Raw genomic sequence first — 144,179 nt, 5'->3', positions numbered from 1 at the left:
ATTCGACATTTACGACCTTCAGTCGTCAACTATAGTATAGTCGAAGGAGTGCCGTTCGACCTTGTAATAGTAAACCTATAAAACACTATTTTTCAAATCTGCAAGGTTCCTCTGTATCTCAAGTGCAATGCAAGTGAAAAAAAAAAACTTGTATATAGTAGACACCTAATCACGCTGCTATTTTTATGTATCAATTCTGTATTTTTATTGTATCTATTTTGTATTTTCTCTACTGTGTGAATTTTGTTAATTTCTGTAAATTTTCTATATTAAGGAGATACTTTAATCATTACTGTAAAGTTTTCTGTATTTTCTGGAGCATTTCTCCTTGGATCTGCATGGAAAATGGGTGAAATGGCTCAGCTGGACTAACCCGGTTAACAATTGGCAAATAAAATAAATAATAACAGCTGTAGATCTGAACCATCAGACTAATGCAATTACAAATCACATTTGGAGTATGTTATTTCTCTTTGCCACAGACACAGCTTTGCAACAGCAATCGAATCATGTGCATACAAGCAATTTACATTCCATCTCCGGTATTAAAAGTTCATATACTTGGACATTCTAACTTGGTTGTACATGTGTGACTAACATGTTTAGTGCAATAAGTGATCATACAAGAATTTATGAATATGTTTGCAGAAATGTAGCTCTGTCTTCTTTTTTTTGCTCTGGTCATTTTTCCCTTATCTGTGCTTTAATATCAGACATACGATCTCTAGACCATTTTCTATTGTTTCCTTTCAAAGTGCGCTATAATTACATAGCAGTAATCAAAGACAGGATGCTTGTACTGTTATGGACAAAATTATACATATGTGGTGTTTTGCTTTATTTAAAAGCTCAGTGATGTTAGTTCCACACTTTGAAAGTATATCCTCATTGACACAAACACTGCAGGGAAGGGTGTCTGAATTGCTGTTGTGTTTTCTGAAAAATGTATTTTAATTTGCGCTCTGCTTCTATGCTGTGCTAGATCCAAAGTCTTCTTAAGACACACAGTCTTGCTGTGCTGTTTACTGCTGAATCAGAGACACAGAGCTTTGCATGACTCCATCTGTAGTTTGTTTAAAGCACCATGCTTTTCAAATTGCACACTGATAAAGAAATATATTTTGCAGCTATAAGCACAGTTACAGATAACTTATTTTTATAACAAATGACACATACTCTTTCTGTTAGTTTGTAGCATATATTTACAAAGTTTTCCTTCATTACAGATATGAATGATGACTTCTACAAAATACCTCTCTCTGTCCCTCTCTCACATAAATTAATTACTTACAGTTGTTATATAGAGTGCTAGTCATGCACATAGATTTTGCTATTTCCTCTTGGTATCTCTTTTGGCCTTCTGTGGGAAGTCACATAATGTCTGTTTTTAGATTTTCCTATTGTACTGTCAGCAGTTCTGCTGATGTAAAAATGCACAAATGCACGCAATCAGATGAAAGGAAACATCTGGTCTGTTGTTATTGAAAAAAACATCACTTATTGCTGAGTTTAGATATTTGTTCTGCAAACATGAGAAAAGCATGTGATACTTGCTTTCCAATATTGCTTTGTTAGGTTTTTCTTTTTGATACTGTGAAGAGAAGCCTGTCTGTTATACATATAGTATGAATGCTCATTTTACATTGCTAAACTCTATACATATATTCAAGCAAACTTTTTATTCTATGCTTTATCTTTCAGCATATTTACAACATAATTAATTTCAGCCTTATATTCATAATCTCTAACAATTCCCTCTTTTTTAAGCATACTCAAAACACTTTATACTATGTATTTTGATCACATTATATAGAAAACACATTAAGAAACAAAACCTTTAGTCTTCTTTTGATACAAGTCAAAATGCAATTTTACATAGTTAATACAGTTATATCAAGTATTACTACCAAACTGAATGTATTTAACAACTTTTTCTTTTGCAGACCATTCTGTGAAAATATTTCATCAGTTATGAGCTGTGTCTGCTTTAATTTTATTTTTTAACTTGATTATTTAATTTTTTTGCAATTACAGAATTTAATTTATGACTTAGAACTATTAACTCTTTGCAACTGTTGAATTAACTATAAGAGACAAGAACAATGTGTTACTGCAAGCATTTATATACATTGAAGAATGCTATTTACATATTAGTCCATTAGCTGTATGAATACAATATTTTAATATAATTTTTTTAACTGGGATAACCAATAAAATGATGGTCCAAAAACCAATGATAAAACTGCAACTTGAAACCAGTGATATTACAACTTGAGTTGAACTTTTTACAATCTATCTTGTACAGTATGTATTTACACCGACTGTTTGCTATTTATGCATTTTAATGTAGTAGCTATCCTGGACCCATTTTTTAAACATGTTTTTTTACACATATTCATTACTAGACATTAATTTCATTTGTACTGAATTCTTCTGCATTTGTACATACAAAAACTATAAAGTACATTTAGTCTAATCTTACAAATTTAATAACATTAATATTAAGCAAAATCTTGGAACATGTTTATGTCTCTTTAGAAATATCTAGTGGAATTGGCACCAAAGGCATATGTCCTGTTATTTTAAACTACATACTCAGCAATTAGAAACATTCATGCTTTTTTATACCAACATTGTTTTGCCAAAAACATATTAAAATAGTGAATAGTGTCCAGTCTTGTTCAATTTTTTACATATCTTTACTCTCTCTCTTGTATAGCTGTAATAAAGCACTTTTAAGCCATCTCTTGTTTTCTAAACCATCTCTTGTATAGCTTTACAGTTTAACTGGTTGTAAATACAATTTAATACTAAACAATAAAATAATAACCATTAATGCTAAACAATAATAATAACTATTATGATAGCTATTAGCAACTTGTAAAATATTTATCCTCTCAGGTTTAATCCAGTTTACCAGTATTTCTAATGCACTAATACCTGTTTTTTCATTCCCCCCTAAAAAACTATTGTCAAGAAGGAATGAAATATTATTTTCTTCCTGTAGCTCTATTTCAGATCCTTATGCAGTACTGCTTATACAGTCAGTGTAAAACTGAGAAAGTACCCCTTCCCCTGCAGCATTGCAGTATTGTTTATCTACTTTATGCTGTGAGAATAGAATGTATGTCAGCCCAGAACTTTGGTTATACATTTGCTTTATTAGGTCACTAATAAACTATGGATTGTTGTCTGATTTGATCATTTTATAAAGCCTTTGCTGTTTACTGCTCCTAGTAGGTATTTATACCTTTATGCATAATTGATTTGAACTGTATGTATATTATGGCCCATTTGCTGGCTATACTTGATGTATCTAAGTTTTTTTACTTTTAACATTTACTTGCAAACAGATTATCAGTGACATATATGCACAATTGTGACATTTTATTGCAATTACCAAATAGTGTTGCATGTAAAAATTTTAACAATTATGTTTTAATAACAATAATGCTTTAGAAAAACTCAAGCTACTTGTCTGGCAATCAGTCTTGTTTATCTTATCTTTCCAACATTTCTTGTAACTATTCATCTAGTTTAGGAAGGTCTGAGCTTACATTTCAGATAATAAGTATTTGTGATTTGCATAACTATGCATTTATACTACATAAATAGACATTATTTTATAATTAGCTTACATGGATTTCAGTATTTTTTAATTTATTTATTTAATTGCCCTACCATTAATTTTACAAAAACTGTTTGACTAATACCATCTGTGATTTTTTTTTTTAATTCAGAACTTTAACTGTTTGGTGTGGTGTTACTATACAATTATAACAATTGTAAAAAATAAATAGATATTAGCTTAACTAACACATGTTTATATTTACATTATTTATATTTGTTGTTGTCTGCCTGTTATTCTTGTGCATTGTAACAGATGTATTTAAGATGAAAAGAAAATACATGTATGTCTGTCTTGTATCTTTATAGCTTTATACAAGCATGTCAGTCTTGTGACTTTAAATCTTTACTGTTATTAATGTTATGAAAACTGTTATTTTATTTAATTTTATGCACTAGAACTGTTTCATGTAACTATTTTTATTTAGTTTTTATACACTAGAACAGTTTTATTTACCTTTTGACTATGCTAAGAATGGCAGTCATATGCTCTACATTACTGTAGCACTGATAAATGTCTTACTTTAACTGAATGGAAGTTTTAAACATTTGAGAATGACTTGTCCAGCCGTTAGATTTTACCATCCCAGTATGTATGCTTAGCCATTTTCAAAACACAAACATATTATAAAATATACTTATTTTGCACAGATTAGCTGTGTATGCAGGACGTCTCCAGTCTCTGTTAGTTCAGCTAATTTATTTCCTTTATTTTGTAACTGCTGTTGAAGAGTTTCTTGTAATGTTGCATGGTCTGTCTGACATTCTTTAGTAAGCTGTTATGCTGAATTTGAAACTCCTATGCACTTTTGAAAAGATGTATGTATAACTTGTCTAAGCTTCCTGAACTCATTGTGTCTGTCTTTTAAAAGTTTATGACATTCTTTTGTAACAAAATGTACTAGAGGTCCTGGCAGTAACTGATTTGACTCACATGTGGTGACAGGACATAACTGTTCAACATCTGAATATAATAGAAACACTTTACCCTTAGTTAATTCTGTATCATGAACAGATCTGTCTTCACAGTCTATTTTTTTAGCAATATGATGCAATACATTTTTAAGGCATAATACACAAAATGCAGTTTTTGTTGAATCACACAATAAACATTTGTCATACCCCACATTGTTTTCTTTGAGATACCAGTCAAATATTGTAATGCATTTGCATAATGCCTTACTATCAACTTACCCTGATAAGGTGTTACATTGACTAATGTGCTGTGTATACCAACATTGCGATTTACTAAAGCTTGGTTTACTCCTGCATGAATTATGTCTAATAATATCCATACTGTCTAATAACATCCAAACTGTCTAATAATATGCAAACTGTCTAATAGCATCCATACTAAAAATGTGACACAAAAAAAAGTCTTACCAGTTAGCAAAAAAACAGGTGATCAGGCTGTTGTTGCTGATGGCTGGAATTTTTTCAGAGTCACTTGAGAAGCTCGTGAAGTACAACAGACAGTGGACAGCTGTACAAAGTAGATATCCACCTTTTCTTGGAGAATTTATGGCATTGCAACTTTCCTGAACTAGTTTCACTGGATTCAAATGTCTGAAAAAACTTTACTGCTGCAAGCTGCATAAACTGGAATACTTCTGTTTAGAAATTACACATACGTACAAATGTTAGTTACTGCAATTTGACTGAAGTGACCCTCTGCAGGGCTTACCACTCCTTCTGTGTTTGAATGCAGGCTAGTTTGCCATTGAAACATTATATGGTGCTGCTTACTGTGATGGATTTGAAGTCTTCTTAAGACACTCAGTCTTGCTGGCTGGATTCTGCTGAAATCAAAGTCTGGTTATATTTGCATTCACAGTCTGTTGCATATATAAACTTGCAGAATATACACTGATGAGAAAATATATTTTGCAGCATCAACTTAGAGCAGTAACAAATAACTTTTTATAATAAACCAGACGGACTAACGTTGCTGCTCAAAGTATTGTTCCACTTTACTTCTCATGTAGTACAGATGATGTAAGAGATATAACATTTACCGCAGGACAAATGTGTCCCTACTAATACCCCTAACATAACTGGATTAATACAGATCTTTATATACAATTTTAGTCATGCACATACATATACATTTCCTCTTGGTATTCTATTTTGGATAATTGTTCATCCTGTAGAAACAATACTGACTGTTGCAGATGCTGACGCAAATGCTGACTTAATAGTATTATTTTTAAGCTTCCTTGTTTAACAATGTCTGTCACATTTTTGATGAATTTATAAGAAGCCAGCTTTTCTGACAGTGTGAACATCCTGTATTCTATTTGGATCTTTAGATAAGAAAGTCTGTTCTTTTGCAAATGCTGATAAGTGCAGAAAAGCATGTTTTCTAAGAAAACACATTGTAAAAGTGTCATATGATGGAAACATGTCATGTTGTCCATTCTTTAAAAAAGCAGATTTTACATTTTTCAGGTAAACCAGGGAAAGGAAGCCAACAAACTACTGAAACACAAAAACCAAGTCGACAGCACCAAGACCCACCACAGGAAGTATCAGGAATCCAAAAAATATAAAATAAAACGCTTTTCGTTACTTGTAATGTGGCAACTTCTTCAGAAAAGATACACAGTTTCAAACAGTAGTTTATAAGTAATTGAGACATGTCATGTGATGACCACACCTCCAGTAAGTCAAGTTCTAAAAGAAACATTTGCTAAAAAAACACATGTTCATAAAACCTAAATACAAAAGCTGCAAATTTGTTAGATTAAAAGTGTCATCAAAACTGTTATAAATAGTTATACAGAAGGCATTAAACTGTTAGACTCAAACAATAACAAAGTTAGACTAAACTTCAAAATTACGGAATAATCAACCGGGTATATCTCTCTAAAATATTGTAGAGCTAAAATGAATAGAATTATATTCAAGCAAAATTCCAGTTACCATCTCAAACTTCTTGGTTTCAGAAGACAGGCAATGTTACAAGCATCATTTAAACTTAGTACAACAAATGCATTCAAATGGATTTGCCATTCAAGCTCACGTTCCTCTAAAAGTAAGATCAGTGGGCCACCTCTCAAATTAGCTTGAACTTGATCTATAGCTTTAAAGGTAAATTTGTGGCCCACATTATTTGCTATATGTCTTGCTAGTGGGTTGTCAATTTTATTGACTGAAGTAGCATAGGTGTGTTCATAAACGCTGTCCCGGAGTCTACATTCAGTCTTCCCCACGTAGAATGCGGGACAGCAGACACATCTTGCTATGTAGACTACTAGTCTAGAATTACAGTTGAGTTTAAATTTAATCTCATACTTGTTGTCACCTATACAAAATGTATTGCCCACTTCCATGAATCTACACATCCTACAAGATTCACACAAATTCATTCTGGCATACCTATGTGTTTTAAGTTGTTGCCCCCCACATTCAAGTAAGTTTTTAAGGTTGTGGCCTCTACGAAATACAATATTTGGAACTGGACCTAGTTTACTGAATAGTGAAATATCACTCAAGATAAACTGACAGTTTTTACATAAAATACATTTGACTTGGCCACTATCATTACTGAAGGTAGTGATAAATCCACCTTTGAAGTTAGGGGCTAAAGTTTGTAATGGAATTTGTGTTGGGACAAATACACTGTTTTGACAATCTACCATGTGAGGAACAAGACTGTCCTGTTCTAAACTGTTTAGCCCAAGGATGGGAGAGACAATTCCAAGTCTTCTTTTGTCAGAAACTTCACTGACTAAAGTTCCAGTAAGGCCGCTAGGATACCCACGCTTTTCAAACATCTTCCTAAGTAAACACACTCGATGGAAATCAAGCTCAAGTGTGGTCATTCTAGCTGCCCTTATCAATTGGCCTTTTATAATGGACCGCTTCTGGTGGAATGGATGGCAGCTAGAAAAGTGTAGGAATGAGTTACAGTACGTGGGTTTTCTAAAAATCTGTGATACATACCCCCTATTGACTTTATCTTTTGAAAGTTTCACATCTAAATAGTCAATCATGGCTGTATGAAATGTTGATGTAAATACAAGGAAATCAGTTGTAGAATTCAGAAATGAAATAAAAAGCTCAGCCTGAATGCCATCTCCATTAAATAACACAAATATGTCATCCAAGAAACAGGTGTAGTAAACAAGGTTCGCCCTGAAGTGCTCAGCTTTGAAAACAAAAGTTCTTTCCCAATACATCATCACCAAGTTGGCAAAGCTGGCACCACAGGGTGACCCCATAGCGACCCCTCATTTCTGTAAATAAAAATCCTTATCGAATAAAAAGTAATTATTAGTAAGAATGATGTCTAATAAAGACTCCACTAAAGTAATTTCGTGTGAAGGAGCTTTCTTAGATTTAAGCAAAATACTCGCCCATTCTATGCCCTCTAAATGTGGAATAGATGTATACAAGTCCTTAACATCGATAGTTAAGAAATTGTGATTGGGGTTAAATTCCAAGTTGTTAATATTCTCTAGGAAGGTCCATGAGTCTTTGCATACATGGGGTTCTGACACCAAGTATTTTTTCAAAATGTTGTCCACTACCTTTGCACAAGGATAAGTTAATGAACCCCCCCATCTATTAATGGTCTCATGGGGGGGTTTCCACATTCTTGTGGATTTTTGGTATCCCAAACATAATTGGGATTTTTGGCCAAGGAAGGTAGATGAAATTAAATGTACCAATATCAATGATGGCATCAATGAAGAAGTCATTGAAATAGCCTCTTATCCATTTATATGCAGTGTTGACCTCACTCAAGGATGCTTTAGAGTAAGCCTCTGTGTCTAACAGGTGCCTCATTCTCACTGTGTAGTCATGTTGATCAAAGACTACTAATCCCCCACCTTTATCTGGTTTAACCACCCTGACATTAGCGTTCCTCATGGATTGCAGTAGTACACTTTCCTTTCGACTCACATTACTTAGTCTTTTTGATGGACAAGAATGAGGATTCGAAAGGAATCGAAAATCCAATTTGCATACTTGTTCAAACATCTTCAGGGTAGGGTGTAGTGGGGGATTGTAAGTACTAGCCACCCTTAACTCATGGTCACCAGAGTTACTGTCTGTCTAGTATGTAGCTACTGAATGCTATTTACATATTAGTCCATTAGCTGTATGAATACAATATTTTAATATAATTTTTTTAACTGGGATAACCAATAAAATGATGGTCCAAAAACCAATGATAAAACTGCAACTTGAAACCAGTGATATTACAACTTGACTTGAACTTATTACAATCTATCTTGCACAGTATGTATTTATACCGACTGTTTGCTATTTATGCATTTTAATGTAGTAGCTATCCTGGACCCATTTTTAAACATGTTTTTTTACACATATTCATTACTAGACATTAATTTCATTTGTACTGAATTCTTCTGCATTTGTACATACAAAGACTATAAAGTACATTTAGTCTAATCTTACAAATTTAATAACATTAATATTAAGCAAAATCTTGGAAAATTTTTATGTCTCTTTAGAAATATCTAGTGGAATTGATACCATATCCATATGTCCTGTTATTTTAAACTACATACTCAGCAATTAGAAACATTGATGCTTTTTTATACCAACATTGTTTTGCCAAAAACATATTAAAAATAGTGACCAATCTTGTTCAAATTTTTTTTTACATATCTTTACTCTCTTTTGTATAGCTGTAATCAATTTTAAGCCATCTCTTGTTTTTTAAACCATCTCTTGTATAGCTTTACAGTTTAACAGGTTGTAAATACAATTTAATACTAAACAATACAATAATAACCATTATGACAGCTATTAACAACTTGTAAAATATCTTATCCTGTCAGGTTTAATCCAGTTTACCAGTATTTCTAATACACCAATACCTGCCCCCCCCCCACAAAAGAGTATTGTCAAGAAGGAATGAGATATTTTTTCCTCTAGCTTTATTTTAGACCCTTGTTGTTTATTTTTTCTGTAGCTTTATTTCAGACCCTTGTTGTTTATTTTTTCTGTAGCTTTATTTCAGACCCTTGTTGTTTATTTTTTCTGTAGCTTTATTTCAGACCCTTGTTGTTTATTTTTTCTGTAGCTTTATTTCAGACCCTTGTGCAGTACTGCTTATACAGTCAGTGTAAAACTGAGAAAGTGCCCTTCCCCCTTATACAGTCAGTGCAAAACTGAGAAAGTACCCCTCCCCCTGTAGTACTGCAGCCCTGCTTACCTGCCCTACGCTGTGAGAATAGAATGCATGTCAGCCCAACACTTTGGCTATACACTTACCCCATTAGGCCACCAAATAAAGCTTTCACTGTATATTACCTCTAGTAGGTATTTACACCCTCCTGCACAATTGATTTGAACTGTATGTATACTATAGCCCATTTGCTGGCTGTACTTGATGCAACTGAGTTTTTTCTTCTCTTTTAACATTTACTTGCAAACAGATTATAAGTAACATCTATGCACAATTGTGACATTTTATTACAATTACCAAATAGTGTTGCCTGTAAACATTTTAACAATTATGTTTTAATAACAATGATGCTTTAGAAAAACTCAAGCTACTTGTCTGGCAATCAGTCTTGTTTATCTTATCTTTCCAGCATTTCCTGTAACTATTCATTCAGTCTAGGAAGGTCTGAGCTCACATTTTATATTCTATAAACTATAATTAATTATTTTGGCATTTTTCCTTTAATGTGATTGTGATTTGCATAACTATGCATTTATACAACATAGACATCATTTACAATTACCTTACATGGATTTCAGTATTTTTTTTTTTTAACTATTTTAACTGTCCTGCCATTAATTTTACAAAAACCGTTTGAATAATACCATCTGTGATTTTCTTTTTAAAATTCAGAACTTTAACTCTTTGGTGTTACTATATAATTATAAACAAATTGTAAAAAACAAAATAGATATTAGTTTAACCAACACATTTATATTTATATTATTTATATTTGCTGTTGTCTGCCTGTTATTCTTGTGTATTGTAACAGATGTTCTCTAGATGAAAAGAACACACATGCATGTCTGTCTTGTATATGTATATCTTTATACAAGCATGTCATGTCTTGTGACTTTAAATTTTTACTCATCTATTTTTATTTAATTTTATACACTAGAACAGTTTTGTTTACCTTTTGACTATGCTAATGAATGGCATTCATATGCTTTACTTTACTGTAGTACTGATAGATGTCTTGCTTTAACTGAATGAAAGTAAAACATTTAAGAATGATTTGTCCAGACATCAGATCCTACCATCCTACCATGTATGTTTAACCATTTTCAAAACATAAACATATTATAAAATATATTTCTTTTGCACAGATTAACTGTGTATGCAGGAAGTTCCCAGTCTTTGTCAGTTCAGCTAATTTATTTCCTTTATCCTGCAACTGCTGTTGAATTTCCTGTAATGTTGCATGGTCTTTCTGACATTCTTTAGTAAGCTGTTCTGCTGAATTTGAAACTCCTATGCACTTTTGAAAAGATGTATGTATAACTTTTCTAAGCTTCCTGAACTCATTGTGTCTGTCTTTTAGAAGTTTACTACATTCCTTTGTAACAAAATGTACTAGGGGTTCTATCAGTAACTGATATGACTCACATGTGGTGACAGGACATAACTGTTCAATATCAGAATGTAATGGAAACACTTTACCCTTAGTTAATTCTTTATCATGAACAGATCTGTCTTTACAGTCTATTTTTTAGCAATATGATGCAATATTATTTTATGGCATAAACATATGTCATATTTCACATGGTTTTCTTTGAGATACCAGTCAAATATTGTAATACATTTGCATAATGCCTTACTATCAACCTGCCCTAATAAGGTTTTACATTTACTAATGTGCTGTGTATACCAACATAGCAATTTACTAAAGTTTGGTTTACTCCTGCATGAATTATAAATAATATCCATACTGTCTAGTAATATACAAACTGTCTAGGAATACACAAACTATGTATGAATATACAAACTGTCTTAAGAATATACAAACTGTTTAACATCATCCACACTAAATATGTGACACAGAAAAAAAGTCTTACCAGTTAGCAAGAAAACAGGTGATCAAGCTGTTATTGCAGATGGCTAGAAATTTTTCAGAGTCACTTGAGAAGCTGGTGAAGCACAACAGGCAGCGGACTACTGTGCTAGTGGACATTCACCTTTTCTTGAAGAATTTATGGCACTGCGAATTTCTTGAACTAGTCTCACTCCGGATTGTAGACGTCTAAAAAACTTTACTACTGCAAGCTGCATAAACTGGAATACTTCTGTTTAGGATTTACACATACGTACAAATGTTAGTTACTGCAATTTGACTGAAGTGACCCTCTGCAGGGCTTACCATCACTCCTCCTGTGTTTGAATGCAGATTGTAGGTTCAAATGCAGGCTAGCTTGCCATTGAAAAAAATACATGGAGCTGCTTACTGCTTGGTGTGATGGATTTGAAGTGTTCTTAAGACACTCAGTCTTGCTGGCTGGATTCTGCTAAAATTCAAAGTCTGGTTATATTTGCATTCACAGTCTGTTGCATACAGAAACTTGCAGAATATACACTGATGAGAGAATATACTTTGCAGCATCAACTTTAGAGAGCAGTAACAAATAACTTTTTATAATAAACCAAACGGAACAACGTTGCAGCTTAAAAGTACTGTTCCAACTTTACTTCTCATATAGTACAGATGATGTGAGAGATATAACATTTACCTTAGGACAAATGAGTCCCTACCATACCTCTAACATAACTGGATTTATACAGCTCTTTATATACACTTTTTAGTCATGCATAAACATATACATTTCCTCTTAATATTCTATTTTGGAGAATTGCTCATCCTGTAGAAACAATACTAAGCTTCCTTGTTTAACAATGTCTTGTAATAGACCATCTTTTCTGACAGTGTGAACATCCTGTAACAGTGTCCTGTTGTCCATGCAGAAAAACATATTTTTGAGGAAACACATTGTCATGTATTCTATTTGGATCTTTGTATAAGAACATCTGTTCTTGTGCCAATGCTGATAAGCATATCCTGTTTTCCATGCAGAAAAACATATTTTTGAGAAAACACATTGTTAGAGATCAGCTTTTCTGACAGTGTGAACATCCTGTATTTTATTTGGATCTTTGTATAAAAACATCTGTTCTTGTGCCATGTCCTGTTTTTCATGCAGAAAAACATATTTTTGAGGAAACACATTGTCACAGTGTTATTGTCCATTCTTTAAAAGCAGATTTTACATTTTTGCTCTTGCATACATCCTGTTTTTAAGTCTGTAAGGGAAAAATGTCCATTCAGCAGGTTCCTTATTTTCCAAGCCATGGTCATTTAGTATGACTGCTGATCACATATTACTAAACTCTGTTTCTGCATTTAAGCAAGCTTTTTCTTTCAGCATATTTACAACATAATTAATTTCAGCATTATATTAATAAAATCTAACAAGTGTTGCTGCTGACATCATCACATGTGGGGGGGGGGCATGCGTGCGTCGTGACATCTCCTTCGTGAGGCTGACTGTCTTACCAGAATGCTACTGCATGGGTAATAGTATAAAGATAAAGATATCTTGTATTAGAAAGATCCTGGAAAATTGGGCACTAGTTTTTATAATAAACATTGATCTACTCTGACCAATGGGGCTGAAGGACTGTAAGAATTTATGGAATAGCTTACTGCAGATAGATATTAATGACTTAGAGGTGTTACATTTTAGAATTGTTTACCTGTTAACACTTTAGTAGCCCTAAAGTAGGCAGCCCTAGGCATTCCTCATAAACGTATGTCTATTTCCTAGGATGTTATTCCAGGTAGGCGTCTCACTTTGTGGTAGTCAGGAATGCAAATTTTGGGAACAGTGTCAGACACTACATATCTGGCAACTTATCAAATAGTTTATTCTGCTTAAGCAGTAAAACTTTGACAGGAACAAAGCATGTACATATTTGACTCCCTTGAACTTGTATAATAAGGTTATGGTACAGCATGACACTACAAAAAACTTTTCTTTCAGAAAGATGCTGGGAAGCTGTGCCTGGACCTTTCCAGTAAAAAGTACACCTTATACGGCCAATGCAGAATATGTTACTGACTTGATTGTGTTACTGATAGAATAGAGCATTATGATTGGATTGCTGATCATAATATATATCATGTGTTCGAAACAAGAATGCCAAGAAATTTGAATCTTGGCATCCATATCAAGAACACATAACATTTTGTTGCACTTAAGAGATCTTAACATAATTCTTTGCTGTGCATGGAGATTTATCTGCTCCATGTACTACTAGTTTGTGAAAAGTAAGATAAAAAAGCAAAACAAAAAGAAACACTATGTTCTGATGGTTTTGAAAGCTGGTAAAGCAGTGGGGGAGTGGCTGACACCCTTATGTTTTTCCTCTCTAAGGGAAGCAGTTTAATTCAAACTGTTGTGTGCACTTTAGCAGACACCAGGCAGAATAAGAGTTGAAACTAAACCAGTCATGCCCTACTGATGTTTTCTGGTCAGCTCTATCTGCTTTAGTGCAGATTCATTGTTAACAATGAGTAGCAGGGGGCTTAACAATTAGTGTTGTTAAGGTCAAGTCTTGCACTAGAGTAGTGCTGAATCAGGATGTAATTTATCAGGTTTTGAGTATAATAATGGTTTTCCATGCACTACATATGTGTTAAGGACACAGGTGCATACTTTATAGGATTATTTTCTGGATGGCATTTTGTGGTGCAGTTCATGAACAGCTTTTTAAAAGCAAACTAGTTCCAGTAGATTTAACTGAAGATTATGCCAAGTTAGGAAGAGAGGGCTTGCTTGGTAAAAGGGGGGATAATCAGACAGCAAGGAGTCAGAAGGCATTGCCATCTTTCACCCAAATTGACACCAGATGTGACAGGATGGACATGAACATGTAATCTTGGGAAAGAGAGAAACATGTTTTCACATCAAGCAAATGGAGCCTGTTTGATAAATTATCATTTCAGGTAGATTCTGCAGAAAGCAATAGGGAAGTTAGAAGGTGATACAGGACAATAACACATGATATTTAAAAATACTAAAAGCCAGTTCACCCCTAAGGTATTTTAATGCCTGTAATCCCAAATCCAAGAAGTATGAATGACACAGAATAACAACAAATACCAAAGCTTTCCATAATGCTATTAAAGCATTTTTACAGGAAGCTTCATCCCCTGCACCCCAAAATGGATGCTGTGCTCCCCACACCCCAACACTTATGTATACCAACTCTAAGACTGTTGTATGTCAGAGTAAGGGAAGGACTCTACAACCACAAGCAGTATACAGGCGACATTTTTGTACATATACTCTCAAAGCACTGAGGGTCACACTACATATTCTCTTAGTCTCAGACAGGATCGCTGATACCTCACTGTAATGTCTTAGAATTAGAATTATCCCTATGCAGACTGCCTCAAAAAACTCCAGCTTTACTCCATTGCATATCGCCTACGTAGAGGTGATCTCTGCCTAACATACAAAGCTATGTCAAACCCAGAGCTGTTGGACATGCTCCACATAAAGAAATCCCAGTCCCTCTGAGCTACATGCTCTAGGGACCTAAACCTTGTCACCACAATAAACAGAACACGCTGGAGGGAAAGATTCCTGTCCCAGAGACTTCCCATACTCTTGAACAAACTACCTATCTATAACAAACAAAGCTTCTCTTTAGCACTCTTCAAGAAAAATCTTGATGATTGGATGGGAAATAGGAAATTCACCCTGGGGATCACCTTTGGGGCTCTGCTCAACAGGGACACAGGAAAATATTTTTCTTGGGTGGCAAAAGCCAGGGTACCTTTTTGGCTAGGCTTATATAGGCCCTAGGACCAATAGCGTAGTACCCACCTATGAACCTATGTGGCAACAGCTCAAGGCAGTCAAATACCTACCCATTTTTCATGACTGAACACCTATAGTTTTAACCGAAGAAGATACTAGCTGCCTTGCCGGCACTAGCCAGCTGTGCTCCCAAGATTTACATCCTCTCACCACCAAAGAGAATTCCTGCCTTATAACATCTTGATTCACTGTAAGTGCAGTTTTGCCTCTATAGGGACAGCATTCAGCCTATCTGCTTGTCCAGTCCAGCAGAGATGTCTAGTCCTGGGTCTACAGCTTCTAATTGCCTGAAAATTTTGCCACATTGTATACCACTTCCAAAGGAATGGCACTTCAACTAACTGCAAATCATCATCCATTTTCTGGTTTAATCTACCTATGTTACCTTTGGCTGCCACATCCAGCCTCTCCCACATATTCTAAAGGTATGTTGTTCTTTTTACTCATATATCTCACCCACAGCAGTTCTCCAGTAGTCTCCTTCTTCCAGCTTTACCTATTTCCTATTCCCTCACTGGGAAACTTTATCCTGTTTACCATCCCTCTCAACTGTCCAGATTTTCACAGAATGCCTGGATTTTTGCCTCATAGTTTTGGTCTGTTCATTATAAAATCTGTGGTTTTCTGGCAAATCACTGAGGATTGAAGTCACTAAATAATGACATACATTTGAGTTTCAGACATTATAACCTTTAGAAAATGGACATAACACAAATCCTGTTATTTTAGCAACCTTTCTAAGTTAATAAGAACAATATTTAAAGTCTGTCCCAATTTTTGGGCCTCTGTACAAACATTATTTTAGGATTTGTCCAGGTTTCTTCCAGTACGAGGTTGAGAGGTATGCTGTTTACTCCACTAACATGTGTTTAACAATGTCTTAAGCCAGTCAGCTGACATGTTGCTAGTACTGCAATACATTGATGCTTTCCTGATCTCTCTTAGTAATAATGACACTTTTTTTCTTAGTATCAGTCTGTAACAGGACAAACTAACTTCATGCCTGGACTACTGAAAAGCAAAGTGTCCATTTTACTGCTGAAACTGGCACCAGCACCAATATTACTGTACTGTCCCTACTTCTATACTATAATTCTTTTTAGGAAAGCCTGCTCTTGGATGAGAATCATGATAGTGAGTGCTTACTGTAGTAAAGTCTTCCACCCCCTCCCAAATAATCTCTGTCATAATCTGAGCTATGTGGATGGTGGTCATCAGCCATAGTTCTGTTGCATATCCTGCATTACATGTAGTAGTGTGATCATTTCTTCCAAGATCCTGGGGGAATTTGTCTGTGCCACTATGAAGGCCCTGTATATATGTTGGGTGGCAGATGCTGGCATGCTGACATCAGAGGGAGGGCAGTAAGCATACCTTTTCTGAGAATCTCTACTGGCAACCTTGTGTGGTAGTTCACCCTTGTGAAGGCTAGAGGAGCCAAGTCTTCAGCTGGGGTAACCACACTACCTTGGTCAACCATGTCCCCATCAACCTTTCCAGTCTCAGATGGGTCAGTGGCATTGATATACCTAGGCATAATGACCATGTCCATATTGTGAAGAGGGGATGTGGGAGCCACAATCTCCATGTCAGACGTAGCCTCTATAGCCTCTGCAACCCCAGACTAATATTGTTCATCATTGCCTTCCTCATCAGGGCCTACTGATCCTCTAACATCAGGTGGAAGGGGAAAGTTCTACTGTGCTGCTACCAACTACACCTGTGAATTCACCAAGAAAATAGGTCCAACTGTGAATAATCTTAGAGAGTAATACATATAATAGCAAAAATATTTGCCAGTACCATGTTTAGGTAGTCCTTGTACCTTAATGACAGATGTCCCTAAACACAAATGGCAGCTGATAGACATATTGTAAGCATACAAAACAAGACAACTTAACAGAAATCGTAAAGTAACTCATTTATATACTTGAATGGTATTCCTGAATCATCACTAAAGGGAAATCCCTGATTGTTCCCCACCACTTCCCCAACACCCAGCATCGCACTGTGGCACTCTTGTGAGCTGCCTGGATTCCTTACTATTGTCAGTAGCTTTTCCATCTTAGTGAGTGGTGATTTGGTAGAAGGCCCATCCCCCATGGCCCTTTGCTCCCATGTCACAGCCTTCGCTTTGTTAGTAGCCTTTTTAATCATATCTCTGGCCCTACGTCTAACACTCATGTAGTCATTGTCCTGGCCACCCACAGTATTAACATCACTGACAACCTACTGTCAGACACAGATATCAAAGGACTTTTCTACTAAATGAGGATCTAGGAGCTATGCCACATGGAAATGGAGGGCCTGTACTATGACCTCACTGTCAGCATCTGAGAACGGAGTTTGTATAGCGATGACCCCTTTTTTTCAATTTTAGAGCCATATCCATATTGTGATAGGAAAAAATAAAATTATATCAGAACAAACTACACACCTGGGGGAGCTGTTTACAGGCTGATGTACTTATAGAGAGGGAATATTTGTTATGCAGACATCGGGTATCATTGTACAAATCATTTCTGAAAATATCAGTGCAAGCTCTGTAATATCCCCATATGCATCCCTGCAAAAGGATAAAGCTTATGACTACAGAAATGGAAAATGTATTTCATGTACATGGAAGAATAAATAGTACTACTAGGAATTTAGAACAGCATAAACATAGTACATTTGTTTAATTAACAATTTAACACACATAAACTTTTACAATTCAGGCATGTCTGAACATCCTAAGGATTTTGACTGACCCACATGAAATACAAGTAAGAGGTAACTGCAATAACAACAGTTTTGATAGTTAATTTCAAAAACACACAACTTTGACAGGTTAGACAGCAGTCTTTGCAAATAGGCTATCAATATATAGCTGTGATGCAGTAGTTTTAGTCATTTCCTATTGCAATATTACCAGTTTACCAATTTTTTTAATGTAATATAGATTAACGCAAGGGCAACAGACACTGAATTTGTAGATGAAACATTGAGGTGTAAAGTTGTTTGCCATTAACAACCTCTTCATTCCTCTTCATTAGTTACAGATTTCTTTTAATGTGGAATTATTCCAATGATTTTACTTCTGTAGAGATTATGTATCGATTGATATTGGAGCATTGTCATGACAGAAGTCTGGGTTACCTTTTATGGTTGAACTTTTCTGAAATGGGTACTTTTTGTCATTGGTTTATACTTTGTTTCATTGCTTATTAAAATGTTTAAAACTACAAATTTTAAAACATATTCTAATAAGTGGTGCTGTATTATACAGGGAATATAATTTAATACAATCAGGAAGGTGAATAAAAGAACAAATTCATGTATGCATTGCCCTAAAATGTGTGCAAGGAGTCTATTTTGTAAACGACTCAAAAGTAAACCTAAGCCTTTACTGGCCAGATGCATTTTCTATGAGTGTTGGTTTTCATGCCGTTTCAGTGACAAAGAAGTTTACTGTGTATGCTAAGTCTATCTGTGTGCTGTTCTAGTTTAAGCTACTGTACACAGGGAGGAGAGAGGTTGCTATTCTACTTTCACTGAGCTGTAAGGCTTACTCGTCTACCCAAAGTAAATTAAACTGTTTAGATTAACTTAAGCATCCCTTTGAAAGAAGGCACAGGGGCATGTATTTTCTGAGGACATGACTTTTACAGTAAAATGTGTGAAGGAGCAACAGATAAAGCAGGCTTATTAAAAAAATTCCACTTCACTTGCAGTTTAACAATATTATAAGGTATCTTTTCTTCCTGTTCATTTAAATAATTGAAGGAAATGACTGGAGTGGCTTTCTTGGGAAGTGACCTTCATGTGGGTGTGGCTTAAAGGGGTGTTTCAGGAGTATGGTGTGGATAGGGCTTAAGGGGAACTGGTGTGGGTGGGGCTTAAGAGGCGCTGGAGTACTAATTCGCCTAGGGCACCATTTCGGCTAAGGCCTTCCCTAGATACACGTCAAAATGCAATTTTACATAGTTAATACAATTATATCAAGTATTGCTACCAAACTGAATGTATTTAACAACTTTTTCTTTTGCAGACCATTCTGTGAAAATATTTCATCAGTTATGAGCTGTGTCTGCTTTAATTTTATTTTTTAACTTGATTATTTTATTTTTTTGCAATTACAGAATTTAATTTATGACTTAGAACTATTAACTCTTTGCAACTGTTGAATTAACTATAAGAGACAAGAACCATGTGTTACTGCAAGCATTTATATACACTGAAGAATGCTATTTACATATTAGTCCATTAGCTGTATGAATACAATATTTTAATATAATTTTTTTAACTGGGATAACCAATAAAATGATAATCCAAAAAAAAACAATGATAAAACTGCAACTTGAAACCAGTGATACTACAACTTGACTTAAACTTATTATAATGTATCTTGTACAGTATGTATTTACACCGACTGTTTGCTATTCATGCATTTAAATGTAGTAGCTATCCTGGACCCATTTTTTAAACATGTTTTTTCACACATATTCATTACTAGACATTAATTTCATTTGTACTGAATTCTTCTGCATTTGTACATACAAAGACTATCATTTGTACTGAATTCTTCCACATTTGTACATACAAAGACTATAAAGTACATTTAGTCTAATCTTACAAATTTAATAACATTAATATTAAGCAAAAGCTTGGAAAATGTTTATGTCTCTTTAGAAATATCTAGTGGAATTGGCACCAAAGGCATATGTCCTGTTATTTTAAACTACATACTCAGCAATTAGAAACATTCATGCTTTTTTATAACAACATTGTTTTTGCTCTGTAAACATGAGATAAGCCTGTGATACTTGCTTTCCAATATTGCTTTGTTAGACTTTTTCTTTTTGATGATGTGAAGAGAAGTCTGTCTGTTATACATACAGTATGAATGTAGGGTAGCAAAAGCAAAAAAACTGGCGAAAGAACAAACACAAAAGCCACACAACCTTGCTCCAGCAAGTGAAAAAGCAAGTCCCAAGTTGCTGAACGCTAATTTTATTTGTAAACGTTTTCGCCTTGCTTCAAAAGCTTGGCTTCTTCAGAGATCAAACAAGACAAAATGAATAATGCAAGCTTAAATACAAAAAGGAAGTGATGTCATAAAAGGCCATTTTAAAAACATTATAAAAAATCTTTTGTTTCTTTTAATACATTAGAAATGTTTACCAAAAGTCCTACTTAACAGGAAACATATATTATTACAAAATGTAACCTAACAACAAACAGATATTGGAAAATAAAATGATATATTAAAAGTAAAATAGGCAAGATGTATCAACCTATAGGAAAATCCTACCCTTAAATAAAGTGTAAAAACTGTCTAGGTATTAAAGGTGAAAACCTTAATTCATAACTAAAAAAGTTAACTTAAGTAACTTTTAAGTTTTAAAACAGGCAAAATATTACAATTATCGTTCAAACCAGGAACATGGAAGGCATCTGTTCTAAATTGCCACTCCAGTTCCTTAAGTTCCAACAGTAATGGAAATGGTCCCCCTCTAATTGATGGTGTAATTTGATCTATAGCCATAAAGGAAAAACTATGCCCCGAAAAATCATTTAGGTGTCTAGAGAGGGCATTGTTAGAATTTTCTGTCCTCATTGCATATACGTGTTCGTAAATACGATCACGTAATCTGCGATCCGTCTTACCTATATAGTAAGACGGACAGCAATTGCAAAGTGCAACATACACTACTGCTTTACTGTTACAGTTAAAAGGCTTCCTTATAGTATATTTCTTATCCCTTATGGTGAAAGTCTGTCCGACCTTAACAAGGTTACATCTATTACAAAAACCACATTGGGACATCCCCGGCCTTTTATTAAACCGTGTACAAGTATTGTTCATCTGTAGTAATTCTTTCAGATTTTTACTCCTCTTAAAAACAAATTTGGGACTACCACCAAATTTTTTGGCCAACAGGGGGTTATTCACAATAAAGTCCCAATTCTTCTGAATTATAGATACAATGTCGTTGGAGTGGAAACTAAATGTAGTAATGTAACAGAGTGTAGAATCAAAACTCTTTCTGTCAGTAGATCTATCATTTTCATCCCTACAGGCTATTTCTTGCCCAGAAGGGAATGTCAAAACTTCTATCTCTGTATTATTTGATAAAATGGCTGTAAAAAAGCCATTAATCCTTTTTGTAACCACTTCATCTAAAATGTCATTTACAAATTTAGAAGGGTAATCTCGCTTCAAGAACATTTCTAGTAAGGTATTACATTCTGCATGAAATATGTCCAACGTACTGCACATTCTCGCAGCTCTTACAAATTGGCCTTTTACTATAGCCTTCTTTTGTCTGCGAGGGTGGTAACTTGCAAAGTGTAAAAAAGAATTGCAGTACGTTGGCTTCCTGTAAATTGCTGAAACATAAGAACCTGTATGGGAATGCTTCTCAAGTTTTACATCAAGAAAGTCAATACTTGTTAGTGCAAAGTTGTAAGTGAATTTCAAAAATTCTGTTGTGGTATTGATTTCTGCCACAAAATTATCAGCCACTGTTAGATCTCCATAGAGTAAAATAAAGATATCGTCAAGGTATCTCGTATAATACTTGATAGGTTTAACCAAATCACTTAACCTAAAAAGGATATTTTTCTCCCAGTAGCTCATAACAAGGTTTGCTACCACAGCTCCACAAGGGGAGCCCATGGCAATACCTTTTTTCTGTAAAAAGAACTTCTTGTCAAACATAAAGTAGTTTGACGTCAAAACAATATCCAATACTGTGGTAATGACATCAATCTCACCAATGGGAGCTCCCTTCTCAATCAATAACAGGGCTACCCATTCAAGAGCTTCAACATGGGGAATGGAGGTGTATAAGTCAATAACATCAACAGTGAGGAAATTCACCTCACTGTTGAAGGGTTGATTATTAATAGCTTCTAAAAACGACCAGGAATCTTTACAAATCAAAGGAAAATATTTCATGTATTTAGAAAGCAAGTTATCAACTAATTTGGCTGCAAAATAAGTAACAGAGGACCTACCGTCTATCAAAGCCCTCATTGGGGGGTTCAAAAGATCTTTGTGGATTTTGGGATGCCAAACATCACGGTATTTTGGGAAGTGTTATGTCTATAAAGGTATATGTGTCAAGATCAATTTTATTTTCTAGAAAAAGGTCACGGTAGTAACCCTTTATTCTTTTATATGTCACATGAACTTCATTCAAAGAGGCTTCAGTGTATGCTGCTGAATCCAAAATATTAAACATTTTCTCTTTATAGAAGGCATCCTCAAATACTACCAATCCTCCCCCTTTGTCAGGCTTAAGTAGTCTAATAGTCTTATTACGAAGGTTACTTAGCATTTCTATTTGTGCTTTAGTAATATTAGACTCAAATTTATTTCTCATTCTGAAATTGCTAGAAAAAAGATGTCTCAAGTCATTCTCACAAGCTTGTTCAAAAACAAAAGTGCAGGGTGTAATGGTGGATTGAACACACTTGGAGGCTTTAACAATGAAAAACTATTAGTTTCATTAACTTCATTGTTAAAAAACAATTTCAGATTTAATTTTCTAATAAAACATTTCAGATTTATAAGCTCCTTAGATATGTCTCCCCCTCTACTAGGGACAAAAGTATATCCATAAGCTAACAAGTCAATTAGCTCTTTTTCAAATTTACAATCAGTAAAGTTGTAAATTTTGAAGTCCCCACTTGAATTTGTCATGATTTCAGGAAGGTCAGTCCTGGCGTCTAGTACACCTTCATTTATATCAATGTCATTCCCCATTTGAGTTCCTTCAGTTGGACTCAATGTCTTAGGACTGTCCAAACCAAGAACTATCTCCTGTTGAATCGTTGTCGTGGTTTCCGCTGTTCTAAAAAATCAGTATTGTTGTTATTACTGTGCCAATTGGAATTGTTTCTTTTGTTATTACTGTGAAAGTTCTTTATTCTATTGCTTCGTCTTGGACCAGTAGTAAAATTGTTGTGTCCGTCCTGGTCAATGTTTTCTTCATTAATATTCACATCCACTTGATCGTGTTCGTCAACCTCATTAAGTGTATTAACCCCAGTAGGTGCCAATCCCTCCCGTTCCACAAAACGGAGTTTGGGATAAGCAACATCGGATTGGTAAGCTTGCCTGTCTCTGGCAAGCTTTTTGGTCTTATTTTGTTTCAATTTAACAAGCATTGCATCGATGCTTGTTAAAATCCGGTCATAGTCAATTCTAAATGCTGAAAAATTCAAGTCTTCCTTTAATTGTTTGTCCAGCACCTCAATATCCAATAATAATTGAGCTATCTGTTGTTCATAATGTTTGGTAATCAATTCTAATAATTGAATACCCTGTGCTTGAAACAGTTCTTTCAAGTCTTTTAAAAAGGGGGCTGAATTGATCAGTCCTGAGGGTGCAAAAGCATTGCGTAAGCCCTTTGGTATTAGCCCCTCTCGTATGCATTGTGTAAAGTAAGCGGACTCTAATTGAAGCTTCTTTAACTTTAAGACAAGACCATCAAAAAGCTTCAATTTGTCTGACAAAGTTGTGGTGTTACTACCATCATTCGTACAGTTAACATTATTGGAGCCACTGTTATAAAACAGAAAAGCTGTAGTATCCGACATCCAGTTTATAATGTTAAAGGACCCACTTACTTGGTTGGGAGCATCTAAGGCTAAAGAGGCTCGCTGCAGTAGTGGAGCGCTGTCACTAGCTGTGCCATTCATTCTCGGTGCACTACGGCAAACAGAGCTAGAAGGTAAAACATTAGTACGCTCGCCCTGATTAGGATGTGCGGTAAAACCTCCGTTATTTGTTCCTCTAATGGAAGTTGAAAAACCTTGCCCTGCTGGAATCAAATCATTACCAGCACTCGTTGTTCCACTGGGAGCTGGTGGTTGCGGAAGTGAATTAAAACCACTTGCGATGACATTCTTCCTTTCTACGGCATCAAGTCTGGCGTTAAGTCTTTCTAGTTTATCAGATAACACTGCCAGTAAAGATGTTATCCGGCTAGTATTGTCCGAGTTGTTCTCGTTCTCTTCATTGCGAGTATTACCCGAAAGTGTACCAAACATATTCGGGGTGCTGGGGCTATCAGGTCGCTCTGTGGCCATACGAACAAACTGGTGTAGGGTAGCAAAAGCAAAAAAACTGGCGAAAGTATATAAATATACTATAAGGAAGCCTTTTAACTGTAACAGTAAAGCAGTAGTGTATGTTGCACTTTGCAATTGCTGTCCGTCTTACTATATAGGTAAGACGGATCGCAGATTACGTGATCGTATTTACGAACACGTATATGCACTGAGGACAGAAAATTCTAACAATGCCCTCTCTAGACACCTAAATGATTTTTCGGGGCATAGTTTTTCCTTTATGGCTATAGATCAAATTACACCATCAATTAGAGGGGGACCATTTCCATTACTGTTGGAACTTAAGGAACTGGAGTGGCAATTTAGAACAGATGCCTTCCATGTTCCTGGTTTGAACGATAATTGTAATATTTTGCCTGTTTTAAAACTTAAAAGTTACTTAAGTTAACTTTTTTAGTTATGAATTAAGGTTTTCACCTTTAATACCTAGACAGTTTTTACACTTTATTTAAGGGTAGGATTTTCCTATAGGTTGATACATCTTGCCTATTTTACTTTTAATATATCATTTTATTTTCCAATATCTGTTTGTTGTTAGGTTACATTTTGTAATAATATATGTTTCCTGTTAAGTAGGACTTTTGGTAAACATTTCTAATGTATTAAAAGAAACAAAAGATTTTTTATAATGTTTTTAAAATGGCCTTTTATGACATCACTTCCTTTTTGTATTTAAGCTTGCATTATTCATTTTGTCTTGTTTGATCTCTGAAGAAGCCAAGCTTTTGAAGCAAGGCGAAAACGTTTACAAATAAAATTAGCGTTCAGCAACTTGGGACTTGCTTTTTCACTTGCTGGAGCAAGGTTGTGTGGCTTTTGTGTTTGTTCTTTCGCCAGTTTTTTTGCTTTTGCTACCCTACACCAGTTTGTTCGTATGGCCACAGAGCGACCTGATAGCCCCAGCACCCCGAATATGTTTGGTACACTTTCGGGTAATACTCGCAATGAAGAGAACGAGAACAACTCGGACAATACTAGCCGGATAACATCTTTACTGGCAGTGTTATCTGATAAACTAGAAAGACTTAACGCCAGACTTGATGCCGTAGAAAGGAAGAATGTCATCGCAAGTGGTTTTAATTCACTTCCGCAACCACCAGCTCCCAGTGGAACAACGAGTGCTGGTAATGATTTGATTCCAGCAGGGCAAGGTTTTTCAACTTCCATTAGAGGAACAAATAACGGAGGTTTTACCGCACATCCTAATCAGGGCGAGCGTACTAATGTTTTACCTTCTAGCTCTGTTTGCCGTAGTGCACCGAGAATGAATGGCACAGCTAGAGACAGCGCTCCACTACTGCAGCGAGCCTCTTTAGCCTTAGATGCTCCCAACCAAGTAAGTGGGTCCTTTAACATTATAAACTGGATGTCGGATACTACAGCTTTTCTGTTTTATAACAGTGGCTCCAATAATGTTAACTGTACGAATGATGGTAGTAACACCACAACTTTGTCAGACAAATTGAAGCTTTTTGATGGTCTTGTCTTAAAGTTAAAGAAGCTTCAATTAGAGTCCGCTTACTTTACACAATGCATACGAGAGGGGCTAATACCAAAGGGCTTACGCAATGCTTTTGCACCCTCAGGACTGATCAATTCAGCCCCCTTTTTAAAAGACTTGAAAGAACTGTTTCAAGCACAGGGTATTCAATTATTAGAATTGATTACCAAACATTATGAACAACAGATAGCTCAATTATTATTGGATATTGAGGTGCTGGACAAACAATTAAAGGAAGACTTGAATTTTTCAGCATTTAGAATTGACTATGACCGGATTTTAACAAGCATCGATGCAATGCTTGTTAAATTGAAACAAAATAAGACCAAAAAGCTTGCCAGAGACAGGCAAGCTTACCAATCCGATGTTGCTTATCCCAAACTCCGTTTTGTGGAACGGGAGGGATTGGCACCTACTGGGGTTAATACACTTAATGAGGTTGACGAACACGATCAAGTGGATGTGAATATTAATGAAGAAAACATTGACCAGGACGGACACAACAATTTTACTACTGGTCCAAGACGAAGCAATAGAATAAAGAACTTTCACAGTAATAACAAAAGAAACAATTCCAATTGGCACAGTAATAACAACAATACTGATTTTTAGAACAGCGGAAACCACGACAACGATTCAACAGGAGATAGTTCTTGGTTTGGACAGTCCTAAGACATTGAGTCCAACTGAAGGAACTCAAATGGGGAATGACATTGATATAAATGAAGGTGTACTAGACGCCAGGACTGACCTTCCTGAAATCATGACAAATTCAAGTGGGGACTTCAAAATTTACAACTTTACTGATTGTAAATTTGAAAAAGAGCTAATTGACTTGTTAGCTTATGGATATACTTTTGTCCCTAGTAGAGGGGGAGACATATCTAAGGAGCTTATAAATCTGAAATGTTTTATTAGAAAATTAAATCTGAAATTGTTTTTTAACAATGAAGTTAATGAAACTAATAGTTTTTCATTGTTAAAGCCTCCAAGTGTGTTCAATCCACCATTACACCCTGCACTTTTTGTTTTTGAACAAGCTTGTGAGAATGACTTGAGACATCTTTTTTCTAGCAATTTCAGAATGAGAAATAAATTTGAGTCTAATATTACTAAAGCACAAATAGAAATGCTAAGTAACCTTCGTAATAAGACTATTAGACTACTTAAGCCTGACAAAGGGGGAGGATTGGTAGTATTTGAGGATGCCTTCTATAAAGAGAAAATGTTTAATATTTTGGATTCAGCAGCATACACTGAAGCCTCTTTGAATGAAGTTCATGTGACATATAAAAGAATAAAGGGTTACTACCGTGACCTTTTTCTAGAAAATAAAATTGATCTTGACACATATACCTTTATAGACATAACACTTCCCAAAATACCGGTGATGTTTGGCATCCCAAAAATCCACAAAGATCTTTTGAACCCCCCAATGAGGGCTTTGATAGACGGTAGGTCCTCTGTTACTTATTTTGCAGCCAAATTAGTTGATAACTTGCTTTCTAAATACATGAAATATTTTCCTTTGATTTGTAAAGATTCCTGGTCGTTTTTAGAAGCTATTAATAATCAACCCTTCAACAGTGAGGTGAATTTCCTCACTGTTGATGTTATTGACTTATACACCTCCATTCCCCATGTTGAAGCTCTTGAATGGGTAGCCCTGTTATTGATTGAGAAGGGAGCTCCCATTGGTGAGATTGATGTCATTACCACAGTATTGGATATTGTTTTGACGTCAAACTACTTTATGTTTGACAAGAAGTTCTTTTTACAGAAAAAAGGTATTGCCATGGGCTCCCCTTGTGGAGCTGTGGTAGCAAACCTTGTTATGAGCTACTGGGAGAAAAATATCCTTTTTAGGTTAAGTGATTTGGTTAAACCTATCAAGTATTATACGAGATACCTTGACGATATCTTTATTTTACTCGATGGAGATCTAACAGTGGCTGATAATTTTGTGGCAGAAATCAATACCACAACAGAATTTTTGAAATTCACTTACAACTTTGCACTAACAAGTATTGACTTTCTTGATGTAAAACTTGAGAAGCATTCCCATACAGGTTCTTATGTTTCAGCAATTTACAGGAAGCCAACGTACTGCAATTCTTTTTTACACTTTGCAAGTTACCACCCTCGCAGACAAAAGAAGGCTATAGTAAAAGGCCAATTTGTAAGAGCTGCGAGAATGTGCAGTACGTTGGACATATTTCATGCAGAATGTAATACCTTACTAGAAATGTTCTTGAAGCGAGATTACCCTTCTAAATTTGTAAATGACATTTTAGATGAAGTGGTTACAAAAAGGATTAATGGCTTTTTTACAGCCATTTTATCAAATAATACAGAGATAGAAGTTTTGACATTCCCTTCTGGGCAAGAAATAGCCTGTAGGGATGAAAATGATAGATCTACTGACAGAAAGAGTTTTGATTCTACACTCTGTTACATTACTACATTTAGTTTCCACTCCAACGACATTGTATCTATAATTCAGAAGAATTGGGACTTTATTGTGAATAACCCCCTGTTGGCCAAAAAATTTGGTGGTAGTCCCAAATTTGTTTTTAAGAGGAGTAAAAATCTGAAAGAATTACTACAGATGAACAATACTTGTACACGGTTTAATAAAAGGCCGGGGATGTCCCAATGTGGTTTTTGTAATAGATGTAACCTTGTTAAGGTCGGACAGACTTTCACCATAAGGGATAAGAAATATACTATAAGGAAGCCTTTTAACTGTAACAGTAAAGCAGTAGTGTATGTTGCACTTTGCAATTGCTGTCCGTCTTACTATATAGGTAAGACGGATCGCAGATTACGTGATCGTATTTACGAACACGTATATGCAATGAGGACAGAAAATTCTAACAATGCCCTCTCTAGACACCTAAATGATTTTTCGGGCATAGTTTTTCCTTTATGGCTATAGATCAAATTACACCATCAATTAGAGGGGACCATTTCCATTACTGTTGGAACTTAAGGAACTGGAGTGGCAATTTAGAACAGATGCCTTCCATGTTCCTGGTTTGAACGATAATTGTAATATTTTGCCTGTTTTAAAACTTAAAAGTTACTTAAGTTAACTTTTTAGTTATGAATTAAGGTTTTCACCTTTAATACCTAGACAGTTTTACACTTTATTTAAGGGTAGGATTTTCCTATAGGTTGATACATCTTGCCTATTTTACTTTTAATATATCATTTTATTTTCCAATATCTGTTTGTTGTTAGGTTACATTTTGTAATAATATATGTTTCCTGTTAAGTAGGACTTTTGGTAAACATTTCTAATGTATTAAAAGAAACAAAAGATTTTTTATAATGTTTTTAAAATGGCCTTTTATGACATCACTTCCTTTTTGTATTTAAGCTTGCATTATTCATTTTGTCTTGTTTGATCTCTGAAGAAGCCAAGCTTTTGAAGCAAGGCGAAAACGTTTACAAATAAAATTAGCGTTCAGCAACTTGGGACTTGCTTTTTCACTTGCTGGAGCAAGGTTGTGTGGCTTTTGTGTTTATACATACAGTATGAATGCACATTTTACATTGCTAAACTCTATACATATATTCAAGCAAACTTTTTTATTCTATGCTTTATCTTTCAGCATATGTACAACAGAATTAATTTCAGCCTTATATTCATAATCTCTAACATTTTCCATCGCTCACACTAATCATTCACAGTTGCAAGCCATTAGCACCTAACAATGATGTAGAGGTTACATTATGTTTATATCTGATACACAAAGTCAGAAGTTTAGTATTCAGCCATTCTAATGAGTTCACACCTCATTTTCATCTTCACAGTGATCAGAAGGCTGAATCTACACTATAAAAAGGTAACCATGTAGCTAGGGAACTTTAGGATGAGGAGAATTGTGTATTTGGATGACAGAAGATTGGTATTCCTTTAAATGCAATTTCTTGGTAGAGAAGGCTTATTTTTCTAAGGTATGCTGGTATTATTCAAGAACATTTTAGATTTGTAAACTTTAACAAATGTATTTATATATCCAATAGAAAATGAAACTTTTATCTGTATACACTTCTTATTCTTCACTATTACCTAGGCACTTTTGGGTGGCATTTACATTTGTGAGATAAGTTACACTTTCAGCACAAATATGTTCTTAACATTTGCTTTTGTACTGTCCTATGTTATTGGAGAGAAATATAATGTACATGTCGCTTTCACTGGTGTTATGCTTCTGAGATGACCCAGGGCAATCTCCACAGGAGTGGTGGGCACAGTGAGAGTGAGTGACATTCATAAATTGACTTTTCTGTTGAAAAAGTATAGACATTCTTATAATACTGCAGAAAACATATATACATTACTTACGTGGTATTCCTTGATTTTTTCAAATCTTTGTTTGTGTGTGTGTCAGGGGGCACCTGCAATTCTGTTGGCCTTAAAGTGAAGTGTGTTTCAAGTGCTTTTCTGCTGAAAATGTGTAGAAAGCCTGATAATTTTGTTCAAAACATATACATTACTTATGTGATATTGCTTGGTTTGTACAAACTTTCATTTGTGCGTGTGTGTGTGTGTGTGTGCGCGTGTGTGTGTGTGTGTGTGTGTGTGTGTGTGTGTGTGTGTGTGTGTGTGTGTGTGTGTATGTGAGTGTGTGTGTGTGGGGGGGCAACTAACATTCTGTTGTACTAAATGAGAGGTGAGTTTCAAGTGCTTTGCTGACAAAGGGGTACATAGACTGATTATGTCTGTGGACAAATACATTATTTATGTGATATTACTGTGTTTTATCCTTCTCTGTTTTATGTTACATAGGATTATGGTACCCAAGCCTACAAATACACGAAAACCCACTTTTAGTGATGATGAGAATGAAGTCATAATACAGGCTCTGAGGTGGCATGGAGCCTTTCTGCTTGTGAGAGGCTGTGTGGATATGGTTGCCAGAAAGGAGATTTGGAAACAGTCACCGATGTGAAAGCAGTTGGTTGTCATGGCCACAATTATCATTAGGTGCCACACTGGGCCACCACTGATATGATTTCATCAGCATGGAGTGTGGCTTCAGTTTCCCGAGAACAGCTGACTACAGGTGGTGGTCCTTCTACTGAGCTGCCACTGAGACCAAATGAGGAGTTCTTGTCCACTGTCAGAGATCCAGACAGCTCAATGGAGACTGTGCAATGTGTGCTTGATGTCTGTGCTGATGTGACTGGGAGGACAAGTCTGTCCCACAAAAAGATTCCAGGTTAGCTTACATGTGGCAACATTTTTATTGGCTTGTTGACTAAAATAATAATTTGACTACTACCTCCTGTGATACACATTTTTTCTATCTGCACCTATTTATAAGTTATACAGTTATACAAGACAACTGTTCAGTACACGTGGGTGTGGGTGGATGGCTCAGACAAGTTTCAGTTAGAGCTATTTGTTACAGGGCACATAGTTGATTGTGTATTCACTATCCCTCTGTGTTATTCCCATTATAATGCCTAATTGCTGTCCTTTTCTTGTTTAATTTCTTCCAAGCCCATCCTCCCTGTAAAGTGTTGAGACATCTGCACATGGTAAGTAAATATTTATTTGATTATTACTAAGCATTATTTAAATATTTTGTATGTGTGAGGTGGGTGTAATGAGTGTCCATATTTCTATAGCATCTACAATTGTATGTCCAGTGTTACTTTTTTGTTCATACATTTTGGGTTAATATTTAGGGGAGTAGTAATTTCATTCCTATGTTTGTTGCTTATTATCACAGGTGATCACAACAGTGGAAGTGTAGGATGCCTACCACCTAATGTTGGAGTATTGGTAGGCTCTGACGATGATGGTGGCCAAACAAATCCACAGTCCTGGGGTGCAGAGGTTGAATCTGACACTAAGGTTGCGAATCACACATCCCCTGGATTTCCTTCAGACACAGTTTGTATGCCTACATATACCCATTCCATTGAGGTCCCAGATAGTGGGCAGGTTGAAGGTGATACAGTTGATTAGGGTAGTGTGGTGACTGCGCTTTTGATGATAGATGACTGTCTGTAGCCAAAGTGTGGGAGAGGTGCAACACAGGAGGGTTGGTAGGAATGCTCAGAGGTTGCCTTTTGTCCACTCTCCACCTGCTGCTGCTGGTGTGTCATTACATGCCACTCGATATATGTTTAAGGGCACCATGGAGGCAAAGGCACATTCCACTAAGGCCTCCGTGGGCATGCTTCAGGTTCTAGATGTGGCACAAGTTGACATGCAAGCAGGACTGTCTCCACCATGTGGCTGATTCAATGGATTGAATGAATGATGCAATGAAATGGCCAGTGTCTGTGATAGAACGTCTGCTAGGAGTGGGACAGCATCCATATGGCCATAAGTCTGCAACATCATCTGGTGTTAGCAGATGTGGCCATGCCAGATCCTTCTCCTGTAGTGGCACTACTTTCACTGTTCTGTCATTGGTTGAGGTATACACACCCAGACATGGTAGGCCATGAGGTTATGGAACTAGGCATTGTCATGAGGAGAGCTCATCCAGCAGACATCACTCACATTCATGTAGGTCCACGGCATCTGATAATGGGCATGGACATGCCAGAGCAACTTCCACCAGTTCACGTGGTCGGGGGAGATGACAATGAAGTGATGCCTCTATCATGCACTGCTAACACCTGTCCAACATACCAGGATGTAGAACTAGTGCAGTGCTTGGCTACGTTCATACAGACACTCACACACACATTTCACATCAAGTGCGATCCAATTAAGGCCTGGATAAAAATCTTGACTAAGGAAAGAAATAAGTTGTGTAGAATGTTTAAGGTTAAAATAATATTTCCCAATAAAATAAAAAGACAAATGTTTATGAATCACAAGTCATATCTAGAAAAAGTGCTTGACTTCCTATCCTCCCCCAAATAGTCACCTTCTATGAACTACTGTGGTGTTAGATCAAGATGAATGTGAAAGAACAAATGGCTACACTCATATGTGTTGATGGTATTCATATAAACAGCATACCCACTAACCCCTACCACCAAAGGATCACCATCTGCATACGTCTGTGTTTCCTCTACATGGTACACTGTCACTAGATAACCTATAGCAACTTCCTGTGCAAGCCTCTGAGTTCTGACAATGAGAAAAATTAAGGAAAAAATTGTACACACTGTCTCCAGCTCCCACATAACTTGTAACACATCCTTCTGAGTACAAATCTGGGTATGGCTAGTTTTAGACTGAGACCTAGTGAAGAGGATGAGTGCTCTCTTCTAAGTCTGTGTCAAAATCCATTTACACATCTGCAGGTGTGGATGTTGCCAAGCCCCAAGAAACTTAGAGTGTAGATGCTCAATGATGTATTTTTGTTTTACTTTTGAAAGATAATTCACTCACTCACTCTCTTATGAGTTCAATCTGACTGTTACATTGACTCTACGGACAACCACCACTATCCGCAGAGTTTACAAGGCAAAAGGGGGAAACAAAATTATGTTGTTAGGTCTTTCTTTCATAGTACACATCCATAAACTCACAACTATGGGCAAGTTATAGTCCCCAGTCCATGTTATTGCATGTTTTTGAAGTGTTGTAGAAAGCAGAGCATCCAGAGAAAATCCACACAAGAACATTGAGGACATGCACAATCTACATAAAAGACCTCTCAGGCAAGAACCAAACCAGAAAACCTCTTGCTGTGAGGTGGAAATATTACCCATTGTACCAATGTGCCATCCTAAAAGATAATTAATGGTAATTATTTGTATTGTCATCTGAAAGAGTTGTGTGTGCCCACAACACACACACACACATACACACACACACACACACACACACACACACACACACACACACACACACACACACACACACACACACACACACACGCACACATGCACGCACACACACACACACACACACACACACACACACACACACACACACACACACACACACACACACACACATACACTAGTTACTCACACTACATACTTTTTTATAAGCAAATTGGAGGAACACCAATTCACTTATGGCATATCTTTGGGGAGATGATAGAAACCACAGGACCTTCGTAAAACCCACACAATGACAAGAAGGACATGTAGACTGCACACAGAAGGAGCCACATATAAAACTCGGAGAATCAAGCAATGGGACAAGGCAACATTAATCACTTCACTACTGTGACAAAGCTCAGTTACTTTCACATAAATCCTGCCAAAAAAATAACGGTTACATTAATATATTTTTGCTTCACAGAAACAGTAGTCATAGCTTGCATTCCATCATTCTTAACCCAAATAGTAAAGCCAGTCATTTCATCCTCAGGCAGCCCCTGTACCCATTGCCTACCCACAGCATCTGATTTGACCCTGGTAGGATAAAAAAAAAAAACAGTGGTTGCATTAATTTATTTTTGTTTCACATGAATGGTAGTCCCAGCTTGATTAATCCAAATACATATTAGTCCTGAAAAGCCAAAACTGCAACAACAAAATCAAGGCCAATTATTCCATTAGCACACAGTCCCCATATATCAGAGGACAAGTTATATTGAGTAATAAAAAGCTGAACGATTTATCGGGGGGGGGGGGCAAGTGGGAGAAGCTGACCTTTCAATACAAAAAGGTGGTTTAGCATTACCTGATATGAAGGAATATTTCAGAGCTAAACATTTACATTCACGTACATAACACAAGCAGAAAACTATAACTCAACGTGGAAAGGGATGGTGATGAACCTTGAAGAACTTCAAGAAATAAGGAGAGGGTGGAAATTTGGAAGCAGATCCTGAAGGAGAATAACAACAGACATACAGAATATTATATTCATAAAGTAACACAAAAGTATTCTAACAACTAAGCAAATATAAGAATGGAGAACAATTTTGCTGATAGGGATGACTTCCATTAGGCTTACAAAGAATAGGCAAAGGGGGGCTGGAATTTACTGGAAAAATGGCAAATTAACCAAGGTATTGCGAGCAAATAACTAGTAAGGCAATACAATGGGAAAACGCCAAGAAGATGTTTGGACTGCAGGGGATATACTGCCTTCACTTTCAAGGACTGATGTTAGAGTATGGGCAAAGACAAAGGTATGAGGAATCCTAAGTGAAAGACCTACTCTGGTAGAGTTTTTCGTTGACTTTAGAACAGAAACTGCTGTTAAAAAAGGGATAATTAGCGGGGCATATGAAATACTTCATGATGACCACAGGAATCAATGAGAGAAGGTTGGAAAAGCTTGGAAGAGAGACTGAATAAGCAATTCACAAGAAAACAATGAAAGGACATATAAAAGGCTTTCAAATATGCAACAAAGTCTAGAAGATTTAGGAATTTTGGTTGGAAATGTTTGCATAGGCATTTTATACTCCAAGCAGACTCCAAAGAATTTTTCCTCAAGAAGATGTCAAATATTGGAGGTAGGATGGGGAAGAAAGAGGTTATTGAGACCACATTGATGGGAGCCCACTGAACACTGAAGGCATTATAACAGATATGGGGACACAGGTTGACAGCAACTTCTCCTTCGACCACCACATTGCCACTGTGGTCAGAAAGTCCTTCTATGTGGCACATCTCATTACCAAGGGTTTTGCCTCCAGGAAGAAAGAGGTCATCATCTATCTCTGCTCTTCCCCCATTAGACTAATCATCGAGTATAATGCCCCATTTGGCATGTACCTCACTAGACACCTGCAACAGTTGGAGAGGCCACAAAAGTACCTCACAAAGAGAATCATAGGCCTTAAGCACATGTCCTACATGTACAGACTCAAAAAAACTCCAGCTATTCTCTGTTTCATATCGTCTACTAGCCATGTTTTACCCAGCTCTGTTAGAAATGCTACATCTAAAGAAATTCCAATCCCTCCACACCACATGCTCCAGAGACCTCAGCCTCATTACCACAATTAACAGAAAATGCTGGAGGGACAGGTTCATAACCCAGAGACTGCCCATGCTCTGGAAAAGACTTCCCATACATGTCAAACAGAATACCTCAGTGGCTCTCTTCAAGAGAAATCTTGATGAGTGTATGGGAAATAGAAAGTTCGCCCCAGGGATCACTCGAGTGATGTTTGGGGAGTGTAATGAGTGTTGGCAGACTTTAAAAATTCAATGCAGAGTACTCTGTCAGAAATATTGGATGAGCAAATGGATGTAACTATGACATTGTTTTTTTCAGGATCGGAATTGCCTAGATATAGCAAGACCTTGTTAAGTTTAATTCTGTTGGCTGTCAAAAAAGCAGTTACTACAAAATGGAAATCAAAGTCTAAACCAAATGTATTAGAGATATTGACTATCGTGACAGAGACAAAAAAACTGGAAGTGGGATCTTTAGAAAAGGGTAAGAGCAAATTACATAGAAAACAACATCTAAATTGTGGGAACATTACAAACAAAATAATGTTATGGAGGAGGAGTGAGATTTAAGGGAAGGCAGGAATTTATCAATTTATATAATGCTGAATTGACGATAATCATACAAAAGGATATATGTCACGTATAATGTTTGCAGCAGGGAATATGTTAATATTGTTTGTCTTATGTTATATAAATGCATGCTTACCAATGTCTTAAGTGATATTTCAATAAAGATGCTAAAAAAAACCAAAACAATCCCCATAACCATTTACTACCCAACACCACCTGGTTTAACCCTGCCAGGATAAAAAAATGTGGTTATGTAATGCATTTTTACTTCACAGTAGTAGTAGTCTCAATTTGTATTCCAGTTTATTTCACCCAAATAAACATTAGTCTTACAAACAGCAAACAAAGCTAATTATTTTATTCACAGACAGCCCCCTTACCTATTGCCTTAACAACAGTATCTGGTTTGTCCAGAATAAAAATAAATACATAAATGTTATCATATTTTTTTCAAAGAAGCAAGAGACAGCTTGTATTCCATCTTACTTTGCCTTAATGGACATTAGTCTTGCAAAGATAGAATTACAAAAGTAAACAGCTAAACTAATCATTTTATCCACATATAGCCCCTATATATCCTAAACCTACCTACCTATACTATCTGGTTTGATCCTGCCAAGATAAAAAAATAAATAAATAAATAAATAAATAACTAAATAATGGTTGCTTTAATGTACTTTTGCTTCACAGAAACAGTATCAATGGCTGCAATTCCACCTTGCTTCATCAAAATATACATAAGGCTTGCAAAGCAAGAACTGCACTTTTTTCAGCAGATAGTCCCCACACCCATTACCCACTCACAGTATCTGGAATGATTCTGGCAGAATAAAATGTTTGTGATTATTTATTCAGCATTTATTTACTGGGAAACTCTGACTTGGAACAAGCCAATTTTTCAGTAGAGGCCCAGTGAGAAATGCTCCAGACACATGTCTTTATGACATGAGAGAAAACCAGAGTACCAGGAAGAAACCCACACAAATGCAGGGAGGACATACAGAAGGCATCCCAACTGAGAATCGACCCAGAGAACCTCTTGTTCTGAGGCAACAATGATAACCGCTGCACAACTGTACCATTTTTTTTTTTGTTTCATAGAAACAGTACGACTTGTATTTACAGCCTGTCTCATACCAGTACACATTAGTCCTCCAAAGTCAGAATTACAAGAGCAAAGGTAAGGGCCAATCATTTCATCTATGGACATCTCCCACCACTCAGTACCCACCCACATAAATGTCAACTGTCCCCAATTTTCTGAACATCCCTGAGTTTGTCCAATATTTTGTCCAGTCTCTCATAACATTTTCAGTATTCTCTAGAAACATGGAGGATTACCAGCCAGCCAATAATGCAAGACATTAGAGTTTTATACTTTTTAGGTTTTTGCTGTTGTTAGAAAAATCTGTTTTGATATAAAACCTGCTGTTCTATAAACTTTCTAAGTAAGCCAAAGTAAATTTTAAAAATGTCCTTGATAGTGGAACTTGGTCCTCATGGTTTATAGGTATACAGTAGGCTAACAACCCCAGAGGCCTTTTTAACCATAGCCATGTTTCTCAAATATATCTGCCAAGTATTGGTACCCTGAGGTTATTTAAAAGAGTATACTAAGGCTTGGGTGGGCAAGCATTTACAAGATGCCCCTATCTATTTGACCCCAGCCATTCCACTGTACCATTACTTGGCTATTTCTCTCCAGTTACCATAAACACTGTTCAAACCTGTCAATGTACATACTGTTTTATTTACTTCTACAATGATTACAGACATTGAAATAAAATAGCACAAATGCTGACAGTCACTTGCTAAACAAACAATACAGTCTCACAATGAGAACAGACTTAGCACGAGCAGTAAACGTCTCTGTCCTTGAAACTCACATTCATTGAAAAGGCATTAATACCCACATTCAAAGAAAATGCATCTGGCCAGTAGAAAATTAAGTTTTCCTTTGGGCTGTTTTCAAACCATAGGCTCTTTGCACACATTTTAGGGCTATAAATATATGTATGCATTCTTTGATTGACCTTCCTGATTAAATTATATTCCTTGTATAATACAGCACCACTTGTTAGACTGTGTTTTAAATTTGAAGTTTTTAAAATTATTCCACTAAGCAATTAAACAAAATATATAAACAAATAATGACAAAACTAAGCATTTCAGAAAATTTCAACCATAAAAGGCCACTCAAACTTCTGTCATTACAATCCACTAGTATCATTCAAAAAGCACAATCTCTACAGAAATAAAAGTCATCCGAATAATTCTAGATTTAAAGAGATCTGTAACTAATGAAGAGGTTGCTACTGGCAAACAACTTTACATTTAAGTGTTTCAGCTACAAATTCAGTGACTACTGCCCTTGAATAATTAATTTCCTATGTTACATTAAAAACAAAATTAGTAAGCTGGTAATATTGCAATGGAGATTGACTGACAAGTTGGCAGCAAGTTCATAGTTACTAGGCATCTCATACAAAGGATGATGCACTCAGAAGTGCAGAACCCTTATCCCCCTTAAAATGCATCAAATAATCAGCAATCAAAAGGACATTCCAATATCAGCACTCCATATAGATGGTGTGGGAGTAGAATCCACACCATTCTGCACCAAAGGCAATTATGCTACTAACACTGTTTTCAAATTCTACAGCACAAACAGTGACTGCCATTTGCTAAACAAAACTGTTAGTTGTATGTTGAAAACAGACAACAGTAAACCTCTCTTCCCTTGAAACTCACAATTTCATGAAAATGCACTGAAACTCATAATTTCTTGAAATTGCACTGAACCTCATAATTCCCTGAAAATGTACTGAAACTCAAACTCATAATTCTGTCAACAGTCTGGTAAGTGGATTTCAGGATTCAGGCTCTTGCCTCCACAGAAGCTCACAATTCTTTCAGCAGTCCGGTAGTTGGTGTAAAAGATTCAGGCTCTTGTCTCCTGTAACCAAATTACAGGGTCAAGTCTGAGCAAGTTAATTGACTGGCCTGCCTCCCCCAGCTAGAGCATTTCATACCATACAGCCATACCTCTCAACCTCTTAGCTCAAGAAATCTGGACAAAGACAAAACAGTGGGGAGGGGAGAAAGGTCCAAAAATAGGGAAATATTATAAATATTGCTCTTATAGACTTAGAAAGTTGCTAGAATAACAGCATTTGCCTTAGCAGTATCCTTAACAGGATTTATGTAAGTATGCATTTTCTGAAGGATGTGAAGTCTGAAACTTATATATATATATATATATATATATATATATATATATATTTCTGTGGTTTGTTGAACTCTCCTTTTTGTTTTGTTCGTGGTTTTTAACTTCTTAAGTTAACTTTGGTGTTCATATATATATATATATATGTGTGTGTGTGTGTGTGTGTGTGTGTGTGTGTGTGTGTGTGTGTGTGTGTGTGTGTGTGTTATTATTTAGTGATTTCAAACCTCTGATTTGCCAGAAAACTAGAAATTTTATGAGAAATAGACATTAACTATGAGGCTAAATCTGGACAGTTCAGAGGTATGTTAAACTCACACACACACACACACACACACACACACACACACACACACACACACACACACACACACACACACATACACACACACACACCTACCTTCTCCTGCTGTTGTATACACACACACACACACGCACACACACACACACACACACACACACACACACACACACACACACACACACACACACACACACACACACACATACCTACCTTCTCCTCCTGTTGTATACACACACACACACACACACACACACACACACACACACACACACACACACACACAAGCACTCTCATACTGGAATGGCTAGTTTAAATTTTGCGTGCAAGTGCAGAATAAATTTACATCTGTCTTGGCGTGTGTGCATCAAGCGACACATGCATGGTCCTCTTTAAAGTAGAAGATGCTGTGGTGTTAAGAAATACTTTTATTTATTTATTTATTTTTAAATATGTGTTGAAGCCTCCTGGCCAGAGTGGGTCTCTGTAGTCACCGTTGCTTAGTGCTGGATCTGGGTTAGCCCACAACAGCTTTTGACAGTATGGTAATATTCCAATTTTTAGTCTTGATTTGGATGCAACGAAAATCAAGACTGAAAAATGTTTTTTGTCATAACCCTGCTGCTGGTACTGCTAATGGGGAAGCTTTATCTCCCCTAGCTCCTCTGGTAAAACTGTCAATGTTTAGTGTTGTGATTGCTACCTTTAAATTGTTGCCATGTCATAGGCTTATCGCCCCACTTGTGAGAATGTAAGGATAAATAGACTATGGACTGCTTTTTCTATTCCGGATATTTTAGATGCATCAGGCATGTTAGCTGATAGACTGCATAAATATATCTATATAAGTTGGTCCTGTAACATATTCATGTCATTTTTCATAACAATATTTAGGTATCTGCCATTAATTCATGTTTTTACACATTTATTTTCCTGTTACAGGTTCAGCACTTACAATGATGGTCCTGTAGCTACAAATGTTATCATTTGAGGGTGAATCTGTCTGATACTAGCATTACACAGCCATTACATGGGTAAGTAAAGGTTGTGAGCAGTACCTGACATCAATTTTACTGTATGTATGTGCATAGGATGAAAGTTTTACCCCTTAGGTGGTCAGCTTGTGTGCTATCTGTTGTCTCTTGGCCAGGGTGAGGGCATATTGTGCATGTCTACATCTACCTATACCCACGGCGTCTGGTGGTTCCCCCTCTGACTCCTCACCTGCGTGTGGCTGTGGTGACCTTGCTAGTGGTGGTGAAATGATTACTCCTAGCCTTTATTTCTGTGTTGCAGCTGTTTTCTCAGGATGATATTGTGTAGGATAGCACAGACTGATAATTTTGACGCAAGTACTGGGATCGTACTGCAGAGCACCCTCTGATGTATCTAGTCACTGAAACTATGACTTCAGCAGCCCAAACACACACTCTGATGTTCCTTGTTTGAGTGTGTGCCTCATTATAGCATTCATCCATGTGTGTGTGTGTGTGTGTGTGTGTGTGTATTTCTGATGGGCATCATCAACCATGGTTTGAGTGCATCCCCCTGCATCCCCCATTAAGTGGTCTTTTGGGATATCAACCCTGAAAAATCTCTGGTAGAGCTATACATTGTGCCAGATATGGGACTTGTCTTAACTGCTGGGGTTGCCAACACACACATTCAGGATTATTCCCTTAGCATTAAACATGACATGGCAGTTAATGGAGTGGAACCCTTTTCTGTTTATGGAGACCCTTCTCTGCTCCCTGGTGATGGTTTGATCTCAATATGCATGCAGTCTAAGGCAGCCTAGAGTTCAGAAAAATGTGCTTCAGGGTAGAAATCCTGCATAGTTGTAGCTCTGTCCTTGGGGGTATGGGGAATAGTCACTGGCATACTGTAGCATAACATTCAGGAAATTATGTAAGATCCTAGATGCTGTCTGTGACACCCCCAGCATGTCCCTGTGGGTCTCTGAAAGGTTCCTGTAACTAATATTCTAAGTGCTACATCATACCTTGAGCTACATGAGTTTTGTTTCCCCTCGGTTTGCCCTTGCTCTCAGGTGAGGATAACAGAGGCTGCAGAGTTCCTGGAGTATGTCTTTATCTACCCTGTAGTGCTCTACTATTTCTACTTGATGCAGACCATGAAAGTTAAATGGGAAGTAAATATCCTTCTCCTATTTGCCCAAGGTCTATCAGCAGCAGTAGAAGCAGCATAGACTTGATCCTATTGCACATACACATGTAGAGGAGAAGCAGCAGCAGCAGCCCCTAACATTCTTTCCCAATAGTGTAGTTTCTATGGCTGTATTTCAATAGGTTTTGGAATACAAGGCAAAAAGCTAAACTAAGTGTACACAACTGATTTGTAACTTGTTGAATAGCTCCATCATCTTGGATTGGTTGATTAGCATACAATTGAGGTACTTAAGCTGTAATTAACATGTTACAGTGTTTAGGCAATGCTATAATATACACACACTTCATTGGATTCTGATGAAGTCCACATTTAGTGGATGAAAGCACTAAATCCTGAATAAATCGCATTTTATGGAGTACTGTGATTTTATTATGTAAGTTATGAGAATATTGGTGTCATCAGTAAGAGGGAAGTGTGTGTATATTATAGCATTGCCTAACTTCTGGTTCATTGTTGTGGTTCAGTTTGAGGGTACGCTATTCTGTTGTGGTAATTCAATGTTACAGTGTTTTTTGTGTTTGCGCAACTCTGCACATTGTGTAGAGCTGCTCACATTGAGTAGAGCTGCTTACTGAATATAAAAATCTGCATGCTATCGTATGCACTTTGCTGTGAGAAGTGCACATGGATTTAGCGAGCCATGTAGGGTTTATTGAATACAGCCCCTGTCTCTTTTATACTGTCTGAGGACAACAATACTATGATATGACATTATGCCAGTGTTGTCAGCAATCAGAACAGGGAGATATACAAATGACAGTGAAAAGGATATGAAGTATACAATTAGTCAGATCGAAGAACGCAGAGCAAAAACACAGTTGCAGAAGAAAGAGGAAAGAGGAGTCACTGGCTAAGAAGAAATTAATCACCAATCTGGTTATGAAGGCCAGGAGGAGGAGGATTTTGCAAATACCTCTCAACTGTCTAGATTTTCTGTGGAATGTCCAGATTTTTGACTAATTTGCTTGAGATCTTCCTCTTAAAATTTGTGGTTTTCCAGCAAATCACTGAGGATTTAAGTCACTAAATAATGATGATGAACATTTGAGTTTCAGACCTTATATCCTTCAAAAAATATATGCTAACACAAAACCTGTTATTCAAGCAACTTTCTAACATTATTAGGGCAATACTTAAAATGTGTCCTTAATTTCGGGCCTCCCCTCTCATTATTTTAGGCTTTGTCCAGATTTCCTGTGCTAAGTGGTTGAGAGGTATGATTTTGACATGTATATTGTGTCTCTATTATATTTGCATGGAAATTAACTGCTTAATAGCATCAGCCAAGTTTGTTTCATGTATGAAGAGACTTATTTATACAAGCCTTAGCTCTGCTTTTGGAGGTTTCTATAGTCATATGCAGTAACACACTATCACATCACATGAGTGTCCTAGGTGTTTCATATGTTTACTGCCATAACATGGGGTTAAGAAGCAAAGCTCTTCATACTATATGTGATATACATGGTTATGCATGGTTATAATCATTTTCCTGTATCTGGCAGTTCTGTGATATCCTGCTCAAAGTCTGGCCGAACTCTTGACCATGAGATACATTTTTCCCAACAGCAGTAAAGGCAGTAAGACATCAGTGGCAACTATGCAGTTTTGATTTAGCTGGCCCATTGCTGAAGCTGCAGGGGATCCACCTGCACTGCTGGTGAGCCAGGACTGGTTAGTGAGCAGACATGCTGCAGAACAGACAGAGAACTGTCTTTGAGTGGTTTATGGTCAGTTCACCTACCTTGGAGGATGGTAGGCAGTTTCTCTTGTATTGCATCAAACTCTGTAGGGAAAGCTGAATGGCAACACTGTTTTTAGAGGGGCAAACCCATTTTAAATTCGGATGGATGCATTTTTGTTTTGGAGAAGGAAGAGTGTAATGTCGATAGGTACCAGTGCTGCTTTCTGTGAAGTGTAAGGGGCATGCCATGACAATATTAACTTCGGCTGGAGAGCTGATCCATTCTACTTGTCATTACTATAGTTGAGAGGCTGCTATGGCAGAAATGCATGGGATGGTTAAAGGGTGGAGGACCACATTGCTCTGTCATGTGATACGTCTAATGACGTGGTTGAAGGTGTTATATCTGTTGCATTAGAGGAAAGTGATGCCATTATTCCATCATGTTGTACTTTGTGGCAGGCAGTTTATTGGTTTAGATGAAAGGAGTTGAAAGGTGCTTAACTTTGACATTCTAATATTTATAATATTGACCTATCATACTGCCCACTTGAGAAGGGATGTTTTGTGTTTATAATGACTGAAGGATTGCCTGGAGGAGTCTGAATGCTTGTGTTATCCACAGAACAAAATCTGGTTGATATGTGCTCTGCAGATTTGTGGACAGGGGAAGATACTTATTTAGTGAAAGTTAGTTATGTGACAGTTGAATGCTCTAAATGTATATTTGCAGTACAATGACGTTACTGTGACTGTGCTGGTATGGTTTTGATATCTAAGAAGAGCTATAAAGCATACAGTGTTTTCTGGCACTTTGTTTTGAACTATGCTCTGCAGTTTCAATGTCTTCTCTTAACAGAGTTTTTTGTTATTTGTGACTTTGAACCAATCACCCTTAAGGGGTGTTGGTTCCATGTTTGCCAAAATGATTGGTAGAAAATGCATGGCTGTGGACTTGGAGAAATAGGTATTTCTGATGTGAAGTTTGCAGCTCTTGTTTGCCAGTCATTGCTCTGGCGTTTTCTCTTCTAATCAGATTTGTGCAGCCAATGAGCAATTGACATTCTTGTTACCTGAGAGTATTGGCAGATTTTTGAAATACTTCGAAGAGCATTATTTAAATTGAAAACTTACTCCGTTTGCTACATATCAACATTGTACATTTCCTGCTTTGTTTTCTTATGAGTCTTAGAGAGTGTTTATGATTTACAGCCGTGCCATCTTCCCTGTACTCAAAATTGGGTTAAAGGAAAGTATTGTCATGTGTAATGTATTTTGTATTGACATCAAGGACATTAGTTTTCTGATATGCTCAGTTGTTCAGGATCAGAATTATGTTTAGGATCTGTATGTTAAAGTATCGTATAGCAAATGCTTTATTCTAACTTCGTAGGAGTATATCGAGTAGCAGAAGGTGCTCCATTATATCAATGCCAAGCTCAATGACAAGAAATGTATAGTTATCCCCTTTGGGAAAAAACATGTACCCGTGAATTACCACATAGGTGGCAGAACACTAAACGCCAAAAGTGTGATAAGAAACTTAGGGACACAGGTGGACAGTGGTCTCACCTTCGATAACCACATCGCCACAACAGTCAGGAAATCCTTCTATGTGGCACACCTCATCACTAAGGGCTTTTCAAACGTACCCTTTTCCTGCCTTACTCCCTTGGAAAGTGAACAAGAGGAATACAAAGAACATTATACCCCTGATCTACCCCTGTGACTTGCCTGGGTGGACAAATTTAAGGTACCTCTGTTAATCCCAACTACTGGAACAAACGTACCCTTTTCCTGCCTTACTCCCTTGGAAAGTGAACAAGAGGAATACAAAGAACATTATACCCCTGATCTACCCCTGTGACTTGCCTGGGTGGACAAATTTAAGGTACCTCTGTTAATCCCAACTACTGGAACAAACGTACCCTTTTCCTGCCTTACTCCCTTGGAAAGTGAACAAGAGGAATACAAAGAACATTATACCCCTGATCTACCCCTGTGACTTGCCTGGGTGGACAAATTTAAGGTACCTCTGTTAATCCCAACTACTGGAACAAACGCATCTTTTCCTGCCTTACTCCCTTGGAAAGTGAACAAGAGGAATACAAAGAACATTATACCCCTGATCTACCCCTGTGACTTGCCTGGGTGGACAAATTTAAGGTACCTCTGTTAATCCCAACTACTGGAACAAACGTATCTTTTCCTGCCTTACTCCCTTAGAAAGTGAACAAGAGGAATACAAAGAACATTATACCCCTGATCTACCCCTGTGACTTGCCTGGGTGGACAAATTTAAGGTACCTCTGTTAATCCCAACTACTGGAACAAACGTACCCTTTTCCTGCCTTACTCCCTTGGAAAGTGAACAAGAGGAATACAAAGAACATTATACCCCTGATCTACCCCTGTGACTTGCCTGGGTGGACAAATTTAAGGTACCTCTGTTAATCCCAACTACTGGAACAAACGTACCCTTTTCCTGCCTTACTCCCTTGGAAAGTGAACAAGAGGAATACAAAGAAGTATGTGTATTGGCTGCTAGACCTTTATCTATACAATTGTATAAGACTTGCTAGCTGCTTTAACGCACCCTGCCAGGATAGCCAGCAGCTTAACCCCCCTGTATCCCAGCTTCTCTATTCTTTCGCTCACTCTACCTCCCTTCTTCTTTCAGCCCAAATTGTCCCAGGACATTCCTTGTGGATTAAGGTGCATTTCTGCTTTTGTCCACTAGGTGGCATCCTCCCTTGCCTGAATAGACTTATTTTACTCACCTTTTTATTCTCACTGAGCTATAACAGTTCTTCTTGTCACCCTATCTCTCCTATACTCTTTGTCTCTCTACACCTCTAATCTTTCCTTTTTTCACTCCTGCTCCCATTCTCTTATACCAACTCTTCACAAGTATCTAGGTCCCCTCTATATACCCCTCTGCATACTCACCCCACTACAACTACTTTCTACTGATTGTTTCTTGAGCCTCTCCATCCTCTCTGGCTCTTTTGCTCTGATTCCCATATCTCTCCTTACCCCATTGAATCTGCCTTCCTTTTTGTTTTTTTTTCTCATGTCCCTCCCCCTCTTCCACTGACTTACATGTTTCTGCTTTGCTTCTCATACCTCTCCGTACTCTCTAACCCTGCCTTTCCATTCTGATTACTTTCTATATGTCCCTCCCCCTCTGCCACTGCCTTACATATTTTCCGGTCTCTATCCACTGCTCCCATCTCCGCCCCTCCTACCTTTTCCCCTCCCACCTCTTCCCTAAAACTTCCTTCCAGAAGTTTTAAAACACCTCTCGTCCTGCGGGCGCCATTTTTAAACAAGCCCGACCCCAGCTGCTGTGCATTCCTGGTAGAGCGTTGTTTCTACTGTAAGTAGATCCTGTAGTTTGATTTTTTTTCATTATTTCTTTTGTGTAATAATCTAGTGCTGCCTACTGTATAAGCGCAGGGATAGTGTTGCCGTTTGAGATGTTTTTTTAAGGCAATAGCACCTTTAATATAGGAGTCGCTAATGTTTTATTGCTCATGCATACTCCCACTCACAGGACGCTTATCGGCCATGTCCCGTCCTCATCTCTTCATATACTACAATTGATGTGTTCAGCTTTTATAGCGCATTATAGATGACCACTGTCTAATTTGAAGCGTACTGTTATTTACTGGTCAAACGCTGTTACAAACTGCCTTTTTATGCTCAATACTGGTCAAACGCTGTTACAAACTGCCTTTATTATGCCTGTTTGTTGGATATGTAATATTACTAATGCCTATTAGTTGCCGCACTGATGATTCTGGTGTGCACTGAGTAACTTCTCTTCACAAACGTTGTTGACGTTTAAAACTACTATTAACCTCATGGTACGTTGTTTTCCGGCTATGATAACTATATTAGGGTTGTTTAGAGAGCATATTGGTTAACTTTCCTAAAACACAGTATCACCATTCGGAACAGCTAATTGTCCACGTGCTTGTTAATGTAATACGCCATCTTCACAAGCGTTATAGAGCGTATGCAACAAGAACTTGCTCCTGTCTATATTGAGGTCTGCTACCTGACCGCTTTGATAATTTAGTGTGTACTGATTTTATGACTGCTTTTTCCCCTCCCTATATCATGAAGATAGACTTTTTTACAATGTGTTACTTGAATATGGTTTTCTGTATGTAACTGTTTGTGGTATGACTGCCCTTTTAGTTTTCTGCTATGTGTTAATTGAATATTGGTTTTCTGTACAAAACTGCTTGTAGTATGACTGCCCTTTCTGCTCTCTACTAGATAAATTGTGTGTCATTTCTTATGATTGTACTGCCTTGGAGTCAATGATGTGTTTCCATTACTAAACCTCTACTTTTCTCACATTTCTTTGTCTTCTAGCATTATACCCCTGATCTACCCCTGTGACTTGCCTGGGTGGACAAATTTAAGGTACCTCTGTTAATCCCAACTACTGGAACAAACGTACCCTTTTCCTGCCTTACTCCCTTGGAAAGTGAACAAGAGGAATACAAAGAAGTATGTGTATTGGCTGCTAGACCTTTATCTATACAATTGTATAAGACTTGCTAGCTGCTTTAACGCACCCTGCCAGGATAGCCAGCAGCTTAACCCCCTGTATCCCAGCTTCTCTATTCTTTCGCTCACTCTACCTCCCTTCTTCTTTCAGCCCAAATTGTCCCAGGACATTCCTTGTGGATTAAGGTGCATTTCTGCTTTTGTCCACTAGGTGGCATCCTCCCTTGCCTGAATAGACTTATTTTACTCACCTTTTTATTCTCACTGAGCTATAACAGTTCTTCTTGTCACCCTATCTCTCCTATACTCTTTGTCTCTCTACACCTCTAATCTTTCCTTTTTTCACTCCTGCTCCCATTCTCTTATACCAACTCTTCACAAGTATCTAGGTCCCCTCTATATACCCCTCTGCATACTCACCCCACTACAACTACTTTCTACTGATTGTTTCTTGAGCCTCTCCATCCTCTCTGGCTCTTTTGCTCTGATTCCCATATCTCTCCTTACCCCATTGAAACTGCCTTCCTTTTCGGTTATTTTTTTCTCATGTCCCTCCCCCTCTTCCACTGACTTACATGTTTCTGCTTTGCTTCGCATACCTCTCCTTACTCTCTAACCCTGCCTTTCCATTCTGATTACTTTCTATATGTCCCTCCCCCTCTGCCACTGCCTTACATATTTTCCGGTCTCTATCCGCTCCTCCCATCTCCTACCCTACTACCTTTCCCCTCCGACCTCTTCCCTAAAACTTCCTTCCAGAAGTTTTAAAACACCTCCCGCGCTCCGGGCGCCATTTTTAAACAAGCCCGACCCCAGCTGCTGTGCATTCCTGGTAGAGCGTTGTTTCTACTGTAAGTAGATCCTGTAGTTTGATTTTTTTTCATTATTTCTTTTGTGTAATAATCTAGTGCTGCCTACTGTATAAGCGCAGGGATAGTGTTGCCGTTTGAGATGTTTTTTTAAGGCAATAGCACCTTTAATATAGGAGTCGCTAATGTTTTATTGCCTGCGCATACTCCCACTCACAGGGACGCTATCGGCCATGTCCCGTCCTCATCTCTTCATATACTACAATTGATGTGTTCAGCTTTTATAGCGCATTATAGATGACCACTGTCTAATTTGAAGCGTACTGTTATTTACTGGTCAAACGCTGTTACAAACTGCCTTTTTATGCTCAATACTGGTCAAACGCTGTTACAAACTGCCTTTATTATGCCTGTTTGTTGGATATGTAATATTACTAATGCCTATTAGTTGCCGCACTGATGATTCTGGTGTGCACTGAGTAACTTCTCTTCACAAACGTTGTTGACGTTTAAAACTGCTGTTAACCTCATGGTACGTTGTTTTCCGGCTATGATAACTATATTAGGGTTGTTTAGAGAGCATATTGGTTAACTTTCCTAAAACACAGTATCACCATTCGGAACAGCTAATTGTCCACGTGCTTGTTAATGTAATACGCCATCTTCACAAGCGTTATAGAGCGTATGCAACAAGAACTTGCTCCTGTCTATATTGAGGTCTGCTACCTGACCGCTTTGATAATTTAGTGTGTACTGATTTTATGACTGCTTTTTCCCCTCCCTATATCATGAAGATAGACTTTTTTACAATGTGTTACTTGAATATGGTTTTCTGTATGTAACTGTTTGTGGTATGACTGCCCTTTTAGTTTTCTGCTATGTGTTAATTGAATATTGGTTTTCTGTACAAAACTGCTTGTAGTATGACTGCCCTTTCTGCTCTCTACTAGATAAATTGTGTGTCATTTCTTATGATTGTACTGCCTTGGAGTCAATGATGTGTTTCCATTACTAAACCTCTACTTTTCTCACATTTCTTTGTCTTCTAGCATTATACCCTGATCTACCCCTGTGACTTGCCTGGGTGGACAAATTTAAGGTACCTCTGTTAATCCCAACTACTGGAACAAACGTACCCTTTTCCTGCCTTACTCCCTTGGAAAGTGAACAAGAGGAATACAAAGAAGTATGTGTATTGGCTGCTAGACCTTTATCTATACAATTGTATAAGACTTGCTAGCTGCTTTAACGCACCCCCTGCCAGGATAGCCAGCAGCTTAACCCCCTGTATCCCAGCTTCTATTCTTTCGCCACTCTACCTCCCTTCTTCTTTTCAGCCCAAATTGTCCCAGGACATTCCTTGTGGATTAAGGTGCATTTCTGCTTTTGTCCACTAGGTGGCATCCTCCCTTGCCTGAATAGACTTATTTTACTCACCTTTTTATTCTCACTGAGCTATAACAGTTCTTCTTGTCACCCTATCTCTCCTATACTCTTTGTCTCTACACCTCTAATCTTTCCTTTTTTCACTCCTGCTCCCATTCTCTTATACCAACTCTTCACAAGTATCTAGGTCCCCTCTATATACCCCTCTGCATACTCACCCCACTACAACTACTTTCTACTGATTGTTTCTTGAGCCTCTCCATCCTCTCTGGCTTTTCCGCTCGCCTCATGGCTCACTCCGCTCCCCTACCCTGCCCCCAATTCCCACCCGCCCCCAGCACGCCTACATTTATCCCTCCAACACCACTCCCACTTCCATTCTACCCCAATTAGTGATCACTCCTCCCACCACACCTTCCCTTCTTTTCCCGCCAAAATCAACTATCACTCCACCCCCTATTTCAACCTATTAACAAAACATCCTCCAGTCTCTCCTCTAGATCACACCCCTCTATAACTAATACTACTCTCCCTATTTTCTATAGCTAATACTTCACTCCCTATTTCTAAAATAACTTTCACCTTCTCTACACATAATTATCTCTTATATAACATACTATACCACTTCTATTACTGCTCTATTGTTACTCTTCCACATCATGCTCTGTAAATACTCCTTCATCACCCTTTCACTACTACTTCTCTTCTCCTTATCCTGCCTCCACTATCTCTCTCAGCCCACTACCTCCTTCACCTTTACATCCTTTCACATAACTAACCACCACAACTCACCTCAATCACAATCATACTCACTTATTTCCCCCCATTTATATCCCTCAGACAACCTCCTTCTATATCGATATAGACTTATCTCCCATCACACAATATCCATTCCCATAACTACCAATAAAACCACCCAATTTACCACAAATCCCAATCTCACAACCCTGCTATCTATCCACCTAAATTATTTTATACCACACCTAATTGGTACTCTCTTATCAGGTGACATCCATCCCAACCCAGGCCCTGCCACTATATCCACCACTACTAAATCCTTATTATTCACTTCCTTAAATCCACAAAGTATCGTTAACAAAGTCCCTAACCTTCATGCTTGGCTAACACACAATAAACCTGACATCTTGACTATCTCTGAAACCTGGCTAAAGCCTCATATTAAGGACTCTGAAATTATTCCCCCTAACTACTCCATTATAAGAAAGGATAGACCTCTCAAAAAAGGCGGAGGAGTTGCTCTCATATATTCCTCCTCCCTAGTAGTTACACCCTACAACAAACCTATCCCACAATTTAACAACGCTGAACTTCTCCTTACTCTATTACAGATCAATAATCACAAGCACATATATATAGCTTCCCTCTATATCCCACCAGGGGATAATATCTCTACACTTGAACTTATACTCTGTTGGCTTTCCAGCAACATTAGTAACGAAACCATAATCCTTGGTGATGTAAACATTAACTGGGCCCTTATCCAGGCTCCTGCAAACACCACCAATATCAACCTCTACAATTTCTCTCAACTAGTCAACTTACCCACTCACCCTGCCAAAACCCCCTCAAATGGGGGCATACTGGACTGGATTCTAGTCTCTCATCCCCACTATTTCACTAACAGCGGCATCCTTCCCGACCCTCTAGGTGATCACCTACCCACTTTTACACACCGACTTCCCACTATCCTTCAACGGACCCACAACATCATTACTATCCGTGACCGAAAAAAGTTCAACCCAACAACCTTTTCAAACTCTCTAAAAGCAGTAAATTGGACCTGTCTAAAAACACTACCTCTAGACAATGCTGTCTCATATTTTAACTCAACATTCTTAAAAATACTTGATTCTCAAGCTCCCCTACGGACTAAGAGAATAAAACTAACACAGCCCCTTGGCTATCTAAAACCACTCTTTCTACTATGAGACAAAGAGACAAAGCATGGGCACGTTTTCAAAAACATAAGGCAACCCCACTCCTTAATGAATAAAATGCTCCGCAATAAAGTTAAGAAACACATCTCCTCTGATAGACAAAATTACTACTCTACTCTCCAAAACCAAAACAAAAACAACCCTCAAAAATTCTGGAAAGGAATCTCCACTCTCCTCCATCCCAGTAAACCAGATACTCCAAACCCAGATCCTAATGCTCCAGAACTAGATTTAGCTACCCAATTCAATTCCTTCTTTATTGACTCTATTTCCAAACTAACCTCCTCTTTCTCTATTTCCTCCACTACATCTTACACCCCTACACCAACCCCCAGTATCTCTTCATCCACACCCTACTCTACTCCCACTAATCCCACTATACCCCTTTCTGCACAAATTCCATCCTCACCTATACCAGCCGCACATTCAACACCCTATAACTGCACTCTTTTCACTTTAAATCCCATACCTACTGCTACCATTAAGAAACTCCTTCAGAAATTGAAACCATGTACCAATGCTCCTGATAATATCCCTTCTTACTTTCTTAGCATCGCTGCAGAAAGTCTTGCCTATCCCATCAGCATCTTAATTAACCGCTCCCTTCAAGAAGGCTCAGTTCCCCAAATTTGGAAACAAGCATATATCATACCACTACACAAAGGTGGTAACAATAACAGCATTACCAATTTCCGTCCCATAGCCATCCTGTCCCCCATTGCAAAAATCCTTGAAAAATGTGTACAACTTCAACTCCTCCCTCATCTCCTTGACAATAATCTTATCACCCCCACACAACACAGTTTCAGACCTAATCACAGCACCATGACTGCCCTTCTCTCCTTCCTAGAAATGATCAATAAAGCCCGAGACTCAGGACAAATCGTTTCTACCATACTCCTTGATCTTTCTAAAGCTTTCGATACTATCTCTCATACCCTGCTCTTAACTAAACTCTCCAAACTCTACCTATCCTCCTCCTCTTTGAACTGGTTCTCTAGCTATCTTTCCAACAGAAATCAAGCCGTAAAGTGGAAAAAAGCAACCTCCTCCTTTCTAACCACCCCTACCGGAGTTCCACAAGGCTCTATACTGGGTCCTCTACTCTTCAATATCTTTATTAATGACTTCCATAAAGCTATCCCTTTCTCCAGCATCATCCAATATGCTGATGATTCTACTATCATCTGCTCTGCCTCTTCCATCCCCACTCTACAAAAACTTACTCAGGATGCCTTTTCTTCCACAGAACAATGGATGCTTAGCAATCATCTAGCTCTTAATGCCTCCAAAACCAAATTAATGTTATTTACTCCTTCCAAACTCATTCCCCCCAACATGAACTCATTCTTAATTACCAGTCAAAATAACTTACCTCTCGAAATAGTATCAGATACCAAACTACTCGGAGTTCAGATCGACAACCAACTAAAATTCAATTCCCACTTACAAAAAAACATCAAAAAAACACATCAAAAAATTGGCATGCTGTATAGACAAAAGGACTACCTTACATCCACCACTAGAACCACTCTAGCTACTTCCTTTCTCATCCCCTCCCTTCTATATGGTGCTCCACTACTTACTAATCTTCAGTCCTCATTAAAAGCACAGCTCACTTCATGCTATAATAAAATTGCTAAATTCGCCACCAAAGGTCTTCCACTCACCATTGTCTCTCCTGCATAAACTAAAATGGTTAGAACTTCCCAACTATCTTACTTATACTCAACTAACTTTAGCCCACAAGCTAATCCTAAACCCCTCCAAGTGTCCCTCCCTTGCTCCTGCCCTTAAAATGCACCTACCAAACAGAGTGCTAAGGTCTAATAACCAAAATTTACTAGAAGTGCACAAACCGACTCGTCCCCAGGCAAGAACCTGCTTTCCTTCAGCCTCGCCTCTGGAACTCTCTACCACCTAACATCCGTATTACCTCTAACCACTCTACCTTCAAAAAGTCACTTTTCTCACATCTAGCATCTAAATGGGAATGCTCTTGCTCTCACCCCTCATAACCAACTCTACTTAATGCCCTTTAATAACATAATCTACCTTATTCACCTACTATGTGTGTTCTTTAAACTGCATTTATGTGTTTGTATTCGGTTCCTTCAATTGATTGTACCAATGCTTGTACTGCTTAAAATATGCTATCATTATGTTTTGCTAGTCCACTGTATCTAGAAATTACTATCAAATGTTAATGTATATCTATTTTTCTGTTTTGGAGCAAATGTTAATGTATTTCTTTTTTCTGTTTTTGGAGCTTTTCTCCCCAGGACTCCATTGAAAACGGGTTCTTCAAGGCCCAATGGACTATCCTGGCAAACCAACTGCAATAAATAAATAAATAAATAAATAAATAAAATTTTCATCCAGAAAAAAGGAAGTCATTGTCCCACTGTACTCATCCCTCATTAGACCCATTATAGAATACAACACCCTGATTGGTATGTACCTCTTAAGACATCTGCAACAACTGGAAAGGCTGCAAAAATACCTAACTAAAAGAATCACAGGCCTAAAGCAGATGCCCTATGCTAATCGCTTTAAAAAACTCCAACTATACTCTGTCGCATATCATCTACTCAAAGGTGATCTCTGCTTAACATATAAAGCCATGTCAAATCCACAGCTGTTGGACATGCTACACTTAAAGAAATCCCAATCCCTCAGAGCCACACACTCCAGGGATCTAAACCTTAGCATCACAATAAACAAAATATACTGGAGGGATAGGTTCCTAACCCAGGGACTCCCCAGACTCTGGAATAGACTGCCCATACATGTCAAGCGGAGTGCCTCTTTGGCCCTCTTCAAAAGGAACCTTGATGATTGGCTGGGAGAAAGAAAATTCACCCTGGGGATCATGTCAGTCGCTATGCTAGACAGGGGTCCAGGGAAGTAAGTAGTGTGGGAAGAAATAATCAGGGAATTGTTATGACTAGGCTTGTATAGGCCCTAGGGCCGATAGCCTAGTACCAACCTATGAACCTATGAACCTATGAGCATTGGCCCTCCTGTGCTAGTCCGGAGTTTTTTCATCTTATTACTTTAAATGTGATATTGTGATATTATAATCTGTGTAGTCGTGTTATTCTGTTTTGCTGTGTGCATTTTCTTTAAGTTTAGTAAAGATTGGTTTGTGTTTCTGATGATTTGTGATTTGTTAGAATGTGTTGTCAATGAGTTGTAAATTTGATGGATTATGTTCATCAGAGTTTCAATTTACTAAGCTACTGACTTATTTACATGTCTTTTGTGTGTGTGTTTAATTCTTATATGATTGGTACATACGTGTGTGTGTGTGTGTGTGTGTGTGTGTGTGTGTGTGTGTGTGTGTGTGTGTGTGTGTGTGTGTGTGCATGCACGCAGTGTATGTATGTATAAATATATATATATATATATATATATATATATATAGATATATATATATATATATATATATATATATATATATATATATATATATATATGTGTGTGTGTGTGTGTATGTGTGTGTGTTTGTGATTCTGGATGTATGTATGTATGTCTATCTATCTATCTATATAGGAGATTACTAGGCTAATGGTGCCAGGGCCCTTACAAGCCTACCCAAGTTTAACCAGTGTTCCCAAGGGTGTCTGGTTCAAGCAGACATTAAAATCAGCACCTATTGATTCTGTCCAAGAGGGAGACAGGTGGAACCCCTAGAGTGAGTTTCCAGTTACCCATCCAGTTGTCTGAATTATGCTTAAATAGGGCCAATGAGGGGCTTTGTTTAACATGAATAGGAAGCGTGTCTCTTCAGCAAGTTCTTTTGATGTCATATACCAGGTTAAGGTCCTTTGAGAAAGTGACCTGTGTGCCATTTGACTTACAAATGTGCAGCATTTCCATAAAAGCTTGGTCAGAGATTGCTCTATATGCAAGGCAAAGGTCACCTCAGAGCACTCTGCCCAAGACAGAGTAAAGTAACAATGATTTCAGTCTGTCCTCTTAAGATAGATCTTGAATACCCTGAATTTTCTTTATAAAGAACCTTTGTGGTCTCTCCAATTGCTGCAGGTGTTTGGAAATGAACATACCAAAGGGAGCATTGTACTCTATTATTGGCCTGATGAGAGAAGAGTACAGGGGGTTATAACCTCTTTTTTCCTGGAGGCAATGCCCTTACTTATGAGATGAGCAATATAAAATGCCCTTTTTACCACTGTGGAGACATGGTGATCGAAGTTAAGCTTGCTGTCAGCCTACTGTATGTGCGCAGATCTGTCATCACTGACTGTGTGTTTAGTGTATTGCTATTGATGTGATAGTTTGTGGAAACATCACCCTTGACAAAGCCAATGATAACATACTTTTTACATTAAGTTTAAGACCATGACTTAGTCTGTGTAAGACCTTATTGCAAGATGTTGACATCACTAGGGGTTTCAAAGAGCGCTCCCAGTTTGTAGTCATCAGCAAACTTAGTCAGCCACAGTCCTTTAGTTTTAGCCTGTACTTTGGAGAAGTAGATTCCATACAGTAGGTGTCCCAGAACCGATCCCTGTAGAACATCACTGGTTACAGGTCTGCTGGATGAAGTGGAGTCCCCTATTTTAACAGTATGAGTTCTATCCGTAAGCCAGTTTGAAACCCACCTGACAATATATGTGTTGATACCCAGCTGGGTAAGTTTATCAATGAAGCTTGAGTAGGGGATTGTGTCAAAGGCTTGGCTAAGTCTAGGTAGACCATATGCAAAGATCTGCCTTCATCTAGGGCTTTGATGACTTGAAGAAGTCCACCAGGTTTAACAGGCATGATCTCCCCTTGACAAAGCCAAACTGGGTGAGGTTGAGCATTTGGAGATTTCTTATATCTTTGTTAATAAGGTCCACATCTGAGCACTCTGTTTGCATGGCGTGGACACAGGCTTAAACAGGAAGGCATTGGGAAGGGAAAACAGCATTAGGAAGGTAATCAAGGAGAACTAGCTTAGCTGGCAGGTAAAATGTATCAGAATCAGCCAATTACACAGGCAGCAGACCAGACCAGCCCAGAACACTACTATAAACTATGCAAGCACCTTCTCCTCTTCTGGTTTTTTCCACACTCTACACCACCGGTGTAAACAAGTGGGGAACTTTTAACACTCACAACAGCAAAATGATAGGGGCTACAATAGCTATCATACAACAACTTGTGGAAGAGGCTGAGGGTAGTGAGGATGTGAATGCTGTCGACCAACCCACAGTGAGGAGACGGAGAAGAGTGTACAGACCCAGGGTAACCTACCAGGGGCTACATGAGTTGGAGATAGTGGAGCACTATAGGGTGGACAGGGACCTCCTACAGCAAATTGTTGAGCTGTGCCGGCCACGCCTGACACACAGAACTAACAGGGGGGAACCCATCCCAGTGGATACCAACGTATGTGTAAGACTAAGAATACAAGCTACAGGTACCTTCCATAGGCCAACTGGGGATATCATGGGGATTTCACAGGCATCAGCATCCAGGATACTCCACCAGTTCCTGGATGCCATGTCAGCACGTCAGTGAGCACGCATATTTCCCCCTACACCCATGAGGCATTGGCCAGCAATATGCAACTGTTCCACTGAATAGCAGAATGCCCTGAGGTAGTGGGTGCTATAGACTGCATGCACATATGCATCAAAGCGCCACCTGGTGAGTGGGGTAGGGTCTACATCAACCGCAAGGGCTTCCCCTCCATCAACTGCCAGGACATGTGTGATGCCCAGGGCATAATAATGAATGTGTGTGCTGGCTGCCTGGAAGCTATCACGATTCTCACATCTGGCATCGTGATGCAGCTGTACTAGAGATTAGCCATTGGGGACATCCCTGATGGTCACCTAGTGGGGGATGCTGGATACGCACTGGAGCCGTGGCTGATGACGCCCATCAGAAATGCACACATACCCGAACAAGAACTCCATAATGAGGCACACGCACAGACCAGAATTATAGTAGACTGTGTGTTTGGTATGCTCAAGTCATGGTTCCAGTGCCTGGACACATCTCGTGGAGCCTTGCAGTACTCACCAGCTACATGTACCCAAATTGTCCTTGTATGTGCCATGCTACACAATATGATCCTGTGGAAACAGCTGCAGCAGGAACAGCACGGGGCAGAGCCACACAGTCCCCCACCATTGCCAAGGCCTGCACAGGTACAGAGTGACTCGGAGGAGGAACAACCTGAGCCTGTCCCATAGGCAGAAGGAGGCATGCCCAGTATGCCCTGGCCTTGGCAAAGAGGCAACACATAGCATATACACTGACACAGGAGGGACCCAGGGAATAACACCTCTCTCTGACTCTCACATACAGTAAAAGGGATGCCAAACATTACACTACCTGTATCTAACCATATGTAGGGAGTGTATTATGTGCATCCAACATAGGCAGCCCTGCAGCACCACCCTCTATACTGGGATACTCAAAAGGTAAGTGACTCATACATGCCATCACATGGGTCACATACCCAACAACAGTCACATCCAGCAGGACAGGTGTAGACATACACAAACAAAGGCTGTGCTATGAGACATACACAAACAAAGGCTGTGATATGGCCTCTGAATGAGGCCTATGGGTAACCTCCCCCCAGGCCTACACAGACAGACTATAGCAGGTCAGGCAGTGGGATGTCAGTTCTGAAGGGTAGGAAGTCAGAAACTAATATGTAGGTAATTAAAAGCTAAGATCTGTAAGTACACTGGTATGCCTCTAGTCAGCATGATAGGTACGACTACAGACTGAAACGGAGGACCCAACATACCAGTACAGTCCTAGCAAATGTATATAAGTGTCAGGTGTGCCCTCCCATCCTACGTAGAAATGTAGTCACAGTCAGGTGTGCCCCCCCATCCTGTGTAGAAACATAGAAATAGTCAGGTGTGCTTCCCCATCCTACGTAGAAATGTAGTCACAGTCATGTGTGCCCCCCAATCCTGTGTAGAAATGTAGAAATAGTCAGGTGTGCTCCCCCATCCTATGTACAAATGTAGTCACAGTCAGTTTTGCCCCCCAAATCCTGTGTAGAAATGTAGAAATAGTTTGGTGTGCCCCCATCCTACATAGAAATGTAGTAACAGTCAGGTGTGCCCCCCCAATCCTGTGTAGAAGTGTAGAAGTAGTCAGGTGTGCCCCTCCATCCTATGCAGAAATGTAGTAACAGTCCATGCCAAATGATCGACGGATACCCTGCAGAGACAGCATGCTACCTGTAGGTGTACAACACAATGGTCAGCACTGCAGCACAAACTACCTGGACTTGATCCACACATGCAATACAGATGGCCATACTGGACATGCCCACACACTTAGAGAAATGAAAGCAATATCAGTCAACAACATACTGAAAGGTCATACTGGGCATGCGCACACACTTAAATACATGAAGGCCATGTCTGCAAACTCCAGTGGACCAGACATATCTGGCAGCCGCAGATGTTAGTGCAGGCACTCCTCAGTATGCACCACTCATGCTTTGCACACACAGTGGATAGGAATACAGGCATATATGTAAGGACAACACACTATAATAAGCCAAAGGTAGACATACATAGATGTGTGGAAGAGGGTGACTGTGACAAGGAGCCATCCAGGCCTGTCCCACCTAGCACACAGCCAAAGGGCCACAATCATACCAGGGTCAGATGTCACTCACTGCAGATACTAGCCACCGGTATCTCTCAGCATTACAGAGTATGTGGTGCATGTGCCAGCTGTGCAATATGACTGTTCAAGGAAGTAGTTATCTAGCAGCTGTATACATGTACCTGTGAAATATGACCCGTGTTGTGCCCGCATGTGGAGTGTCAACCTCTAGATGAATGGATTATGGCCCATGCACACACACTGCCCTCCCAATAGCTCGACTATTACAAGCCTGCTGAGGTCATTCACTGTGAAATACACCTTTGGGAGAGCTGTATCCCAGTAATCTCTGTGGCACATCCTATAACTGTGTGCTGCTGTAGTGTGATACACTAGTTAGGTAGGAGGTCTAACCTCAGCCTTGGCAACTGTGTATGTGTGTGTGTGTCTGTCTGTGTAGAAAGCACTGCATTTTAGGGTAGTCACACCCACTACAATTTAAATGCTCTACTTTTTTAAGGCTGCTGATGTCATCCACCTAGAAATACACCTCTGGGAAGGTGGTATCCTAGTCATTTCTGTGGCGCGTCCCATAACTGTGTACTGCTGTAGTGTAATAAAACTGTTAGATAGGAGTTCTAACCCCAGACTTGGCAAGTGTGTGTGTGTCTGTCTGACTCTGTTTGTGTAGAGAGCAATGCTTTTTAGGGTGGTCACACTCCCTACAATTAAAATGCTCTACTTTGGTAAGGCTGCTGATGTCATCCACCTAGAAATACATCCCTGTGAAGGTTGTACCCCAGTAATCTCCATAGCGGGTGCCATAACTGTGTACTGCTGTAGTGTGATAGAATAATTAGGTAGGAATTCTAACTCCAGCCTTGGCAACTGTGTGTGTGTGTGTGTCTGTCTGTCTGTGTAGAAACAATGCTTTTTTTATAGTAGTCACACCCCCTACAATTTAAATGCTCTACTTTGGTAAGTCTGCTGATGTCATCCACCTAGAAATACACCTCTGGGAAAGTTGTATCCCAGTAATCTATTTGGTGCATTCCATAACTGCGTACTGGTGTAGTGTGATAAAATAGTTAGGTAGGAGTTCTAACCCCAGCCTTGGCAACTTTGTGTGTCTGTGGCAGTCTGTCCCTGTCTGTGTAGAAAGCAATGCTTTTTAGGGTAGTCACACCCCCTACAACTAAAATGCACTACTTTGGTAAGGCTGCTGATGTCATCCACCTAGAAATACACCTCTGGGGAGGTTTTAGCCCAGCAATCTCCGTAGCGTGTCCTATAACTGTGTACTGCTGTAGAATGATAAATTAGTTAGATAGATGTTCTAATCCCAGACTTTACAAGTGAGTGTGTGTCTCTGTAGAACCCTGTCTGTGTAGAGGGTAATGCTTTTTAGGGTAGTCACACTTCATACAATTCGTATGCTCTACTTTGGCAAGGCTGCTGATGTCATCCACCTAGAAATACACCTTTGGGAAGTATGTAGCTCAGTAATCTCTGTAGTATGTGCCATAACTGCGTACTGCTATAGTATGCTATAGACCTCTTTTAGGGGTTCTATACCCACACATGTCAGTTGTGGATGTTTTGTGTATGTTTCAGTGTCTGTGTAGGGAGCAATGCATTTTAGGCTAGTCACGCTTAATACATGTCAAATGCCCTACTTTGGCAATCCTGCTGATGTCATTCATTGTGAACTACACCTTTGAGGAAGGAGCTCTCCAATAATCCCTGTTGTGCGTCCTATAACAGCTCCATGTTGTAGTGTGATATAGACCTATGTTAGGGGTTCTATACCCACACATGTTGGTTGTGGATGTTTTGTGTGTGTTTCAATGTCTGTGGAGGGAGCAATGCATTTTAGGCTAGTCACACTCAATACATTTCAATGGCCTACTTTGGCAATCCTGCTGCTGTAATCCAATGTGATATACACCTTTGGGGAAGGAGTACTCCAGTAATCTCTGTGGTGCGTACTATAACTGTGTAGTGCTGTAGTGTAATAAAATAGGTAGGTAGGGGGTTCTACTCCCAAACATGACAAGTGTGTGTGTGTTTGCAACTCATATCCTGTGAGTGTGTGACACCTGGGCCCAATGTGAAGTGGGTTTCTTATATGGTGGCCCTAGTATATATCACAATGCCCACTGTACAGAGATAACATATGTAAAATAGCCGAGATGCTGGGGTGCAAATCCATACCCATGTGACATCAAGGCCAGGCAATCACAGTTGGCAACCCCAGTATTACCCAGAGCACACTCTCAACCCATGTCTCATATACACACACACACACACACACACACACACACACACACACACACACACACACACACACACATGCCGAGGCAACAGCCAATATGTGTGTAGTACACTGCATATTGGCAACTGATAGTAACTATGGAGTGATTGCAGTGGCCTACAGAGAGCATGGTGTCCTGTCCATCTGTCCAATTGACACACAGTCCATGTTCCCCACTGGACACCTGCATCACCTGTGGTGCCATCACATGTGACCCACAAAGGACATACCATCCCTGAAAACATGTCCTGTATGGACAGATGCCACTGACACCAGGGAATGTTGTTAGCATGCTATCAATATAGGTACAAGATTAACCTGCTGTCCATTACCAGTTCCTGCCACAGGTGGCCAAGACTGGCACATCTGATGATAATCTGTGTACACAACATAAGCCCGACACGCCAGGTACAGTTCCACATGTCACTGTACATGCACGTGGGAGGTGTGCACATCCCAGACACCATCCATGTTATGGACTAAGGAACACATACATGGCAAGCGATGCACAGCATTGGCCACATGCAGTAGTCACCCAGGTGACTGAATGGTGGATACAATACCACCTGTGTGGGCAAATGCAGAAATCACAGCCCTGAGCCACAATGCAGACCATTGTCATGTAGCCTGATGCCAAGGTATACCCATCACCTAGCCTTGTATAGCCATCTGACACAGTCAACCACCATATACCCATGCAGAAGTGCACCCATGCATGTCAGTACTGGCACCCTGTGTGTTTGTGTGTGTGTTGTATGATGCGTATGATCACATCCACACTCACTACAACCTCCAGTGGCATACTGAAGCATGCTGTCTGATGTCAGACACCTCCCCATACCTTTTCCCCATATAACCTCCATATGACTCATGTGATGCATGTGACAATAATGTGTTGTGGCAACCTCACTAGTGATGAGCTGTGTCCCTGTCCCTGCCAAGTGTGTCAATGTGTGTGCATCCCTGTGAGAGTGTGGCTGAGTTGACGCTGGCACCTGTTCATGCAGACAGGCAAGTGTACTTCACCTACCATATAGCTACCATATCCCTGTTGCAGATGTCACTCACCGTCACATATATGTTCTGAAGACTCTACCACAAGTAACCTATGTGGTGCATCCAATAACTGCATAGGACTGTGATAGCCCTACATAGTCATCAAGGGCTCGATACCCTGTGCTGGTAGGTGTGTAACACAAGCATCTTAGGTTTTACCATCCCTCCCTGACTTGTTAATGCCCCTGCTTGCCTCTCTCACTCCCTCACTGGTGGATGTGGAGACCTACACCTGCTTTTCTTAGGCAGCAGCACGTGCATTTTAAGTGATGCTCATGATCAGCTGATGGCTTCGGCATGAATTGCAGCCCTCCCCTAGCTTATTGCATGTGGAACAGCTGTGGTAACATTCCCATAGCCAATTGCATGGAAACACACTCCAATATCTAGGGACATCATGTTGATGTTGGGCCTTTCCATTCACTGTGAGCAGGAACTCAATCTAGTGTTTAGCAAACAGCATCTCAGATGGATTGGGGATTTACCTCTGACAACATACACTGTGGAAACGGGCCAACACACAGGAGGGGAATGTGCCTGACCTGACTACAGTCTGTAAGTGCTGCTATACTGCATTTGAAGTAATGCTGGTTAAACAGGGTGTGTGCAGCTATGGCTGTCCTACATGTATTAATACCTGTCATATCAGTTCTATTTTATGAGGACTCCCCATCTGTAGGGTCATCTGCAGACTGGGCAGTGTGTGGTGCCTTTGATTTCATATGTTACCCACACAGCATGTATCTGGGAACTGCAGAAGGTAGTGTGAGGATTGCAGTCTGTAGATGCTGAAAGCCAGGACAGTTACTGACTTCATATCCCTCATAGGACATATGTTGCGACAAACCCTGTTACAACAGTAAATGTAAGATGTTATCACAGCAACATGTCAATAATGGCCATGTGTATATGCTTCCAGCCACAACTCTGTCAACCTTTGTGCATATGTGATGCATTAAGAGATGCATATGTGCTGTACACCATAATTAGTGTCATCATATCTGATAACAAGCCAGTGAGATATCAGACAGCTACACATTTTATGTACAGTAGGGGTTATATTTGATGACATAACCTGGACATTCTGTGGTTGTTTGTACAGTACTGAGGTCTGTGTACTTAAGGTGAATGTCGACAGTGTGTGTATTGTCAATATGTACCTTGGCCAGTGTACAGACTGTGGTAGATTTCATCGTTCTAGGTCCTGTCCTATCTGATGTTACATGCTGCTCCACTGTATGTTACTGTATTGGTTTACATGTTAGTAGGGCCATACACACACATGTCCCATACCACAGACAGGCATCAAGCCACACTGTGTAGTGGCCCAGTATATGTACGGTTAGTGTGTGAGTGGCACATATGAGGATGGTGTAGAACCGATAGTCCATATACTGTAATATTATGCTAGCTTACCATATGTGGCTGTGTTCACATTGGTTGTGGTTATGCACTTCCACACAGGTGTATCTTACCCTGTGCTGTGAATGCCTGTAGAGCCTGCTATATATGCAGGTACATGTGCACTTCCCCACAGGAGATGTAGGCCAGTGTTGATCCAGTCTGCCTGTAGCCTGCACAGTGCTTTGTTACATGCCTAGCAGCTTAGTGTACTTACCCAGTGAGATGTCATGTGCAGATACTTGCCAGATGTACTGCTGCTGGGCCTCCCTTAATAGTCATGTATGTCAGACGGAGCAGTGGAATGCTGTACAGATATATGTCAATATCAAGTGGGTAGTATGTGGCCATGGCACCTCTGTACCAACAGTTATTATGTCTCAGGACAGTCAGGGGTGTGTGAATGCATAACCTATGGGGACGAATGTATACCAGTCATCATGTGTTATACCCATCTACATGGCTGTTAACATCCATATTGTCAAGCTTGGTCCACATGTTATGCACTAAGGAGTTCTGTGTATACCACTGGACTGTACAGAGTGTGTCAGAATGTCCACATCTATTGGCCAATATCTCTGCTTTAGTTCACAGGAGCATTACGTGCTTGCAGCGTTACTGTACTATGATGTCCTTAGGGTGTCTGTCAGTAGCCAATGGCGCACATGTGAAAAGCAGATGTGACCTCCCACACACACCATGTCTATGAAGACAATCCCTATTACCGTAGCAATAGTCTACTAATATACCTGCTATACATACCGACATCCCCTTACACTACGGAGTTGGGACTATAGGGACTGAGGTAGGGCTACACCCCATGTTCAGGACATATGGTGACTATATATGTACATGTGATTATCCAGATATCTATATAGATAATTGCACGTGTACATATCGGCATATATAGATGGGTGTGTTTATGTACACAGATATGCATTTACACACCCAGAGATATACATATACAGAGCATTATATGTCTACACATATACAGATAGTGATACATATGCACATATACATATACCACGCTGCCATTCTTGCCAGCAGTCCACTGCTGTTGTATCCCCTACACATACGGTGGGGCTGGTGCCATATATGTGTGGGCTTCACCTACACAATACATGTGTGCCCATATGCACTCTAGAGGCCAGTGTATGTAACAGTGGTATATGGCCCTGTATTATTGAATCTAGGGAGGGATGCACCATGCATAACCTAGGCTGTTACAAAATGTGGGGGTATCAGGGGTGAGCTGCCTTAAGGTATCTGGATGTACAGTACCATACATTTCACCTATCTTGACATTACTTACATAAAGTGGGTTACTGCAGGCCTACTGCCTCCTGCCATACAGACTGTTCTGTTTGCCAGTGTGCCTATAATGGTGTCAGTTATGCCTTGTTATGTATCAGTTACATCCCATTTGGCCAACTGAAGTCTGTACCACCTAGTGATTGTGTACAGAGTGTAGATATGGGCTGCTGGACTATACACCTGCATCACTTACTGTTGATTGTGTGGTATCCTGTGGCCCAGTCTGTCATTGCTATTGTACAATTTAAAGGGCTTGGCCTGGACAGCAACAGTTGTGGGTTTTTCCAGACTACTGTATTAGTATAACTGTTTCACAGTTGCATTACTCTGTTTATATGGATGTCAGTGTCTGAACAGCTATATGGCATGGCATATACATCTGTAATAGTACACAAATAAAGGTATTCCATTTATGCAAACCTATGTGTGGTGTTTTATCCTATGACCTCTTTGTGGGTATATGTTGCAGGCAACATATGTCATTTGTATGGGTGGCTCATCCAGTATCCAGTTGTTAGGGTGTTAATTGTAGGCATAGTGGCTGTTCCATATTGTGTGCACCTACTACATGAGTATCTTACTGTACATATCTCTGTGTGTGTATGTGTAGTCACATGTATTTCTACATCAGGTCTATATTAGAACACCGAACATTTGAAATGTCGAGTGATCTAATATCGACTCGTTTTCAGCGAACGCTGAAAATATCGAAGAAACAGGAAACCGAATTCTTTCCTAGGGAAAGAATTTGGTTGTCCGTTTCTGCTGCTTTGGTATTTTCAGTGCTCTGATGGAAAGTTACAGGTCAGGTTCAGGTAAGTGTGTGATTGTGTGGACATGTGGGTTAGGGCAGGTGAGGTGAGTTAGTGTTAGGACACTGGTCAGGTAAGTGTGCGATTGTGTGGATGTGTGGGTTAGGGCGGGTTAGGTGAGTTAGGGTTAGGGCACGGGTGAGGTGACTGTGCGATAGTGATGGACCTTAGGGTTAGGGTTTGGGTTAAGGTAAGTGGATAGTTAGTGGTATATGTATAGTTTAGTGTAGGGTTAGGTGTAAGAGTTTAGGTGTTTGTGTGTGGATTGCTGTTTGGTGTGCTTGTGTTGTGTGTATGTATTTTGGAACAGCAAATTTTGTTCCCTATATATATCTGTATGTATATCTGTATCTGCATATATGTGTCTGTGTATATGTATCCCGGGGATGTTGGTAGCTTCCACATTTTACATTTCCTATGGGAGCCAGACTGTACTGCATGATAAGTTACCAATACCAGCCTGACATCATACAGGTGGGATGTAGTACTGTTAACATCTTATGCCCATGTCATGTCAGGACCTGGTTATGGGATCTGCAACACTTAGTAGTGTATTGCAGGGCAGATATGTTCAGCTGTGGGGGGGTGGGTATACCTATTCTTACAAGACATATATTGTTTGGGGCCTCTCAACCCCATTAATGGTGCATGTGGACATTTATGATTTAGTTAATCTCCCATTGATATCTACACATGTATGTCCATATATACCTATATGGATATATATATATATATATATATATATATATATATATATATATATATATATATATATATGCTTACATATATATATATATATATATATATATATATATATATATATATATATATATATATATACACAAATACAACTATGTCTGTATATACCTACATAGATATATATCTGCTTACATATATGCAACTTGCTGTGTATATGTAGACATATAGGTGTAGACATATTTATGTGTTGATGTAGGTATCTGCATGTATATATGTTCATATATATTTATATATATGTATATATTTCTAAATATATATATATATATATATATATATATATATATATATATATATATATAGATATGTTGTATCAGTTTAGATATTACTATATTTACACACACACATACATCTAGATGTTGGTATACATTCTCTGTACTGTTGCATAACTGGGCTGGATGATATGTTTCTGAAAACATCATATTTAGATATATCTGACATGGCTTAGTGATAAATTACTTTGTCTATGGTGTGCAGGGTCCTGGGTTCAAGACTTGCAGAGGCTGTTTGTTTTGTTGCTGGGCAGAACACGGGCTATTGGATACAGAGTGATTAAGGCACTTTACATCAGTTGTAAGGGGGTTTGCACGGAGGTAAGCAGTGCTAACTTCCAGTTATAGTTTCTTATACTCAGCCTCTAAATTGCTTAATGCGTGTAGGCAGTGCTTACTCCCATGCAAACAGGCTTAGACCCGCTTACTGCTGCTTAATAGTGCTTACTCCCATGCTAATTTCTTTAAAAGACAAGAAAAAAAAAGAGTTGATAGGAAAGTGGTGAAAAAGAGGCACAAAGAGGGAAAGACAGTAGGAAAATAGTTAGGGATGTGCAGGAAGGGTGTAGGGAAGGTCCATAGCTGCCCGTTTCTTCTACAGCAACAACTGTGCATATACACTGAATTTGGAGGTAGATTTGGACACTCAAACCCCTGGGAGAGGGGTGAGGACAACAATAATAAGTTGTGGTGCCAATTAGACCAGATTACATGTGTCCAGTGGACAGGTGTGTGAAATGGACAGCTATGTATGGGGCGAAATTTTTTGTGGGAACAGATTGCCCTTTTTTTTCTTTTTTCAGGTGAGATTGGGATGTTGGGGAGTGGTATTAGGTATATTTGGGGAAGTAGGTTGGGTAGGTTAACAGACAAGACACACAAGACGCATACAGGTGCGGTATATGACACATGTGGGGGATAAACATCTTGATGGGGAGGGGTGTTGGGATATCGGAAATAACAGTAGGACTGAGGTCCCCACCCATGGGCAGTCACCACTGCACCTTCACAGCCCCAAAGGTGGCTGTGCTGGGAGCTGAGCCGCAGAGCCAGGCTGACTCTCTAATCGTGACATGCAGCCCTCGAGCTGGTGTAGATGATCACCGACCTGTTCATCAATCACTCTACGCACCACGACCTCAAACTGGTGACAGGTGACAGGTGCCTGTCCACACTCATTCCCAGGGGGTGAGCCCCATCCCCAGAGGCAATTCTACCCAAAGGTGGTGCAGAACCAACAGATAGGGAGGTGCGGGGTTGGGCCCCAGACATGCTGGTGCCCAGTGCCTCGACCTGCTGAGGTGGGACAGGTGGGTCTGCTGAGACTGGCCTTCCCAAGCGTGGTATAGTGTTTAGATTTCATCATCATATAGGGGCTAGTAGTAGTCAACACATTCCAGGGTTAGGTATAACAGCATGCATAGATATTCCCATTAACCCAGACACCAGATATGGAACAGTTGCATAGCAGACAAAACACATGCATATATGGGACCACAGTGGTAATAAGAACAGCAAGCAGGTACGTTGATGGCACCATGCCAACAATGGTGGAATAATTCAATATGGCACATGCATGGGAACCATTAAAATATTTATCAAACAATTGGACATTATCAGAACATAGATATCATTACATACCAGTTGGGGTGGGTATGTTGATTATTGTTGGAGATAAGGTGGGGGGGAGAGAAAGATGTCAATTAACAAGTAGTATATTCCTATACTGCACATTACTTTCCTAGTCAATGCTGTTATCTGTACCTTACAAGTCTTACTACCCTATAGACTTATATTGGACACTGATATGGCTGTCGACATCATTACACATGAACTGGTTTTACCTGCAGTTTACACCTCTTACCTGGTATACCTGTGGAGGGAATGTTTGTTAACACTGACTAACTGTTTGTACACATATGTCCGGATTCCAGGTTGATGTTTTGCACTATGCTATCCAACTCTTTCTGCACAGACTCTGGCCATGTGTTGACCACATGCTGGTGTGCCTGGACATATATAGAATATTGCCCTCTTCCACCTTTTGTGACCTGACACACACATATACATGCTTTCCTACACAGCTATATTATGTAGCACAGTGTGGGTGACAGTGACCAGTGATACTTTGTTATTTAGAGAAACTGCAACACTCACATTCCCTACAATACCAGGGTGGATGGTACCAGTACAGGTTATATTGATCTGTATTTCTCAGCACAGTGTTTGAATCCAACGTACCTATGGGAGCAATGTTTGTTAGCACTACCTGACTGTTGCCACACAAGGTTCCAGATTACACATTAGTATTATGCACATACATCTCACTCTGTTACTGTACACACTCTGGTCACAGCTTGACAACATGGGAGTGTAGATAGACCATACTTGAAATATTACTCTCCTTGGCGGTTGCTACAGTGACAGGTTTGTTCTCATCATGGTTGACAATCACTTGCATTCCCTGTTTGCTGGCTACACTTCTGGGATCATCCCACAGACTTACAAGGGGACAGGGGGACAGGCAGCAGATATGGGCACATATACTGGACATTCTTGCCTTATGTGTATAGTTGTGGGGTATGAATCTGTATGCAATCTAATTCCACTCCCAGGATTCAGATTATGGCTGTGTCTGCTACAACTTAAACACTGTCCATCACAGTTGTGTCTGCTATATTGATATTGCTCTATATCTCTCATCTGCTTTCTGTCTTATTAATCCCCTGTGCTTATGCATTCTGACCTTGTATAACAACACTCTTATACAGAATTCCTAGACAGTTATATGTTGTAGGGCAGTGTGAGTGACAGTGATGTGTTGTGTCTTTCGCCTTTTCCCGGTTAGGGGTCACCACAGCGGAACTCCGGTCTGCTAATGATTGGAAGTAGATTTTTACATGCCAAGTTGCTGGCCCTGGCGCACAACCTTCAATGAAGGTACGCCCATTCACGCATGTCTCCACACAGAAGACACTCTAGCTGAGAATCGAACAGGACAATGTCTTACTGTGAGGTGACAACGCTACCGCAGCACCACCACCACAGTCATTATTCAGAGCAACTGCATATCATTCTTGTATTTCTGGGCACAGTGTTGGTACCTGACAGACCTGTGGGATGAATGTTTATTAGCACTACCTGAATGTTCCCACACACAGTACCAGGTTCCACATTACTATTATGCACATACATCTCACTCTGCTCCTGTACATACTGAGACCACAGCTTCACAAGATGGGATGTAAATGGGACATACGTGGCTTCTTAGTCACATAAGGTATTGGGGAGTTGCTAGTGTGCCAGGTTTGTTGTCATAGATGTGTGTCTATCAGTTATATTTCCTGTTTGCTGCCTATACGTCTGGGGTCATTCCACTGATTTCCCAGGGGGACAGGTTGATAGGCATTAGATATGGGCCACTTTAATAGACATTCTGGACATATCTGTACAGTTATGGGGTATGATTCTGTATGCAGACTACTACCACTGGCAAGATTCGAATGGTGGCTGTGTGTGCTAAAAACATAACAGTTTACATCTCAGTTGCATATGCTATTCGTTTTCCATTATCTGTATTTTCCCTGTTTACTATCTATGCATCTCTCAGTTGTACAAAATGGCCTCTGGGGATCACACCTGTCATATACTGGCATTCCTACACATTCAATTTATGGTGCATGGTGTGGGTAACAGTGCTTAATACTACAGTACTATTACATAATTGCAAATCTACATTACCATATGATACCAGAATATACACATGCAGCCCAGCAGTTAGACCTGTTTTGTCAGGATATTACACATTTATTGCCATACAAACAATATGAGACTCTTTCTGCCATATTCTCTAGTGTATGCAGTACTTGCCTTGATCAATACAGGTTTTATACTAGCAATTAATTTACTACTACTATTATTTTTATTTCCTATGACAGTAAAAGCATGAGTATTATAGTTTCATAGTTTCATAGTATAATACTAGGCTATCTGCCCTGGGGCATTTGTAAGCCTAGCCATAGGGATGTGGCTTTTGCCACCCCATGAAATGTTACAAAAATGTACAGAATAAATCTAGAATACTGTGCCTCTGTCTAGTAGTGACACAATGAAGGTCCCCTTATATAATAGAATTAGTTTACTGTGCCCCTGTCTAGCAGTGACACAGATGTGGCCCCTGGGGTAAACTTTCGATCTCCCATCCACTCATCAAGATTTCTCTTGAAGAGAGTCAGTGAGGGGCTCTGCCTAATACAAACTGGGATCCTGTTCCAGAGCATGGAAAGCCTCTGGGTTATGAATCTATCCCTCCAGCATGTCCTATTCATACTTGTTCCGAGGTTTAAGTCTTTAGCTCTCATGGTCCTGGTGGATTTGGATTTTTTGAGGTGGAGCATGTCCATCAAATCCTGATTGGACATGGCCTTGTACGTCAGGCAGAGATCACCCCTGAGCAGGCGGTATGCCACTGAATAGAGCTGAAGTTTCTTTAGTCTGGCTGAATAAGACATATGTTGGAGACCCTTGATCCTTTTGGTGAGGTACTTCTGTGGTCTCTCCAGCTGTTGCAAGTGCCGGGTGAGGTACATACCAAATGGGGCATTGTACTCAATCATGGGTCTGATGAGGGAGGAATATAGGGGTACAATGACATCCTTGGATCTGGATGTGAATCCCTTCATGATGAGGTGTGCAAGGTAGAATGTTTTTCTAACCACTTTGGCAACGTGGGTGTCAAATGAGAGGTCGCCATCTACTTGGGTCCCCAGGTCTCTGATTACTTTTTCCGTACTCAGTGGGTTTCTGTCTATGTGATAATTTGTGGGTACTTTGTTTTTTCCAAAAGGGATGACTATACATTTTTTGGCATTTAGTTTAAGGCCGTGACTACGGCACCAGTTGTCCGTTTCAGTGAGGCCTTTTTGTAGGATGTGTGTGTCTGCTGGTGTATCAACTATGGCTCCTAGTTTACAATCATCTGCGAACTTTGTCAGCCACAGCACTCCCATGTTTGCTTTAACATCTGAGAAATAAATGCCGAACAAGAGGGGTCCCAGGACAGATCCCTGTGGGACACCACTTGTGACCGGCTTTGAGTCTGACATTGCTCCAGCGATTTTAACTTTATGGGTTCTGTCCTTTAGCCAGTTTGCAACCCATCTAGTGACATAGGGGTTTACTTTTAAGCTGTTTAGCTTATCTATGATGCCTGAGTGGGGTATTGTGTTGAAGGCTTTAGCCAAGTCCAGGTATGCTGTATGGACTGCTTTGCCCTCATCAATGGCTCTAGTGACTGTTTCGAAAAAGTCAGCCAGATTTAAAAGGCAGGATCTGCCCTTCACAAAGCCGAACTGGGTGGGGTCAAGTGTCTGTAGGTCCCCTATGTCTCTGTTTATGAGTTATATAATGATTCTTTCCATGGCTTTGCAGACCAGGCTAGTTAAGCTTATGGGGCGGTAGTTTCCAGGGTCTGTAGAGGCACCCCCCTTGTGGAGTGGGACCACTGTTGCTGTACGCCAGTGTACAGGTACATATCCCGAAGTAAGGCTAAGGTTAAATAGCATTTTTATGTGTGGGTTTAGCTCCTCTTGGAGTTCACGTAACATGCACCCCGGGATACCGTCAGGTCCCATTGATGCTGTGTTTTTTGCTTTGTTTAGGGTGGTTCTCACTTGGACATCTGAGATGACAGGGAGATTACATTCAGCTGGGATAAGTATTTCTTCTTTTGGGGGTGAAGGAGGCGAGAAATTTGCACTGAACCTGTCAGCCAGAATGTTAGCAATATCTGTGGGTTCAGTGTATTTTTTGTTGTTGTGAACCAACTCTGAGCATATCTGAGGGTTTCCGCCCAGGTTTCTAACATAGCTGAAGAAGGCTTTGTGGTTATCTTTAGTGTCCTTAGCAATTTTTCTCTCAAAGTTTGCCTTGGATGTTTTTATGAGAGAACGTAGTTTTCTGCTAATGTTGATCAGAGACGTCTTCCCTTCATGGGATTTCGCTCTGATGTGCAGTAGCTTCCTTCTTTTGTTATACAATTTGTTTATGGCTGAGGTCCACCAGACAGAATGCTTACATTTGGTGGAGTGGGACTTGGATTTGTTTGGGATTGCATGATCCATGCATTTTTGGATATGTCCATAGAAAGCATTTGTGAAGGATTCGGCATTGCCGGATGTGGTATCCACTGGCACAGTGGGCTTAAAGGATACCATCTCCTTCTTAAGAAGAGTGAAGTCTGCTTTTGAGAAGTTTTTCACTGTGGTCTTTTGTGCTGGGGGTGGAGGTGGGATATGTATATCCAGGGTGATTAGTTTGTGGTCAGATCTCACTAGTGAGGGGTATACTTCCGGTGTGGAGCATTTTGTCCCCATGTTTGTGATGATCAGGTCTAGTATATTATCTCCCCTAGTGGGAGAGGTGACTAGTTGTTCCAGTGCATTTGAATTTATGAATTCCAGGAACCTTTGGGCTAGGGTATTAGGGCTAGAATAATGTACCCAATCTATGTTTGGGTAGTTGAAGTCTCCCAGTATGATGGTATTTTGTGATACATTCATATTCTCCAATGTCTTCAGGAAGGCTGAGTGGGGTTCTTGAGGTTGGGAGGGTGGTTTGTAACATGCTACCAGTTGTATAGCAGTTTTGCCTATGGTTAGTTGCACCTGTATGGTCTCTGTTGCTTCATGTGTTGCTACTAACCTGGAGGTGTGGGTGTCCTTTATGAATATGGACACTCCCCCTCCCTTTGTGGTTCGGCCCGGGTTTTGGGGCCGAAAAGCATGATATGAGGTATAGCCTGGTAGCCCTGGGGTGCTCTCAGGAGCCTTGAACCAGGTTTCAGTTACTGCACAGACGTCGATGTTCTCCATGCTGAGGAGTGCATCAAGTGCCTGCATTTTGAGATTTAGACTTCTGGCATTGAGCAGCATTACCCTTAGTTTTTTTCCATTTTTGTTTTCTAAGGAGGTGGGTTTGTCTTTTGAGCCTTGCCTAAAAAAGGCACTATGGGGGTGGCAAGAGCCTTTGCCATTATCCGGAAGCCCAGTGGTGACAGGTGTAAGCCATCCCTTGCGAAGCAGCGTGGCTTGTCCAACATATCATCCCAGGCAGACAGACATTGGATCCCCTTAGAATGACACCAGTACTCGAGCCAATTGTTAAAGCTGATCATCTTGTCTTTGTATTGTGGTATCATTCTTGGTGAGGGCAAGATGCTGCTCAGCGTCAGGGTCATATCAGCCTGGGCTACATAATTGGAGAACTCCTCTATGTCTCTTTTCATGTAGTCCAGGGAGGTACGTCTCAGGTCATTCACACCAGCATGGACAATGACGGAGTCATATTTGTACTTGCTTTGGAGTGACCTGAGTGCGTGTGTTATGCGGCGGATCCTAGCCCCCGATAGACAGCTCACAGTCACCTTCTCCTTGTTCAGCCTGGTCAGTGGGACATCAGTGTGTCTGACTATGGAGTCACCTATTACTAGTGTATCAGGCAAGGTGTTTGGCCTTAAGGGCTGCGATTGGTCGACACACTGATTTATTGAAGTATGTGTTGCATGTGTTTTGTTTTGAGGTGGTGGATTTTGGATGTCTGCTTTGGGAGCCTCTGTTGTTTTGGTAAGTTTTTTATTAGAGCCTCCGAGTATGTCTTTGTGTTTTTATGTGTTTGGTTTGCAGTTGTTGTAGGTCTATGTGGGACTGGGATTGTTGTGTGTGTGGTTGCCATCTCCTCCTGTCTGGTCATGCCAGCCCTGGGTTGAGAGAGTTCAGCCTCCAGTTTGGCTATATAGTTGCATCTCTCACATGTATTTGTATTTGTTGGGAGGAGGAGAGGGTTGTCTGTGTACATGAGACAATTGTAGCATTGTCTCAAGATGCCCAGATTGACCAGCTGAACTGGAGACGACGCCAGTAATCTACCACTTGACATGCTAGAACAGTATACGGGAGTGGTATACCTTTAAGGGAAGTGGGTATTCACAGGGGTGGTAAGTAGATGTAGTGCTTTACTTAGTACGAGAGTGCTTACTTAGTAGAGAAGTATTGAGAACAAGTGCTAGGCTTATAAGACAGTGAGTAGTCTGGTTATACTAAGAGTAGAGCTTCCTTAAGGGAAAATTTGAAGAGCAGACTTGGCGGAGCCAGAAAAAGTTTTTGTCTCATGTCGCAACCATGCCAGGAGGCAGATGTGGGCCTCCTGGTTCGTGGCCTGCTCCATTGCAGCTGTGGGGGACATAAGAGGAATGTTTAGCCATACCTATCCAAGATATACCTGAGCTGGCAATTATTACACACATACTGAGGTAATACTTACACATGGCTGGAACAACCCCTGACACTCTAGCCTCTTGGAGCCACTCCTCCAAGAGGTCCCCCTTCTGCTGCTTCAGTCATCATAGTAGTGCCTGACCTGCTCACCAGTTCGGGGTATGCCAGTGGCACTGGTGAGGTCATGGGCAAGACGGTCCCAGGCCTCTGCCTTATACTGAGAGTCCTGGTACTGTCCCTGCAGCAGTCTCTGTGCATGGTCTTTAACTAGGAGTCCTGCCATGACCTTGGACTCCTGGAAGCACCAGCACTGTGCCTGGAAGCACACCCATTCTCCCTTTACTGCCATAGTGCCTGCAAGGGGAAGCTACAACCAGTTATGAGCTGTATTCCCACCTCTTGGGTTTAAGTAAGGCCGATTTCCCACACATTTCCGCGATTGGCTGGTTTTGAAAAGGCTATGCTATGGGCAAACCTGCTTACCTAATGTTGGCATTGTTTAAAGGGGTATACCACTGGCCACAAAGAGTTAGCTGGTTTACATATTGCTCACAACCCCTAAGCTGGCCTTTGCAATGCTTAGCCTTGCCTATATCAGACATTCATTATAATGCCTTTTTGGCATTGTGTTATTATTCATTACACTTTATAGGTATACCTAGTATCCCTGATTGATGTGTACTAACACTCTGTGGGGTCCTTGTGTTTTATTGGGGACTTCGACACTCTTTTACAATTACACCTCACTTCTGGGCTTACTGCTGTGCTCCAGCTCACATATTTATGTTATGTAGTGGGTTATGGCACATATGACTGTATACTGATGCCTTTCACAGGTTCAGTTTGGTTATACTATGATGAGGACATGTTTACTACTACCTCATTCTTGTGTACTTTTGTGATGGCTTGGTGGATAACTACTGGGACTATGGTGTATAGGGGCCTGGGTTTGAAACCTGCATGGCTGTTTATTTTGTTGACGGGCAGAACAAGGGCTGTTGGATACGGAGTGATTAAGGCACTTTTGAGCAGTTGTAAGAGAGTTTGCGTGACGGTAAGCACTGCTAACCTACCGTTATGTCTGCTTACAGAGAATTAGCTATAGAATTGCTTAGCCACTGTAGACATTGCTTACCCCTGCACAAATGAACTTAAACCCACTTACTAGTGCTTAAATATGCTTACTACTGCTTATTTGTACTTAAACTTGCTTACTAGTGCCTTATTCATTATGACACTGACACTTCAAATGTGCATTTCCTGCAGTACTCCAGTTCATAAATTTATGTTATTTAGTGGGTTTTGCAACAAAAATATTGGTCATAACGTGCTTTGCCTTGGCAAATGGAATGTGCTTGCAGTGGGACTCAAACCGGGAATGCTTGCTCGTAAGGCAAATGCTCTGCCCACTGCACTATTGCTATGTGGTGTCATTTGCATATATCTTCCTCGTTATCCTCTTCAGCCTTTTAAGCTGTTTTAACCTTAGCTAAGTGATGGGCACACCCACGCACCTATGGTTAGCTGTAATCCAATTTTAAAAAAAAGGATTTCATCATTTTATTTATATGTACTGTTGCTGTTGTACACATGGGGGACTATTGGTGGGGATATGCGGACACCTATGAGCAGTCTCGCTTATTTCTTACCCCTTTCTGCTGCTCTACATTGCAGGGGCATGTTTATTCTGAGAGTTCTGCTCTCAGACACGCCCCCTGCACTCTTACACGCTCCGTGTAAGCCTAGGAGCTTGGGCAGCACGCATTATTAATATGCATAATGCGCTGCCATCCTGCTTCTAAACGGGTGCTTCCATGCAAGACTAAGCTAGTCCTGCACGGAAGATTAGTAAATCTGGGGATTGTCATATAGAGTGCACACTTCAAACATGGGTCCCATACTGCCAACAAACATCACTACATGTAATGGTTTTCTATATTAGTTCAAAGATTGCCCTCTAGTTGCCTTTTTGAGAAATGAACTTGCATGATTGGTGGGTGTTGTTTGCTTGAAGAAGATGATTGCACACTGAGGCTTCTCCCACATGTCTCAGGTAGCAATATAACCTTTTTTAACTCGCACTACTCGTATTTGTACATTGAAACATTAGTAGTGAAGTAAAAGATACAGATTTCTTTTCACATTTTTAAACATCCTTGCTGGATGATAATTTACTCCTTTTGTTTGAATGCCTACCTGGACTTAACAACAGAAAGGGATGCTGCACAAGCACATCAAACCACCTATGTGAGTTCTGCAGAGACAGAAATTGTCTCACTAAAAGCAGATGGGATGGTGCTATGTGAAGGGGCAGCTACCAGTGCTAAAATATGCAATAAACTAAGGAAAGATTTGGAGCAGCAGGTTAGTAAGCTAGATGAATTGGAAAATATGTCTCAGCAAATCAGGACACCACCAGTGAAAGCCGGATCCGCTTAACTTTTATTGAATACAAACGAAAAGAAACTGAGAGCTTTCGACTTTAACAATGAAAGACTTCATCAGAGTAATGGTCAAATGCACCTAAACTCATTATAAATGACAATCCGCCAATGAAAATCCAAAACTAATAGAAAGTTGATTAAAAACATAAATTGAGATTTAAATTGGTAATGGTCTGATTACACTTCACTCTTGGGTAGTTCAAGGTGGCAGAAACATGATCAATGGTGAACATGTGCACGAGAAATTGCCGTAAAAAAACAAAATATATATAAAATACATATAAAATAGAAATCAAAAATGTTCCAACACTTATCCTCAGTTAATTAGATTAATTAACACTAAAACTGAACCAGCTGAACTAGTCTAACATTGTAAAATGGTGTATTTAAGATGTGATGTTCAAAAAATAGTTGCCTTTGTTCTATAAACACAAAACATTAGAGATGGAAATAGTGTTGTTTAGCCCTAGAGCCATTAAGCCTGAGTTCCCAGGATAGTTCTTTAAGCTCTAACAGGATTTCAACATCCCCACTTAAAGGGGTCACCAACACCATGACTCAACAGACTTAGCATGAGCAACCATAAACTTCTCTTTCCTTGTAACTCACAGTTCCTTGAAAATGCACGGAAACTCACAATTCCTTGAAGATGCACTGATCTTATATTCCTTGCACATTCTTATAGCTGGTGTAGAGGTTTCAAGCTCTTGTCTCCTGTAACCAAAGTACAGGGTTTGAGCCTGAGCAAGTGAATTTACTACCCTGCCATCCATATGTATGGCATTTCACACACACCTTACTGAAGGAAGGACATCTTGTCAGCAAGCAAATTTAAATTCTGCGTGCAGAAAGAAACAGCACCAGGAAGTAAAACTGCATTGATGTGCATGTGTCAACAAATGCAGAGTGTATTCTTAAAGAAGAATGCCATTAAAGAATAAATGTAATTTAATTTATTTTTCATTAAAAATTAAATATGGAAACCCCCTGGCCAGCAGGACCATCCTCTCTCCAGCCAGAAGGCCCTAGGCAACTGCCTAGGTCACCTAGCACTGGATGAAGCAATACATTTCCTAGCACTGTCTGTTAGGTGAAGTTTTATGTTGGACAGAGTTCCAATTTTTTTATAAGTTTTTTTTTTAATTATATGTTTTTATAGTTAAATTTCAAGGTGTTATCAATTATTATCCCAGGCACCTTATTGTGGGTTACTAATTCAGTTTTATGTTGTTTGAGGAGGTAAGGGTGAAGAGGTATTTCTGGATAGACAGTTGTTTTGGGGTGAATAGGAGGAGCATGGAGTTTTTGGAGTTTAGAAGAAGCCGGAAATTAGAGAGCCATGCTTCAAAAGAGGCAATGGAATCCTGCATTAGTTGTTGCAGTGCATCAATTTCTTAGCAGCCCAGATCAGAGAAGAGTCATCCACATATTAAATAATTTTTGCATGCTTGCTTTCTGCTTGGAGGTCATTCACAAATATGTTAAATAAGAGAAGGTCTAGAAGAGAGCACTGGGGAATTCCCACAGCTATAGGAAGGAAAGGGGAGATGTTATTTTGTCATTTAACAGCCTGCTGTCTGCAGGGCAGATATCTTCCAATCCAAGTAAAAGTAGGTGTATCTAGGCCTAGGGAGGACAGTTCTTGCAGCAGTTTCATGTATAAAACATTATCAAAAGCCTTTGATAGGTCAAGGAAGATTGTGAAAACTAGGTTTTCCTAATTTTTGTTTTGATGTATTGTGCTTATGAAGCTAAGGAGGCCCATAGTAATAGTGCTATAGTTGCCATGGCTATTGGTCTGTAGTTGGTAATATCTGTGACGGTGTTGCTGTTATGTAAGGGTAAGAAAGAAGATTTTTTTTCCATAGGTGGTGAATGTAGCTTTCATTAGCAGATCATTTAACTAATATAGACACTGGGTATGCCAGCACATCTGCTACTCTTTTAATTTTTCCTGGTAGAGTATTTGGGGCAGAAGTGGCATGCTTCAGTTTTAGATGTAGTTTTTAATGGTGGAGGTGAAGATAAGTTCTAGGGAGAAAGCTATATTGGTTGAATCTTGGTTTAGAGGATGACTGTGGGATAGTGAAAGTTGAAAGGTTTGTGACAGAATTTACAAAGTTGATGAAGTGCGTGTTGAACTGGGAGGCCAAGTCATTTGGTTGAAGCACAGCAGAGGGGCTAGGTTGGGTAACTTGGCCAAGATTTAGGAGTTGGTTGACTGAAGATGAAAAAAAACAAAAGAGTTTTGGGTTCTTTTTATTCAAAGTTTAGAGACTAGTGTAATACAATTTCTTATCAGATTTAATCCTTTGATTGGTGATCATACCTCTCAAACTCTTAATGCAAGAAATCTGGACAAAGCCTGACAAAATGGGTGAACAAAGGCCCAACAATAGGGAATATATTTTAAATATTGCTCTTATAAACTTAAAAAGTTGCTAGAATAACAGGGTTTGTTTTAACATACATTTTGTGAAGGATTTGAAGTCTGAAACTCAAATGTATATCATTGTTTAGTGACTTCAACTCTCAGAACATACCAGTGATTTGCCAGAAAACCAGAAATTTTATGAGGAACAGACCAAAAATATGAGCCAAAATATGGACATTCTGCAAATATCTGTACAGTTGAGAAGTATGTTGCTGATATTTCTGAGGTATTTATATTTTGTAGGATAGACTGTGCTTGTGTGCTGCTAAAGATCATTTGCCAAGCTAGCTCCAGACTGCTGGAACTCTTTACCAGATGCCATTAAACAATCTGATCTTGTTTCTTTCAAGAAATTGCCCCGCATTAACTTACTTGAGAAGACAAATGACATTGATTCAGAAATACTGGTTAGCAACAGTTGATACCACCCCAACATTATTATCCTGCTTTCGTAAGATCTGGGAGTATTTATTTTCCTTCTTTTTTTGCTAATACAAAGCATCTTGTCTGTACTAATATGTGTGATTCTTTATACATATTAGTACTAAGTGTCTTTACTTACTGAACTAGTTGCTCTGTGTTGTTCTGGTGGTCAAACAATTTATTCAAGTGCATGTCATCACAATAAGCTTTGTTTTTCTGTATTATATTTTTTCTGCAGTATTTCAGTTCTGTGGTTTGAATCCATGTGATTTATTATTGCCTGCTTGTCCCAGGTAGTGAATGAAAAGGGTCCTTGCACTAGTCGATCTATTTAGATAATAAACAGCAAATAAATAAATAAATAATAAAGTAGGAGGATCATATGGCAGTTTATGGATGTCACCTTCTGTTTTTAAAGCACAGCAGGCATAGGCTACCCCTCAGGATAAGTTAATTTTGCCCCACACTTGTGGAATCAAGAGATAGGATTACATTTACATCTATATAGTCTATTGCCTCTGAGGACCAAAACAGAAGAAATGTACTTTAATAATTTCTTTCAAAAAGATAATTTACTGTTATTATCTTAAGTTTAGTTTTATTTAGTTGGTATCCAAACTTCTGACATAGTGATAATCTAGTTGAAAGCATGAACATTAAAAAAAAAACATAGTGGGCATTGTAGTATTGTAGAGTTGGTATTTTGAAATTTGTAGTGACTATAACATTACATTTTGGGGACATGACCTTCCAAAGGACTTGTTTAGCACTCACCACATATTGGGATATAATTTATTGAATCTGTCAAATGTCCACTCCAAAAAAAAAAAAAAACAAATTCCTGATAGACTGTACTGAGAGAGCAACAAAAGTCAAAACTGATACCATCCATGGGAGTACTCACTCAAATCAAATTTAATTACACACAATATTTACTAAACTACAATCTGTACTGTATAATGGCTAAACTAATAACTGGTATATTAAATGAATTACTTGGCCCTATGTGCCCCAATAAGACATACCCAGAAGAACCTAGTTCCAGTGAAAGAATAATAAGCAACAAAATAACCAAATTAAATTCTGTAGAATCTCCAATTCAACAAAGACAAAAATGGAAGCAACACATGCTTTTAATTAAGTTAAATGCTATCTTGTTCTCATTCAACTAACACCAATTCTGCATAAATGGGAGCTGCTGTTGCACCAGTACCTACTCATTTCTTCTGTTTAAAATATTGTCCCTCAAAAAGAAAAAAAAAAACATTTCTAAGAATAATTTCCATAAATGATTCAATAAGACCGATATCAACTGTGTGCAAAGAACTGTAATCAAGAATCATGCTCATAAACCAATCCATACTTTGTTCATGCGGAATAACTGAATATAAACTGTGAATATCTGCTGTAACAAAAAGTAAATCATTAAAAAGAACCAAATGTGCTCAAAAAATGCTGTTGATCTTTGAGTAAGTATAGGGGAGTATTCAATAAATACTTAAGATTTTAACCACATTAATAGCTAAGGTTTCTGTAATAGAGACTTTGGCAGAAACCATAGCTCTAAAGAGTGGATTGTTGAAATTAGCATGCATCTTTGTGATGCCAAAAATCTTAGGAATGGGCATGGCCAAGATGGCAAATTTCTAACAGCACAAAGTCTTACCTCTGCTTTATTTTCTTTTTTTTTCTGACAGGATTTTATTATGCAAACTTAAGAAATACTTATTTTATTATACATTGTGAGCCTTTTAAACAAACTTGGACAACTATTTGAAAGAAAAATTATTTTTTTTATGTTTTTTCTTTGATTTTTTTTTCCTGTCATAAGTTTTATTGACTGTTGTGACAGAATGAGCCACTCAAAAGTGAACTCTCAAGACAACTTGCTGAAAAAGGAACTACAGTCTATAATGGGCAGTAGCCAGGAACTTTTTATTAAAATTGATAAATGTAAGATAAAAATGGACAATATAAAAGAAGATTCCAAGAAACAAACAAACAAACATGTTAAAAGAGATCATAAATAACAATCTGTTCGGGTCTCAGCAATAGAAGACACATTGAATAACCCAGATAGCAGAGTGGCCGAGAGTGAGAATAAAACAGAATTCCTGTTAAAACAAAAAAAAAATTGGTTATAGAAAAACTAGAGATATAGAAAGTAGATCTAGAAGAAATAATATTAAGATATATGGAATACCAGGAAAGGAAGGAGACAATATTCTGTAGTTTTTAACTAACTGGATGCCAAAAATTGTAAATCTACCAGAAGCTCTCTCTGTTGGTATTAAGAGAGGCCATAGATCTCTTTCAACTTCTTCTTTGAAGAAAAATCCTCTGGTCCCCAGCTCTATTATTGCAAAATTTCTCTCCAGCCAAGACAAGGACCTGGTACTGAAGACTACTTGGGCTAACTCTCTGATAATCTCAGTATCAGGTTTGACAATGATTATACTGCATCTGTTGTGACCAAAGGAAAGCATGTATTCCATTTGTAAAAGACTTAAAGATGCTAAACATTAAAGCTCAACTAATTTTTTCAGGGAGGAATTAGGATAGTTTTACCAGAAGTTCAGAAAACATTTAATTCTCTAGAAGATGCAGTGGACTTTTCTCAGGAAAAGAAACTTTTTGGCCAATCAGAAAATATGGATTGGACTCTTGTCAGCTTAAAGAGACTAGCAACATGAAATGGCTGGTCTTTGATGGACAAAAATAGTAAAAAAAAAAAAAAAAAAAAAAGTAATGTTCTCATTTTCTATTTTGCCTAAGTAGCTTTCCTCACAGGTATTTAATGTTGTTATGTATTACAGTTCATCATCAAATACAAGGTAAAACAAACAAAAATGTCATGCTTTATCAAAATACCTTTTCTATAGTGTTTAAAATAGTGTATCTATGTTATTACTATTACTTAGAAGTCCCCTTACTATTTTATTGTAATTCTCCCTAATATTATTTTCAAACATACAGAACAGTGTGTATTTGGTGAGGGTGTGTCTTGACTGTATCTGAAATAGCATGTATATATATTAATATTACTATTAATTATAAGTCTCTTTATTATTTTCTTTAAATCCTCTCAAACATTATTTTCTAACATAGAGAGTAGTGTGTATGTGTGTGTGGGGTTTATATTAAGTCATTTAATTTATATATTTACTTTCGCTACATAATTTCAAGTAATCTATTTTTTATTTTGGTTATTCTATCTGGTGAATGTGGTTGCATGTGATAAGCTTTATCTGTTCCAAGTGGGTGTTGTGTTGAGTGGTTGTGGCTTTTTTTATATACATTGCTTCACTTTCTTTTAATAGGTTTAACTTGTGTGGTGTTTGTTCATTACTTGGGCTCTTATTCAATGAATTAGACATGCTGTTGACTGTTTTTTACAGTAACTGGTTCTTTTCAGTCACTTTTCCTGACTAGTGTTAGTTAAATTGCTTTAGAATATTTTTTCACATACCTCAAGCTGTTTTTTTTTTAACGTATAACAGTCTAGATACCATGTTCAAGCTGCCTGTGCTGCAGGAAATGCATTTTGAACTTGAACCCTCATATTCAGGAAGTGAAGTTTTAGAATGCAGCACAAAGAAATGGTACACAGAAAAAAGTTGAAGCAGCACCAACCAAACTTGTAGAGAAACAAAGGATGACTCCAAACAACCACAGCTGAATATCCAACAGTTTAATGGAAACAGTGTTTAAAACAACACAAGGTAAGTGCTTTCAGAACAAAATTCCTTCTTCAGACCATAAAAACATGTTAAAACAAAGAGTTTAAATAGTCAGTACAACCAATCAAACACTAAGAACATGTAATTAGCAATGATGTCATCTACAACCAGTAAGCTAGCTTAAAAAAGCCAAGTTTCCAAAACGTAACACCCACTCAGTGCTTCAGTGGGAAACTCTTAAGAAAAGGCTTAGTGCTCATTTTACCATTCAAGCCTGGTTCACAAGATTTAAGCTTCAGAATCCACTTCTGTTCTTGCTCAGTTACATTTCTTATATCACCACCCCAGTTATTCAGAGTAACTAATTGTAAATAAGGAACTTAAATGAATGTTCAGTACCTCTTGCTCTGACATGTCTTGCTAAAGCATTGGTGTCTCTATTCCTATGAATATCATAAACAAGCTCTAAAATCCTGTCCCTAAGAGTACAGTTCATCTTTCTTATATAAAACACATCACAGGCAGTGCAGATAGCCATGTAAGCAAGATCAGAGCTTCCACAATGTGCAAAATGCTCAAAATAAAACTTAAGCTCATAGGTTAGTAGTTTTTATACTCATTATCTTTTAAAAAGTGGAATATTGAAAAGAAGAAAAGGAAAGAAGAATGCAGTGGGAAGAAGAAAAATAAGAGATCTGCAGACTTAAAGACACCTGATACAAATCTCTGTTTGTCCCAGTCACCTTCAATAAACACATCACACTGAATGACATTTGACTATTTTTATTAAACTTCCATAAACATAATTGTGTCAACCAGTATTTATTAATTACAACTGAAACACAGTATTGCTGCTTTTAATCACAGCATAAACATCCATGCAATGTTAATCAGGACAGTGTGATCTCACTCATCCTGACCCAGTAAGCAATGGCCATACCTCCACTCTTTTACTTTACTTATGAAGCAATGTCCCACCACTCACTTCATTTACCATTTATTCAATTACACATCCAACCAAATAAGCAGCGTCCTTACCTCTCTCACTTATTTTATCAAGCAGTGCCCGACTGCTCACTTTCCTTTCCCAGCTCAATGAAATGGACCTCCAACACCAGAGGGGAAATAGAAGAGGGCAAACCTGTCCCTCTTCTGTGTCCACCAGCCTGACCAGGCTGTTCCTCCTCTCTCCTACCAAACCTTCAGCAAGCTAACCCTTAAGAGATCTTAATCCAAATATCATTCGGTATACTCCAGACTCTCCAAACTAGATCTGTGTCATCACCTCCCAAAGCCCTATCACATAATTAGCCAAAGTGGTCAACTACCTAAATGGATGAAATTAAACCCTGATCCCTTTTCAATGCAAAAGTAACAAACCATAACCTTTTAACTTAGCATAACCTCTGTATATTAGCTAAACTTTCACTTACCTAACTACCAATAGGAGCTTCACAATGATTCCCAACTCATTACCTGTGAAATGCACCACCAAAACACTAAACCCATGCCACACAACCATGCAAAAACAGCTGCACACTATCATGCCTAACTGCAGACAAGTTTTACTGCCCAATGTACCTATTAATGTCCAAAATTAACTACCTTCCAACCAATATAATAGTCATCATACCATCAACAACTACCAGATATAAACAAGAAAACATTTAATGACATCATAGCATTTGCTGACCAACAAGTCACCCTCTGAATGACCTCAATACATCCATACACAGGTCGACACCTACCCAGTGAACCACTGGAAATCTAAGAAGCCAATGTCGCCTGAAACAAAGCACTGTCAATGGCATGCCATCATGCCTAACTGCAACCTCTTTTCTGCCCTACAGATATAGTAATGACCAAAATGAGATTTTTTTTATCTAATGGCTCAATTACATAGTCATCCTGACATCAAAACACCTATTACTATAAAGCAAGAAAACATTTGGCATCTCAAGAATTCACCCTATTAATGACTTTGATACCTCCATGAAACAACAACCACACAAACCGTAGTCTAATGACCTTCCATTTACCAAATTGCAACCAACTTACTTAGACAATAAGCAATATTTGCTAATCTTTACACTATCAAACTTATCCTAACCCTTCCAGCATATGACCCGCCATCTAAGATTAAGTAATTAACATAGCCCTAACACCCACACTGTTCTAGCAATTGCAGATAAATCCTCCCTGAACAACTGAAATGCCCCACCTTGTTAACAAGCCTGAATAACTGAACAATCTATCCCATGAATTGACTACCCCCTGTCAGCTGCAACACCCTTACCATATGCTTTACTTAAAAGTTGTCCCAAGCTGCTGCAACATGCTTCTAATCTTTCTAACCTAACTTGATATGCCTCGGCTAGCAGCATCAGCAACCCATACCACTGCAGTATTAACCAAGTGAAAATGGACCCCATTCCCCCCAACTTCTCCTGCTAAAACTATGATGCCTGGTAGATTGAATTCAACTTCAGAGTCCCACATTCCTCCTCTAATCGTCTTACCCTGCTGACAGACAAGCCCCAAACCACTCCCCCAAAAGTATAACTCAACCCAATCCTCCTGTCATATTGTAAACCAATGCAAATCCCCATGAACCATCCAGTGCATCTACAAAAAAGCTCAACATCCTTAATTCACTGCTTGCCCTTGAATTTCCCCTTTAAAGCTGTCCTTTCAATGTGTCACCCTCACATCCAATAACAAAACAAACCCTAAACATCTGCTTGAAGACCAACAACCATGCGCTGCTTAATCCCCACATCTTCTGCCTAGCCACTGGAACACCCAATTTCTATCCTCCAACACTCTCATACCTGCAATGCTCTCACAATCCCTACCTACTCTCCAGTTGCACATATAACCTACCACCTCCTATCAGCCCAGGAAAAGAATATCAGTCAAACTGAATAACCTACTCATCCCCATTCTTACCCCACCATAACTTCACAATCATACCCTCCTTTGTAAGCGACGAATAGTCCTACACTGACCCCCACATTCCTTAATCCAATAGAAAATTCTTAAGAAACCCCCCTTCTATTACCCACATAACAAATTCAAGCTGCTGCAAACACAATTACCCACATGCCTTCCCTGACTGTCACCTGTACAGCTGAATACCTACCCACACACTTCAAATGTGCAAAAACTACATTCCACCCGCAAACATATGCAAAACCGCCCCTTGAACTAAGTGAGCAAACCTAAATGCACTACACAAAACCTGACACCTAAGGAAAATTAACACCCAGAGGTCCCCTAACATGTAGGCACTAAACCAGAGAAACCTCATCCTTACTGACTGTTTGAAATTCCTGATGGCATCTACGTAACCCCATCCCATTCAATGATTCACATATCCTTGTATTCCCCCATTCACAAACCTTCTCCATAGTAAAAGCAAAAGGGGCAAAAGATCTGTCCTCACTGCCCAAAGGGTTTACCTAACTAATGAATCAGTCATCAAGATCCAGTCCAACCTTAGTCATTAAGACATTACCCCATCTGTGCCCCAAACTCCCCCTAAGTAAACCTAAACACCTGCTTCACAGAGCCCCCTGATGTATGCCATCCTTACCACTCCCTGCAGTACTCCCATACCACCCAAACTATCACACAATGAAATGAGTGGGTACAATGCAGCTCCAGAAAAAAACATCCCTTTGCAACAACATCCATCACCTGATGAGACCACATCCTTCAACCACCAGCGGATATGACCTCTACACTGACATCATCTGTGACCACATTGCATAGCACTCCAACAGCTGAAATGCCCATCATAGCACCACCATTTGTAAATGAAAAGAGAAAAATAAAACATCTGAATTACAAACACATTTGAAAACAACCTGGTCCCACCCCTGAATGCCCTCTATAAATCCACCCATACTTCACATCCGCACTGCGAGGCAGAGCCATAACTGTGTTATTAAATACCAAAATGGTAAGAAATAATGGCCAGCACTCCCCAAATCTAGGTCAGCTTCACCATAAATAACTCAACCCATTGAGCTCACTCCCCCAGGCAGTTAAACACAACCCGCGAAACACACTCTCATAACTCCCCCGATGAAACCATGGTCCTCAGCCACAAAAGGCACCCATGAAAAATCCCCCACCCCCATAGCTGACAAGAGAGTCCTCCCCTTCCTTTTCATTAATCCATGCACCTCAAATATGCACCAATACACTCAGCATATTTTTTTTAATTCACAAAACAAAGGGACCTGATTATTATATTCACGGAAAAAGAGAATGTGGCCAAGAACCTACCCTGGTAAGCTAGAGCCTACAATCCTAAGTCTTCCCTGACTTGCCATAAAACTGCAATTGTATGAGGAACAGCTCATCATATGAGGCATTCAACAAAAATCTGAACAGCCAAGGGTTAGAAACTTCCCCTGATGTAAGCTCCTCCCGGCCCTTCATTGAAATATTTATACTGCTTCCTACTGGCCTACTGAAACCACACTTCCAGCCCTCATGGTGTAAGCAATCTAGGGAGTATCCACCCCCCACTAGTGTAACAGTGTTCGTTTAACAAATGGCTTCTGCAGAACTGCATGATGTAGTGGCTTCAGGCCTCAGGTCATCCCAGCGATTGGTCAGGAGACCACAAATTTTATGAGAAACACATCACACATTTGAGCCCAGATGTTCAGCCACCACAGCTGCAACATCCACTCAGAACAAGAAATCTGCAAAGCCATAAATATTGTGACAAAATCCAGGCAGTTGCGATGTATGACTGGCCTCATCCCTACTGCATATACTTTCCACCCTGCCATGTCTACCCTTCACCCCCCCACAGCCATTAACTCCACACAGTGCACGATCCCAACACAACTCATTTGGGTTTATAGTAGAGGAGCAGCTGGCATAGTGTCGGAAACCAATAAATCAATCCTGAGTCCTGTACGTACGAGCCAAAATTCAAACAGACTGGCCACTGCCACCAAAACATATCTCTTAACCTCTTAGCACAAAATTTAAAAACAAAGCCTGGCAGAATGAGGAGGGGACGACGACAAGGCCCGGAAATAAAGATAAAATTTTAAATATTGTTCCTAAAATGTAAACCACTTATAGAGCAACAGGGTTTCATTTGTTGCTTACTTTATTTACAAGGGGAAGAGTCTGAAGCAAAGTGCTTTGAATAGCTGCTTCCACAAGTATTGAACCATCTATTTGTAAGCCACTGAAATTAATAAACTAGAGAATGCAACCTTGTCCTGTGCCTGTTCGAATCACTGACAGCTGCCATAATACCTTTTGTCATTCTTCAAACTTGTGTGCTTTATTTAAACTCTTATCGCACTAGAGAAGCCATGTGATTACCTTGCCAACAAGTCAAATAACTCCAGTTAAAAACACTAATGAAACAGTTCACTACCTTGCAAGCAAGTGAGGTAACTGTAGTTGTAAAATACATCCCAGAGTTTACAATATCTTTTTTTAATGCAACCAAAGTCTGAGTCAAATTCTGAACATTCTGGGAAAATTCTGGAAAAACTGTCAAGAAATATACAGCTACTGGCTACCAGTACACTGCACATGCACAGAAGAAGCCAGTAACTCATGGATGCTTGCAGTCTGTGAAAATGTCCTAAATCAAGGCAACCACCTCCAATGCCCTTCAACCATGATTTGCGCTATGAGCATGCGCAATCAATTGCCCACCACTCATGTGCATCCATGAAGACTTCAAACCATAACCCTCTCATCTCTCCTTGAAAACAAACCATCACTGGCACCAAATATTCCATCCCTGACCATGTACCACAGCCCCTTCTTGCTAAAATTACAAGCATAAGCCCGGCACTTATGAAAACAGACTGTTGGCTTCTCCCAATTACCTTAAGAGGAAGGAGCACACACTATACTCCACAAACTCTTAACGCAGTAAATCTGGACAACATCATAAGTAAAATAAGATGCCCAACATTCGGGACACTTACCATATTACTCTCAACTTAGAATGCTGTTAGGATTACACATTCGGCTCTAACCTGAATTCTCCATAGAGCATGGAATCTCAAACTCAAAATCTGCATTTGACATGTAAATGAAGTTTTTAATGAATAGCCACTAATTCACCAAAACTACTACATCGTCATTTCACCGCAATGGATAAACTTAAAATATGAAGCAAAACTCTGGACCTTCAATGAAGTCTGTACCATTGAGAGGTATGCTTACACACCCACAAGCCCCCCCACTAGATGAACCACACTAACAGTTAACCAAATATATAAACCTGCAGTTCCCTTTACCCTTGCCTGCTGTACCGCCATGCCATTACTATCTATCCAACCCTATTCCCTCCCTATTAATGAAGAGAGAAAAAAAAATCCTCCCCACCACTCCAACACCATACCAACTATTGTTAACTTGAGGCCTACCTTTACCCAAAACACCTAAGGCTGTCTTGGACGCAGCACTTGCAGTTAGCAAGTTCATGCCCAAAATGTGATTCCTTACCCAGTTACACTTGCATAAACTCCTTAAGCCCCATCCTTACCTCATTTCCTCCCAATCTTCCCAAATTCCCATTTCACCTCTGCATGCCCCATACTGTCTTAACTCCCACTAATATCTTTATCTAACCCTCCTTTGAAGATGTCCCTGGACAAATTGGTTTGTTACCAAACCTCATTTAGTGACATCTTGTGGTCATCCTAATTATAATTCAGTGCAAGTTGTATTGTTTATATAAGTACAGTGTAAATATAATATACTCGTGTAGCAGTTCATAGTACAGAGGAATATGTAATTTATAGTGATGAAATGGTTGTTTAAAACAATATTGCTGGTTTTAATGTGTCATAAAAGAAGCTAAAAAAATAATATAACTTTAATAATAATGAATTAGACAGTTGCTGTTATGCAGAATACTTCTGATAAACAAAGATGTACCTATTACAGTAAAGGAATTTCCTCTGCAGTTTCTCTGGTTCTGTAACATGCTACCTGTTATATTGTAGACACAAATATTTACACACTGTCAGACTGGATGTTTGATTTTTCAGTCTAAACATTTCAGGGCTTGGTATTGCGAGTCATGATATTTTAAAAGGTACTTTCCTTAATTGATCCATTATGGTCACTGAACTAATACATTGTTTCATATCCACATTTCATTTATGGAAGTACAAACCATTAACTTCTTTGCTAGCTATGTCTTATATTTCTGACATTTTCTAACTTTTGTATTGTTCAAGGGCTTTCTGGTATCTTCTACCTGGGATCTCTCGGAATACAGATTCCTCACAAGAATAAATAGTTTCATTAAATAAGATCTTATAAGTGAAATAGCTCATCTGCTTCTTGCAACAGATAGTGGCACACCTAAAGGTTTAATCTCATAAAAAATATAACACATAGACCATGGGTGATCCACAGATAATGGAAGACTGAGACTTAATACAAAGAGGTAGTTAAGCATCAAGACTGTTGGTGGAATGCAGAATACTTACAAATGCATAGCATGAATGAAGCTGAAAGCATAGTAAACAGAGAAGGACATGTGCCATACATAACATCTGACAGTATATTAAAATATTGTCATAGGGAGCTATTACTCATTTGAAAGTAGGTAAAATACAGATTAAGCATCTGTACTAAATGATGCTACATTGCAATTCTATATACATAAGGACATCCACATGCAAAAACGCACTCAAACTGAAATACATATTTACACAGACCTCAGTTGTCTATTCATGAGTAAGGAGTCTACAGATGCATTTAAACAAGTATAACCAACTGCCTACAAAAATAAATATCCCCATAACCTTTTTATATTACCTCAGTATACGGTTGTCTCAATGCTTTTCTTGAGATGCAATTGTGAAATCTAACACTGATGTGATGCCCAAAAGAGCTGTGCAATGCAACAAAATTGTAAGGTTAAACACAAGGAACACTTCATTACTGAAATGCAAATGAAAATAAGCAAGCAGTAAGCTAGCATATCTTATTTGGGATAACATATGGTTCACACATCTGCACACTGGTTGCTAGAAAATTGTTTTTTATACAAAATGATTTTTACAGACATTTGACTGGAAACTATTAACAGTGGTTATAAACTTGCTCTAAGAGAAATATATTTATTTGGCTTCAGTATAGATACTAATTTGCATATAACAGCATTTATATATATATATTACTGTATTTATACTTTAATATTAGCTGTTGTCTTCTGTGCTATATGAAACAGTTTAGAGGATAAGATGCTTAAAACATCTCAGTCTGCTCGATATCTGTTGCTTTAATTAATTAGAGTTACTTTGCTAATTATTGGAAATAATATTAATGAACAGATTTAACTCTTTCAAATGTTCTGCATTTGGTAGTGAAATATTTAATTTTGTTTTATACTAAACTGACTTTTAAATTATTTCAAGAATTTTTCATCTCCCATTAGTATGATGAATACAAAAACTTGATCCGCACATTTCAGAATATGGCAATGAAAAGTACTATATGCAAATTAAGTACATGATACTTAAAATATAATCATAAAAGAATACTTCCTGTACAGAAGTTAGATGTTAAATGTATATTCCAGGTGCTAGAGTTATTGATAGTAACATAGATCTACTTTATAAGCCTGAAGTTTCAAAACATTGAACTGCAAATGGTCAAGACCATAAGATCGAAGTTTCGAAACTTTAAAATTATAATAAAAAATAAAAATAATAATAACAAAAAAAATTATGTTTTTGCAGAGGGGCAATCCCCCCTGCACCCCACACCCCTTTTAAATAAATATGCTAACTCTGAGATCTCACTACAGTAAGGAAAATGGTAAATTTCCCATTCCGTGCTGTACAGTGATCTCCATTCAAAATATTCTTGATATTATGATGATCCTTTGATCTTATGGTCTCAATTATTTGTAGTTCAAAGTTTTGAAACTTTGAGCTTGTGACAGGAATCCACATACATACATTCATAATACAAACAAACATTTACTTAAAAACACTCACTCATTTTATATATTTACTCTTCTGTATAGATACATCTACAGAGGGATTAAATTGATCAGTCACAGCATGAAGTTATGGGAAAGAGTAGTGGAAGCAAGGTTAAGAAGGGATGTGATGATTAGTGATCAGCAGTATGGTTTCATGCCAGGAAAGAGCACTACAGATGCGATCTTTGCTCTGAGAGTGTTGATGGAGAAGTACAGAGAATGTCGGAAGGAGTTGCATTGTGTTTTTGTAGACTTAGAGAAAGTATATGACAGGGTGCCTAGAGAGGAGTTGTGGTACTGTATGAGGAAGTCAGGAGTGTCAGAAAAGTATGTAAGAGTGGTACAGGATATGTACAAGGGTAGTGTGACAGTGGTGAGGTCTGCGGTGGGAGTGATGGATGCGTTTAAGGTGGAGGTGGGGTTACATCAAGGATCAGCTCTGAGCCCTTTCTTAGTTGCAATGGTGATGGACAGGTTGACAGACGAGATCAGACAGGAGTCCCCGTGGACTTTGATGTTTGCAGATGACATTGTGATCTGTAGTGAGAGTAGGGAACAGGTAGAGGAGACCCTGGAGAGATGGGGATATGCTCTAGAGAGAAGAGGAATGAAGGTCAGCAGGACTAAGACAGAATACATGTGTGTGAATGAGAGGGAGGATAGAGGAATGGTGAGGATGCAAGGAGTAGAGGTGGCGAAGGTGGATGAGTTTAAATACTTGGGGTCAATAGTTCAGAGTAACGGTGAGTGTGGAAGAGAGGTGAAGAAGAGAGTACAGGCAGGATGGAGTGGGTGGAGAACAGTGTCAGGAGTGATTTGTGACAAACGAGTACCTGTCAGAGTGAAAGGGAAGGTCTACAAGAGGGTAGCGAGACCAGCTATGTTATATGGGTTGGAGACAGTGGCATTGACAAAAAGGCAGGAGTTAGAGCTGGATGTGGCAGAATTAAAGATGTTAAGATTTGCACTGGGTGTGACGAGAGTGGACAGGATTAGGAATAAGTATATTAGAGGGTCAGCCCAGGTTGGAAGGTTTGGAGACAAAGCCAGACTGGCAAGATTACGTTGGTTTGGACATGTGCTGAGGAGGGATGCTGAGTATATTGGGAAAAAGATGCTAAGGATGAAGCTGCCAGGTAACAGGAAAAGAGGAAGGCCTAAGATAAGGTTTATGGTTGTGGTGAGAGAGGACATGCAGGTGGTTGGTGTGACAGAGCAAGATGCAGAGGACAGGAAGAAATGGAAACAGATGATCTGCTGTGGCTACCCCTAATGGGAACAGCCGAAAGAAGATGATGACTCTTCTGTATAGATACATAGAACAAATTACTCTCTTAACTGTTAATATGCATATCAAGCATCTACTCATAATTTACAAACACATACACACAGTTATATGCAAGCACATCCATGTAAATATGTTATGCATATATAAGCACATGCATTATACACAAATATGTAATTTTAAATTGTAGCACCTTTTAATTATACTTTCATATTTTGACTATTACTCTCTCCTTTTCACCCATGTTATTAAACGAGTTTTAAATGTTTTATGATATGTGATCTTGATATGTGTTAGTGTTATGATGTCTATAGGTTAATGTGTTTTAGGTATTGTCAGCTTTATTTAATTCCTCCATATAAATATAAATGGTTAATATTAGACTTCTTCTTTCGGCTTTTCCCGGTTAGGGGTCACCACAGCGGATCATCTGTCCACTCATGATTGGCAGTGGAGTTTTACGGTGTCGAATTGCCAGCCCGGTGCCCAACCTTCCACAGAAGGCACAGACACACTCACACTTAAGGCCAATTTAGAGTGTCCAATCCACCTGCTGCATGTCTTTGGGATGTGGGAGGAAACCGGAGCACCCGTAGGAAACCCACGCGACCACAGGGAGGACATGCAGACTCCGCACAGAAGGCACCCCAGCCGAGAATCGAACAAATGGTTAATATTAGACTATTTATAGTAATTTCTATAGTATATATAGATATCTATATATATCTATATATCTATATCTATATATATATCTATATATATATATATATATATATATATATATATATATATATATATATATATATATATATATATATACATATATATATATATATATATATATATATATATATATATATATATATATATATATATATATATATACATGTGTGTGTGTGTGTGTGTGTATGTGTGTATTTATAGATATATATATATATATATATATATATATATATATATATATATAGAGAGAGAGAGAGAGAGAGAGCATTCTATATTGCTTATCTCATAAATAATGGCATTACCTCCACAAAAAAAAGAAGTTATAACCTTCCTGTACTCTTCCCTCATCAGGCCAATAATTGAGTACAATGCCCCTTTTGGTTTGTACCTTTCCAGGCACTTGCAGCAATTGGAGAGACCACAAAAGTTCCTCACAAGGAGATTTCAAGGTATTCAGCATCTGTTCCATGTGGATCAGCAGGAATCACTGTCATCGTACTTCATTTCAGAGGCAATCTTTGTCATGCATATAAGGCAATCTCTGACTCTGCTTTATTGGAAATGTCATATATCTGTACACCCAGAGGCTCATGGATTACGCACTCTAAAGATCTTAACCTGGTATGTGATATTAACAGAACCTAATGGAAGGAAGGGTTGGTCTCTCAGAGGTTGCCACACTTATGTAACAGACTCCCAATTAATGTTAAGCAAAGCACCTCTTTCTCCCTCTTTAAGCTCAATCTGGATGATTGGATGAGTAGCTGTAAATTCACCCTGGGGGTTCCACCTGTGTCTCTCTTGGACAGGTGCAATAGGTGTTAACTGTGGAAACAAGGGAGAATGTGGCTAGGCTTGTAAAGGTCCTAGGGCCATTAACCTAGTCACTTCCTATGTAGGAGTAATCAGAAGAAATGACTATACAAAGGAGGAGTGACTACAGACCCTGGGAACTATCGCCCCATTAGCCTGATGAGTCTGATATACAAAGCTATGGAATGCATCATCATGGACCTAATAAACAAGGATATAGGGAATCTTCAAACTCTGTATCCCACACAGTTTGGTTTTGTGAAGGGTAGATCATGCCTGCTCAACTTGGTCGTCTTCTTGGAGTCAGTCACCAGAGCTGTGGATGAAGGCAAGGTTTTTCATACAGCCTACCTTGATCTGGCCAAGGCTTTTGATACCATTCCCCACTCAGGAATCATAGAAAAACTCACTAAGCTTGGCATCAACCCCTGTATCACTAGGTGGGTTGAAAACTGGCTCACAGATAGAACCCACAGTGTGAAAGTAGCTGACTCCAAGTCAGACTGCCGATTAGTCATGAGTGGAGTCTCACAGGGTTCGGTCCTGGGTCCTCTCCTGTTTGGTATCTACTTCTCTGAAGTCCAGGCCAACACAAAGGAACTCTAGCTGACAAAGTTTGCAGATGATTGCAAGTTGGGAGCTATTATTAACACCCCAAGTGATGTTGATATCCTACAGAATGGCCTCACTGTGACCAACAACTGGTGTCAGAACCATGGCCTTAAGCTCAATGCCAAAAAATGTGCCATCATCCCCTTCGGGAAAAACCTAGTTCCCATGAATTACCACACTGATGGTAGTCCACTGAACACAGAAGAAATTCTAAGAGATCTGAGAACGCAGGTTGACAGCAACCTCTCTTTTGATCACCGCATTGCCACTGCGGTCAGAAAGCCCTTCTATGTGGCACATCACATTACTAAGGGTTTTGCATCCGGGGAAAAGAGGTAATTGTCTCCCTCTACTCTTCTCTCATTATTCCAGTCATTGAGTACAATGCCCAATTTGGCATGTACCTCACTAGACACCTGCAACAACTGAAGAGGCCACAAAAGTACCTCACAAAGAGGATCCTAGGCCTTAAATACTTGCCCTATATGGACAGACTGAAAAAACTCCAACTATTCTCTGTCTTATATCACCTACTTAGAGGCGATCTCTGCTTGACTTACAAAGCCATGTCTGACCCAGTTGTGTTAGAAATGCTACATCTAAAGAAATCCCAATCCCTCCGCACCACATGTTCTACAGACCTCAACCTCATTACCACAATCAACAAAACATGCTGGAGGGACAGGTTCATAACCCAGAGACTACCCATGCTATGGAATAGACTTCCCATACATGTCAAGCAGAGCACCTCGCTGACCCTCTTCAAGAGAAATCTTGATGAGTGGATGGGAAACAGAAAATTCACCCCGGGGATAACACCAGTGGCTCTACTTGACAGAGACACTGGGAACTAAGGTTGTGTGGCACTATGCCAGGGTAATCCTATGGCTAGGCTTGTAAAAGCCCCAGGGCCATTAGCCTAGTACACACCTATGAACCTATGAACCTAAGAACCTGAAATGTCTTGATCAAATAGAGAAATTTGAAATGCATTATTTCTGGGATATTTTTGATATATTTAGAAATACACAATATCATTCTTTATTATTATTATTATTCCCAACTTTATATTTCTCTGATCTTAAATATTAATATTTCTCAAATTAATACTTTATATTATTTTTCTTTTAACATGAATTGAGTGTGCTCTAAATAGTTATAATTAATAACTTTTTTAAATTAAGAAGCAGTAGTAACTTTTTAGCTTGGTGACATTGGGATGGGTTGGTTGGTGTTTGGTTTGTATGGCTATATCATCAAATCAGGGAATTTTCATTCCATGATGGGAGGTTTGAATGTATATAAGTTTGAAATGTTGCTTTTTTTGTATTGGTCCCTATCAACAATTATTAGTACTCGGTTATTATATTTTAAGCTAAACCATCTTAAATCAGTGTATTTACATGTTCTTATGAATGTCAACATATAATTATCTCTCATTAAACATCAATGGATTTAATATTCCATTGAATATGGAGTTTCTTAAACAAATATTTAAAACTGCATAACACACATAATTTTCTTACAAAAGCACATATGTTATCTGAAGATGAAGATAGATTGATTTTAAAAGATTATTCAACTCTTCTGATTTCTCATTTTAAACCAAAAAGGAGAAGCACTATTATTCTTTGGAGAAGTTCATTACCTATGCCTAAAATATTAAATACCTATTCAGATAAAAATGGCACATTGGGTTTAGCAGTAGAAGAAATTGACAAAAAAATGTACTTTTGTAAATTCTTACTGGATATCTGGAATTGGAGCCAAAATTGCTAAGAAATATTTGGATACTAAACATTATATACAAAAAGGTGAATTGATTATTGCAGGAGATTTTAACTGTATTCTTTCTAGTAAAGACACAACTACTGATAAGGTTCCTAAGCTATCCTCAGTAGCTAAATACTTAGATAATTTTATTAATTTTCAATATGTGAGAGATACCTATGATATTAAATCAACTAACTCTCATAACTTTACACATTATTCTTATAGATTTGGTACCCAGACAAACATTGATAATATTTTTACTTCTAGTAGTTTATTTACTAAAGCTGAATATATATTGATAACTTCATGCCCTTTATCTGACCACAATGCTATTGCATTTATGTTAATGTTAAAGTTATGTTAATGTTAAAGCCAAGTAATTTGATTTACTATCAGAGAATCCCTGCTTATATAGTAAAATTAAAAGACTTTAAACAATGGCGTCTAAAAGAAATAGATCAATACACTGAAATTAATAATAATGGAGAAGTTTCAGAAGTAAATCTCTTGGATTCTTTAAAAGCTTATCTATATGGAAGAATTAAAAATTGTACATATATAAAAAATAGTGGGATAAGGAGTTGATGCCTTTGCAGTCTAATATAGAGTCTAATATAGATAAACTGAAATCCAATTTAAAACATTATGACAAATCAGTAAATGCTGAGTTGAAAATATTAAATCAGAAATATCTTTATGCACTTCACCATATAATAGCAATAAATCTGGAAAAATTAAAATTATTTAAAAGACATACTAGAATGATTTAGGAAATATTATGAAGGAATTAATAACAAAGAGACAGACTTAGAAATCAACAACATAACCAATGGCTTTTTGAAAGACAATATAAGGTTTAAATTTACCAAGGAACAAAGATCCAAATTTGATAAGTCATTCTCTTTTAAGGAGTTAAAAGATCAAATTAATAATCTTAAACCAAATAAAGCCCCAGGTCTTGATGGTATAATCCTATAATTATACAAATTATTCCCAGAGAATATTTTAAATATCCTATTAAAAGTTCTTCAACAAGTTAAATATATGTCAGCCATTGCCTCCTGCAAATATTACCTATCTCCTATTTTGAAATCAGATAAATATTCTAACTTATGTTTTTCTTTCCATCCTATTTCATTATTAAATGTTGATTATAAAATATTTATGTCTAGTCTTGCAAAAAGATTGAAGTGTATTATGCCAAGATTAATAAATGATGATAAGACTGGTTTTATACTACATATAAAGGTTCAGGACAACATAATTAGGCTTAATACTTTAATAGATCTGGCTAATAAAACAAACAAAAAAGAACTAACTATAATAAGACTAGATATAAATAAGGCTTTTGATTTTATTAGTTGGAATTATTTGTTCAAAGCACTTAAACAATATGAATTTTTCCTAGATTTTATACATCTTATAACTAATGTATATAGTAACTCATTCTCTTTTATTAAAACTGACTCATTTCTTTCTAGCTCTTTCAAAATATTAAAAAGTACAAAACAGGGTTGTCCATTGTCACATCTATTATTTGCTTTGACAACTGAAACTTTCAGAAACTTTATTAGAGCTAATAGCAACATTTAGAGATTCTTGATAGTTTAAAGTTATTCCTGTAAAATTCAGTAATTTGCAGATGACATTTTAATAACAAGTGGTAATGTTGAAGCTTCAATAGAAAATTTAACAAAGTCTGTTTATTACTTTTAAAAAGCATCAGGTTTAATGTTTAACCCTGATAAAATGGAACATTTACTTATAAACAAAAACATTAATAATTATTTAAGAAATTATAAGAATTTGTTTTGGGACAATTGACAAATTTATTATCCTGGATATATAATTAAATCTTCCGTAGATTCAATAGCAGTAAATTACACTCATTTAGTAAACACTGTTGTTAAAATCATTATTAATTGGCACAGTTTTTTTATAATGGAAGATACACTTACTTTAATAAAAATGATAATCCTACCAAAAATACTTTTCTACCTACAATCGCTAATTATTCTCCCTTCTAAAAAACTTTAAGAAATTAAATTCTACTCTTCATAATTTTCTCAGGTTCCCCAATAAACCAAGAATATCCTTTGATTGTCATGTCAAAAGTTGGCAAAAAGGTGAATTAAGCTTTCTAAATGTTGAATTATATTCCAAATCCATAATTCTCAATTTAATATCTCTAGGATTGAATTCCTCTTACCAATCCACTTTAAAATCCATTCATGAAAGATTAATAAATAATAACAACTATGTTGTAGAATATTTCTCTAAATTTGGAATTAATAAATTTTAATGGTCTTGAAAGACTTATGTTTAAATGAAAAGAAAACACACCATTTGTCTCCCTTCACTGATTACATCTTTATAAATCTTAAAAGACTCATGAAGTCTAATTAGATAAAAATGTATTGTTTTTATTGTTCCCTGTATCAAATACTGTGGGTTATTTGGAAACTTTTAATATAAGCAAATGTTAGACCTTAGAGATCCAAATTTAATCTTTTGGCATCAATTCTTAATTGAAAATTAACCACAATACAGATTATCTTCTTGCAAGACATTGTTTAGAAAATAATAACTTTTTGACTATACAATCTTATATAAATATGTTAGTGATAAAGTCAAAATCTCCATGAATTTTCAAACAAAACATATTCCAGAGATACTTGACTTTTTCATAATCAATAATAGCTCAAATAAGAATAAATCATATATATCTTCTTCTCCTGGCTTTTCCCGGTTAGGGGTCACCACAGTGGATCACCTGTCCGCTCATGATTGGCAGTGGAGTTTTACAGTGTCGAGTTGCCAGCCCGGCGCCCAACCTTCCACGGTAGGCACACACATGCACACCTAGGGCCAATTTGGAGTGTCCAATCCACCTACAGCATGTCTTTGGGATGTGGGATGAAACTGGATCACCCGGAGGAAATCCACGCAACCACAGGGAGGACATGCAGACTCTGCACAGAAGGCACCCCAGCCGAAGATCGAACCGGAGAACCTCTTGCTGTGAGGTGACAATGCTACCCACTGCACCACCGTGGCCACCCAAGAAATCATATATATCAATAATTTATAAAATAATAAGAGAAGGCTTTGGTTCCATGGATTCATTATTTTGAAATTACTCAACTAAGATTAATGAGAAGGTATTTTCTGATAAAGATAAATGCTTAATTCTTAAATCTGTGGGAAGATCTACTTCTTCTCTTTATTGGAAAATTTATACATGAAGATTTCTTTACAGAGCTTTTTTAACTCCACATAAAATGGCTTTAATATATAACTATGGGAAAATTAATTGTTGGAGGTGTAATGAATTTTCTAATATAGATTGGTTTCATATGATATTGAATAGTAAAATAGTATTTGTGTACAGATAATTGTATCATTTCTAACTCTTTGATCTTATTGAATGCTCCAGTTCCAGATTCTGTTCCTAGGGTACAGGTGCCTCTCCTTTGGTCCATTTTAGCTATAGCAAGAAAAATAGTAGCAAAGAATTGGAAATGTAAAACTACTCTTTTTTTCACTTAATTCATTAATTTAGCAAAAAATGTCTGTAAAGAAGAATTGTCAACTATCAAAATAAGAACTTCCAATATTACCAGTTTAGATTTTGGTCAGAATTAAGAGATTTACTTGATAAATGTTAATGATTTAGTTTTCTACATGTGATTTTGTTGTGGACATCTGTAAATCATTATGTTTCTGTTCTATTTATCTTTAAATATTTTTGGACAGTCTTTGTTTTAAAATTAATAAAAGTTGTTTAAAAAACTTAGGAATGATGGGATTTTTACCTTCTAAAAATTGAAACAATGGTATTGTGATAATTTGCTGAGCCAGTAAATCATTTAGCATCAACCTGATAGAGGCATAGGCTATATGAATTTCATTGATGGGAACTGGTAAATAGAACTCTGTGTCATTTAACAAGGGCAACATCTTAGCTGAATAATCAAAGAAACTCATAATAATGAGTCAGCCTCTTTTATCAGGTTTCATAGCTGAAAATTTCTATATGTGGAAATAGTTTTCAAGGCCATTTTTTCTAACAATGTCAAATTCTGATACATATTTTTGGTTTCCTTTTTAGAAAACTCCTAAAATCAGACTCACACAATAGTTTGAAAGATTCAACTTCAGAAGTCTACAGAGGAATAAAGGTATTTGACCTACAATACTGTTTAGAAACATAATCAGCTTTGTTAGAAAAAAAGGTTTGCAAATTCAAATGTGTAAAAACCTTCAAATCAATCAATATGTTGTAACATCTCTTGCTGCTCTAAGACTGATTCCTAGGAATATACATGACTGCTCGTTGGATGTTATGCTTTCTTCTTTTTGACATCTGGATGTAAGGACTGATGGTGATTCTTTTGTATATAATTTAGTTCTTTTTCACTGCAAGATGTGCATGTAAAGTTGTTTAAGAAAGGGTTTTCCTTTGAGCCATCTAGAAAAGCTGATTTGAGTAACATGTTGGTTGATCAATCATATAGCCGATGAAAGGAATGGCACAATGAGATAAGTGTTATCACCATGTTTTTTTGCACTGACAGTGGTTAACCAGATATATTTTGACAATATATATCTGACGTTGTGATTTGTGTGAAGCAATCTGAATGGAATACTTTAACCTGTGTGGACTGTGGAGCATATTATTACTGTTTTTACAATAATGTTGACATTAATCGCACATATATTATTGACAGTATTTCTTTGACTTTATGATTTTGTGTAGAGAGTGGAACATTCTGCTTTATAGACCTGATTTACCCCTACACAGGATGGGACCAACATACTAGTTGTAGCAATAAAGAAGGAGGGCACACATCCTGCATTTCCTTTTTTTGTGAAAATAAATAAATAAATAAATAAACAAATAAATAAATAAATAAATAAATGACCTTGTGTTAAAGAATTTTGCAATGCAGTTCACCAAAATCTATGGAGTTTTACATTGCATCTTTGATAAGGCTCTTATCTTTTTCATTCATTTTTGTCTATTTTTTTTGAGCATGTATTTATGAATAGTAATTCATATTCCTAATGGAAGCAGGAGCGGTTATGTGCTATTTGCTGTTTACAGTTAACTAAACACATAATGCTAATTACATGTTCCAATGGTGTTTTTTTCTATTTTCAATATCTGTAGGTGCAGAGGTATGTTGTTGAAGTGAAATAATATCAAGTAGACATGATATGTCATTCTCTCAGTTTGACAGTTATCACTCAAAAATAAGGGATAAATGCATCACAAGTACTCAGACATTCAGAACTTGTGGGTTGGTGGCCCCCACACACCAAGGCTGTATATGCGGATTTTGACAAGTGCTTATTAATTGCCTCTGCACTGAAGCCCACCTAATCTAAAACCAGCCCTGCTCATAGGTGTTTACAGATTGCTTCTGTACTTGTGTGGGGGGCTGGAGACAATGTCCTTATTCTTTTAACATTCCTCCCAAACCTCTTGTGTTTGGCTAGGGACAGTGTTGTCATTTTTTCTTTCTTTACAAACTGAATTTCAGAGGGGTGCACAAAGGGTCAGTATAACGTATATAGGAGGACTGCACTGTCTCCAGAAGTAATAAGATGGAAATTTTACTGAAATTATTTTTTTCTTCATTTTCCTCACAAATCATGCATCTGATGCATATTCAAGTGGTTCTTTTTTTTTCGGGGGGGGGGGTAAATAAGCATGCTGTTTATATATGTCAGACAAAAAGTATGTTATGTTCTATTTGATTTTCTAGTTTTCTCTCAATCTGACATTAGGTGGTTGTCCTTTTTGGGGATAGACTGTGAAGAAGCATGCTTTATAGAAATATGACAGCATCAGCAGCTTAAAATATGACTGTGGACATTTTTGCCTTAATTTTAATCACAATTTAACAGCAGAAGGGGGATACACAAAGTAATATCCTATTTTGAAGTGTGGGGCTAGGAGGCAGGTACTATTCCTAGATATGATGTACGTAGCTTCACAAGCATTTGGCTTCTCAGTTCATTGGTAACTGTTTTTTTTTTAGCTTTGAACATTAAAAGTTGGAAAAAATTTTATTTCTTCTTTGAAGTATAAAAAATAGACTCAATTTTCTTTTCCACAAGCATGCTTTTTGTTCAGGCTGTCATTGGGTCAAAAGTTTGGAAAAAAGGTCTAAAATGCACCTCAGGAAATCTGTAATCCCATGGCTTATGGATACCTAGCTGTCCCCAGGCCCCCACCTTAATTTTGTTTTTACAGAGTAATCTTGTTCAGTTAGGATGTGGTGAAAGAATATTGGAAAAAAAGTTGAAAGATAAAACTACATTTTTTTATCATTTCTGTTCAGGAAATCACTGCATGAAATAGGTTGTTAAAAAACTCTAAAATGCAGCATAGAGCATCTAGAACTCCTTTGGTTCTTAAACCTTGTGACCCCCAGACCACTGTCTTAATGCAGTTATTTCCACTTCACTTATTCCATTGTAATCTTGATCAGTTAGAGTGTGCTAAAAGGAGCAGAAAAAAAAAAACACAAAGCTGAAGAGTAAGAATACATTTCTTCCTTGTTCATGGTTTTCCCTTCAGGCAATCACTAGAGGACAATGGTTATCCAAAAAACTCTAAAATGCACTTCAGTGTATCTACAATCCTTATAGCTTATTGCATTTCTTTCCTACATAGTTACCACCATGCAGTCTTGCTCAGACTGAACACATTAGATGAATAAATGAATGAATGCAGGAAAAAATATGAAGAGTAAGACAGATTGAGAAAAGTAATCTGGAGGATGAGTAGATCCAGATAGCTTAGGCAGTGGGGTTGGGGGCTTACCACCGTGGAACTTTTTTCACCTAGGACCCTAGATTACCTAGTGCTGGTTCTGTTTGTCATGCATGTGCAAAATATCACTAAAGTAGCATTCAGTCAAAGATTTGAATACAAATACGTTAACCTAGTCTGATTAAAATTTAGGAAAGCTCTTGTATTACAAATGATAATGTCCAAAATAGAATGCTGTCTAATATTAATTATACTAAACACCCATAATCTGCAGATGAATGTTAACAAGATCTATAAATTTATAAGCCTGGGTAGCTCCAAAGAACATAATTGTCATTCCTTAGAAAAACAAATGGTTGCCAGTAACAGCTGGAACCACTCTCCATCTTAAATGTATCACTTATAAACTGCTTAACTTTCCATAATGTCCATCTCTTGCACATACACTACATCACTGACAAACCAGGTATTCTCCGTACTCATCTATAGACAATGATATCTACTAATCAAGACTAAATTTCACGGAAGTAATAGGTAAAAGAGCCTTTAAAATATTTTAAAATGCTTGCCCTACAGCATGGAACTCCCCTTAACAAAATATCTGCAAACAGTAATTAACTACATTTAAGATGGAGCTACATCAGTTTGTTCATAACGAATACAAGTGCCGCTTTTTTCGACACTGGCTACATTTTGGCATCAAGCAGCCAACTCACACTTGTGCACTCAACCTTTTTTCACTTCAGCCAATTTGCATGAAAAATACTGAATTTGTACATACATATGCTAACTGCTAATGAATGACAAAATCTTGTTTAAGCTCCATTGTCTAATCTTAAATGTTATTTGTTGGTGCAAAAATGAATATTACTCAGTCATCTGTACTGTCTTGTTTTTCATTGTACCTCTGCCATTTATATGTTGTTTCTCCAAATGTACGTTACAGTTGTTTACAATGAATAGTGCCACATGATTGTAACTAGCTGCTGAAATTTGTAAATGCCTAACTGGTCTAGCCTGTAGCTGAAAATGGTCTAAGACCAGTCCACCAACCCAATCAACAAAGTTAATAAAATAAATAAAGGGGTTATACATTTCTTTGTATATTATGAGGTTAGATGGCCTTTGACTAAAAGTCTCTTTGGGTAGAAAATCCTTACTAGTCTTACATTTTGTACAGTAATTATGAAAACATTTTAATTTTTTAATAAAGGTTTGTGTCCCTATTCTGGGTAGTTGGATTCATAAAGCTGTGGTGTATATTGGAAAACATCAGTTTTATGCCTATTTTGTCACTGCATAACATTATTGCTTCAATCTGTCCAAAACCAGAATTGCCTTAATATTAGTCAAGTGCTACATGTTGCCTCTTAATGCCGTGGCAGCATTATTATATAGCAGACAATCCATATTGCACTTTAAATGAAACAAGTTTTAAAAATACTGCAAGTTAGGTAATTTGTGATTTCATGACATACTGAACTGGACCATGTTTTGAATTGTGAATTCAAGTAGTACTTAAATGTTTGATGGATCCACCCCTATTGGATGTGTTTCCTGAAAGTGCTAAAAGACCATCTCAAACTGGTTAGACAGTTCTTTTATCTTGAATAAAACTGGATTAAGAAGTAATGGAGGTTTTAAAAGACTCAAAACTAACAGAGAGAGAGAGAGACAGAGAGACAGAGAGACAGAGAGTATTAAATCATAGTGATTGGATAGGGGATTGAGAGGTAGTGAGAGTGACTGCATATATGTCTACTTTGTGGAGGAGTATTTATGATAAACAAGTCCTGTCATTTCAGTTCCATAACTGAGGATCCGAAGACTAGAGTATAACATGGATATTTCACTTATATTAGTTTAGACATTTTATTAGTCCTGTCAGATATATGATTGTGACTGGTAGCTGGGGTATATCATAGATGATGGCTTGTTGCAATACTAGTACATTGAAATCCACACACCATATAAATGTTACTTAAAGCAAAATATACTAACTGGTTCAAGAATAGTTTTGTTTGCCAAGCCAGGAAATAAGTGTATCTTAGCTATGGTATTAAATATTTATAATTTTATTACTGTTATCTATATATGTATGTGTATACACACCTTGCATTGATGAAAAGTGTATTCAGTACTGAATATCTGAGTTGTTATTATTGTTTGTAATGTCTTTACTTTTGTACCCTCCAGACAGTTGTACCAACATACTAACTCTGGGATTCAATAAACTCTGTGTAGACTTTGCATGGCATGCTGCATGGACCATCAGGGTTTTTCATATATTAATGTATTATGTTGCAGGGACAGACAGGACAGTGTTTGTGTACACTCCAGCCCACTGGACTAGCAGGATTGTGTGGAATGCCACATGGACCACCAGGATTTTTCATATATTAACAGGTTCATAGGTTCATAGCATGATACTAGGCTGTTGGCCCGGAAGCCCTTTTAAGCCTAGCCAAGAATTTCACCCATGTTCCCACAAAATCAGCACCTGTTTTCCCTGTCAAGCAGGACACAAGTGGGATCCCAAGGGTATATTTTCTGTTTCCCATCCAGTCATCCCAGTTCCTCTTAAAGAGGGCTAGTGAGGTACTCTGCTTGACATGGAGAGGGAGTCTATTCCACAGATGGGGGAATCATTGGGACACAAATCTATCCCGTCAACAAGTTCTATTAATATCACAGACCAGGTTGAGGCTATGCATGTGGGTTGCATGAGTGGAGTTTGACTTAAGGATATGCAGCAACCCCATCAAGGCTGAGTCTGAGATGGCCTTGTATGCCAGACACAGGTCACCTCTGAGCAGTCTGTATGAGACTGAGTAGAGGGACAGGGCTTTTAGCCTATCTGTATATGAGAGGTGCTTGAGACCCAGGATTTTCCTGGTCAGGAACCTCTGTGGTCTCTCCAACTGCTGCATGTGCTTGGCAAGGTACATGCTGAAGGGGGCATTGTACTCAATAATGGGTCTGATAAGGAAGGAGTACAGGGATGCTATGACCTCCTTGTTCCTGGATGAAATATCCTTACTTATGAGGCGGGCCATGTAGAAAGCCTTCCATACAATGGAGGCAATGTAGTGGTCAAAAGTCAGGTTGCTATCAATCTGGGTGCCCAAGTCCCTCACGACTGATTGCAAGCTTAGTACATTGTTATTAATGTGATAATTAGTGGGGATGCCATTTTCCCACAGGGGATAATGATGCATTTCTTGGCATTCAGATTGAGGCCATGCATCTGGCACCAATCATTAGTTTGGGTAAGGCCCTCTTGGAGGATGTTCACATCACTAGTGGAATTTATGACAGTGCCCAGCTTGCAGTCATCTGGAAACTTGGTCAGCCACAGATCACTGGTTTTGGCTTGCACCTCAAAAAAGTATACCCCAAACATTAGAGGCCCCAAGACCAATCCTTGGGGTACGCTACTTGTCACAGGTGTACTACTAGAGTTGGCTTCCCCTATTTTGACTGAGTGGGTTCTATCAGTGAGCCAGTTAGCTACCCATCTGGTAATATACAGGTTGATGCCTAGCTGGGAGAGTTTATCTATTATGCCGAGTGGGGTATAGTGTTGAAGGCTTTGTATAGGTAAAGGTAGGTGGTGTGCACTGTCTTCCCCTTATCCACGGCTTTGGTGACTGTTTTGAAAAAGGCGATGTACCACACATGAGGACATGAGGACATGTTGCAGGGACAGGATAGGACAGTGTATGTAGTGCTGAGTATTGTGGAATCCCATTCCATGCAATCTGTACAAGTTAGGTTAATGAACTGTAAGGGTACATGGATTGCCATTTATAAGAAACAGTCATGGGAAATGTGTTTCTTGAATAGGGACACACAGATGAAGTTTAGGGATGAACACCAGGAAGGAGGACAGATGAAACATTGCAATGTACCACACATGAGGACATATAAAATGAAGACAGTTGCAGCAGGAACAATAATCACATCTCCATATGGCACAGTATGGACTGCACAGTGACAAATATATATGTTGTGACTGTCACACAAGGTAACATAACAGTGGAGGATATCTGTGGGATATAGGCATCCAGACATGAACAATAGAGAGGATATGTATCATGCATTTTAAATACAGTTTGGTTGGATGCAATACTGTGAAGCTATGCAAGCTGATTTGCCTGAGTATGCCTCTATTGTCAGCAGGGGCTTCCAACAAGTAGGGCATAGATACAGGCTCATGGCCAAAGGTAAAACCATCATGCACAATCATGAACAATATCAGAATAATACCACCAGTAATACCCTTGTGTCTGAAACAACATATGTGTTTCTGAGTGAGCATAGATGGTTCTGCACCAACACACTTGTACAACTATTAGTACATTTTAGCAATCTATGAGTGCAATCAAGCACACTCTCCTGACACTAACATATGCAGGAGGTGTGAGGAGACACACTCAACACTATGATTGTTACAGGCTAGTTGACTGGTGTGCATGGCAGAGATATATATATCACAATCCACATTGTTGTGAATGTAAACATGCCCTGAATCTCATTAAACAGCTATGTATGTCCTGAATGCATCACCAAAACCAGTATCACATATGCGTATGTTTTACACCTTGATGGGTGTTCCATGTCATCAGACAGTAATGTTTATGCAACAAAAATAATGCATAGATATGCACAAATAGATATGTGACAGCTCACAGTGACAAAGGTGGTACACTTCAGTTGCACATCATTGGAAGATGTGTATGGAGGGAGATGAGGAAGGGTCCATTGTACTGAGATACTTGTGTGGTGAAGGCTGTGAACTATGAAGATATTATGGCCTGTCATGTGGATATTATGCACATACTCAGTAGTTGTGTTTCATGCAAGGGGGTACTCACCACCATGGACACATGCTGGAGGACTTTCCGCATACCATATATCCCAGGACACAGGCCACATAACAACTGGTCTGTTGATAGAGTGTGGTGTCTACATGATCCTTGGTTTGTGCATTTGTTTGCATAATGAAACAAATCATCATGTTTTTTTTATCTCATGTGTTGTCATGACTGTGTCAGCAATCTTGGTTGTGTGTTAATACTGTCTGTCTTATACCAATATCACAGTTGGAGTTAATGATCATCCACAATCTCTAGTCCTCCAGACAACTGTTGGGACACAGGATTTGTATGTCATTCTTGACATCTGTGATTTCAATCATGGACAGGACAGGGCCTAGCAGACAGCCCTGATGTACACATTTGATCACTGGACATGGGATATAGGGTCACTTCACACATTTCTACTCATTTAGATGCCATGTATGTGATCTACTGTTCTACCCACTTGGTGATATAGGTGTTGATGGCCACATCTGTCATTCTTGAGTGAATATCTCAACGTGGACTCCTGTCAACTGCCTTGGCCTTCTCAAGTTCCACAGGATGATGCTCTTTCAGGACATCTGACAGATGTAAAAGACATAGATGTAGCATCAAAAACAGACACATGTCTGTTGCACACACCCAGGATATTACTAGTGTCCATTTAGAGAAGGTCCATGATGACATGTTGGTCTACCTCACAGATCAGGAGAGTCAGGATCAAGTGCTTTCCCCAGTTCACTCAGATGGATGAACATATTCCATCTGGAGGGTGTGTTGAAGTGGGTATCACACCATGTCAGGTAGGTGTATGTTCAAAGTCACTCTATACGTGATCTGTGATGTTGTCACAGCTCATTGTTTCTGTGTGATAGGCCTGCATGAAGGTAACAGAGTGCATACTGCCTATCGTGATCTGTCCTAGGGTTTGGACACAATTCCCCTACTCTAGTATCATTGACAAACACTACCAGCTGGTGAGTAACACTTGCGTCACTAGATAGTTAACCAAACATCAGGTTGCTATCAACCTGGGTGTGCAAGTCCCTCACAACTGATTGCATGCTTAGTATGTTGTTATTAATGTGATAATTAGTGGGGATGCCATTTTCCCCAAAAGGGAAGACCATATACTGTGAAAGTTGATGAATCAACTTCTACTATTGCAGCTGTCACCACTGGTGTACCCCAAGGGTCTGCATTGGGCCCTATACTGTTTGGAATCTAGTTTTCAATAGTCTAGGCTACAAAATACCACCTGTAGTGTACCAAGTTTGCTGATTCATAAATATTGGTTGCAATCATTGAGTCCACCAATGATGTGACTATAGTACAAGACAGGCTAACACACACACACAAATGACTGGTGCCAAAGCCACATGGTGTACTAATAAATACAGAATGTGTCAGGATGTGGGTCTTTTGCAAAGTGGAATTTCCTGGTAAATACACCATTGACAACACTCCCCCATACTGAAACCAGTGGTGCAAGAATTGGGAATGCAAGTAGATAGCAATCTGAACTTTGACCAAGCGTCCACAGTAGTATGCAAAGGCTGCATTGTGCACCTCAGAAGTCAGGCCATTGTATCCAGATCTGAGGAAGATATAACAACACTGTACTCAAATCTCATCTGAACACTAATACTGTATAGTATTACAGTAATGTGGAAAGATTGTTGCACTGGGATTGTACAAACATTATAGTACTGAAGTGGCTGAAAAACACTGGAAACATGAACCACAAAGCATCATAGAAAATTATGAAGTTTACATCACATGGGATCATGCATTGCCAACAGTTCAAAGGATAGATGCTAGAAAACCTGATATAGTGGTCCATGAAAAGAAGACAAAAGTAGCATTAATCATTGAAATCACCACACACAGTGACTACAGTGTCTTGCAAGACAGACACAAAGTCATAAAATATCAGGATTTGCAGGCAGAAACGGGAGCAATATGTAAGAAGGATGCCCAGACAGTCCCAATAGTAGTAGGAGCAATGGGTCTTATAAAAAAGAATCTACAATCATATTTAGATATGCTACCAATACATGTAACTCCATACAAATTGAGGAAGGAGTCATTACTGGGAACATTGCAGGTTCTGCGAAAAGCACTTCTGGCTGACATCAATGATTGAAACAATACTAATTTCATGAACTTTAATCATACTTTGACTTAGGAATGGGGCTCATTCCCATCACATTATTAGAAACTCAAAAGTTTTGGATAAATAAAAAAAAAATACAGTGTAATGCTTCCTTTTGCAAATACTTCACCAGACACCTGCAGCAGCTGGACAGACCATGGGGGTTTCACACCAAGAAAATACAGGTCCTACAAACCATGCCATAATGTATGTGGATATACTGAAAAGCCTCTTCCTGAAATCTGTATCGGAAAGGATGAAGTGACTTCTGCCTGGACTAAAAGACATCTGACATCTGACCCTGCTCTGATGTGTATACTGCACATCTGCAAATCAGCAGAGTCCATTGAGAGGAAGATGGCAAAAACAATGTCCCACATGCTGTTGTAAAATGCTCCCTTTTCTGTCAAGCAAGTGCACACACACACACACACACACACACACACACACACACACACACACACACACACACACACACGTTACAAACCAGTTGATTCACAGATAACCGAGTTGTTTGATAAACGCTTTTATTCACCACATATAACACATGCGTTTTCGTCCTAACCAAAGGACTTCATCAGACAAATTACAAAAATTCACTCCAACTTAAATAGTTTATACTGCTAATAGTTTGATTCAAGGTCCAATAAAATCATTGTTTTAAAATTCAAACAGACAAATCACATTACACATTCCATGCATATTAATGTCTTCCTTTTTAAAGTGCCTTGTACTTTAATTAATGTTACCCTATATACATTTATCAAGTCTTCTAATAACTATTTAAATATACAATAATTAATTACATATATAAATAAATAGCTGTTTAAAAACTTCTTATTAAAATGTTTCATTAAAAAGTTTCATTAAAAAACATGTTTTGTTCTAAAAAAATAGGACAAATATATTCACATATTCATTTATTCAAGTGTCTTTCTTCTCTATTTAGTTTATGTATGTGTTTACCCCCTCTAGTGTCCATTTATTAAAATTACATTGAATTTAATTTAATTAAATACTATTAGCTCTTATTTTAAGAAGTGGGGAAATGGTTATAAACTCATTCATTCCAGGTTTTGTACTTGCATCGAGGTTGACCTGCCACCAAAGTTCTTTACTTTCTAAAATTTCTTCCCATAGGCCACCTCTTATGTCAGGTTTAATTTGATCTAACACAAAAAATTCATATTTGAATTCGGTACAATTAGTGGAATGTTTAAAAAGTGCATTTGTGTGTTTCCCTTTTGATATATCATATACATGTTCATATATCCTTCTTTTCAAATGCCTCTCAGTCTTCCCCACATAGAAAGATTGACATTTCTGACATAAAACAAGATATATCACCCTTTTACTTTCACAATTGTAATAATCATTACTATTTAACCATCTTTTTCTACTCTCAATGTAAACTTCCTCTTTATTAATAATATATGGACACTGCGGGCACCTACCACACTTGTATGTTCCCACTTTTTTCCTATCACACTGTTGTTTGATGCTTACTTTCCTTTCCAATATACTCTTCAAATTTTGAGAATTTTTGTAGACTATTTTAGGTTACATATTTGTGACTTCATCTATGTCAGTCAAAACAGAAAATCTATTCCATTCAAAATTCAAAAATTCTTTCATCCTTTGGTTGGAAGCATTATGTCACAGGCTAGGTTGAGAGCCATAGGCCAAGTTATTCCTGTCCCATTTGATTTGCAGATGTGCAGCATTTCCAGTAGGGCAGGTTCTGAGACTGCTATGTGGGGCAAGCATAGGTCACCTCTCAGCAGCCTGCATGATACTGAGTACACTGACATGTCTTTCAACCTTTCCATGTATGCCATGTTTGGAGGCCATGGAGTCTCAGGGCACAACCCTGTGTTTCCCCAATTTCTCCAGGTGTCTGGTGAGGTACAGACATAAGGGATCATTGTACTCAATTAGTTGTCTGATAAGGGTAGAGTACAGCAGAGGTATGACCTCTCTGGTCTTGGATATCATGTCAATATGTATGATGTTTGCAATGCAGAATGTGCCATGTCACTGCTATGGACACATAATGATGAAAGTATAGATTGTTATCAGCATGTGTTCCCAAGTCTCACAACACTGTGTTTGTGCTTAGAGGGGTGCCATGTACTTCATAATTTGGAGGGGTACTTCACTACCAAAGGGAACAATGAACTACTGTGTACTTTAAGGTTCAGTCCCTGAGTATGGCATCAATAATTTATGTGTGGCTGCCCCTTCCTTAATATGTTACCATCATTAGGGGACTATATATTAGTACGTCCAGTTACCAGTCATCTGCAAACTTTGTAAGCCACAGGTCATCTACCATTGCCTGTGCTTCAGGTAAGTAGCTTGCAAACAGTTGTGGGCCCAGCACAGTTGCTTGTGGTATTTTAATGGTAATTGGCTACTGGTGAAGATGCAGTCCCCAGCTTTGAGAGTGTGTGTTATGTCAGTGAGCCAGTTGCCTATCCCTGTACTACTGTATGGCTTAAGTCTCACATGGAAGATCTTCACTATGACACATGAAAGGTGGATAGTGTCACAGTCCTTGGATAAGTCAACATAGATGGTATGTCCACTTATCCTTCATCCAGGTCTGTGGGGTCAGTATCAGTGAAGTCCACAAGATTCAGTAAGCAAGATGTACCCTTCACAAAAGCAAAATGGGTAGGGTCAAGTGTGTTGAAGGTCACCTATGTCCCTGTGGATATGGGCCATGCTGATTCATTCCCTAGCCTTGCAGATAAGTGTTTTTAGCCATATGGGTCAACAGTTGTAGTTCTTCATGTTACCATATAGATATGCATTGAACAGCACACAAAATCTAATATTACATTTTCTACTGCAGTGCTTGGGGGGTGGCAACAGATGGGTGCATTGTAAATGTATAATATATTGTTAGAGAGGGCCCTCAGTTTGTAATGTTTGCACATGTAATTTCATATCATACACAGGAAATGTGCAGTAAACAGCAGTAATACAGCATAATAGAAACATTTCCATAGCACAGTGAGCAGTGGGTTTGCGCGATAGTTAGCAAAGTGCATACACATATGAGATACACATGTTTGCGTGTAGGTAAGCAGTGCGCAAATGTGAGCTTCATTGCTAAAGCTTGACTGTTAGTACTGAGTCTATGAAATAGACCTACTGCTTAACTGACTCTGCAGAGGCATGCCTTAATGCAGTGATACATTCCTTTTTGGCTCATATGGTACTGGGTTTGAATACAGGTGTATCTAATAATTTAAAATACTTTTCATTACAGAGTGATAATGCATTCACATGAATTATTTATATGAGATGTGTTGCTGCATTTTGCCGATGCTCACTGTCACTGCACATTGGTGCATGACATGCCTCTCAACTGTCCAGATTTTTGTAGACTGTCCAGATTTTTGCCTCATATTTTTGGTCTGTTCCTCATAGACGTGTTTTTTTTTTTTTTTGACAAATAACTGGAATGATCTAAGGATTAAAGTCACTAAATAATGGCATGCATTTGAGTTTCAGACTTCATATTCTTTAGAAAATGCATGCTAACACAAATCCTGTTATTCTAGCAATGTTCTAAGTTTATAAGAGCAATATTTAAAATGTGTCCCTATTTTTAGTTCTTTGACCCCCCCATTACATCAGGCTTTGTCCAAACTTCTTGCGCTAAGAGGTTGAGAGGTATGGCACATGATGCGTACCTTCTGGCAAACATGAAGGCCAAAAATAAAAGGGATCCATTGCTTTTTCTGCTACTTAATTGTGTTGTGTGTGATTCTATTTTCTGACTAGATTAAAGCTGTTAAAATGGGGTAGATAGGAAAGTGGTGAAATGGGGAGCAACAAGGGGGAAAAACAAAATTTAACAGCTATTACTGAGTCTCTGGAATACAATTGCTACTTAACTGACTCTATGGTAGCATGTGTTAATGCAGTTAATTTAACAATGCTTTCATTTTTGGGGCCAGATGGTACTGATTCGAAGACAGCTGTAAGTAATACTTTTAGCTACTTTCGCATTACTGTTGCTGCATGTTGGTGCTCAATGTGCACTATTGAGCAAAAATGCATTATAGAAAAGAAATGTGGAAGATGGGACAGTGATGAAATGGGGAGCAAGCAGGATGAAGAACAAAGGAAAAACAGAACAGGAAAGTGCAGGAAGGAGGTAGGAAAGAACCATAGCTATCCATTTCTTTAACAGAGTAAAGTGAACATACCTGCCAACTATTAGCTGAATTTGGACTGTCACCTACAGAGAGGGGGGTGACCAGAACACAGTTATGTTGTATAGCCAATTGTACCAAATCAAGTGTTTCAAGAAGACATATTATTTTTTTATTTATTGACATTTGTTGACTGGGAAAGTCCACTGGGTCAGAAACCCATTTTCAGTGGAGGCCTGGGGGGAAAAGCTCCACAATTAATAAAGTCAAATAAAATATAGACACTTGACAAATTTTTTTTTAAGCGAAAATATGCAAACATTTTTTAAAAATTTATAAAAGTAGAATACACAGACAATATAAAACTTACCAGTATGTATCAGAACTTATATAAACTTAGATAACAATTGGTAGTATAGTACAAAGCTTGAGTGGTTTCTTTTTGGCACTGCATGAAAAAAACATGGCAGTTCTAGCTGAACAGTTATAGTGGTGATAGATCTGTGTTGCTGTCAGGGTAAAAGTTATTTTGAACTATGGAATTGGATTATAAATAAGTAGTGAAGGGTTTAGGGTGGTTTGTTTGATTTGCATTGGCACTTGAGGTTATGTAGGAAGTAAGTTTTTAATGCTACTTTATATGTCTTTATACAGTCTATTTGGGTGATATGGTAGGGTAAGGAGTTTCATTTTTCAGCAATGCTATGGGAGAACAAGCATTGTCCAGCTCTTTTGTTGGGCTTGGTTACACTTAGTAGCAATTTGTTGGAGGATCTTAGGGTACATGAAGGAATATAAGTTTGTAGTATTGATGAGAGTGCTGGGCAGGTATCTGGTTTATAAATTAGTTTATGGACTAGCATATAGCAAAGATAATTTGGGAAATCCAACCAGTTCAGTTCAGAGATTGCTTGACAGTGGTGTGAGTGGTTAGGCTTTCCTGAGGCGAATTTAGCTGTTTTATAGTAACAAAACTGAAGTTTATTGCTAAGGGATGAGTGAAGGTTTGTAAAGATGGCACTACCATAACATAAAGCAGGGATGAGTAAGGTACTTTCCAGTTTTGTTTTGGTGTTTTTGTCCATGTAAAGTTTATGATGGTGATGTTTGCCAAGTTTAAAATGTGTTTTCTTTATTGCATTGAGAATTTGTGTTTCAAAGGTGAGTTTGTTGTCAATTGTAATGCCTAGTAGTTTGGCAGATTTTACCATTTCTATTTCCGTTCTGTCTTTATATAAGATTTTGAAGTCTATATCTGCTGGTTTTGAAGAGAATAATAAAAGTTTTGTTTTTTTGGCATTTAGTAGCAGTTGTGAATTGTTTAGCCATGATTCAATTTCTGTAAAAGCATTTTGAGTAACCGTGAGGAGGTCAGAGAAATTGTCTAAAGTAGAGATTATTGTCAAATCGTTGGCATATTGGATAATTTTACCTAGTTGAGAGACTTTGTGGAGGTCATTAATAAAGATGTTGAAGAGTAATGGTCCCAGAATGGAACCCTGTGGGACTTCTATGTTGTTTGACAGATAATCAGATTGGACATTATGCCACTTTACAGATTGTTGTCTGATATATGTGAGAGAGAGAGAAATGGTGGGGAAGGAAAGTAGGAATGTCTGGGTGGGGTAAGTTGGGAAGGAGAGGAAGCAATTGCAGACAGACAAGACAAACAAGATACGAGGACGGTAACGGACACAAAAGATTAGGGGATACCATGATTGGGGTGAGGGTGGGGACATCACAAACCAGCCTCCAGGGGAGGACTACCTGAGGGGGCAGGTAGTGCAGGGGCAGGAGAGGTGGTGCTTCCAGGTTGGTTCCCAGACATGCTGGGCAATGATGCTGGAGTTGATGGAGGGGGCAGGCAGATCCTGCGGGGCAGACCTACCCCATTGTGCCGAGGAGCATTTAGTGATGTGGTACACATGGATAACATGGACACATTTTGACATGTATTAAAAAAAATAAAATGAAAATAAAATAAAAAAAGAGAAGATTGGATTGTGTTGAGAGAAAAAAAAGGAATAAGATTAGTACCTTCATAGGTGACATATAATGCACTGATACAATTAATTGAGTCTATTATCTTAACTTTTACTTTTAAGACTACTAATTCCTAACAAATAACTTTTACTTTTAAGACTACCAGCTCCTAACAGATGCACACTGTACAAGAGAGTACTCACTGACATGTGCATATATTGCACGTGTGTGTTCCAGTTATACAGATTTCATTTTACAGCAGGACATATGTGCCACTAGTATAGAGCTTTTGCTTTAAACCTTTAAATTACACATAATTGAAGAATTAACTGTATTGTTTAGTTGGGAAGAGTGGTCTTTGAACCCACAACCTCCGATTAATGTCTAATATTGTACTCTTGGCTTGTGCTACAGACTAATGCATGCATACTTGTTCTTACAGTTGAGATATGCATGCTCAATTTGATACAACTCTATAAAATACCAAAAAAGCTATCTTTAACTTTTAATGCTAGAATAGCACCACTATTCTGATGCATACATGCATAGACACTGGAAGCTGTTAAAGACTGGGGGGGGGGGAGGGTGACAGGGGCACTTAGTGAACTAAAAAGGGTAATTTTTTTATAACTATTTGCTACCACAACATAGGTTCACTTGAAGGACATTTTAAGCTTAGCCAATTCCCTTTTGGTGCTTGAATTAACATTTTCTGGTTGGTCTTAGCTAGCCCCATGGCAGATAATTGTATATTAACCCTAGTGAGAACAACTGTGATCATACCATAGATAATTTGAGGGGGCCATGTAAGGGATGCAGCATTTAGGAACTGCCTCTATCCATTAGTGGCATGAGGGGAAATCCTGGAGTACATTTTCTATTACCCATCCTTAGATCCAAGTTGCATTTGAATATGGATGGATGAGCTTTGCTTTATTTTTATGGATAGTCTGTTCTGGAACAATGGTAGCCTCTGTGATATATATCCATCTCTCCACAACATTCAGTTTAGATGCCTGGACTGAGTATTTCTGATGCCATTTGACTTGCTGATGTTCAGTAGGTCCATATGTATTATGTTAGAGGATGCCAGACATGTCACCTCTAAGCACTCTGTAGGATACTGAGTATAGTAATAAGTATATGAGGTGGTCCATGCAAGACCTATTGTTTAGGACTTGCATCCTTTTAGTAAAGTTTCTCTGAAGGCATTCCAAATGTTTCATGGGGCTGGACAGATACATGCCAAAGTGGGCATTATACAAAATGATTGACATAATGAGAGCTTTGTAAAGGGGGACAACAACATCTCTAGATCTAATCACAATCAATTTGTTTATAAGCTGTGCAATATAAAAAGGCTTTCTTATGACTCTGGGCACATGTTGGTCAAAAGTTAGGTCACTGTACGCACAAGTTAAAAAATGCCAAACAATTGAATCAGTTCTCAGAGGGCATTGTCATGATTTTGACACCAGTTATTATTTGGGACAAACCTTCCTGCATGATGGTTAAGTCATTTGGGGATTCAATAACTTCTCCTAGCTTGCAATAATCTCAAACTTAGCTAGGCTAGCTCTTCGGTATTTCCTTTTACTTTTGAGATGCATATGCCAAACAGAAAAAAGTCTCAGCACTGAACCCTGGGGGACTCCATTGGTGACTGGTGTCTTCCCCAGTTTTGATCTCCTGCATCCCGTGAGCCAAGTTGGCAATGCAGCTGGTGATGCAAGTGTTTGCTCCTACATTACTCATCTTTTGTACTACACCTGAGTAGGGGATTGTGTCAAAAGGCTTGGCCAGGTCAAGGTAATGTGGTGTGAACTGTTTTACCTTCATCCATTGCTTTGGTAACAAGAGTAAAGCTTAAAATTTGCCCATGATTTTGAGCTTTCACACTTTCCTCTGGGCTGTTTTCAAACACATTTTTAGGGCCATGCATACATGTATGCATTCCTTGATTCACCTTCCTGATTGTATTAAATTATATTCCTTGTATAGTACAGCACACTTGTTAGACTTAAATTAGAACGCATTTTAAATTTATTGTTTAAACATTTTTCCAGTAGGCAATGAAACAAACATGCATTAACTTACAATAATGACAAAACTGTCATATTCAGAACATTTCCATCATAAAGGTCTACTTCCACACACAACTGCATTTTAAATTTATTGTTTGAACATTTTTCCAGTAGGCAATGAAGCAAAATGCATGCACCAATAATGACAAAACTGCCCTATTCAGAAAATTTCCATAACAGTCTTCTACACACAATATATAAATACAGAATCACAGCAGTGTTAGCCATAGGCATGTTGCACAGCTTCTTGGACTTATTTTCAATGGGGGGCAAAAGGCCAAAAACCAAGGACACATTTTAAACATTACTTGTATAATTTTGGAAAGTTGCTTGCATAAAATGTTGTGTTACCACCATGCATTTCACTGCCAAGTCTTGAATCCAGAACCCTGTGCACTACATTCAGAGCAGTGTTCTGTGCACCTGTATCAGTCTTGGGAAGGAACAGAGCTAATGTGAACTGGTAGTGATTTGAAGACATAGCATTTTTAGAAAAATAATTCCACATATCTTTCTTCTTTTTGCTGTTGAACTACCTAGACTGCATGCAGACAAGAATTACAAAAGTCACTTGAAGTATTCATTGAATCGGTCTGTTTTCTGTTGTAGCTGTTTAAACCCTTATGCTCACATTTTACTTGTAATGCCAGGATGTCTGTATGTAACAATCTAGTCAGGTTTGCAAAGATCTAATCTCTAAGGTTCTCTGTTGCAGTGACCCTCTATTTTTATTTTTAAATGTAAATAGCCTATCACTTTGGAAATATGCTAATCTAAAATGATGGGGAACAGTGCTAGATCCTGTGGAATATGCTTTGATGTGTCACCTTTCAAACACGACTTGACAACTGCTGCTCTCTTTGTGTACAAGTTAAAATTCCTGTATTGATTAATACCCCCTTTTTTAAACAGAAAATAATTACTAACCTCCCCATGTCTTCTTTTATTTCAAGAAATTTTCAAGCAGTCATATTACTAAACTCTTGATAAAACACCTGACAAACAGTCTGTCACCACTACAGACTTCCACCCCTAATATGTAGCCTGCAGGTTCAGCCTCCATTGTTCAGACTTTTACACCTCTCTTTACACTTGCTGAGCTTCTAGACAGTTACAAGCTTACTCAGTTTATCCCATATCTTGTATTTGGAGTCTTCCCCAAACTAGGATTGCCACTATCATTGTTTCATATAACTATCCTGAGTTGTATCCTGTTAAAAAAATGTCAAATGCCCTCATATTTAAGGAGGAAAACATACTTTAAAAATGTTTCTCAAAATTTTGCATTAAACTGGCATACTTTAATTTCACACACCATCAGCAATAATAAATTGTAACTGCTTTTGACTTCTCTAATAGTATTAAACATCAGCAAGCCTTCCATGCTTTCCTTATTAGAAATGAAAGAAGTATATATTGTTAGAGCGCCCTCTCCTGTTTTGTTGTGTGTGGATACCAACATGTGAATTATCTGCTTTTAAATGCTTGTTGGTCAGTAATTAATAATGCTGGCAAATAATTAAGAACAAACATTTGGTCACAAATGTTCAAATTGCATGGCTTGTATGTTGATAATTTCAAAATGTGTACATGTGGAATTGTTTTATCAGTGCTCAGTGTCATTCTCTTTCTCTTCCTGCACTGTCATCAGATTATGTCCTTTGTCTTGTTATGAAAAGGATTATGGGCCCAAGATGAGCCTTTTGTCAACCATTTATAATGGGAATGCATTGAAATTTCAGTGATTGAACAAGAAGTACAAATAGGGAATATGTTTTCTTTCTCAAATTACAGTGTCTAAGAGTATTCTCCTACTCTAAAGTGCAGCAATCATTGTATCAGTATATATAAGTGGCATGGGTGTGGGGAGCACTACCCTGCAAAAGACAGAGGGCAGAACCCCCCCCCCCCCCCGCAAAAAAGTGCTTTAAAACTCAGATACTGCACTTCCAATAGTGTCTTGTCTAGCACACACACACACACACACACACACACACACACACACACACACACACACACACACACACACACACACGCACACACACACACACACACACACACACACACACACACACACACACACACACACGCACACACACGCACACGCACACACACACACACCAGCTTACTCACTCTGAAAAGTTATCCAGACTCCATCCTCAGTCCTCCGAGTAAAGGCAGCTTCTGAAAATAAATCCTTCTCTGAAGCAGCTAAATAAATCTGTCTGTTCCCGCTTGCAAAAGCCTTTAAAACCAGCCGGAACCCGGAAATATGTGCGCAGTGAGCTCAACTCCGACAGGCTGGTAGCCCTGATGTCATCGCGCATGCAATGATGTCAGCTAAACAGCGAAAAACGAAAAATAAAGAAGTCATTTGGGACAGTTGAGAGGTATGGATGATCTGCAAAAGTGGGGGGCTCTCCTCCCCCCTCGCTCTATGGTTTCGGCGCCCATGCATACATGCCACATGCTTCCCTCATCCTTCTCAGTCTAGACCCATGGGTTTGGGCATTGACCTCACGGTTCCTGGCAGCTGTGGAAAAAATAGAACAGAATAGAATATCATTATAAATATCAGGCTTTCCTATATTCAGCTTTTAATCTTGCAAGTACTCTCTGTAGTTGATACTTACACAGGTGAAGGATGTCCACAGTCCTAAATTCCCTGATCCAATGGTCAGGGGTGTCCTTCTTCCTCCTCCTGAGGTCATTGTAGTGATGCCTACATTGGTCACCACTGTGGGGGATAACAGTGGCATTGGTTACATGCAGTGTGTAAGCCATTCTATATCATTGGCTTTAAAATGTGTGGGAATACTAAGTGGAAATATATGCAGTTGCCAAAAAATGAAGGGCAGGTTGGATGTGAAGGAACACAACCTGTGACTTGTGTGCTGCTTACTTTCATTTCCAGCCTTACATCTAACACTTTGTAGATGTGACCTGACAGGCCCACTGGAAGTAAGGCAGCCAGCAGTGCTGTTGTGTTTTCCTTCTCCCAAATGCTAATCACAGTTGCAATCCATTAAAACTAAACACTGACTGTGGGAATGGCTGCACTATGTTTACATCCATACACAGCTCCAATTTTTTGGGATTCAGCAATTCTAATGAGTTCACACCTCATTTGCATTTTTATCATGCTGATAGCCCTGAATCTACACCATATAAAAAGGCAACCATGTAGCTATTCAAACTGATGGTGAGGAGACTTGTTTATGTGGAGAGGAGTGACAATACGCTATTACTTTGGAATATATCTGCACAGAGGAGTATTGAACTTCAGAAGGTATGTTTCCATTTGTTCAGCTACATGTTGCATATGCTGGAATATATTTAAGAAGATTATGAAGCAAAGCATTTTACACTTTTATCTGTATACATTACTTAGAAGTGTACCAATGGCATGGGCATGTTTGTCAAGCCATTTCAGAGGTACACATGACTGCCAATACATGAAAATGTAATGTGTTGTGATAAATATGTAAAAATGTTTCAGGGATAGTTCCTTTGATAGAATGTTTTGCATTTCAAAGATGGTATGTTAGCAAAATGTATCATTTTCCTATTCTTTTTGGGGGGCAAAGGTGAGTTACTGTTATGGCACAAACAAGGGTAGACTGTTCTTTTGTGGGAGGGGAGAAATGGTGAGCTACTATTGTATCACAGACAAGGATGGACTGTTGTTTTGAGGGGAGTAAAGCTGAGTTACTGTTATAGCACAAACAAGGATGGACTGTTCTTTTGAGGGAAAGCAAAGATGAGTTACTGTTATGGCACAAACAAGGATGGACTGCTCTTTTGGGAAAGCAAAGATGAGTTACTTTTATAGCATAACCAAGGGATGACTGTTACTTTTGCGAGAGAGAAAAGCTGAGTTACTGTTATGGTACAAACAAGGATGGACTGTTCTTTTGTGGGGAGAGAAAAGGTGAGTTACTATTGTATCACAAACAAGGATGGACTGTTGTTTTGTGGGGGAGAGAAAAGGTGAGTTACTATTATGGCACAAACAAGGATATGTTGCTCTTGTTACTCTCCTTGTTTTGTATCCTGCCTGTTGTTAGTATTTCACATCTCTAGACTGTTTTATGTTTCTTCAGTGAGTAATACTGACTGGCTACCTTTTATTTTTTATCTGGAAACAGTTATTTTGTAGTTATGTGATACTTATGAGTATTATCCTTCTGTTTTCTTTTAGTGTGTAGTGTGTGATGTTAATCTTTGCATGGAGAAGAGGAGCTGCAGTGGGCCATTACCAGATGGTTACCAGGGAAGGGCCTGCTGGGGAACTACCACTAACCCCCTGTGAAGAGTTCCTAGCCAATATTAGAGATCCAGACAGCTCCCAGGACAGTGCAAAACAACATGTTCTGGATGTCGGAGCAACAGTTTCTGAGACAGCAAACACATTCCAGAAGGAGCTTCCAGGTAGGCTTTGCTATCTGAACAACTGAATACTGTTGTATACTAAAACAACTGAAATCAAGAAGTTAATTCTGTGTCACATGTCTTTTTTTTGGGGGGGGCTTGAAGATTTCTACAGTTATAAACTTAGGTTAGAGTTGTCAGCCATGTTCTTGTTGAAATTATAGTTAATGGACATATAAAGAGGTAATATTTTAATATGTAATTGTTATTAACCCTCTGTGTGACTGTTAATTGTGACAATGTTGCCCTTACCTCTTGCTTAACTTCTTCCAGGAGTATCTCATCTACAGATGGTAAAGCAAACATTTTTATGTCAGTACTGCTGAACAATTTAAAGAAATATTGTAGTGTGTGATGTTAATCTCAGGGCTGTTATGTGTATTGCTGTGCTGGCTGTAATAGTGGCAGCACTGTTAGTCTGTTAGCATATATTGCACTATAGTAGTTCAGGTATTAATTTATATTGCACTATAGTAGTTCAGGTATTAATTTATTCATATGTTTCTTGCTTTTTATCACAGGTGATCATGACAGAGGGAGTGTGGGCCCTGTGCCAGCTGATGTCAATGTAGCAGCAGACACTGATAATTACAGTGACCAAACTGAGGCACAGTGGGGGGGGTGCAGAGGTTGAATCTGATACTGAGGTTGACATACAGCCATCCCCTGCATTTCCATTGAACCAGCCTGTAGGTCTATGCCCACCCAGTCCAGTGAGCCCACAGACATTGGACAGGTGGAGGGCAAGAACATCGATCAGGGAAGTTTAGCTACTGTGGCTTCATTGCCTGTTGAGTCTGGCCATAGCCAAAGTGTGGGTGAGGTGCCACACAGGAGGACTGATAGGAATGCTTGGCTGGGGCCTGGTGTCCCTCCTCCCCCTGTTGCAGATGTCTCTTCCTGCACCAGTTGATGTATGTTTAGGGCCATCATGGAGGCACAGGCATGTTCCCATAGGTGAACTAGACCAATGCTCAGAGTTGTGGATGTAGCAAAGTCTGACATGTGTGACTGTCTCCACTGTGTTGCCAGTTCACTGGACTCGATGAATGACATGTTGAAATGAGGGGTGTCTGTGATGGACTGAGGGGTGTCTGTCATGGAATGAGCAGAGTCTGTGATGAAACATCTGCTGGGAGGGGAATGGCATCTTTGTGGACATAGGTCAGCCACATCCTATGCTGTCAGCCAATGTGGCTGTGCTTGATCATGCTCACATAATGACAGAGCTTCCACTGCTCCATCAGTGAGTTTGCTGTTCACACCCAGATGTGGCAGGTCATGGTCCTGGGCATCCCCATGAAGGGAGCTCATCCAGCACACATCAGTCACATTCAGGTAGCAGCACTGCATCTGACCTTGGGTGTGGAGGTGCCAGTACAACTCCTGGCAGAGCCAGCTCTCATGGTCAGGGATGACAATGATGAACTGCCACCTCTACCTTGTACAGCTCACACCTGTCCGACATACCAAGATACAGAGCTAGCACAGAGCTTGACTGTATTCATGCAGACACTCACACACCAATTTTACCTGTAGGACCCCTACTGAAACAAACAGGAAACAGGACAGTTTGACCCTGGATGATTCGACACCAGTGCAATTGTATACACGTTCATATTTAAATTTACATTTATTGTTTATGAGAATATTTATTGGACATTTTGACCCCAGTTGATTTGACCTGGAGCTATTTGATCTCAATTATGCAATAAATAAACAACCACACAAAAATTAAATAAACAGTGTGCCGATTAAATTTAATAATAGCAATTTAATACTTAATATTTTAATCTGGAATTTTATATAACAATTTAATAGATTATTTAATATTTTAATATGCAAATGTTAATTTATTTAACTTATTTAATATGCATATACTAATAATGTTATGTAATGAGGTAATTTTCAACATTTTTGTCATTGACTGTATCTATGCAGCCATGAGCTTTTTTAATGTTATTTTTACTTCTAATTGTATTTGCTTAATAGTAATTTTATTATTGCTATTTTAATGGGACCAGTAGATGGCACTAGTTACTTTTTTATTCTGCTGTGAAGAAATTGTACTTTTAACTTTATTTCTCTCCCCTTTATTGACTACAGATTCTGCCTTTCATGATGTATTACTTTGAACTTTATGATTTTAATCTGGGAATACATTTTCTTTGTAAAAACTACTTCTAGCAGGTATTTTTTCATTATTTTATGGTGGCAATACATTTTCTGTTTTTGACTTGTAATCATTGATTTCATATTGTTCTGCCATGTAATAATGTTAGTTCCGGTAGTGATTGTTGCCGAGTTTAATGTTTTATTAGTTTATATGATGTTTTAACTCTTTTTTTTTTTCTGTAGATGTTCTTGTTTTTTTAATGTAGCAATTTTATAATGTTACATTTAATGGTTTACAGAAATACTATCAGAATCTTTTACAGCTGGGGTCAAATCGTCTGGGGTCTAAACGGCGGAGAGCGAATCGTCTGGGCTCAAAACTTCCTGTACCCACACAAACAACAGTTACTCATTTTGTCTCACTAGCCATTTGTTGGTTTAGCCACATGTCTACCTTCTCTTTTTTACTTACACACACTCACCGACATTTTGAGTCAGCCTAAGCTTCCTGTCCCACACACAACACCATGTGCATGTGATGATAACTGTGCCATATCCCTGTTTTCTATCTTTTGGATCCAAGGATACAAAGCTTTGTGTCTGATGCTCAGGGTGCATAGCTAAGTTAGTGCTTAGTATATCTGCATTTGTGATGTTGAACTGGTAATTGTACCTTTGACTTATATTAGCCTTGGAAAGTTGATAGCATCAGAATTTCCCAAATTTACAACAAATGATCTTGATGATCTTGTGAGGGTTGTGAAGTCAAACTGCAATGTGTATCATTACTTTCTAACTTCTTTCTTTAATAATTTTCCAGTGCAAACATACGGTGCTAAACTGAGGGCATGCAGTTATCGGCAATACTTTTGAGAGGTATGACTGCATGAATCTTTGATGCCTGAGGCCTACTACTTAGTAATGGACACATAAGTAAAATAAGTCTCTTGCTGTCATATGTTAAGGTAGATTCTGTACAGATCTTCCACCTTTTACTAGCTTACAGGACCAAGTAATGAAATACAAGGATATGCCACACAGTCACATTAGTAAACAATACACTCCAGGTTCAGGACTTACCTTGTAAATGCAGCAGTTGACACAGTTTTAGTTCAGGGCTGACTCTGTCTGATGAAAGCAGTACACATCCAATACATGGGGAGGTAAAGATTGTGTGAGTTGACTGGCATCAGTGTTAGTATATGTATGTGATTAGAAGGAAGGTTTTAGGCCCCTAGGTGGTGAGTGAGTGTGCTCTGCATTGTCTCTTAGCCAGTACAAGGACATACTGCATACTGAGCATGCCTATGTCTGCCTACACCCACAGCAGCTGATGGTTGCCCCTGTGACTCCTCATCTGCTTGTGGCTGTAGTGACCTTGGCATTGGAGGTGGGATGTATGTCCCTTCCCCTTGCTGATCCTGCTTTCTCAGGATTATGTTGTGTAGCATGGAACATATTGTGAATATTTCTGTACATGTCCATGGAATGTACTGCAGGGTTCCCCCCAGATGTATCAAGGCACAAGGAGCCATGACTTCAGCAGCCCAAAGTCCCAAACACATGCTCTATGATATCTGTTGTTTGAGCGTATGCCTCCTTATGGAGTTCTTCTGTGGGTGTGTGTGTGCATTTCTGATGGGTGTCATCTGCCATGGTTTCAGTGCATAATCTACATCTCCCAGTAAATGCCGCTATAGGATATCCTCCCTAGCAAACATCTGGTACAGTTAAGAGGTGTGCCAGATATGTGAGTCATGGTAACTGCCAGGATTGCCAGCACACACGTTCAAGATGATTCCCTTGGCATTTCACACAACTTGGCAGTTGACAGAGTGGTAGCCCTTTCTGTCAATGTAGAGCCTACCATGTTATCCAGGTGGTGCCTTAATTTCTACATGTGTGCAATCTATGGCACCCAGTACTTCAGGCTAGTGGGTTACATGGTACATGGAACTCTCATCAGAACTGTGGGGAAATTATATGTGGTCTCTGGCATGATGGAGCATAGCATTCAGGAACTGGTAGAGGATCCTGGATGCTGATGCCTGTGACATCCCCAGCATGTCCCCTGTTGGTCTCTGTACCTGTAGCTAAGATTCTAAGGGCTACACATACTTTTGTCTCCACTTGAATGGGTTCTCCTTGGTTGGCTTTGGCTGCGAGTTGACAACGGCAGAGGTCGCAGAGCTCCTGTAGTGTGTCTGTATCCTCCCTGTAGCGCTCCACAATTTTAACATCATGTAAGGCGTGAAAAGTTAAACAGGGCCTGAAAACACTTCTCCTTCTCAGCCTAGGCACATTAGCAGAACTGGCTTCAGCCTGTAGTACATACAAGTGAATTAAAGCAGCAGGAGCCCCGAACATTATGTCTGTGTAAACTCCTTTCTGTGTCTGTATTCCAAAAGTTTTGGAATCTGCAGGAAACACCAGCATGGAGTCTACATGGATGCTTTGTAGCTTGTTGAATAGTGAAACCATGTTGGGCTGGTTATTTAGCATGCAGTTCAGCTGCTTATTCTGCAATCTGCAAAAAGCATAATTTTAGAAGTATAGTTATCAGCAATTTATATACCTTTTATTTTTGGGTTAAACTGAATTGTTATTGCAAAGATCTCTATAGGTATTGCAAATAAAATAGGGGATGGAGGACATCCCTTTTTATATCTCAAGTTAAATGAATAGGTTCTGAGGGAAATGGCCCTAACTTGACATAGGTTTTATTGTCAGTGTGTGTGTGTGTAGTGTGTGTGTGTGTAGTGTGCGTGTGTGTGTATATATATATATATATATATATATATATATATATATATATATATATATATATTCATATAAAGTGCTACAGATATATCTGCGTGTGTTATGTATGTATGTATATATATATATATATATATATATATATATATATATGAGTTGCTACAGAATCCTGAAAGCCCAAAATCCTGAGACCAAAATCTTGAAAGCTCAAAATACTGAAAACACACAGGATACCAACACTTACTATAATCCAAGTACATACAGAAACATATTACCCTTCAGCTATATGCAGGGGCCCCCCATGTGGGGTCTGCACCCCCTGCTACTTAAATATATCAACTCCGAGATTGCACTTCACTACACTAAGGTCAATCTCGGAGTTGATATATTTAAGTAGCAGGGGGTGTGGGGGGATGCAGGGTGGCTTGCCCCCCCCCCCTGCTTAGGAGAAGAGTAATATGGTTTGTCTTTTATTTGTTTCTCTATGTTCTTGTGTTGGTATCCTGTGTTTTTTCAGTATTTTGAGTTTTCAGTATTTTGAACTTTTGAGTTTTGGATCTCAGGATTTTGGTCTTCAGGATTTTTGGCTTTCAGAATTCTGTAGCGGTTTTATATATATATATATATATATATATATATATATATATATATATTTTTTTTTTTTTAAAGCATACTGAATTGCAATGGAAAATCAAATGTGTTTTAAATAAGTTAATTCCAATTCAATGAATCAAAGGTTTTGTCAATATGGAGATTAATTAAAAGTGCTTCCTACTTTCTATTGCTTAGAGTATATATATATATATATATATATATATATATATATATATATATATATATATATAAAAAACCAGTTTGGTCTGTATTAATTATTTGTGATATAGGCTGTTTTAATCTATCCACTAAAATGGACATAACTTTCTTACAGTCTATGTCAAAGACTGAAATAGGTCTGAATTGTGGATTTTTATTCTCTTTGGTATATTGAGGTAATTAATGAGTATTGCCAGGATTGGAGATTTTTTTTTATTTAGCTGAATATCTATAAGAGATTTGTGATGGAAACAGATAGTGTTTTAAGGAAAAGTCTTGCAAAATTCAGAAATTATTCCATCTATACCTGGAAATTTGTTAGTTTTAAATTATTTTATCTTATCTACTACCTCTTTCAGAGAAATTTATTTAAGTAAATTCTTTTTAAGTTCTATTGAAATTTTTGAAATGTATAACTGATTTGCAAAAGACATTCCTGGGAATTAAACAAACTCTATGCTATACCTACATGGAGCTTATTTGTTTGTTCAGTGAGCAGCAGTGCTAATTACATATGTATGTCATGTACTGCATTTGAACATAAACAAGTGCAGTTTCATGGCCAGCAACAGTGTTGCCAGCCAGGAAACCATATAAAGCAACACAAACACCTGTTCACATGGAAGTCTGTTTATATATGGGCAACCTAGGTCTGCAGAATTGTGCAGAAAGCCACAATGCACAATGACTACCAGGGTTTTTAATAAAGCAATGTATACAGTTCCAACACATTACATGAAAGTGTATACAGTACAGAGTAGTATGGAAACCTATATTAGGCATACTGAATAAAAGTTACAAATTATCAGCAAGGGTACATAGACTGCATTATAAATAAATAGTCAGGGAAAATGTGTATATTGAAGAGGGACACCCAGATGGATTGTAGGAATGAAGACAGGGAAAGAGGACAGGTGAAACATGGTAATGTACAGCAGATGAGGGCATGTCAGTGAAGCCAGCTGTAGCATGAACACTAATCAGATATTGAAAGGCTATAGTATGGGCTGCACAGTTCTTGTATATTATGTTAACACACAACGTGACATATCAATGGAAAGAATTATTTGTGATATAAGCATCCTGACATAACAATGGACAGGACAGGGATGGTATGTACAGTAGTGGTTAGGTGCATACTGTGAAGCTGTGCAAAATGAGTTGCCTGAATGTGAATGTAATGTCAGCATAGGTCTCAACCAAGTGGGAAACACAGTAAGAGGCTCATGGACAACAGTAGACGGAAGCATGTATAATCATGGGCAATATCAGAATAATACCACCAGTAATCCTATGGCTTTGACAGAACATATGTGATTGTGAGTGATCATATATGGTTCTGCAAGAAGACACCTGTACAGCTGTAAGAATTTGTCAGCAACCTATGAGAGGAATCAAGCACAACTTCCTCAAATTTTAACATGCTGGAGGTGTTAGGAGGGACACTGCTATACCTGCATGTGAGATTATGAGCAATCCTGGTTAGGAGGCAGGTGTGATGACATATATATGGCACAATCCAGACTGTCAGGAATGTAACCCATGCCATCAGTGTTGCCAATCAGCTATGTATGTAATGTGTGCATCACAGGAACACTTATCACACATGCATCTTGTATAACACCTTGATGAGGGTACAGCACCATCAAACACTAATGTTTATGCAACAAAAAGAATACTTAGGTATGGCCAACAAGATGTGTTGGAGATCACTGTGGCAAATGTGGTACACATGAGTAACTCATCCCTGGAAGATGTGTTGTGGGGTACATGAAAAAGGATACATTGTACTCAGTTATTGGTGTGATGAGGGCTGAGAACTGTGGAACTATAACGTCCTTTGATGTGGATGTCCCACACATACTCAGGAGTTGTGCGACATACAAGGGAGTAGTCACCACTGTGGGCACATGCTTGTGGATGTTCTGCATATCATCTACCTGAGTACACAGGTTACATACCAATTGGTCTGCTCATAGGGGTGTGCTGTCTATGTTAGAATTAGGTTGTATATTTTTTTTATGATGTAGCAAATCTCTCCATGATTTTTGTTCATCTCCTGTGTCTCCATGGCTGTGGCAGCAATCCTTGTGTATGTTCATACTGTCTGTGTTATGCTAATATCACACTTAGATTCAGTGATTGCCCACAATCTGCTGCCCTCCACAAAGCTGTTTGGACAAAGGATGTGTAAGTCATTCTTGACATCTGAAACTTATAATGAACAGGAAAGGGCCTAGCACAGAGTTCTGAGGTACAGACCTGATGACTAAACTCTAGATATAGGTCATTTCACACACTTCAGCATATTTATCTGTCACATATGTGATCCAGTGGTCTACACACTTGGTGATATAGGTGTTTATGGTCACTTGTGACAGTGAGTCAGTAGTACTTCAGTGTGGATTTATGTCAAATGCCTTGGCCAGGTGAAGTTATGCAGGATGATAGTGTTGTCATCATGCATACCCTTGTAAACCTTCTTGAGGACATCTAACAGATGTAACAGACATGATGTAGCCTGAATAAATCACACATGCCTTTCACACACAGTCAGGATATTATCTGTGTCCGTTTAGAAAAGGTCCATGATGACTTGTTGGTCTACCTAACAGATGAGGAGACTCAGGATGTGTCTATACATGCATGTATCAGGTGATGTTCTCCCAACAGTCAGAAGGATATATGTTGATGTACACCCTTCTACGGGACCATATTCTGTCTGGAGGCTGTGTTGAAGTATGGATCTAACCGTGTCTGGTAGGCCCATGTCATGAGTCATGCTATAGGAAACCTGTAATATTGTAAGGGCCCACTGATTCTGTGTTATTAGCCATACTGAGTGCACTGGTGTGCTGTCCTTCTTAGAATATAAACTGAGTAATATTTGCATATCTACTTTGGCTGATGGCCAGTGGGAACAGAGTGGTGATGTGTAAGACAAACTGTTAGCTAGCGGATTGTCTGTTTCATCCAGCTGGGTATGTCTGGTGGCATCCACATGCAGATCCGTGCTTAGTTGTGTATTCCACTTAACATGTCAAATTTATTGGAATAAATTATTTGGGAAAAGACCTAGGAAATACAACCTTGGTCATTCACCACATTCTGTACACTGGTACTATGCACACAGTCATACAACTGTAACAATGTCATGTGTACTTACATCAATTGCACATCATATGCCTATATGTGTTTCATGGGCAAACTATATCTAAGCAGCCTGATACCATATCAGAAGACATTAAATATCAGTTGTTTGTGGCTCATGTATAACATTTCTTGCCAAATGTTAATAGTCACGCAGTGGTGCTGCTGACCACCTCAGTAATCCTTGAGTATAGCAACACAACTGCGCATACAATGAAATCCACAAGGTTGTAATTGTATCAAAACATGTGATAAATTGGTTGTGCATATCACAGCATAACAACATATATATGAGACAAGACTTATGTAACCATGTAATCAATATGAATTTATATTGATGTGTGTCACAGAGCATTTAATGATGGTATGCAGACATATGCATACCTGTGCCATACTGAAAGTGTCACTGTGATGGTGGAATGTGAACTGTGTAGATGGTTGATCTCCTCTACTACAACAACACATGTCCTAATACACCAACATTATACATACAAGTGTATCATACGATGTCAACAGTTCTCAGGATGCATATCATTACAGCTGTTATAGAAAGACCATGTAATGCAATGATATCAATGGCTATCAATACATTAGCTCACATCACAGATTGTAACACCCTTTTGTAGCCATACTGTACATCCACACCACAATATAGCACATGTCAATGACAGCAACATTGACATGCCAACTGTTTAAAGTGTCATGGTACATTATTAGGCTAATGGCTAACATCACATGACATCCTAGCCATTATTATACCATATAAATAAAAATCCCTATTTCTATAATATGGAAGATAGTAAGACTGTTGCTGTTATGTGTATATTTGTTGGATTGCATTACATCCTGCCACTGCACATATGGGACATGTGCACCACACCATGACAGAAGCAGCAATCATGCATGCAGTGGTCTGAAGATGGCTTGCAGAGGCTCATGGAAGGAATCTGCTTCATGATGGCTGTATGTATGTTTGACGAGGACATTCTCCACTCCTCTGGAGGAAGGATATCATGTGGCCAGAGAAAATAGGAAGATCCATGGGGCTGTGTGGAAGGTACCCCAAATGGTAGTGAAATAAAAAGCTATTCCAAAGATCATACAATGACCATAACATACCACTAACCACACACTCAGCAGTAGACTGGGCTGATTTGAACATTACACTTGTGTAGGCATAGAATATGAATGCCATGCAATGTCACAGTAGTAACGCCACATATGTCTGACTGTAACGCTATCACATTGCACTTTATGGAGTATAATAGCATCATTGTATGAGGGGGAGAATATGTTGGAAGGAGTGTAGGGCATGGCTGTGCAGTCACAGACCTGTGTTAAATTGTCTCAAAAGTGATAGTTGTATGTATAGACATGCAAGTTGCCTGCTATCAGATTAAAACACCTTTATGTGTAGTTTAAGTAGCTTGCAAGCACAGTAGTTAATGTTATTGCCACAGCAAATGTCTGTTTTGAGTAGTTAGTCCCAAACAAGAAAAATGCCAGCACCTCGGAGAGTCAGACAAATAGGTTTTATTTGACTTCAAAAAGCAAGTAATTAGACCGGTTTCAGCTCAAAGCTTTCCTCAGTAATACATGGAGTAATTGCAAGAAGTCCTTATATAGCTGAAAAATGTAGATTCATGACATCATTTCCTGTAATTAATTAAGCATAAAAATGTTATAGTAGTAAAAGGTCACAAATAATACATTATTGAAATATCATCCATCTGTAAATGAGTTTACTGTCTAAATATCAATATGACATAACTCTGTAATAAAACAGAAAACAGAAAAAATCAAAGGAAAGAAAATAGTGATTTATACAATAAGGATTAAATTACTTACTGCAAAATCATAACTTGTCATTTAACCCTGGGGGAAAAAGTCCCCCTAGTTTAATAATCCACCTTCTCTCCTTTGTGTTAAGAATATCGTGCCATCCTGATTTGAAAGAGCGATCTCCCAAAATTCGATCAATAATAGTAAAGGTGAATCTTGCATTTGAATGTTTAGTTGTATGTTTATAAAGTGCATTGGTAATTCTGTTGTTTCTGATGTCCCCTAAGTGAAACTCGTAGTTTTGAAAATGTAATTGCAAAAGCTGCAATGGCCACAGGGGAAATTCCCAATGAGCTTATCTCCAGTAAGTGTCCTTTGTGTATAATTGTCCTGCTTAGTTTTTGATGTTTTTTTGTAATGAGAGAAATGGGAACATAAGGATTTACCCTTTCTGTAGGAGAAGTAACAACGTTCTCCTAAATAGTAAAACAATTACATTTTCAAAACTACGAGTTTCACTAGTAAAAACACAGGTCAGGTATATGACATCAATTTCTTCGGAAATTGTAGTTCAGATTGGATGATCTATTTAGCCACCTGTACATGTCAGGCCTTTTACATTGGCCAGACATCAAGGCAGTTCCGTATTAGAATTTCAGAACACTTAGGGGACATCAGAAACCACAGAATTACCAATGCACTTTATAAACATACAACTAAACATTCAAATGCAAGATTCACCTTTACTATTATTGATCGAATTTTGGGAGATCGCTCTTTCAAATCAGGATGGCACGATATTCTTAACACAAAGGAGAGAAGGTGGATTATTAAACTAGGGGGACTTTTTCCCCCAGGGTTAAATGACAAGTTATGATTTTGCAGTAAGTAATTTAATCCTTATTGTATAAATCACTATTTTCTTTCCTTTGATTTTTTCTGTTTTCTGTTTTATTACAGAGTTATGTCATATTGATATTTAGACAGTAAACTCATTTACAGATGGATGATATTTCAATAATGTATTATTTGTGACCTTTTACTACTATAACATTTTTATGCTTAATTAATTACAGGAAATGATGTCATGAATCTACATTTTTCAGCTATATAAGGACTTCTTGCAATTACTCCATGTATTACTGAGGAAAGCTTTGAGCTGAAACTGGTCTAATTACTTGCTTATTGAAGTCAAATAAAACCTATTTGTCTGACTCTCCGAGGTGCTGGCATTTTTCTTGTTTGGGACTAACATACTTGCTTGCCTGGCACCAGCCTAACTTGCTAGCTACATCCTTACATTACTGTTTTGAGTAGTGTCAGAATACATGTTACACAGGATGATATAATCATTATATGCTACAACAAGATGTTCAGAGGATGGTTGGACCTAGCTGTGGACTCATGTATTGTTTTTAAATTGTTACCATATTGATTGTTGAATGCACACACACAGTTCACTATAATGAGAACTGAAACCCTACCTAACTGTTTAGTGAGCAGGGTACTTAACACAAGCACCACAGCACAATTCTGTCTTTTATAATGTTGGAGAATATTTTATAGCTGATGACATCAGCAGAGTCTGGTGAGATGAAGATGGTAAAAGAAGTGTCCCACGTGCTGGTGTAAAATGGTCTCCTGAATGTCAACCAAATGAATGAAAAGACACACACTCACCAGTTGGCTGCAGTGATAAACTAACCCCTACCTAAGGACACTGACTAGAAAACTCAGTATTTAAGGCAAGTGTCACAGCACAAGTCTGAATGGAGAGTGTTGAACAACACTTTATAAGGGATGACATCAGCAGTGTCTGGTGAGAAGAGGATGGTAATAGCAGTGTCCCACATGCAGGTGTAAAATGGTCTCTTGAATGTCAGCCAACTGAACACACACACGCACACACACACACACACACACACACACACACACACACACACACACACACACACACACACTAGCTGACTGCAGTAAGAACAGAACCCTACCTAAGTACACCAACTAGAGAACTCAGTACTTAACGCAAGTGCCAAGGCACAATTCTGACTTTTATAATGCTGCAAGACAATTTATAGTGGATGACATAATCACTGGATGTTTGAGAGAAGGCCTATATGAAATGAATGGCTAGCCATGTATGATTGACAAGATATTAAAGATCTGCATGTTACCAGATTGATGAGTGTGGAAAGTGTATTATTTTCTGTTGTGTTCCCATTGTACAGGTAAACCTTAAAAAGACAGCTTTACAAACTATATGCAAACAGCTGTCCACATTACTACAAGTATTGAAAAATCTGAATGTGTATTGTTAGAATAAAGATGTACATGGTATATAAGAAAGCATTTTTTATTTATTTTTGCAGTGTAGTTGATGTATTTGGGAACAAGTACTAAGAGACCAAGTTTCAAGTGCATGGGTGCAGGTAGCACATGGCTGCAGTGTAAATATGTGCTCTTTCCTTAAAAAGAGCCCTCCAGTTGTTTGCGTTTTTACATGTACTTTCATGGGATGAAGACTAAATGGGCAATGAACATCAGTAATTCATGCTATTGTGCACTTTCCATAGTGCACCACTGGGCAGCTGGTTTGCACAATTGATGGCAAAGTATTTGCACATGTGAGATGCAAACGGGGAAAGCAGTATACATGTGTATGTATTTAAGCAATGAGCAAACGCAAACCTCTATTTCATTGATAAAATTATGAGAGCTCTATTGGTTTGCTTACCACTGTGCAAGGATGTTAAGTAGGGAGGTGTGGGAGTCAGCAGTGCGTAAGAAACATACCTGCTGCTTAGCTGAATCTGTGGAAGAAGGTTTAAATGCATTGAGAGATTTCTTTTAAAGCTCAGATGATACAGGGTTCAAATCCAGGTGTATCTAATAGTTTTAAATATGTGTCTATAACGCAATGAAATAATAATTTATTCTGCTTTCTTTGTGTGTTACCTTAGCATAGTGTGTTTAAGCAGCATTACATGGAGGTAACCTCACCATTGAAGAGCCATTCATTGTCGCTCCGCATTGGTGCATGATGCCAAACTCCACACAAACACAGAAGACAAAAGGTGAAGGGCTTCATTGTTTTTTTTTCACTTATGTGTGTGTGGTGTGTGACTGTATTTTTTGACCAGATTGAAGGTGTTAAAAAGGGGTAGATAGGAAAGTGGTGAAATGGTAGGGGGCAAACAGAGGAAAGAACAAAGGGAAAGCAATATAGGAATGTGCAGGTGGGAGGGAGGAAAGAACCATAGTTATCCATTTCTTCAACAGTGTAAAATAAAAATATCTGTACAATACTGGCTGAATTTGGACTGTTGCCTCAACAAACTAGGGTGACAACAATGCAGTCATGCTGTATACTCAATTGGACTGTATCGAGTGTGTCAAACAGACAACTGTGCAAAGTGGAGAGCTATGTATGAGATGATTGTTTTTTTTTTTTTTTTGTGGGACAGGTGCCCATTTTTTATTTTTTACTTCATTAAGCGAGGAATGTAGGGTAAGGGACATAGGTATTTCTGGGTCAGGTAAGTGGGGTAGGTGAGGAAGCTGATGCAGGCAAACAGGATAAAATGCAAGACACAGGGATGGTGATGGCCACAACAGGTTGGGGGACACCATGACTGGGGATAGGGAGGAGACATCGGATGCCCATGCACATCAAACATGGGAACAGTGAGAATCTACTCCTCTCCTGCATCACTGCTGTCAATGTTGCCTTAGTCTGCTGGCTGTTGGAATGCTTGACATCTTTTCCTACAGACCATTAAAGAGACCATCCTGTCCATCCGGCATAGGCATGCACCAGTGGTGTTTTGCACAACCCTAGGCATCAAACCTGTCAAATCCTGGTGGGTGATAAAATCCCCACCCCCGGCAGTGTAGGGGCAGCAGAGGTAGTACTGCCAGAATGGGTCCCAGATGTGCTGGGTGTCAGTGCATGAGCTGGTGGAGCAGGGGCAGGCTAAGCCATGGGGATTGGCCTACCTCCCTGTGCTGTAAAGTATTTTTTGATTTGTCAGAGATGAATGACATGGAAATGTTTTGACCACACATAGAAAAATAAAAAAAGAGAGAGAAGGGTTGGGTTAAGAGAAAAAAGAGAAAATTAATACTATCATATGTGACATACAATGCATTACCACAATAATAAAGTATTTATCTCTACTTTTACATTTAAGTATAATTCTTAACAATTACAAAGTATAATTAATAACTGCTCAAAGTAATCCTTGCAAGGTGCATATATTGCCCACATGCTTTGTCAAATTATACAGATTAAGTTAACAGCAGGGCATTTATGCCAGTTCTGTTGAAATTATTATGTAATATTTTAAAGGATTTCACTATATATTTGTTACGTGTGATATTTGAACCCATAACATCTGACTACAGTATTAGACTTGACTCCTACAGTTTGTTTGGGTCTATATTAGATCACCGAAACCTTAGGTTAGCGAATGGTGATTAATCGAACCCATGTAAGAGAAAGCTTACAAAACCGAACTGTCAGAACAGCGATTTTTTTCCAAGGGAAAAAAATCTCTGTTCCAACAAAATAATAAAAAAAAGAAAACACTTTAATACATGATACTAAGTAGGGGGCTTCACCCCCCTACACCCCCTACTTAAATATACCAACTCCAAGACCGCACTACAGTGCTGAAAATGGCAAACTACCGAATCGGCCAAGTGAATTCTTTCCCAGGGAAAGAATTCGCCTACATGCCACTTCGATATTTTGCTGTTTCAGCGTTTACAGCTTGTCCAAGTCGCATTCGCTACCCTGCATCTTCGGTCAGCTGATAGGATCCCATTTGTTCTACATACTGAAGCATGCATGCTTGCTTTTACAGATAGGATATGCGTGCTTAATTTGCTACTACTGTATAGAAGGGCAATACTTTAGCTAAAATAATAGTTATGTTTTGCTGCATACATACACGTTGCTTCCCTCAGTCTCTCTAAATACTCAGCATGGGCCTCTGTGTTCACCATTATCTCCTGGTTGGTTGTGGAATAAAAAGAACAAGAGAAGAGCATTAATCATACCAGTCTTGTATAGACAAGCTGCCTATCTAGTTTTAATTCTCTGTATCTGTGTGCTTACACAACTGTGGGATAGCAGCAGTCCTAAACTCATCCAGCTGCTGGTTGTCTATATTCAGTTTGCACCTTCTGAGGTCATTATAGTGGTCCTTACACTGTTCTCTGGTGCATGGAATGCCAGTCACACTGGAGACTGCTTTGACCAGACTATTCCATGCCTAAACTTGTACTGTGAGCCAGTATAGTCCCCCTGTAAGAGCCTTTGGCTGTGGCACTTTACAAGAAGTCCAATAAAGATTCTGAACTCCTCAACAAGCCACCACTGTGCTCTAAATTGGACACCTTCCCTTATATATCCAGATATGCTCAATCAGGACAAACAGCAACAGATAATAGTGTTTTTCTGCCAATTCCTTTTATCACATTTACTGCTAGTGCACAAACCCAAACAATGATGCCAACCTCATTTGCGTGACATTAAGTGGATAGCAACAGTGCCAAACAGAGATGAAAGCAGTTTTTGAAATAGGAAGGTTAATCTGACAGTTGGCATTAGTTGATGGGTTGGTTACTGCTATAACTCTTAATTGATTCAACTTCATAGACATGTATTGCAGGCATAAATTTTATGACCTGATACTTTTTTTGTATGGCTTTACACACTGATAAAATAAATTTGTAGAATGTGGGATTCAGACCCATGCATTAAAGACAAAAAGTAGTCTTTAACATAGGAAATGTTTAATTCTTGCCACAGAAGTGCTTATTGGATATGCTCATGAATTATATATAAATGCACATGACAGAGTGAGGGGCTAACCATGTATGTGTGTGATCTGACAAGGTCCTGGTTTTTACATTCATGTGTGTTTGACTATCATTCAGGTCTGGAGGCTGTCCAAAGCCAGAGAAGACAATTATAATTCCAGAATCAGAATATTCAGTATACCCTCTGTCACTTATATATTTCATATGAGCTCCACTGCTATACATACTTTTTGTTATTTATAATTATGTTTATTTTTTTATTTGCTTTCAAAAGTGAGTGGATAAGCATTAATAACATTGTGATTGTAATAGATTAGAACCCTGGCTCACATGTATTGTGAACATTAACTTATACTTGTTGCTACAGGGAAGATTAGATTACAAGTGTGTTTTTTACAATTATTACTGTGCACACTGCCATTGCAATTGAGACCTTGTTTGTCAGAGCTGTCTTATTTTGGTCTTTGCTAGATTACAACCCAGGCTCACCTGTATTGGAGCCCTACACTTACACCTGCTGCCATAGGAATAGTTAAGAAACAGCTGTATGTTTCATATTCATTATTAAGTATGTGTGTTAACCATTGCTCAATGCGGCTTAGCATGTTTGTGTGGAGGCAAAAAAACAGAGGATGCAATGTATTCTTTTTGAAATTGTCTACTGTCTGCTTCCTGTCTGGAGGTGCTGGGGAATGTTACTAACTGTTGCACAATGTTGCTTAGCGGGTTTGCATGATGGAAAGCAAAAGATGCAACAATGTATCCTTTCTGAAACTGAGAATGTCTGCTTCCTGTTCTGTTTGTTTTGTGTGAGGGCCATTAAGCTGGGTTTGTGTGAAGTTAAGTGACCCGCAAACGTGACAAGGACAGCTCACCTTGTTTTATTCTTGTGAGCAGTGTTTATTAGATTTCATCCTTAAAAGACAAAGGTGGTTCTTGAACCATGATCTACAGATAGTATATACTGTGTGATTCACTGTGTTTAGCAGGTGTGCAGCACACACATGAGATTCACAGATGTAGTTTATGTATTCTTTACCACAGACGTATATTACATGAAATTTATTACATTTATCCATTTATCCATTTCCCTGTGTTTGCACTAAGCCGCTTGCCACGCAAATAATAATAATAAAAAAAAATAAACAACATTGCAAAATAAATTTTTAGCAGATATTAACTGTTTTTACATATGTCTAGATTTGAACTGTCAGACGAAGGAATCTACGAAACACAGTAAGGGTGTCTTACCCCCTCTTTGCCACAGAAACAGATTGCAGCAGGAATCTAAATCATTGTGCATATGTTAAGTCCCACTTCATCTACAGTATTAACAAGACATATAACACTTGTACACTCTAAGTTGTTTGTACATGTGTTAATTACATATTTAGTGCAATGACTGAACACACAACCATTTATGAGTATTGTTTTCAGCAATGCAACACTGTCTTCTCTTTGTATTGTGTTCATTCTTCTCTTATCTGATCAGTGATCTCAGACATGCAGTTTGAAAGGCATTTTGTATCATCATCCTTAAGATGTATGAGAACATCAAATGACAATAATATATGGTTTTCAACAAAGGCAGGGGAATTTGGATATTAGTGAACAGAAACTGAGAAATATTTGCTGCTCACTTCCATTTCAAAGTATGCTACAATTACTTCTGCAGT

The sequence above is a fragment of the Protopterus annectens genome, chromosome 3.part0, assembly GCF_019279795.1.
Source record: "Protopterus annectens isolate FY-2018-M chromosome 3.part0, PAN1.0, whole genome shotgun sequence".
NCBI lineage: Eukaryota > Metazoa > Chordata > Ceratodontiformes > Protopteridae > Protopterus > Protopterus annectens.
The sequence above is the reverse complement of the archived record's forward strand: the minus strand, read 5'-3'. Positions refer to the sequence as shown.